The sequence below is a fragment of the Silurus aristotelis genome (genome assembly GCF_946808225.1).
Source record: "Silurus aristotelis genome assembly, chromosome: 5".
Classification (NCBI taxonomy): Eukaryota; Metazoa; Chordata; class Actinopteri; order Siluriformes; family Siluridae; genus Silurus; species Silurus aristotelis.
In genome coordinates, this window is record NC_139578.1 from 15,545,788 (window position 1) to 15,672,268 (window position 126,481).

At 37.6% G+C, this 126,481-nt stretch overlaps 6 protein-coding genes across 12 annotated transcripts in view; 1 reads left to right on the top strand and 5 right to left on the bottom strand.

The window, feature by feature from the left end:
* The window catches only part of serpine1 (serpin peptidase inhibitor, clade E (nexin, plasminogen activator inhibitor type 1), member 1), a 3,191-nt gene extending 1,641 nt beyond the window's left edge, over window positions 1-1,550 (bottom strand). The window contains exons 1-4 of the mRNA XM_083541169.1: window positions 1,415-1,550; window positions 580-821; window positions 269-493; window positions 1-114 (exon numbers count right to left, since the gene is read on the bottom strand). The exon at window positions 1-114 is cut by the window's left edge and continues 81 nt beyond it. Of these exons, the coding sequence (XP_083397295.1) occupies window positions 1-114; window positions 269-493; window positions 580-820 (580 nt within the window). The 5' untranslated portion in view covers window position 821; window positions 1,415-1,550. The remainder of the gene's footprint in view (window positions 115-268; window positions 494-579; window positions 822-1,414) is intronic.
* Window positions 1,551-25,053: 23,503 nt separating this feature from the next.
* LOC310725769 (uncharacterized protein) lies at window positions 25,054-31,477 on the bottom strand. Of its 4 annotated transcripts, none has more exons than XM_083540808.1 (8): window positions 31,370-31,477; window positions 29,362-29,580; window positions 28,986-29,124; window positions 28,659-28,801; window positions 27,319-27,371; window positions 26,679-26,803; window positions 26,212-26,526; window positions 25,054-25,870 (listed from the first exon to the last, which is right to left on the bottom strand). In XM_083540808.1, the coding sequence occupies exons 2-8, from the start codon at window positions 29,574-29,576 to the stop codon at window positions 25,517-25,519; spliced, it is 1,344 nt and encodes a 447-aa protein (XP_083396934.1). In that variant the 5' UTR covers window positions 29,577-29,580; window positions 31,370-31,477; the 3' UTR covers window positions 25,054-25,516. The 4 variants fall into 4 exon arrangements, with proteins under 4 accessions (XP_083396934.1, XP_083396932.1, XP_083396933.1 ...); XM_083540806.1 differs by having other exon boundaries at window positions 29,362-29,615; window positions 31,370-31,438; XM_083540807.1 differs by lacking the exon at window positions 31,370-31,477 and adding an exon at window positions 30,125-30,273.
* Window positions 31,478-47,064: 15,587 nt separating this feature from the next.
* Window positions 47,065-85,796, top strand: zanl (zonadhesin, like). The gene is made up of 105 exons (XM_083540781.1): window positions 47,065-47,176; window positions 47,671-47,696; window positions 48,253-48,399; window positions 48,914-49,179; window positions 49,630-49,714; window positions 49,821-49,964; window positions 52,177-52,347; window positions 52,481-52,578; window positions 52,711-52,789; window positions 52,912-53,097; window positions 53,178-53,371; window positions 53,458-53,599; window positions 53,812-54,056; window positions 54,148-54,296; window positions 54,420-54,548; window positions 54,669-54,807; window positions 54,918-55,059; window positions 55,207-55,403; window positions 55,494-55,632; window positions 55,761-55,877; window positions 56,135-56,259; window positions 56,474-56,619; window positions 57,018-57,161; window positions 57,273-57,380; window positions 57,682-57,851; window positions 58,123-58,325; window positions 58,505-58,646; window positions 58,794-59,084; window positions 59,165-59,358; window positions 59,445-59,586; window positions 59,808-60,052; window positions 60,142-60,290; window positions 60,419-60,547; window positions 60,668-60,806; window positions 60,917-61,058; window positions 61,207-61,403; window positions 61,494-61,632; window positions 61,761-61,877; window positions 62,135-62,259; window positions 62,474-62,619; window positions 63,020-63,163; window positions 63,275-63,382; window positions 63,684-63,853; window positions 64,125-64,327; window positions 64,507-64,648; window positions 64,796-65,086; window positions 65,167-65,360; window positions 65,447-65,588; window positions 65,810-66,054; window positions 66,144-66,292; window positions 66,421-66,549; window positions 66,670-66,808; window positions 66,919-67,060; window positions 67,209-67,405; window positions 67,496-67,634; window positions 67,763-67,879; window positions 68,137-68,261; window positions 68,476-68,621; window positions 69,046-69,189; window positions 69,301-69,408; window positions 69,710-69,879; window positions 70,151-70,353; window positions 70,563-70,704; window positions 70,851-71,141; window positions 71,222-71,415; window positions 71,502-71,643; window positions 71,843-72,087; window positions 72,177-72,325; window positions 72,454-72,582; window positions 72,703-72,841; window positions 72,952-73,093; window positions 73,242-73,438; window positions 73,529-73,667; window positions 73,791-73,907; window positions 74,061-74,185; window positions 74,973-75,118; window positions 75,267-75,410; window positions 75,508-75,615; window positions 75,759-75,928; window positions 76,213-76,415; window positions 76,588-76,729; window positions 76,823-77,079; window positions 77,196-77,373; window positions 77,540-77,648; window positions 77,918-78,012; window positions 78,205-78,381; window positions 78,623-78,825; window positions 79,034-79,178; window positions 79,483-79,724; window positions 79,907-80,071; window positions 80,401-80,528; window positions 81,059-81,330; window positions 81,523-81,731; window positions 81,864-82,008; window positions 82,180-82,427; window positions 82,625-82,754; window positions 82,861-83,062; window positions 83,329-83,490; window positions 83,698-83,828; window positions 84,239-84,441; window positions 84,561-84,696; window positions 84,829-84,954; window positions 85,075-85,168; window positions 85,351-85,409; window positions 85,499-85,796. The coding sequence occupies exons 1-105, from the start codon at window positions 47,103-47,105 to the stop codon at window positions 85,570-85,572; spliced, it is 16,563 nt and encodes a 5,520-aa protein (XP_083396907.1). The 5' UTR covers window positions 47,065-47,102; the 3' UTR covers window positions 85,573-85,796.
* Window positions 85,797-85,855: 59 nt separating this feature from the next.
* trappc14 (trafficking protein particle complex subunit 14) lies at window positions 85,856-99,663 on the bottom strand. The gene is made up of 10 exons (XM_083540801.1): window positions 98,770-99,663; window positions 96,750-96,845; window positions 92,674-92,803; window positions 91,477-91,563; window positions 90,838-90,958; window positions 90,526-90,673; window positions 90,172-90,406; window positions 88,934-89,070; window positions 88,554-88,753; window positions 85,856-87,908 (listed from the first exon to the last, which is right to left on the bottom strand). The coding sequence occupies exons 1-10, from the start codon at window positions 99,217-99,219 to the stop codon at window positions 87,755-87,757; spliced, it is 1,758 nt and encodes a 585-aa protein (XP_083396927.1). The 5' UTR covers window positions 99,220-99,663; the 3' UTR covers window positions 85,856-87,754.
* A 619-nt stretch (window positions 99,664-100,282) lies between these two features.
* Window positions 100,283-120,737, bottom strand: gal3st4 (galactose-3-O-sulfotransferase 4). Of its 3 annotated transcripts, none has more exons than XM_083540803.1 (4): window positions 120,314-120,737; window positions 111,411-111,521; window positions 105,005-105,311; window positions 100,283-104,079 (listed from the first exon to the last, which is right to left on the bottom strand). In XM_083540803.1, the coding sequence occupies exons 2-4, from the start codon at window positions 111,515-111,517 to the stop codon at window positions 103,081-103,083; spliced, it is 1,413 nt and encodes a 470-aa protein (XP_083396929.1). In that variant the 5' UTR covers window positions 111,518-111,521; window positions 120,314-120,737; the 3' UTR covers window positions 100,283-103,080. The 3 variants fall into 3 exon arrangements, with proteins under 3 accessions (XP_083396929.1, XP_083396928.1, XP_083396930.1); XM_083540802.1 differs by lacking the exon at window positions 120,314-120,737 and adding an exon at window positions 113,068-114,350; XM_083540804.1 differs by lacking the exons at window positions 111,411-111,521; window positions 120,314-120,737 and adding an exon at window positions 106,374-108,753 and having other exon boundaries at window positions 105,005-105,643.
* Window positions 120,738-125,092: 4,355 nt separating this feature from the next.
* The window catches only part of her8a (hairy-related 8a), a 2,765-nt gene continuing 1,376 nt past the window's right edge, over window positions 125,093-126,481 (bottom strand). For both annotated transcript variants that reach the window (XM_083540821.1, XM_083540820.1), the window contains 2 exons: window positions 126,459-126,481; window positions 125,093-126,349 (listed from right to left, as the gene is read on the bottom strand). The exon at window positions 126,459-126,481 is cut by the window's right edge and continues 56 nt beyond it. In XM_083540821.1, coding sequence (XP_083396947.1) covers window positions 125,880-126,349; window positions 126,459-126,481 — 493 coding nt within the window. In that variant the 3' untranslated portion in view covers window positions 125,093-125,879. The remainder of the gene's footprint in view (window positions 126,350-126,458) is intronic.

Below are 126,481 nucleotides of genomic sequence, written 5' to 3' on the forward strand. Positions count from 1 at the left end.
TCAGTGTAGGGTCAAACGGGTTCTTCCAAAGCCCATGGAAGTGAAGGGCATTCAACAGCACCAAACGTGTCTGGTCATTCAGCATTCCAGACTGTAGGAAATCTGGTATCATTCCTAAATAAAAAATAGAAAAATTAAAGATTTCTTAAGAATTACCCATTTGTACACATACCATGTTCTTCACACTTATAAAATGCTCTAGAATGCATAAAATAATTTAAACAGCCAATCCTACTTTTAGATTCAATTCATATACACAAAAACACACCTCCAGTGTTGTCTGACATCCAGGAGTTAATGACCTTCAGGGTACTGTCAGGATAGCTAAAGTCCACCTGGTGTGGAACACTCTGAAACGCCTTTGATAGGCCACGTCGAAAGACCTTCTCCAAGACTATTTTTCTGTCCACCATTACAGCACTCGCCACTTCCAATCCTTCTTCACTGTCCAGGTCTCTCTGAAGAAGTCTCTGTTGACGTGGCATTCCACGTTCTGTACATGTAAGGATGGTAAAAAGTTGGATACAACTATTTTTCTAATACATAACCAAGCTTATCATATTTAAGACTGATTCCTACCTAGCAAAGAGTAGCCCATGTGTTGTTTCAGAGTCTTCAAAGTGGGTCCATTGGCTCCCAGCTGAGCCATCCCCAGCATTGAGGATATGCCATAGGGTGACAGAATGAAATTTTGAGATGGATGGGATTCGGCAGCTTCAGAAAACACACGCAGTCCAAAATCTGTCTGCTGCTTCTGTAGCAGACTACTCAGAGCTGACCCACAAAAGGTGAGGATCATCAGTACACACAGTTTCTGCATCCTGCAATGAAAAAAGAATACATGCCATTTAGCTTTTATATAACTACAGATCTAATCATGAAATTAAACAAAAGGACAAGTAAGTAAGTTAAACTGAAATCCAATTTTTGCTTCTACATAAATCTACAGAAGAACTTGATTTAGGGTACTTTAAGTATTTTTAAAACAAAATGTTTTTAACACTGTTAACACTCTGTTAACACACCTTGGTTACAATACACACCCAGTTTGAATGTAATTTCCATTTGGCTGCCTTGACTCACCTTTCTTTTTCTCAAAAGGTTCTTTCATAACTGTTCTCAAATACACTTGGCTAGTTACATGATCTATTTTTGTAGTACCAAGTACATACTTTCCATCTCATGCCTAAGAACTTTCCACAGTGGACATGTTACCTTCTTTTACAAATATATTATATTATTTTTAAATACCTTGGGTATGTATTGAAAAAAATAGTTGAATTTTAAATGCCTGTCCAACTCTTCACCATTTATTTGTATTGCCATATTTCTTAGCAAAGATGGCAATACAAATAGGTCTAACTATTAGAGCACACTACCAAACAAAGCATTGTATGTAAATCAAAATTATTACCTGAAAGGAGGTTTTGTAGAATCTTCCAATTATTTAACCTTGCAGACTGTCTGGGATCTGCTAGTCAAGCATGAGCTGAGTATCAGCAACTTTCTCTGGTATTTAAAGGACTTAGAACTCCACCTCCTTCAGCTAACGGAAGTTGTGAAGTCATAGCTGTTTGTCTTGCCAAGTCTGACCCCCTCCTCCGCTTTCACTTCACATAGACACAGACAAAAAATGAGACTATAGACTAACAAAGAAAATTAGTCATATGCAGTAAAATAAAGATTCACTGAGCCCAAGGATTTGCAACATACAAATATGTATCGTCTTGATGCTGGACTGTGGAAAGCCGATATGACATGTTTATTTCTATAGCGTTTTTCACAACGGACATTGTCTCAAACTAGACTATTTCACAGTCATATATTACTCACAATAAGACAAAGATAAGAAGAGAAAAAGATTGAAATGCTTTCTAAACACATGCTTTAAATGTATATTTACAGTATTTAATTAAAACTGCTTTGGACATCATTCTTTTTTCATATTTGTTATATGGCTCAGATACCAGATACCAAGCTGCCACTGCTGGGCCCTTGAGGAAGGCCCTTAACCCTCAATTGCTCAGCTGTATATCTAATATAACTGTAAGTCTCTCTGGATAAGGGTGTCTCCCAGATACCTTAAATGTAATTACTATGATTACAGAAAACACAATAAGTTTGTGGCTTAAACTCATTTCACTGATTGGATACTCTATTGAAGCCCACACACTGTACAAAAGTTTTTGAACATAGGGTAATTTAACACTTTCTTTGCAAACTGTAAAACATCTACATGATTGGCATTTTTTTGTAAACACACACACAGATGTCTTTCCCAATATGATGAACTCATGGATGCATGTAATCGCATGTCTATCTCAACCTTGCGACAGCTTCCTGATCCATCCATAAAAATAGTTTCATTCTTATTTTTATATAGTTAAGAATAGTTAAATTCTTTTTTTTTATTTTTTTTATTAGGCAATCTTAAACAAATTTAAGATTTAAAGGCATTTTGCTTAAATTTGAGAGATTTGGGCCACACTGTATTGTATACTGTATGGTATAAGCATTCCATGGCACATGCTCATGAAGGGGCTCATGAGAGCTTTATATGACTGAGCGTCTGGTGATAAAATGATGAGAAAAACAGCAGAGATATAAAATGGAGAAAACTTTATTGTGTGTCACATTTTGAGCAACCCTGTTTGGCATGTTAATTTGGCTCTTACCCAATATCTTTGTCTGTACTTGAAGATAAAAAATTCTGTCCTCAGTTTAAGAGAATTATGAATAAAGGATAAAAGCAGACTCTTATAGCATAAAATGACAGAGGGATTGAAAATAAAAAATAATGTACTTTCCCAAAATTATTACAACACAAGGGAATTAAATAATTGAGCGTCACACTTCTATTAGAACTGCTTTTTAAGCAAAAAAGATTTGATCCTGACAAAGCACAAAAACAATAAAATTAGCAACACTTTAAATGAGTGATGACACACACTGACAAAGTTGAGATGGCTACACAAACATCAGATTGCTGTATCATATCCATTTCCTTATACTGTTATTTTTAGACTATTTTTAGTTTATGTACACAGTATTTCCAAACCTAACATTATTCCATCACAAATGGAAATGTAGACCACAAATTCTACAAGGACATGGAGCCCAGTGAGATCACCCACCTATATCATAGTACAGTTAAACCTTGGGAACTCACTTTGCCTGATGACTCATTCTAACCATAAAGGCCAAAAGCCAAGGGGATTTTGGAAAATCCAAAAACTCCACATAAAGCCACATTCGGGGGCACACACAGAATTCTTTCATGCCTTTTACAACTATGACTATCTTTTCAGTTTTACTAGCTCATTACAGTGTACAGTACAGTATAACTTTAACTAACGTAGTTTTTGTCAGCAGTAACAATTTCTGTGTCTATAAACACAGAATTATTTTTGGCTGGTATAAAAAAAATATATATTCTTTTCTAGATTTGCACAATCAATCTGGTGCATTCTATAAAACCTGTCTATTAAACATGAATCACACTGGAATATTGAAGTCTGTGATGGCGCGGCTGGTAACAAAGAGAAAAGTTGTGTAGGTTATGAAACAGCTTCTTAGTCTAAAATAGATAGATAGATAGATAGATAGATAGATAGATAGATAGATAGATAGATAGATAGATAGATAGATAGATAGATAGATAGATAGATAGATAGATAGATAGATAGATAGATAGATAGATAGATAGATAGATTTATTGGAAAGTTACCACTGTTTTATCAAATCCTGTGTATCTCACAGTGTTTTCAACAGTTATGTGCAAACCGGAGTGTTAATGTACATGGTGTACAGAGTGTAGTACAGTTCAGAACAGTAAGGTATGTCAGCACTAACACAACCACAACCAAACCTCCTCAAAAGGAGAAAGTCAAAACCTCGCAGATTTTGTTACTCACTTAGGGTCATAGAACATAACATAGTACATAGCTAGGTCATGACAAGAGACTGTAAAAAAGCCTGATTTATCCAGCATTGGAACATTTCAGACTTTTTGAATAAATGTACAAAATTCAAATAGACTGCAACAATTTACATCTTATACACAATAACCTCTATTAAATTACGTTATTTTGTTTATTTTATTTTAGTTTGTTGAGAATCATGGGAGATTATTAATCTCTATATAAAACAACAACAAAAAAAATTCTATTACTTGTTTAATAGGCTTAAATATTTCATTTTATTTGAAAATATAAACTTGTCATTTTTTATTAACGCAGTTTATTATTATTATTGTTTGTGATCATTAACATTCAAACAGTTTACATTTTTAAAACAAATTTAAATACAATGCCGGCTTGCTTAAATATTATATAAAAACTTTTTTTTTTTTATAAAAACAGAATAAATCAAAATAATGCAATACACTTTTTATTATATTGATTAAATTGAGTTATCTATTACATTAACACAATTTAAATTGATTAAATAAAATGTAATAAATAGAAAAATTTAATTTTGTCATTTGTTATACCCCATTTGGGTAATAGGGTTTAGCTTTAGACAAAGGCTATATCTCTCTGTTAGTTTTGCTAGACCTTAGTTTTGCATTCAACACTACAGATCATGACTTTCTTCGGGATCCCTTACAGAATTACATCGGCATTCAGGGATTAAGATGGTTTAAATCCTACCTCTCTGATCGTTACTATTTTGTAGATTTAAATGGATTTAAAAACTATCCAGGTTAATGCAATTATTAGGCATTATTGAGTGCCACAAGGTTCAGTTCTAGGACCCCTGTTTTTCACAATATACATGCTTCCCTTGGGAAGTATTATTAGAAGGCAGGGGATTAGCTTCCACTGTTATGCTGATGATACCCAGCTATATATCTCATAAAAACCAGATGAAACATCTAATTTGGTTTGGTTAACTGAGTGTGTTAAAGAATTAAACGATTGGATGACGCATAACTTTCTATTATTAAATTCTGATAGGACAAAGATTTTGTTTTTCAGCCCAAAAAACAGTACACAGAAGCTCCAGCATTTCAACTTGCATTTAGAAGATGTACTGTAAATACTTGTTCAACAGAAAAAGACCTGTGAGTTTATTTAGACAGCAACTTATCTTTTGGAAATCATATGACCCATTTTACAAAAACAGCCTTTTTCCACATTAGAAATATTGCTAAGCTAAGAAACATGTTGTCTATATCTGATGCAGAGAAGCCTGCCATTGCATTCATGACCTCCAGACTGGACTATTGTAATGCATTACAAGGTGGTTGACCTGCATCATTAATAAACAAGCTACAGTTAGTCCAGAATGCAACAGCCAAAGTTCTCACAAGGTGGAGAAAATATTACCATATAACCCCAATCTTATCATCCCTACACTGGCCACCTGTTAAGTTTCGAATCGACTACAAACTATTGCTACTTACATACAAAACCCTAAGTGGTTTAGCTCCCATGTATCTATCCAGTCTTCTAACATGCTACAATCCATCAAGCTCCTTGGGATCCCAAAACTCTGGACTTCTAGTAGTTCCTAGAATAGCAAAGTCCACGAAAGGTGGTAGAGCTTTCTTACATTTAGCTCCTAAACTTTGGAATAGTCTTCCCGACTGTTCTGGGCTCAGACACTCTCTCAGTTTAAATGCAGATTAAAGATGTATCTTTTTAGCAAGGCCTACACATAACACATTTAACATATCATAACCTTGTGCTCCAGTACATCTGATCAAATGCACTATTATCAACTTGTGCTTTTTAATATTATGAACAGCAGCTACGCTAATTACTCTCCACTGCCTCTCTTTCTCTACCTATCCCGAGACATCCTGAGGTTGCGCCAGCTCCAGTCATGTCCCACCTCATGAAGGTTATGGACCGTTAAAGAAGTAGATGCCGAGCCCGAAAAACATCTAGAGACATACCAGCACCTTTTGGATTCCACTTTATGTCCACTTCAGTTTTGACATTGGACCCCTTGAGTGTTTGAAGGCACTGGCATGGAAAAGCTGGTGTTGGATTTATAATAATCACAAATGTTGAGCTATTATTATGAGTTGCTCAGTAGCCCCTGGTTTCATAATGTGAACTGACTGTATAAGACTGTAGAAAAGACATTCCTCACAATCTTACATTCCGGAGCTCATATTAGTTCTCACTCTCCGGTGTTTTGTATTGTTTAGGATTTATAATTACACGCTTAATTTCACCCAAATGAGGATAAGTTCCCCTTTTAAGTCTGGTTCCTCTTAATGTTTGACTTGACTTGAACAAATGTCTTTATTCCTTCCATCCTTCATCCTTTTAAGGGGAATTCTTGAAGCTGGACATAAAACACTAAAGAATCAATAGTGCTAGTGTTAGTCGCTAACTAGGAAGTGGCTAGCTGTTACCGCTAGCACTATGGATTTAACATTCAAGATTAAGATTTTTTTCAACTTTTCAGTCTTGAATACGTTAGCCATTATCCACTTGAATAGTGTTAGCCACTTCCTGGTTAGCAACTATACTATCATATCAGTGATGGTTTTCTATAAATTGCATGGCTTTTTCAGAGTGAACCAAACATTGAGCAGTATCTTTGAGACATCACTGCTGGTGCTCAGCCCCATCTCCTGGCTGTGGGACCTCAGAAGAATTCAGTTCACCAGTACTTCCTCTTTCTCGATCACCATGCCTTACCATTTAATGCAGGTCAACCTCTTCCCTTGGTGCCTTTGATTAACTTTTTAAGGTATATTTTGTTTTTGCCACTTCTCACAACAAATATTTGTCGTGAAATAATTAACCCGTGCTGGAGAGGTAGCAACAACATCTGTGTTGTTAAAGTCAAATAAGAGCACTTTCGATATGTGTGCATCTGCTATTGCACAACTAACATTGCTGGATTAAGTCTGATATAAATATAAAGGAAATGTTTTTGAGATTCATAGACGGCCCAGGATGCAGCTTTGCTCTGTCTGTCTTCACAGGACACTGCTACTAAAAGAGAGATCCATTTGCTTTTTTTTAATTCTAAAGCCAAATTAAAAAGACCCTTTACAGAAAAATGGGGAATTGTTGAGCCAAGCAAAATAGTGCTCGTCAAAAGATTTGACAGCAGGAGAAATAAAAACCAATGGATAATTTGATCTTGATGTTGTAAATGATATATTTGCTTATATTCCTCTATTTAGAAACACTAAAGGCAATTTTACAACATCCACAACTGTTTAAACCTAGGCATGTTCCAAAGGAAAGCATTTACAGTATGTTGACCAGCGCGATCAATATCCCATTGTTCTCAGGTGTTAATTTTTAACGTATAATGTTCATACACAAACCTCCTCAAATATTGGTGAATATTCATTTATGTGCCCTCTTTAATGAACAGGATATTAGGTGCTATGTTTTTAATTCCATACTTGAGCCTCTAGTTAATGATTTAAAAGTGTTTGATATTGAGGGGGTTAAGAATCCACTATCTGGAAGTTGTATTAGAGGTACCATTGTTTCAGTCACTGGGGATCATCTTGGCTTGCATACAGTAGCTTGTTTAAGTTTCTCAAGTCATTTGGGGCTTAATATTACTGTCTTCTTTAGAAACATCGCTTACAGTCTTTTTTCTGTGAAGATAACGTCTCTAGGTTACGTATGTAACCCTAGTTTCCAGAGGGAACGAGGCGCTGCAATACAACGCTTTAGAAACCACGTGTAAAATCTGGCCAATAGGCAAGTCGTGACGTCATCGGCGGGGCGACGTCGCAACGACCAGGAGCTACAAATTGGCTGTGCGGTGGCTTCTGCAAGGAGAGAAGGTAAGCGCCGCAGGGATGCAGGGAGTGTGGCACGGGGACGCAGCGTCTCGTTTCCTCGGGGAACTAGGGTTACATAGGTAACCTGGAGACGTTCACCATTTGGGAAGTTCGAGCTGCGTCGCAACGCTTTGGGAACAAGTGTCCAATCACGCCACACTGTTAAGACCCTGCCTAATGTGTGAGGGCCTTGGCCTCTGGGTGGAGTGAGCCCTGACCCCGAGCGGAGCGGTGGACACAGCCGGTTCTGTATCTCCTGGCCGGGGGTTCGAAATGGAGGAGGGCAGAATGCCTGCAGCACGACAGGTCGTGCCGGAGCCATAGGCACCTTAGGTACGTACCCAGGTTTCGTATACAGAAACACCCTGGCTATGCCATGGGCAAATTCCAGGCGGGACAGGGCCACTGACAGAGCCTGCAGATCCCCGATCCTCTTCAGGGAGAAAATCGCCAAGAGAAAGGCAGTCTTAACCGGCAGGTATCAAAGGGCCACTTTGACCAAGGGCTTGAAGGGGGGCTTGGATAGAGCTGCCAACACAACTCCAAGACGGGCACTCTGGGTCGCATCCCGGGCCTCAGCCTCCGGGCCAACGCAGAGGAAACACGTCACCAGAGGGTGCCTACCCAGTGACTGTCCCGCAGGGTTGAAGGGGTTAACCCAGTGGCAAACTGTTCCTGTAAGAACTCCAGAACTGAACCAATCAGGAAGTTAACTGGGTCTAAGCCACGGTGCTCACACCATGACATAAACAGTCGCCACCAGCATACGACCTCTTCTGGAATGGAGTAGGGTCTCCACTACCTCGGTAGGGAGACCAGCTGCTACGAACTGTGCCCCCTCAGGGGCCACACCCACAGCTTCCGCAACTCCGGGCGGGGGTGAACCAGGGTTCCGCCCGTCTGCGAGAGGAGATCCCACCTGTGAGGAATTTCCCACGGAGGGCCCTCGAGGAGGGATACCAGGCCCGCAAACCATGACTTGCCGGGCCATCGAGGTGCTACCAGGAGTAGACAGACTCCTTCCCGGCAAACTCCTGGCAAGCCTCGGCCAAGACTGCACCATGGCATCCAGCCCTAACGGGGCTGGGTGAGAGAAAGAGAACCAGAGGGGACAGTGCGAAGTCTCCCACAAACAGCTCTGTAATTCAGTAAGACAGGGCCTTGGGACAGAAACGTTGGTTCATTCCACAGATCTAAGGCCCGAAAGGGCACGCTGCGAGACCTTGATGGTACGACAAGGATTCCCTCTTGTGGAGAACCCTCTGCCCGGAGCCACCACTGGAGGGGACTCATGTGGAGGAAGGCAAGTGGAATTACACTTTTTACACGTATTACACGTAATAAAACGGGGACACGGATGAACACTCTCACGATATTCTTGCCTGCCAGCCATTACTTGATCAGAATCACACATAAATAGCGCTTACCTGAACAAGCAGAAGCCAGCGCCACTATCACCGTGCAGCCATTTTGTAGCTCCTGGACTTGCCTATTGGCTAGATTTCACACGTGGTTCAGAGCGCGGACAACGCGGGGGCATTCCCAAAGCGTTGAGACGCAGCTCGAAGTTCCCGAATAGGGAACCCTGAGGTTGTACTAAGAACATTTGAGATGTATCAAGCAGTATGTTCAGCAGTACTTACAGGATAACTTTCTGAGTACTGATAATCTTGCTGGTAGAATATATGTTTTAGACTATGGTTACAATCAGCAGACTAACCTCACTCATAAGTATTAAATAAGAGTTAATTGAGTGAGAATTTCCTTACTATTAAAAATGTAAATAAACAATACATTAGTGAAATATTAACACCAATAGGAGTTAATTAAGAGTTGTTCACTAATAAAAACACTTAAATAAACTCTACTTTACTGAAATATCAACACTAATAAGAGTTAATTTTACACAGTAACACTTCTGTGTTGAGCAGTTTTAATTATGTTTTACTCAAAATAGAATTAATTTTACTCTGACAACTCAACACTATGAAAAGAGTCAATTTATCACCAATTCTGAATGGGACCAAATACACTCTGACCCTTTGTTAAATTTAACTGTCAGAGCTAATTAAACAATGCAAATGTAGCAAAAAAGTATCCGATTTTTTGTGTGTTTTACCCAAATATATATTAGATTTCATAATACATATTTGTTTAATAACTGTTTATTGCTGGAAATATTAATATGTAGTAGGATGTTCTCATGATAAATTAATGGCTGTAGAATAAAACAAGTATTAAAATGTCACCTTATGCAATTACATTTTTGAAGACACCCAGACAACAAAATAATGTAAATGCTGATGAAGAGACAAATGCATGACATTAGTATTACCAAGCTTTATCTCCAAACTGAACCTTGTAATACTAAGCTCAAGAAATGCTGTCAACAATAAGGCATTACAACTATGAACAAAATCAGTCAGATGAATGTTACAGTACAACCTGGCTGCTATTTAATATGAACCCCTTGAATGACAATTTCAGAAAAAGTTTACTCAAAGAAAATAAATCATGTAATATAGTTTGATTATGGGTCATATGTGGTTTTTGTATGGTTTTTAAGTATGAAAAAAAAACTTTCCGAAGTTTCTGGTAATGTGTGTAGCAGCAAAAATGTCCACACAAAAATCACTTATAATCAGATTTTTTTTTTTATTGTTAAGCTCATTAGACTATATGATCTTATAAAATGTGTTACCTTTTACAGATTATGTTTGAAATAGATACAATGGATAAGACTAAAAGGACTGTTCTTTCAAAGCATTTCTTAAAATTGTACATTTTATACAGTTTAGTTTGCTCTTTAACAAATAAATAAATATTAGCCCAATATACCTTGCTTGATAAAAACCTAAGGAATACTCAGATGAAGTATCTCAGAGGGGTGTATTTTCTTTAAGTTATGTACTACTTAATAACAGAATTAAACAGTGATAGTACACACACATGAAACAGTCTTAATAATATTAGCCAAGTATATCTAAAAATGCATTAGAAACATTACAATTATATTGGGTAAGAAATGTCAAGTAAAAGTGAGAGAAGCAGAAGTAGTGTGGGTATATATCCAAGGCTCTAAAAAAAAGAACAGGAACTCCCTATTGTGTGTAAAGGGACAACATGCACTTTATTAGTCCTCTCACTGTGAAAGAAAAAAAAGAAGAACTGATGATAACTTTATACTTACACTTTTAGTAAAAACATGCCACAACATTGAAAAAGTGAACTCAGATTCAAATGTTTCTTAAGCAAATTATCTGTAGATTTAAATTTTGGTCAAATATTCAAATGTTAATATTAAACACTGTTTTCCCAAACACACAGTTAGAAGTTTTTAATGTGTGACAAATATCAAGAAACCTGCTGATTTGCTTCTTATATTATTTGAACTTACAGCAGTTATTCCAAATCAGCAGTTATTGTCCCGGGACTTTAAGCTAATACACTCAGCAGCCAGGACACAGAATTGCTCAGTATTTCCAAAGTTTCTTAATGCTTAATCATATTTAAAACATGCAGTTATTGTAAAAAAACAAAAAAAACAATGCAGCACAGGATATGACCACTTGAACAAAAGAATGTCAAATAAAAGAAAAATGTCTTGTGTCTTCCACTCAAGAACAAAGAATGTATTTTCCTATTTTACTCTCTTATCTTTAGTTACAGTGACTAAAATGTAGAACAATATAGAGTTCAGGAAACAGAGGCATACCTGAATTGTATCAGAATGTGTATCCATACACACTAATATGTATTTTTTTCTTTGAAATGCAAAAAACATTAAGTGTTGCAGGAGGCTAAACAGCGTCTGTTACTATGGCAATGGAGTGCTTTGATCATGTCACTTTCACAGGCCAAGATGTAAGGTAATGTATGGTAAATATTATGGTAAAAAAATGTTGTTCATGTCACTGTTATGTGTCTTATTTCTGTAATGCTACAACTGTAATAAGGCCAATATTTATAATCCAGTCTTATAAATAGAAAATTGGATGTAGGTTGAAAGTTAACTCTGGCAAGATGTTTCAGATATGGTATTCATGGTACAGCTTCTTTTTTAATTCTTTCCTTATTTAAGTAAAAAATATAAATTTTTAAGATGTCAGTGCTAATTGTTTTTATTTAACACAGTGAAATATTAAAACCAAATGTTTAATCTACTTTCATGTACTTGCTTTTACACTGACTTGCATCTAAAAGTACAAGGCTGGTGTTGAAACCATTTCCCCTTGCGGTAGAAAAAAAATATCTCAGCAAGTAACACAGATATATGGGTGCCTGGTTGTTCTGCACGGTACGAATTGTGAGAACTTGTTTTGTGGTTGCAATGACAAAGACAAGAGGTTGCACATGCTGTAAGCTCAGGTCCATATCTGTTCATCATCTACACGTACATGAAACTGCCAGACAAACAGATAAGGGTGAGTAATACATTACATCTACTGTTTTTTTTTGTTCTGTGTTGAATGCAGTTTTAAATAACGTTTAATTTATACATGCAAATGTTTTCATGTAAGGTATTCAGAAAACTCATTCTTACTGAATATAATTTTAAACATTTTCTTCATGAATTTACATTACATTTTCGAACAATTACTTAATTTTGAGAATACTATGGTTTAAGGGTATATTACATAGACATGTACAAGTTTTGTCTGCACTTCACAAAAGTTTGCAATGATTCGAAGTGTGAATACTCATAATGACTGTGTTAGTTTGTGTAATCCCATTAAGGGTGTGTTCAATTGATAGGTATCCAGATCTTCGCAACAATGACCATGACCAAAAAAAAAAAAAAGATTGAATGAATGTGAACTTATAATGCAGTATTTCTGTCAAGATTATGTATACATGTGGGATGTTTATTAGAATAAAGTACTTTTTGTTTTAGTTGAAACTAGCATGAGCCACACTTTGGGCTACTTTTTTAATCTATCAATCTTAATCTTTAATCAAGTTCTAGCTGTGGCTTCTATTTGACTGGATTGAAAACTACACCAGGCCTTTGCGGACATCTTTGGACACCTTTATGTAAGATATAGCAATACTCTCAAGTATTTTTCCATCACATCTGACTGCATAAGCATTAGGAATTGGCACACATTAAACATAATGACTGGGTAAAAAAGGACATTGCTACCATTCCCTCTAATTAAAGCACAGTCAGTTGCACACACATGCTATTACATGCCACCACATAGCATTTATATGCAGGAGAAAATACATACAAACATATCTAGTTAGTAAAATGCTTTTAGTTGAGGCCACTGTTTTGGCAGCATGCTCCAGCACATTAAATAAAATGAAAAAGAATAAGTCACTGAAGTAACTGTTTAAAAGACAGTAGCTTCAAATTAAAAGCTGATGTTCTTTCTAAACTATTAGCTAGGGAAGCTAACAATACCTTTTGGTACTTTCCTAATGTGCATGAGGTGGTCTCTATGGACAAGCCCAACAGCTTCTAGACAGTTACATAACAGTCTTTGCTTTGTGATGTCTAGACACATGGAACCATGATACACACCCTGTTCACAAATACAAAATACCTGTGGAAACTTTTTTTTTTGTTGTATAAAGCAGGACTCATAGTAATAGAACAATTTACTTTTTTCCCCTACTGTTATGCATTTTATGGAGTTAAAGAATAGTGTTCTCTGTGTATTCACTCTCTCTCTCTCTGTGTGTGTGTGTGTGTGTGTGTGTGTGTGTGTGTGTGTGTGTGTGTGTGTGTGTGTGTGTGTGTGTGTGTATTTTCCTGACCAGTCTAGCATTGCCAAATCACTAATCAAAATGTCACCTCAATGTCCATGTATAATAAATGATACCTTGTCATAGTCTGAGGTGCTTAAATATTCAATGCTTCTGTAAAGTAAACTAAAGGCGTTTGTCTTACTGTCTTGCTGGGAAATGCATATAGGTTTGTTCATTTTGCTAGACTGTTTCTGGCATAGCCAGTCAAGCATCTTACATATAAATTATAGTTACCAGAATTAAATAAACTGATGAAAAAAGATTTTCATAATTTCATCAAAGTTTTCCATTGCCACAAGCAATTTTTTTACCACAAAAAGAAAATACCCTACAATTAAAGTTCTCAAAATAAATTACCTAAATGCTTCATTCCAAATGATAGGTGGGATAAAATAAAACAAAATTAAGGCCCTTATGGGCAAAGATGGTAAAACATGGTAAAAAATGTAAGGTTTAAGGAGATTGCAGTGTGTTTGTATTGAGTGTTGGTTAGTAAACATCCATATGTTGCCCATTAACTGCGAAAAAAGGCACAAAGGAAGAACTGTCTAAAGTAATATTTCATTTAAATACTTTACTGCCTCTTACATTTACTATATTAAGTAGACATGAATATCCAGAGCCGAACTATTGTTCAAGAAAAATGTATTTAGTGCTTATCTAAGACCTCATTCCTTTTTTGAAGGCCAATGCAATGACTCAAAATTACAAGACAAGCAAACTTCTTTCTGCCACCCGGGTGTCAGGAGAGAAGCATAATGCATATCTTCCTTGTGTCTTGAGGGATAGTGGGTTGCATTGAGCTCTGCTTGTGGCTCGAAGATTAGGTGGCTGCTAGTCCACTTTTGGCTTTGTAGACAACTATCAGAGTTTTTATAACCTGATGTGGCAGCTATTTGGAGTCAGTGGTTAGGACTTCTTGGGGATAAAGGTTTAATCCAACAATAATCCCCAGGTAGTAATTTATTTAGCCTATTCATACAATCTTCTTTTTCTCCCTTATTTGCTGTTATAAGGCCCTCCACTGCTTTGCGAAGGCTTGCAATTATATTTTAGAGCATGGCTGTAAAAATATCACCGTTTAGCCACAAGAACTATTGGTTGCAGAGGCCGGGATTTCAGCTGCCATTATGTTCATCCCATTGTTGTTCAGTGGGTTTGAGGTCAGGATTCAGTGCAGGCCACTTGCATACTTCCACTCCACATTTAGAGACAATACATGTCTTCTTGGACCTCTCTTTGTGCACAGGGATATGTTTAGGTCCCCTAATTCCACTGAAGTAACAATGTAATGGTACAGCATATAAAGACCTATAAAATATGTTTCCAACATTGTGGCAGTGGTTGGGTGTTGAGAAGATTGTGGAAAGAGTATGCCTTAAATAAAGTAATTGGATATATTACACCAGTATATTATACAAACCTTAAGTCACCACATGAAATACAAGACCTCAAGAACATAAAAAATATAAATCATGACCCATGTTCTAATGCACCATCATATTTTTTGGCAACACTCAGTGAACAGTAAATTCGATTAGCAAGTCACTGAACCTTTGTACCACAAAATAATCTGTATCTTTCCTTGCATTTGCCTAGTAAACAATGACTGTTGACTCATAGCCAATATTTAATTTGTCAGCACTTTACATGTGTTCACTACTGAAATGTGTGCTCAGATTTCCCAGTTTCTAAGGGTGATACTTTCACAAACATACACACAATGTTATGACTGTGTCATGTAAATGGTATTCCTATTGATGCTTAATGCTTGGCTGCAAAACAGACTATAAACAAAGAGGACACCATGTTCTGGCTCCATACCAAAGGGTTTCCTGAGGCAAGGAAATTTTGAATATCCTTTGAGCAAACCAACAAACAGAGTGAGTGTGTGAGAATGTGTTTGAGAGAGAGAGAGAGAGAGAGAGAGAGAGAGAGAGAGAGAGAGATGTGACAAAATTATAAAATAATCTGAAATACATATGCATGATTCATGTATTTACGAGATGTACTACTTTAACAATAATTTAAATCATATACATATGTTTATAGTCTAATCATTTTCAAGATTCAGATTAAATCTGACTATAATCTAAAAATATGGGAAAGTTGAAAGATAATCTCTATCTTACTAAGAAAGAGTGGCAAGTATAAACCTTTAATTAGGCTTAAAACATTCAGTATGCAGTTTTTTTGTTTTTTTTTTAATCCAATATTTTAAGTTTGGATGTGAACTTAGAAGAGGTGAATTTACAAAATTTGGTGAGTGTACAAAAGATTGACCATGCTTTCTAATATGCTATAAACATTTACTTTTATATAGTATTTGATTTATTGAAGAAAATGAAGTTAAGGAAAATGAGAATTAGAAAATTGTTTACCAAATTTTGATTTGCCAATTTTATGGCAAATTATCTGCAAAAATTATATCTAACAGATTGCTAGTTGGTTTGCCTGTGCATAGTACTTCTCAATTTATTCAACAGAATTCAACAGAATTCATCTAAGATATGAGTGGGCTATTCAAAAGCATTAATATAAATTTCCTTAAGGCATTTCTTACTTGACTTATTCTTGGATTTGTGCTTTTGCGTCATAATCATGCAGGAAAGTGATATTTTAGAGTTATGTGACAAAATAGATTGCTATTAGGATATATGAGTCCCTCAATCTTGTGCTCCATGCACAGCTGAGATTATCACATGCAGGGAATACCAAGTATTTGCCAAATATTTCTGGGTCAACTTTAATGTTTGCAGCCTTACTGTTAAGTCTTGTCTACTGCATTCATCTAATTTGAATGGAAGGCTCACATATTGTAATGTAATTTTGGTACTTTTATCATAGTAAACCTTAAAATATTTACATTACAGTTCTGCCTAATAGCCATTCTCCCATAAAACCTCTATGATGTGAGTCATTCCCACAGTCCATATATTCCAGTTTATATATAACTGCTTATCCAGAAAGCGCAGCTTATATAATATCATTGCCACAATGTGGATACAGTATTGCACAGAAAACCATTAGAGAAACAGTGCTCATGTTAACTTAAAAAAAATATCAATTTAATACTAATCACTGTGTGATTGTTCTTAAATAGTACTGTTTCTGGAACAACTTTCCTTTGAACCAGCCACTGGCCTCTGCCATATTCAGTATGTGAGTCTAATTGCTCCCATTCCTGAGCTGGTTACATTCCCTTAAAATGTTTTTGTTTAGCCAGGAAAGTAATTTATTTAGCTTAGCATTCCATTCTTTCTTTGTTTTTTCTTTACATAGTCCAGTGTTTTGCAGTCATTTTGAACAAAATGTGTGCCTACACTAGAGAAAACAGCATGGTCTGGTGGGAAATTTGTCAAAAGGCTCATCTAACTTTAGGTAATTATACTGTACATACTAATCCTACCTTTTTTGGGTGGGAATTGTTGTTTGCATCTAATGTATTCCTAATGTCATTATTTATAAGTTTACCAACTGAATAACAAGCGACACAATAATTTATCTGTCTGGAATCTGACTAGTGTGTGGAAGATTTCAGTAATTTAGAAGTGGGAAGTGTCTAAGCCATATGCTGATAATATTAGTTGTAGTGGCTGGGCTAATGGAATGCTGTTCCAGGAATGTATCTCACTTAAGGAAACCACGTTCACCAGGATGAATGTACAAACCAACCATGAGTCAGCATTATTTATTTCTTTTTTTTGTATCTCATTTTAGCATCTGAGGATGGATTCCTTCAGTGGCTTTGACTGACCATTCTTTACTGCATGATGTCATTTTCAGGCTTTAGTTACATCTGGGCTGTTAAATCTAGAATTGAACAACTCAGGCAAGTCACATGTTTTGTGTTATATAGGCCTCTGGCATGTCAGTTTTAGCCAAAAAAGGGTATAAATTGAACCACAGCTGAACCACATGTACTTAGCCGAATATGTTTATTTAAATTATACAGTAATGACATCAGAAAAACAAAAATACAGTAACTAAATTCTTAATCTAAAAAATATAGTGTTTCATGAGACAGCACTTATGAAAACTACATCATGAATATGAGCAGTCATGTCGATGCTGATTTCAGCAGGTGATTTGTTTGTAACTTTATTGTTATGCATTACAACAAAGAATCCACAGATCAATAATAAATCAAATATGAAATGAGAATTCCATACTACACTATTTAAAACATTTGCACATGTGCACTTTATGGAGTTCTGTTTGTAGTCTAACATCTGTATATGGTTGAAACGACAATAAAGCCACTTGGCTTAAAATGTTTTTATATCTAACCCCATCAACTGTTTTCTTTTAACGGAACCCTTGTTAAGTTTCAGAATCAAAACAAAGGTCATATAAGAAACTAGTGACTCTCTACTATACACAGAAACCACAAGTATTTTGTGAAATTTGTGACAGATGTTTTTTCCTGTAATTAACTCAGAAAATTAATCTGTTTAAAGAATGATAATGACTACAGCAGAACATTACCATGAAAAAATATCTGATGAGCTGCATAGACAAATTGATGATATTTATTTCCTGTGCCGAGATCCTAAGTTAATCGCAGTTTGAAACAGATAAGGAATTTATTCAAGGAAATGTATCCCAGAAAATCTCACCGACATTATTTATAGATGGGGAATTATCTATCTCATTCATTCCAGAAAATAAAGAAAATAAAGTAATTAAAAACAGCAACATACTTTATTTGACTATAAACCCACAAGCATTTCCAGAAACTACTCTGTTAACTGGTGTGGGTTGAAAGTGGTTTTACGGGAAGCTCCCATGTGATTAGCAATTTTTGAATATCAGAGTTTCATCACATCTTAAAAAAATTCTAAAATTAAGGAGAATTGTGATGCTAAATCCTTATGAACAAGAAAGATATCATTACACATACACACAATTGACTACTGATCTGGCTCTTAATAGAGGCTTAGTTAATAATATAATCTCAGCCAAAGGTTTTTGATCAGAATCTTCTAAATATTGTAGTTAATATTATAACTTAGAATTAAAAATTGTAAGTAGGAAATATGTATAAGTGAACTGAGATCGAAGTGGTCGGTTTTAGGATGACAGTGCTCCAGCCACAAGACAGGAAAGCTCACTAAATAGTCTAATAAAAATTAAAATACTTTGTCACATGTCATTGTCTTCATAATCACAATATGATCAATGTAAGATTTTGTAGTGACATGTTAGATAATGATCTCCACCAATATCATAAAAAATAGATCAAAGGAATATATTTTAGAAGAATGTAGTTTATCCCTCCTGTACACTGCCAGATACTTGTGGTATATCACATGTTGCAAATAGGTGCAGTGAAGGTCATAACGTTACTTCAGGAATTTCTTAAATGTTAACATTCTTTATTCAACCTTGTTCAACTATATTAAAAATCCAATAAATATACATAGAATATAAATATACAAGGCAATTGTCCAATAATATAAGGGTCTCTAATATGTAATGATGTCAATATAACACTATTACATCCTCACAAGTCAGGCCAAATCTTTCTAAATCCTTAAAATATGATATATCTTTTTGGAATCAAGAATTGACGTGCTGAAAACTTCTTAAAGGCCAGGACAATTTGAACTAACAAATCATGCATCCCTCAAACTGGCCAAAAGCAAATGGAAAACATGTCAGAAAAAACACAATAACATTAACACTAATAAACAGCCAAAAAAGGTAAAATCCTGCACTTCCATTGGCTTTCTTGGAATTCAAAGTTACTTACATATACAGTGAGGAAAATAAGTATTTAAACACCCTGCTATTTTGCAAGTTCTCCCACTTAGAAATCATGGAGGGGTCTGAAATTGTCATCGTAGGTGCATGTCCACTGTGAGAGACATAATCAAAAAAAAAATCCAGAAATCACAATGTATGATTTTTAAACTATTTATTTGTATGATACAGCTGCAAATAAGTATTTGAACACCTGTCTATCAGCTAGAATTCTGACCCTCAAATACCTGTTAGTCTGCCTTCACTACAATTATTATCCTAAATTAGATGCACCTGTTTGAGTTTGTTCGCTGCATAAAGACACCTGTCCACCCCATACAATCAGTATGAATCCAACTACTAACATGGCCAAGACCAAAGAGCTGTCCAAAGACACTAGAGACAAAATTGTACACCTCCACAAGGCTGGAAAAGGCTACAGGGAAATTGCCAAGCAGCTTGGTGAAAAAAGGTCCACTGTTGGAGCAATCATTAGAAAATGGAAGAAGCTAAACATGACTGTCAATCTCCCTCAGACTGGGGCTCCATGCAAGATCTCACCTTGTGGGGTCACAATGATCCTAAGAAAGATGAGAAATCAGCCCAGAACTACACGGGAGGAGCTGGTCATTGACCTGAAAAGAGCTGGGACCACCGTTTCCAAGGTTACTGTTGGTAATACACTAAGACGTCATGGTTTGAAATCATGCATGGCACGGAAGGCTCCCCTGCTTAAACCAGCACATGTCCAGGCACGTCTTAAGTTTGCCAATGACCATTTGGATGATCCAGAGGAGTCATGGGAGAAAGTCATGTGGTCAGATGAGACCAAAATAGAACTTTTGGGTCATAATTCCACTAAACATGTTTGGAGAAAGAAGAATGATGACTATCATCCCAAGAACACCATCCCTACTGTGAAGCATGGGGGTGTGGCATCATGCTTTGGGGGTGTTTTTCTGCACATGGGACAGGGCTACTGCACTGTATTAAGGAGAGGATGACCGGGCCATGTATTGTGAGATTTTGGGGAACATCCTCCTTTCCTCAGTTAGAGCATTGAAAATGGGTCGAGGCTGGGTCTTCCAACATGACAATGACCCGAAGCACACAGCCAGGATAACCAAGGAGTGGATCTGTAAGAAGCATATCAAGGTTCTGGCGTGGCCTAGCCAGTCTCCAGACCTTAACCCAATAGACAGTCTTTGGAGGGAGCTCAAACTCCGTGTTTCTCAGCGACAGGCCAGAAACCTGACTGATCTAGAGAAGATCTGTGTGGAGGAGTGGGCCAAAATCCCTCCTGCAGTGTGTGCAAACCTGGTGAAAAACTACAGGAAACGTTTGACCTCTGTAATTGCAAACAAAGGCTACTGTACCAAATATTAACATTGACTTTCTCAGGTGTTCAAATATTTATTTGCAGCTGTATCATACAAATAAATAGTTTAAAAATCATACATTGTGATTTCTGGATTTTTTTTTTTAGATTATGTCTCTCACAGTGGACATGCACCTACGATGACAAATTCAGACGCCTCCATGATTTCTAAGTGGGAGAACTTGCAAAATAGCAGGGTGTTCAAATACTTATTTTCCTCACTGTATGGAAAGTATTAGAACCATATTTTTAGAACATCTGTGTGGGCTTTAGATAGAAATTGTCTCTGTGTGTGTGTGTGTGTGTGTGTGTGTGTGTGTGTGTGTGTGTGTGTGTGTGTGTGTGTGTGTGTGTCAAAGAGAGAGAGAGAGAGAGAGAGAGAGAGAGAGAGAGAGAGAGACAGACACTTTGCCTATTTAGCCACAAGATCATTAGTGAGATTAGTTGAGGAATAGTAGGCCAATGGTGTTGCAATTCATTCCAAATGTGTTTAGTGGGGTTGAGGGATGGGATCTTTGCAGGACACTACACCACTGTTTATTGTCTAATATATATCAAACATCACCTGGTGTCTCCAATTGCTTATTTTCAGTAAGCCTGTGCCCAGACTAGCCTCAGATTTCTGTTTGTGATTGACAAGAATGAAACCCATCTGGTTTTCAGTTGCTTTTGCCCATCTGCTTCAAGGTTTTATGTGTGTTCTAAAATGATTTACTATCAACACAATAAACCTTACTGTTAGCTCAAACTGGTCTGGTGATTCTTCATTTACCTATTCCATCAAGTCATTTCCAACCACAGCAATGTTTTTTTTTTTTTTTTTGGGCACAATTCTGTGGAAACCTCTAGAAACTACTGTTCAAGAAAATCTTAAAAGATGAGCATTTCTCACACATTACACACCCTTCTGGCCAGAGGTGGAAAGTAACAAAGTACAAATAATTTGGTACTGTACTTAAGTAGATTTTTCTGGTACTAGTACTTCACTTCACTATTTATTTTTCAGACAACTTTTAACTTTCACTTGTTACATTTTTTTACACAAATGTCTTTACTTTATATGTCTTACATTTTTAAACCAGACTCGTTACTTTAGATTTAATCTATTTGGGGAAATATCAATATTTTTTTTCTTCCCACTGTACCGTTTTCATCCCAAAAACCTGTTTCTCATCATTGCTTGTTTTTTATCTACCACTGGTGTATCATTTCCTGGCTCTCACACACCACAGACTAGACTCATTTATGAAGCTAACAATGAGCAAGACAGAAGGCAACAAGAAGTGCAGTATGGCTAATGTGGATGATTCAGAGGAAGCCAGTGATGTAAACATGACTGATAACAGAGACATACTGATCACCTGATCATCATCAACTTTTCAGCTTGTTTCTACTGTATATGGTGGTTGTTCAGCCTTTATACATAAACTTAATTAGTTTTGCATTAATATATTAATTAGAGCTGTCAAAATGTGCGCGTTAATAACGTGTTAACGCAAATTCAGTATAATGGCACTAATTTTATTAACGCGTGATTAATGTAGCGCGCATTTCTGTTTGATAATTTTTATGCCAAATATAAATAAATATAAAAGAGCCGAAATTAGAACCTTCTACGCAACACACGTTTTGTGGCATATTTTTTTCCTCATACCGCCTAAATGAATTTAAATTAATCTTTTTTGGTCGTACAGTTAAGAACAACACATCATTTTAAAGGGTCTACTTTAATGTGTATACACTCACCATAACAACAAAACTTTGTGCTTTTGTAAAATAAAGAAAACAGTCAGGTGGTGCTCTCTGCCTCTCTGTCATCACTCTTTACAGACACACAAATAAAACAACCTGAATTTCACTGAATACTCACCTCACAGACATAATATATACATGAAAAAAAGCTCAAAGTATCTACTCTTTTAAATAAACATTCACAATTCACACAGAAACAAATATTCACTGATTGTGTAATATGTATGAAAGTTAGAAGAGGTCACTAATAATTAACCTACAATTGCATAAATCATCCATTTTTGCCCATGTTGGTTGAACACTGAAACAGGTAGTAATGGCTACTTTTTACTTAAGTACATGCCAGAGCCCAAACTTCTTTACTTTAACTTGCGTAAAAAAGTATAGTCAGTACTTCAACTTTCACTGGAGTATTTTAAAACATGTGTATCTGTACTTCTACTTAAGTGAAGTATGTGTGTATTTTGCCACCTGCTTCTGGCACAAACAGTCCTACCACATTTTTCCATTCTGATGTTGGATCTAAACGTTAAGTCAAGTTTATTTGTATAGCGCTTTTCACAACATTGTCTCAAAGCAGCTTTACAGAAATCAACAGTTAAGGTGAACGGTGTGCATTTATCCCTAATGAGCAGCCGTGGCGACTGTGGCAAGGAAAAACTCCCTTAGATGTAATGAGGAAGAAACCTTGAGAGGAACCAGACTCAAAAGGGGAACCTATCCTCATTTGGGTGACATCAAGAGTTTGATCATAAATTTTCAACAATACACAACACTGGAGAGTGAGAACTAACATAAGCACTGGAGTATAAGATTATAAGTAATGTTCTTTCTACAGTCTTTATGGTTATAAAACTAGAAGCTACTGAGCTCAAAATTTGTGATCATCACACATCCAGCACCAGCTTCTCCATGCCAGAGCCTTTAAACACTCCAGGAGGTCCAATGTCAAAACTCCACACATGTAGTGGGATCCAATTGGCACTGGTACGTCCCTAGATAGCAGTGCAAAACATGCACTGAAGCTCGTAAACACGATTGATTAGCTGATTGGATAACTGCAAGATTTGGTACATTTTTATTAAATGCAACAAGTAAATATTGTCCATACTATTTTTACTTAGTGACCGAGCCTCTATCAGATAAATCTTTCACGTTAGGTAGCATTTTTTTTTAGTTTTGCTGCCACCGTGTGGCTGAAGAGGAAACAACAGCACAATAGCGCCTTCTTTAGTCACGAGTGTACTTCGATTCCCGGTCAGGGAACCATCCCCAGCCACGCTTAGTGCCGGTCCCAAGCCCGGATAAATTGGGGAGGGTTGCGTTAGGAAGGGCATCCAGCGTAAAACATGTGCCAAATCAAACGTGCGGAGGATCCGCTGTGGCGACCCCTAACGGGAGAAGCCGAAAAGAAAGTACTTAGCAAATCATAAATAAGCATATTAAATATAAACAAACCTAAATACATAAACACACAAACAAATAACTTGCTAATTAATTAAAGAGCTTTTTAAATCGCCAACCTCACTTTTTATTTACTAGGCTCACTATTTATTTATTTTTTACCTAAATTATCAAATAACCTTGAGTCTATTAAAAAAAGAAAAAAAAAAAAGTTGGTTAAAGCGCCTGTCTAGTAAACAGGAGATCCTGGGTTCAAAATCCCAGCGGTGCCTTTTCGGAAAGCAGAAGCGTTCTTCATCAGTCCTGTACTCTAATATAAAAGAATCCCGTATTATTCCCAAATATTAGTCATATGATCACTATGTACCTTTGTGGTGAGCAGAAAATGCACATACAGCATGAATCCATGGACCCAAACTTCCACAACAAAAAAAGTCCAGGAACATTTTGTGACTGTCAATTTTAATTGCCACTGTTGCTTTTGTGCAGTAGATAGATAAAAGTTTATTTGTTTTTAGTATTTTTTTAAAAATATATATTTAAGAGCATTTTGCGGGAGTCGCACGAATGATTTTATTCTCCCGCAAACCGCACCCGCATTCACCCATTAAATCTTCTTCCGCGCCGCAGTCGTTTGCGTCGGGTCCCGCCTTACTTCCGCGGGAGTGTACGTCTCTAGCCGGATCTGAATCCAATAAAACGTCTGCAGGAATATGCTGATGTTTCATAGATCTTGGAAAATCCAAGCCATAAAGAATTTAGTCTGTTTCGAGATTCAGCACTCAGCATTCTTACAGTCCACTAGAGAAGGTGGTGCTTCCCCTAAATAAATAACCAATCTCCGCCACTAGGGGCGCAAACAATATTCTGACAAGCTAGCAATGATTAATTTTGCTACAAATAAAAGAAACTAAAAATCTGATAAGACAGTCTATAGACCAAGGTTTTCCAGTATGTACACTTGACCTGTACCTGCTAATAAACACTAATTCGTTCATTTATCATTGACAGGAGGTGAGTAGAACTCAGAGAACCAGAGAAATCCATGTGGACGCAGAGTGCATAAAAAAAACACAAAACACATACAAGCAAAAGATTGAACCAGGAACCAGGAGAGCTGTAAGGTGACAAAGCTACCTACTTATAATATCCACTGGCTATCTCGCTAGATGACTAACTAACCAAAATTATGGATTAAAATAACAACTGGTCATGATATCACACAAACAAACAGGCTGAGAAATGTCTGTTCTGGTTAAAAAAAAAATGATAATGCCTTTATTGCTTAACATAGAGTTACAACACATGTATGTAACTAGTGAAATTTAATAGTTTTTTTAAGCACCATGTAGTGAAAAGTATACGTAAAACTAGAACTGCAGCTAAACTAATTTTTATTATTATTATAATTATTATTAAATTTTTTGTGTTTATGTATATGGCCCAGTTATTAAGCAATATAATAAAGTTATACATAAGACTTTCGAGAGAATGCTTAAAGTGATGCTGACTCTATTATTTAACAGCATTCTGTGCTGTGATGGTTTTGTAGCGCCAGGCCGTGAGGAGTTACGATTACTCAAATGGCATCAGTATTTAGGATTTGTGGTCAGGAAGTACTAATTTTACACAAATATAACACTACGTTACTACATTTAGTTTCAATTAAAAGGTGCACATTATTCTGCTCTACTCTGACTTCAATACTCTCATTATATATGTGTAATTTGTGGTTTCTGCAGCTGTTGCCCTTGCAGATTCTGCACCATCCACTCTGTCTCATTGAGTATATTGTAGTTGTAGGTTTTGTAGTTGAGCATATCCCGGGCACGGAAAACTTTGTTGGATTCATATAGGTTTGCCCAGTAGCGAGGAAGAGGCTGGAAGCCACCCAGTTGAGCTAAATGGTCATTATAGGCCCACTGTTCAGAGTCCAGTTTCAAAATATGTCGGGTGGCGACACCACGAGCTCGACGTGCAGCCATGTCTAATTCAATGTCCTCTTCCATATCTTCACGTGTGGGAAGAGAGAATGATCCATCCAGCACAGAGATCACAAACCGAGACTGCAAGAGTAAGATAAGGGTAGAAAAATATTAGCAAGAGAACAGCAAGTAAAATGTTAGAGTCTAGTGCAAATAAAAACCTAAAACTGAACTATGAAATCATCTTTATAACTTATACACCCTTAATAACTTTCAAAGCCTTATCTTATACAGCACTTAATGGTACTTAAGATGTAGAAAAGCGAATTTGGTCATTGTTTACTGGTTTATGTGGCAAAACTTATGATTAAATTAAGCCACTCAGTAATTTTTTTATTAAAACCTATTTTGGATTTTGATAAAACTTTCGAAGCATAACACTAGTGCTTGTTAGAGGGCTAATTAGAGTACACAAGACTCACCTGTACATGGAAGTGTGGAAAAGGGCATATGGCTCTGCAGATGCCAACAATGAAGAGTGACGGATAGGCAGGAGGTATCAGAAACTTGTAAAGAGGATAGACCAAGTGCTCTTTTACCCGCACCCCGACTTGCTCATTTAGAAAAGGGAAGAGGAAGTTGTAGCCTGTGCAGAGCATAAACACCTCGGGCTCTGCTTGCTTTCCATTCTGAAATTGCAGAGTGCCATCATCCAACACTTTGCTTACTGGAGGAGCCTGTTCCACTCCTTTTGGCATTGGGCAAGTCAGGGGCTTCTGACCATGACTTAGGATCACCTGATTACAGAGCATATAGTTTGTCACAAAAAAATAACTGACTGAATGTGCATTTTTGAAATTGACAGAAAAATTAACAGTGAACACATGTGAAGCCATGTGATACAATAACATGGCAGAGATGAAGAGATGAAAAAAATGCAATGATAAACCTTAGCATTGACATTGGCTAGTTCCATTGCAATGTCCAGTCCTGAAAGACCAGCACCAAGTACCACCACTGACTTGTCTGCAAAGGGCTCTGCACTCCGATAATCATGGCTATGCATCAACATACCTGTCATAATAAAAAAAACACAAACCCTCATTTCTAAAAAATTATTTGACAATCCTTTGTACATTATACATCAAAAGGGAATACATCAAAACCCTTGAACAATGACTCTAAACAGTTATGTTTTAGTCATATTTTTTCCAGAGTGGACTTTGCAAATAAAGAGAAGCTTCAAAGTACAACAATAATCAAACTTTTCTTTAGATTTGTGTGCTATACTGACTAACCATGCACAACAAAGCTATAGGGGCGAATGTTAACCTTTCTAAAACCCTATTGCCACAACTGCACTTCTAAAAATTGATCAGAGGCCCATTGGTCTAATGTAATATAATAAGCCTTTGTGGGCATGGCTACAAACCATATAAACTTTAATCAGAATTTCTGACTGGTTAGTAACTGGCACTGTCAATCTGAAAGCACATTAAGCAAATATAGTAATTAAAACTAATGAATGAAATTCAGCAAAATCCAAAATGAACTTATGCTTACACTTCATAACAGGAAGGTATACATACCTTTGTACTTCTCCAGCCCAGGTATAGCAGGGATGTATGGGTCATAGAAATGCCTAGTATTTAAAATAGGCAAACAAATAGGTACTGATATTTTTTACAATTTAAAAAAATATTAAATATATATACATACATACATATATACATACATACATACAGTACAGACCAAAAGTTTGGACACACCTTCTCACTCAAAGAGTTTTCTTTATTTTCATGACTATGAAAATTGTAGAGTCACACTGAAGGCATCAAGGGCTATTTGACCAAGAAGGAAAGTGATGGGGTGCTGTGCCAGATGACCTGGCCTCCACAGTCACCGGACCTGAACCCAATCGAGATGGTTTAGGGGTGAGCTGGACCGCAGAGTGAAGGCAAAAGAGCCAACAAGTGCCAAGCATCTCTCGCGGAACTCCTTCAAGACCGTTGGAAGACCATTTCAGGTGACTACCTCTTGAAGATGAGCTTCAAGAGGTAGTTACCTGAAATGGTCTTCCAACGGAATGGTCTTCCAAGAGAATGCCAAGAGTGTGCAAAGCAGTAATCAAAGCAAAAGGTGGCTACTTTGAAGAACCTACAATATGACATATTTCAGTTGTTTCACACTTTTTTGTTATGTATATAATTCCATATATAATTCCACATGTGTTAATTCATAGTTTTGATGTCTTCAGTGTGAATCTACAATTTTCATAGTCATGAAAATAAAGAAAACTCTTTAAATGAGAAGGTGTGTCCAAACTTTTGGTCTGTACTGTACATAAATACATATATAAATACATACACATATATATATATATATATACATATATATATATATATATATATATATATATATATATATATATATATATATATATATATATATATATATATATATATAGGCATATAATTATTTTATAATCATACAGCCTTCATATTTATCAACATAACATAAGAATAGGCTGGCTAGAATATATATAGTATCAATACGTGGAATGTTATTCACAAGCACGAGTTTTGTTTACAAAGACTAACAGCAAATGTTTCTGCTGAGCCATTGTATTTGATAAGATGAAAACTGATCAACCTTTGCTCTAGAACTATCTGTATACCTGACGACTACAACCTTGCTGCAAGCCTTTTATCGCATATCTAGGATCTGTACTCATTTGCTGATATCTTTATATAACCTATACCCCATAAGTTTATTAAATATGACCGTCTAATCTATCTTTTTTTTCTCTAAAGAAAATATAGTGTATTGCAGAAAACATTGTTAAATTGCCATTTGTCTCTGGACCATTTTGTCATACCAAATTCATATACTTTTATGCACATCTTAAGAATAAAATGGGTATACTCACCCATTACACACCATAACAGCATCAAAGCGCTCCTTAGTGGATTTGCTCTGGTCTACACCATCACTACTGGTGATGTCCCATGCTAAACCTCTCCAGCCACCCTTCACTTTCACTGGGTCCACTGCATCTACAGTCGTGTCAAACTGAAAGGGAAAGAGCAAGTATACTTACAGTTTACACTTTCACTGTACAAATTATGCATAACAAATGTATTATTTAATAATGTGTAAACAGAATATTAAATTATTAATTTAAAATAAATGCTGTATGTTTGCTTGGCACATTTGGCACACAGAATCACTGCCAAGGGATAATCTAAAATCATACCCTGATGTGGTCCCAGAGGCGGAAATGGTCACAGTACTGCTCAAGGTATTTGCGCACCTCTGTGTGATGGACAAACGAAGGAAGATGCTTTGCAAAGGGGAAATCAGGAAATGACATGACCTCTTTTGGAATATTGGTTCTGCCAAATGAAGAATAATCACTGTTTACTAATAGAAAGTGTTAGCTAGATTACTTTTGACAAATTCCTTCAATATTAAGAAATAGAGAGAAAGTGGGAAGAAAAATATGAACCAGGAACAAATCATACATGCATAAATTGATCCCCCTTCCCAAGAACAGCGTACCCACCCCCACGTCAGTCAACCTGTCTACCAGTGTCAAAAAACATACAGAGAAAGGTCTGGAGGTCATTCACCTGAGGTCCCTGTACATGCTGCTCTGGATGGGCAGGCCGTTGTCATAGTGACCAACGCGCTCTTCGTAAACCCACGTTCCTCCCACGTGCTTCGTGATCTCGAAGAGCACCGGCGGTGCGAAAAGGTCCTGACGTGCCAGGAGATGACGTGCGGCGCACAGACCCGCCGCTCCTGCACCCACTACCGCCACACGCAGCTTACCCATGCCAGCCATGATCCTGCACACGTGATTGATAGGGGGGGAGAAGAACCCCTTCATGACGGAATTGCATATATCAAATAACGCAGACACAGTTTACAGTTTGGAGCCATTCATAAATGTAACCAAGAACTTTGTCTGCGGCTTCATGGTATTACTTTACAAGGATTATGTAAGGCTTAATACATTTACTGCAATTTATAAGATCATTTCATGCACAAATTTAGAAGCTTTTTTGCATCGAGAGTACTTAACTAGTTAATAAAATCGTTCAATCAATGCATACAATTAAGGGTAAAATGATTTGCAGTTTGTTCTGAACAATATTTATACCTCTTAATGATATACACTGTATATAGTAATATACCAATATGTAACCCAGTCCATATTAAAATGCATCAGGCTACAGATTATTTGTGATTAAGCTATTGACAATCACTTATTTACAAGTTGCACAATTCTATATATAGCCCAAATATACATTCTGCCCAAAGGACATCACAAAGATTCACGAAAGATTATTTTATCTAGTTACTCTAATTAAAAACACTGGAAGCACTTACTACTACACACCAACTTGAGCCTCGGAGTTAGTAGGAAAGGAGGAGGGAAAATGCTCAGCTATATTTAAGCACTTTGGCCTCTGCCCAAATACCTCCATACTCAAGACTAATTAACCCTTTAATAGACTGTGTGTCTGATTACACAGGCAGCTCTAATGCCAAATCAGTCTGTCGTCTAACAGCAAATGAACATGGTTTCAACACTGTCTTGGATTGTTTTCTGTTTGTACTCCAAGCACATTCTGGAAACAAGTGCAACTGCTTAAAGTTGACAGCAGGTTTAGTCTGGTAGATTTCTGTGCAAGTATGAGACGATTAATTGCCACTGGGTTGCACTATCATAATCTTCCTTTGCTTTTGGTTCTTCTTGTGAGGCAGGTGAACACTAAAAATACTGTATTTTGTTAATATGCACTGTAAATATCAGCATAAAGCACTGCTGTACGTGCATCCAGGAACAGGGTTTTTAAGAAACTCATGGGTATAACTAACAGTCGGGAAAGTCAGGTTGCACCCTACTTAAAATGAAATTAATTTAAACAGATGCTATTTGTTTATTAAAATTAATTCAAACTCATGGGGCTCACACAATGCTCCTGTTGGCTCGATTGACTGAACTGTGGTTAATTAAGTCATCGTGTAATCTATCCTGTGTAATAATAGATGACCTATTGTTGTAAGGACACGCACTTTCATAAAATGATTATATTTTATATTTAAAGTTTATAGTTTTTTGAACAATTGTATTATATAAAATAAACGGTTACGCCAACAATTTACAGAGCAATTGACTTGGTGCAAGCGACATTTTATCATAAGTTTGCGGAGTGTAAAATACTAAAACAAAATGCCGCCTGAGGAAACATTTCTATAGTCCGCACGAATATATATCCCGGGATATAAAACAGTCGCTGCGAGCAGGGTTCGAACCTGCGCGGGGAGACCCCATTGGATTTCAAGTCCAACGCCTTAACCACTCGGCCATCGCAGCTTGACAATATATGTATTTCAATATATATATATACATCTATATCAAGCGTTACATTATTTGATTAATGATTCGGTTTTGCAGCGAATAAATCACAGCTCTATGTTAGATTTGCACTGGCAAAGACTAATCCAAGTCTAAAAACTTCCTGATCAGAATCACACATCACTCGGTTAAAAACAAACTGATACAAAAGCGACAAATAAACAGTATTTGATTAAAAGGACAATTTTGGTCAAATATTAGTTGGTCAATACCTCTATTTTTCAGCTCTTGGTGTTACACTGAAAGTGTGGATATTTGTTATCCATATCAGAGGGCTCTATTGATTGGCTAGTATTATCACGTGGACATTCGCACTCGTCACACTGCCATTAATGCAAACATTAATGCAGTTCCTTATGGATATTATGTTCATGTTACAGTAAGTCAAATACGCTTTGTAGACATTTGGGTTGAAGACTGGCCCTTAAATTTGAAGCGGCAAATTGACTTTTTCCTGTCTGTTTTTAATAAAAACAGCTTCCGTTCCTAGTATGTTGCAGCTGTAACTTAATTCGGTGTTACACCAATAACAAACGTCATTTCCGGTATCTCATCGCCTAGAATACGATAATGCAATTCTGGTTAAACCGAGTTATACTTTTTTGTTAATAGAGCCAGTAATTACACTACACGGGGCAAAGTCTGCGTAAACCAGACCATTACAACCTTATGGGGGAAACAATGTTGCCACAACACAAAGTTGGAAATACACAGTTGTACAGAGTGTCTGAGTCTGTAACTTTAAGATTTCTCTCACTGGAACTGACTGGCTCATGCATGGTCCAGAATGATAATGTCTCTGAGAGCTTCATAAAGACATGGTTTGTCCAGGCTGGAGAGGGGATGAAGTGAATTGTCCAAGCAATGAGCCATTTGGGATGAACAGGAGCTCAGAATGCATGCCAGTCTTGATAAATAGAGATGCTGGATAACAAAGGTGCTCAGACAAAATATTGACACTTTGGACACGGTTTTGATATGTACTGAGGATGAACTCACTTTTGTTGCCAGCTATTTTGACAATATGGCTGTATGTTGAGTAATTTTTAGAGGACAGTAAATCTGTACTGCTATACAATCTGCACATTGACTACTCTAAAATATATTCAAGTTTTATTTCTATAGTATTGTCTCTTTAGAAGACACACTAAAATGGTTAAATGTGAGAGGTGTACTCACTTTTGTGAGATACTGTATATTTTATTATTGTTTACTATGACGTAAACAAAAGAATAACCATCTAAATTACAACACTAATTGTCCGTTGGACAAAAAAAAACTTTCCAGATACAAATCCAGAGGTAATTTACCCTGTTTTAAAATTGTTAAACTCTTAAATTGTTCCATTAGCACTGGTTATGTCCCTAAATCCTTCAAACTGGCAGTTACCGACCCTCAAATTAAGAAACATGACCTTGACCCTTGTCAGCTGTCCAACTATAGGCCAATATCAAACCGCCCCTTTATCTGCAAGATTTTAGAAAAGGTTGTAGCACAGCAGTTATGCTCACATCTACTTGGGAATGTTTTTGAAATGTTTCAGTCAAGATTTAGGCCTCATCATAGCACAGAGACGGCGCAGGATAAGGTGGTAAATTTACTTGTTTTGCTCGACCTTAGTGTAGCTTTTGACACCATTGATCATACTATCCTGCTTGCTAGACTTGAGAACGTTGTTGGGTTAAAGGGCACAGCTCTCTCCTGGCTTAGGTCTTATTTGACTGATCACTATCAGTTTGTTGATGTAAATGGTGAGTTCTCCACACTTTCTGAGTTAAAGTTTGGTGGTCTGCAAGGATCTGTCTTAGGCCCACTGCTTTTCTCTTTATATATGCTGTCTCTGGATGAAATTATACATAAACATGATATTCGCTTCCATTGCTATGCTGTTGATACACAGCTGTATATTTCAGCAAAGCCAGATGAGAGAGATCAGCTTAAAAATGTTGAGGAGTGTGTAAAGAAAATTAGACTGTGGATGCTTCATAACCTTCTTCTGCTCAACTCGGATAAGACAGAAGTACATTTACTAGGACCACATGCTGCTATAAGTAAACTTTCCGAAAACGTAGCATTTCTGGATAGTGTTTCTGTTTTTAATGTGTACCTCAGTAAAAGACCGTGGTGTGATTATTGACCCTAGTCTTTCCTTTGAAAGCCCATCTCCCTCCCCCCGTCCTGACAACTTTCTACAGAGGGACCATTGAGAGCATCTTGAGCAGCTGCATCACTGCCTGCTTTGGGAACTGCACCGTCTCGGATCGCAAAACATTACAGAGGATAGTGAGGACAGCTGAGAAGATCATTAGAGTCTCTCTTCCCTCTATCACGGACATTTACACCACACGTTGCATCCCCAAATCCAACAGCATTGTGGACGACCCCACACACCGCTCACACACACTCTTCACCCTCCTGCCATCAGGAAAACGGTGTATGGCTTCCCTCAAGCCATGTGTATACACAGTATACATAATACACTTTTGTTTGCCATATATCAACAGTCCTCAGCAGCAGTTAGCAATATGAAATTTCATTATATGTGCATGTACAGTACACACACACATATATATTCTTTATTTTATTTATTATATTTATATAATTCTATTTATTCTTGTTATGCTATTTATTCTTTATGAATTTCTTCACTGAAAAAATAGATAACATTAGAAAAACAATTGTGGCGGTCCAACCTCTGACAGCATCTCCTGACATTATCTTGCCTACAACACCACATTTACACTGTTTTACATGTATAGGATAGGAAGTGTTATATACAGCTGGTGAGCCTCTTCTCAATGAGAGTTAATAATATTCTGGTATCAGTACTTTACTCCACTATTTATTTTTCAGACAACTTTTTACTTTTACTCATTTCATTTTTACACAAATATCTGTACTTTTTACTTCTTACATTTCCGAAAACGGCTCGTTACTTTAGTTTTAATCCATTGATTTGGTGAAATATACATTTTTCTTTTCACTGCGCGCCAATTTCAGCCGAACAACCGATTTCCTGTTACTGCGCGTCTTTTTCAATCCGCTGGTGTATAAAGACCTGACTCTCACTCACCACTAGTTTACGAAGATAAGAATCAGCAGGGTAGAAGGCAGTAAAACAGACATGCCCAAAGTCCGGCCCGCGGGCCAAATGCAGCCCGCGTTCATATTTCCACTGGCCCGAAGCCTCTGTCATAAAATAAGTAAACTTATGGCCGAACTCTCGCGACCCCGTTTTGCGCCTGCTCTGTTTTTTGCCCATTTATAAAAATGGCAACTGGAAGTAAGAAAAGGAAAGTTGAGAGAGAGTGCCGCCGTTTCCAGTACAAATGGAAATCGGAATATTTTTTTTACTGAGTTACGAAACAACGGTGTCTGCCTAATTTGGCTGTGTTCAATGAGTTCAATACCAGAGGAAACATGCCAATTGCGACAAGCTAACGGGGAACGAATGCGGTGAAAAATTGAAGCAACTTGAAGCTGGTTTAACGAATGAAAATACCACAAAGGCAAGCTATGAGGTGGCAACGCTGATTGCCAAGCACTGCAAACCTAAATACATTTGCATTAAAACCACTGTTTTTGAGCCAGACCTGCCCAGTTTACTGCAGTCGAGATCTCAGTATCACCCTTCGCATTATTGCAAATATGTTATTTGTTGATTCTGTTGAATAAAGGTTTGAGTTTGAGTCAAATTTCATAAAATACTCGCATTCAATTTATTTTTTTAAACTACATTTATCCAGGTCAGGCAGTTATCAGATCTACCTAGCAGCAGAAAGCATAGCAAAACAAAGCAAAATAAAAAGAAATACAAAAAAGCAACCCCCTCCCCCATTGGTGGCATGTAAAATTCATGCTGGCCCGTATGACAATTTTTTTACGTCAATATGGCCCCTGAGCCAAAAAGTTTGGGCACCCCTGCAGTAAAAAGTTTGGGATTAACGTGGATGAGACAGAGGGAGTCAGTGATGTAAACATGACTGAGAACAGAGACATTCCTGATTATCATTCTTTCTCTGCTTGTGTTCTATATGTGGATGTTCAGCCTGGATACATTCATTAGGTAACAACATTTTAAATTCGTTTTGTGTGTGTGTATATATATATATATATATTTGGCTAATATATTATAATATATTATTACGCGCTCAATTCAGCACGCATTTCTGTTTTTACCATTTTTATAAAAAAATATAAATACATAAATAAATAACTAAATATAAAAGAGGCGAAGTTAAAACCTCCAGCAAAACATACACTTATTCACGATGTCCCTTCTTTACTAAGATATAAAATAAATAAATAAACTCCACCGAAAAAAAATTTTAATCAGTAAATTTTTTGTTTTATTTTTGCGCCAAGTCTAAAATCAAACACCAAATCCGCCATGTTTTACACAATTAATCCTCTGGGTGGCGTTTTGTGGGTTTTTCCCTCATAATGGCGAAACAAACTTAAATTACTGTCTTTATTGTTCGAACAGATAACCCAGCCATTAGGGGGGCACAAGCCAGTGTACTCTTAGTGCCGGTCCCAAGCCCGGGTAAATGGGGAGGGTTGCGTTAGGAAGGGCATCCAGCGTAAAACATGTGCCAAATCAAATATGCGGATCACAAATGAGAATTTCATACCGGATCGGTCGAGGCCCGGGTTAACAACGACCACCACAGGTATCGTTAGCCGACAGGGTACCGGTGGAAATTGGGCTACTGTTGGCCGAAGGAGGAGAAGGAGAGGAGGAAGGCGTCTACAGAGACGGCAGGAAAAGGAGAAGTGTAGGAGAGTAGAGGTTCGGGTTGGTACTTTAAATGTTGGTACTATGACGGGTAAAGGGAGAGAGATAGCTGATATGATGGAGAGGAGAAAGGTAGATGTGTTGTGTGTTCAGGAGACCAAGTGGAAAGGGAGTAAGGCCAGGAACATTGGAGGTGGGTTTAAACTGTTTTATCATGGTGTGGATGGGAAGAGAAATGGTGTAGGGGTGATTCTGAAGGAAGCGTACAGTAAGAGTGTAGTGGAGGTGAAGAGAGTTTCTGATAGGGTGATGATCGTGAAGGTGGAAGTTGAAGGGATGATGATAAATGTCATCAGTGCCTATGCTCCACAAGTTGGCTGTGAGATGGAGGAGAAAGAAAGATTCTGGAGTGAATTAGATGAAGTGGTAGATGGTGTACCTAGGAAAGAACGATTGGTGATTGGGGCAGACTTTAATGGGCATGTAGGTGAAGGGAACAGAGGTGATGAGGAGGTGATGGGTAGGTATGGTTTTAAGGAGAGGAATGTGGAAGGGCAGATGGTGGTAGATTTTGCTAAAAGGATGGAAATGGCAGTGGTGAACACGTATTTTAAGAAGAAGGAGGATCATAGGGTGACGTATAAGAGTGGAGGAAGGTGCACACAGGTGGATTATCTTCTGTGTAGGAGATGCAACCTGAAGGAGATTGGAGACTGTAAGGTGTTGGCAGGGGACAGTGTAGCTAGACAGCATCGGATGGTGGTCTGTAGGATGGTTTTGGAGGCGAAGAAGAAGAGGAGGAAAGTAAGGTTTGAAAGAAGAATAAGATGGTGGAAACTGAAGGAGGAAGAGTGTAGTGTGAGGTTCAGGGAAGAGGTCAGACAGGGGCTTGGTGGTGGTGAAGAGGTGCCGGATGATTGGGCAACTACTGCAGGAGTGATGAGGGAGGCAGCTAGAAAAGTACTTGGTGTGACATCTGGAAATAGAAAGCAAGACAAGGAGACGTGGTGGTGGAATGAGGAAGTGCAGGAGAGCATTAGGGGAAAGAGATTGGCAAAACAGAAGTGGGATCGACAGAGTGATGAGAAGAGTAGGCAGGAGTACAAGGAGATGCGGCAGCAGGTTAAAAGGGATGTGGCGAAAGCCAAGGAAAAGGCATATGAGGAACTGTATAAGAGGTTGGACACTAAGGAAGGAGAAAAGGATTTATACCGATTGGCCAAGCAGAGGGACCGAGCTGGGAAGGATGTACTGCAAGTTAGAGCAATAAAGGATGGAGAGGGAAATGTGTTGACTAGTGAGGAGAGTGTGTTGAGAAGATGGAGGGAGTATTTTGAGCAGCTGATGAATGAGGAAAATCAGAGAGAGAGAAGGTTGGAGGATGTGGAGTTGGTGAAGCAGGATGTAGATAGGATTAGTAAGGAGGAAGTGAGAGCAGCGATTAAGAGGATGAAGAATGGAAAGTCGGTTGGACCAGATGACATACCGGTAGAAGCGTGGAGATGTTTAGGAGAGATGGCAGTGGAGTTTTTAACCAGATTGTTTAACAGGATTCTGGAAGGGGAGAGGATGCCTGAGGAATGGAGAAGGAGTGTGCTGGTACCGATCTTTAAGCATAAGGGAGATGTGCAGACCTGCAGTAACTACAGGGGAATTAAGTTGATCAGTCACACCATGAAGTTATGGGAAAGAGTAGTGGAAGCCAGGCTGAGAGAAGAGGTGACCATCTGTGAGCAACAGTATGGTTTCATGCCGAGGAAGAGCACCACAGATGCCTTATTTGCTTTGAGGATGTTGATGGAGAAGTATAGAGAAGGACAGAAGGAGCTGCATTGTGTATTTGTGGATTTAGAGAAAGCGTACGACAGGGTGCCGAGAGAGGAGTTGTGGTATTGTATGAGGAAGTCAGGTGTGTCAGAGAAGTATGTGAGGGTGGTGCAGGACATGTATGAGGACAGTGTGACGGCAGTAAAGTGTGCAGTAGGTACGACAGACTGGTTCAGGGTGAAGGTTGGACTGCATCAAGGATCGGCCCTAAACCCTTTCCTGTTTGCAGTGGTGATGGACAGGTTGACGGACGAGGTCAGACAGGAGTCTCCCTGGACTATGATGTTTGCAGATGATATTGTGATTTGTGGTGAGAGTAGAGAGCAGGTTGAGAAGAGCCTGGAGAGGTTGAGATATGCGCTGGAGAGAAGGGGAATGAAAGTCAGTAGGAGTAAGACAGAGTACATGTGTGTGAATGAGAGGGAGGGCAGTGGAGTGATGCGGTTGCAGGGAGAAGAGGTGGAGAAGGTGGAGGAGTTCAGGTACCTGGGGTCAACAGTGCAAAGTAATGGAGAGTGTGTTAGGGAAGTAAAGAAAAGAGTGCAGGCAGGGTGGAGTGGGTGGAGAAGAGTGACAGGAGTGATTTGTGATAGAAGAGTATCTGCAAGAATGAAAGGGAAAGTTTATAGGACTGTGGTGAGACCTGCGATGTTGTATGGATTAGAGACAGTGGCATTGAGTAAAAAACAGGAGGTGGAGCTGGAGGTAGCAGAGCTGAAGATGTTGAGGTTTTCGTTGGGAGTCACGAGGATGGACAAGATTAGAAATGAGTTTATTAGAGGGACAGCACATGTAGGATGTTTTGGTGACAAGGTGAGGGAGGCGAGATTGAGATGGTTTGGACATGTGCAGAGAAGGGACATGAATTATATTGGTAGAAAAATGCTGAAGTTGGAGCCACCAGGTAGGAGGAAAAGAGGAAGGCCAAGGAGGAGGTTCATGGATGTGGTGAGGGAAGACATGCAGGTAGTTGGTTTAAAAGAGGCAGATATAGAGGACAGGGTGGTATGGAGACGGATGATCCGCTGTGGCGACCCCTAATGGGAGCAGCCGAAAGAAGAAGAAGAAGAAGATTGTTCGTACAGATAAAAACAATACATCAGTTTAATCTGTAAAATGTTTATATATATATATATATATATATATATATATATATATATATATATATATATATATATATATATATATATATATGTATATATATATATATATATATATATGTATATATATATATATATATATACATATATATATATATATATATATATATATATATATATATATATATATATATATATATATAAAAGCTTCTTGACTTGACTCGAAGAGGTGCACTTCCTTAAGAATTCGGTATCACCTCATTAACTGTCCGTGTGGAAACATAGCAAAGGCTCTTAATGATGTCCAAACATCTCTGCACTGTTATAGCCTTTATATTTAATCACTGTACATATGTAAGCATATGTACAGTGATTAAATATAAAGGCTATAACAGTTCTATCTATCTATCTATCTATCTATCTATCTATCTATCTATCTATCTATCTATCTATCTATCTAATATTAATATGATGTGAGGTCCAGTTAACAGCTAAAACGGGTAGAAGTAATAACTACTTTTTACTTAAGTACATGTCAGAGCCAAGACTTCTTTACTTTCACTTAAGTAAAAAGGTATAATCAGTACTTCAACTTTTACCCGAGTATTTTAAAACATGAGTATCTGTACTTCTACTTAAGTAATGGATGTGTGTACTTTTGCCACCTCTGCTCCTCACTATCGTTAGGTCACATCCCTAAATCTCTCAAGTTAGCAGTTATTAAGCCCCTCATTAAAAAAACCTAATCTGGATCCAAACACGCTATCGAATTACAGACCAATTTCAAATCTCCCATTTATGTCTAAGATTTTAGAAAAGATTGTCGCTGCCCAGTTATGTTCCCACTTGCAAGAGAACAATATCTTTGAAGAGTTTCAGTCAGGTTTTAGGCCCCATCATAGCACAGAAACTGGCCTAGTTAAAATCACTAATGACCTGTTTTTAGCTTCAGACCAAGGCTTCATCTCGCTGTTGGTTTTACTAGATCTTAGTGCTGCATTCGACACTATAGACCATGATCTCCTCCTGGATCGCTTACAGAATTACATCAGCATTCAAAGACAGGCATTACGCTGGTTTAAATCCTACCTGTCCAATTGTTACCATTTTCGTAGACTTAAATGGAGAGATATCCAGGCAAATTTTTTTTTTTTACAATATACATGCTTCAGTTAGGAAATATTATTAGAAGGCATGGAATTAGCTTCCATTCTGATGATACCCAGCTATATATCTCAACAAAACCAGGCGATACTGCTCAATTATCTCGCATAACTGAGTGTGTTAAAGAAATAAGAGATTGGATGACCCATAACTTTCTACTACTAAATTCTGATAAGACGGAGATTTTGCTTATCAGCCCAAAAACAAGTATACAGAAGCTCCAGCATCTCAACCTGCATTTAGACGAATGTTCTTTAACCACTAGTTCAATGGTAAAAGACCTGGGAGTTATTTTTGACAGCAACTTGTCTTTTAATAATCATATCAACCAAGTTACAAAAGCAGCCTTATTTCACCTTAAAAATATTGCTAAGTTAAGAAACATGTTATCTATATGCGATGCAGTGAAGCTAGTCCATGCGTTCATGACCTCCAGAATAGACTACTGTAAGGCATTACTAGGTGGATGTCCTTCATCATTAATTGACAAGCTTCAGATAGTTCAGAATGCGGCAGCAAGAGTTCTAACAAGGTCAAGAAAATATGACCATATAACCCCAATCTTATCGTCCCTGCACTGGCTTCCTGTTAATTTTCGAATAGACTTCAAACTACTACTTCTTACTTTTAAAGCACTTAATGGTTTGGCTCCCATGTATCTCTCCAGTCTTTTAACACTTTACAATCCGCCACCCTCCCTGAGATCTCAAAACTCTGGGCTTCTAGTAGTTCCTAGAATAGTAAAGTCCACTAAAGGTGGTAGATAATTTTCACATTTAGCTCCTAAACTCTGGAATAGTCTTCCTGACAGTGTTCGGGGTTCAGACACACTCTCCCAGTTTAAGTGCAGATTAAAAACATATCTTTTTTGCAACGCATACACATACGTCTCACATCATAACCTTGTGCTCCAGAACATCTGATTACATGCACATTATCAACTTGTGCTGTTAATATCATGAACAGCAGCTACGCTAATTCCTCTATACTGCTTCTCTTTCTCTCCCCATCCCGAGGCATCCTGAGGTTGGCCAGCTCAAGGCACGTCCCACCTCATGAAGATTATGGACCTTTGAAGAAGTAGATGCCGAACTCGCAAACATCCCGAACCATCTAGAGATGTACCAGTGCTAATTGGATCCCACTACATGTGTGGTTTTGACATTGGACCTCCTGGAGTGTTTAAAGGCTCTGGCATGGAGAAGCTGATGCTGGATCTGTGATGATCACAAATGTTGAGCTCATAAAACTAGGAGCTACTAACCATATAGACTGTATAAGACTGTAAAAAGAACATTACTTATAATCTTATACTCCAGTACTCATGTTAGTTCTCACTCTCCAGTGTTCTGTATTGTTGAAAGATTTATGATCAAACTCTTGATGTCACCCAAATGAGGATGGGTTCCCCTTTTGAGTCTGGTTCCTCTCAAGGTTTCTTCCTCATTACATCTAAGGGAGATTTTCCTTGCCACAGTCGCCACGGCTGCTCATTAGGGATAAATGCACACCGTTCACCTTAACTGTTGTTTTCTGTAAAGCTGCTTTGAGACAATGTCTGTTGTGAAAAGCGCTATACAAATAAACTTGACTTGACTATTCTTTTTTTTTTTTTTTTTTTTTTTTGCTGTACATCAACAGCAAACTGCTGCAGTCCTCCAATGATTATGGGCCCTTGTATAACGGTTGCAGTCCTATAGGTGGCACACCATCCCTTATGTCAGACATGTCATGCAAACCAAAGATCTGTGAAATAGTTCATAATTTAAAGCATGCCATAAAATCATTAATGCTGCATTGTTGATAAGGAATGTTATTTCTGTGTGAGGAACAAACAACAAACAAACAATTGTTACTATGGTTAGTAAATAAAGCATTTTGTGGAAAAGGAGAAATTTTATTTATTTATATATTATGATAAATGTAAACTTTGAATGTCAAAGATTTTGACCCAATATTGAAAGTGCATGTAGAGATAAATGTCTCCACAACCTAAACTAATGCACTACCAAAGTTGACCTGACTAATAGGTAATATTTAATCAAATCAATATAAAAGTCTATACTGTATCTGGTAACTACTGCTGATTAATTATATGAAATCTAGAACAACTACTTATGCTAATAATTGTAATTAAGAAGTTAGCAATTAACTCAAATTTAATCAATGAACAGGTAAATTATTAAAATGTGAATGATAATGTTAATATTAAACCACAAAAAAATATATTAAACGGTAAAAGTGTTACAGACAACTAACAACAATTGAAATGGTTGTAAACACAGGACTATTTACCAAAACTTCATTTTATTTATTAATAATAAGAAGCATCAAAAAAAAAAATAATAGAAATATGTGAAAACTTTCAGTAAGAGATTAGTGAACATTTTCTAAGTCTTTGTTTGTAGTTAGTTTGCAAAGTAAAATAAATACACATGTATATGAGATCATGGAATAAAAGTAACCTTTGGTAGATGTTCCTTGTCAGTTGTTATGTAACCACCAGAGAACATTGTGCTGTTAAGTTTCCTGTTTACTGTTTACATTCATCAGAACTGGTTTTTTTTCTTAGTTCATAAGCAACCAAGGTTTTTCATCTTGTTTAAAACTGAATATTTTTAAAGACAAGTGAAGAAATATAATCAGCACTGCATCACCATTAAATTTCTGTTGCTTCTCAACTTAGAGTGACCTCTGGAGATGATGAGTAACAAACACAGGTCAAAACTATTTAAGCATTTCCACCAATACATATATGTGTAGCAGACAAAATCAGCTGTTGAGTTTAATTTACGTCCTTGTCCCCAATTTTTAAATTGGGAAAATAAATGTTCATTCACATTTATTCCAATCCTACTGAATAACATTTTTCAGAAAGCAACTAAACATTACAAGTAACAATACATTATACTACATTACATTTAGTAGGGTTCTCGATCTGACCCCATCAGATATCTATGCTTGTTTTTGTAAAATGGGTGGGAGATTTATTTATTTGTCTGTCTATCTGTCTATCTATAATCATTATATCAATTAACATTTAATGCAGAGATAAAGTTTATCTCTACAGCGGGGCACTATTCACTTTTATGATGCTGAAAACGCCAACGTGCTTGTAATAGCCAGTCCCGTTATCAAAGTGTCACATTTTCACGTGCTGAAATAACGTGGTGAGAAAACAACTACCGTATTTTCCGGACTATAAGCCGCTACTTTTCCCCCACTCTTTGAACCCCATGGCTCAAACAATGAAGCGGCTAATTTATGGATTTTTTCTGGGTTTTTCCCGGTTTCACAAACTTCAAGACAAAAAAAACTGAGCCCCATAACATTAGACCAATGAAATTGCCAAATGGGTTCAGGTGAACCAATGAAACACTTTATATTAAATCAGATGCGCTCCCACTGAATCGGGCCGCAGCACATCATAAATATAGATGAGGTTCCTCTGATGTTTGACCTGCCGCACACTCGGACTGTCAACAGGAAATGCGAATCATTCACCATGCTGAAAACAACCGGGCATGAAAAAACGCACTTCACCTGTGTTCTGAGCTGCACGGCATCGGAAGAAAAGCTTCACCGATGGTGATTTTTAAACACATGACGATGTCAAAAGATAAACTTTAATGCAGCAACAGCGCTAAATAAAAAGCAGAACGTTTTGTGGGAGTTGTTTACTGGGAGACAAGGAATGGAAGTGATGCATCTTATCAAATTACGAGGATTCTGCTTTTATTTATCTTATATTAAATAGATTAAACTCCAACATCTATATAGAGTAACTATATACATTATCACACAAGAAAAAAAACAACACTGTTACACTTGATACTGTTAACCCAGCTAGTGCAGTTTTACACTGTGAATTTCTGTAAATAATATAAAAAAAAAATTTCTATTATTATGTTTATACTTATGTACTGATGTAGACAATTACATTCTGAATTTGTTCTGTTACCTCATATTTACACACCTGGAAAACAGGAAGCCATGGTTGAACAATTTTCTTTTCCAGTCACCCAGGTGTACTAAAAATGTTCAATAGCAATGCAAATGCAAATATTTTAAATATATTTTACTCATATGAAGGGGTACCAATAATTGTTTAAAATCCTTTAGAGCAGAGTGTTCTTGGGGATTGTTTCCCAGTATTTATCAAATGTGCAAATAATAGTGGAGGGCACTACATGTAGGAAAACCTTGCAGGTTCCCATGCCTTATATTAATGCATAGACATAACCGTCAGGAGATGTAAATCTAAGGCAAAAAAACTTATCACCTATAGCTGCTGTTTACTTGAACAAATCTCGAATCAAAACATCCTCGACTGGTCTATATCAGTTCCTAAAATGAACAAATTTGACAGATGTTACAATAGTATATTGTTTATTTATCAATGGAGAATTCATTGAAAACTAATCAGTGAAGTATTCTGGTAGTAGAAATGCCATAGCAGATAGCAGATAGTTTAAAGTTTTGAAACATAAATCTTTACATTGGTTTTCAAACAAATGCTTACACAGCACAGGAGGCACAGCTTTCTCCAAAAATTTTAAAATGTCACAATCAAAGGTTTAAGAGTTACTGTAATACTCATAACTTATAAATTAACACTGTAATTTATAACAAAATCACCCAAAATGTGTAGAAAGCCAGTAAACATAATTCATTAAACCCCAATGATGAACCTCAAAATAAGTTGAAAAGACATTATTTTAATCCCAGTTAGACCTATGGTAGGACATCACAAGTACTTTTGCAGCTGTTTTTTCGTAGAGTATTGTACTGAATGAAAGACCTCTTGAATTGTGGGGAAGTATTAGGTTACAAAAACCATGACAGGATCTTAGATTTAAAACATAAGGATTATATTATTGTCTTTTTTCTATAAAAAATTGACAGGCAGAGCTAATGTTGGTGGTCTAAATTTATGTGAAATCTACAGTCATTTACCTTTAAGAAGAGATGAAAAATAACATACAATAGTACCATTCCCACCATTAGGGGTTTTTTTTTTATATTTTGAGCACATTTGGAAAGGTGTATTTGTGGACTGAAGAGAAAAATGGCACTGCTAAATGTTTAAATGTATATGAATATTTTTTAGTATTATAGAAACATTTATTTGCTGGGTGTAGATCTTTACTGTGTGTATAATAACCAGAAATAAGATTTGCACAGCTTAATTGGCACGCGAAGGTATACAGATGCCCTTTAGACCTGACTCATGTTAGGACTTTCTCCAACAGGAGAAAAAAATTATTTTCCTCAAATTCCAGCAGAGTAAATTACAAATAGTGATTCACAATACTTCCTTAAAGTGTATAATAAGGAAGTGTAGGAGAACAAAAGCAAGAACAATATTGCAAAAATGCTTTACTTTCACCATGTACGTAATTTAAAATTGGGAAGGATTAATTTACAAGGTTGAGTGACAAAACGTGTACCATAAAACTGAATTTGTGTAATAACAGACCTCAGGACAGGTTACATTGTGATACCTTCAAACACAGTTCATGAGCATGAGATATCATTGCTTGCATTATGTTTTATAGTAACCAACCATAACTCATAGTCTCTCAAGAAAGTACTTTTTTATAGCACTCATAAACATATTATCAGAGGGTGGAACACCTCTGACAGCAGTGATTTTGTTGGATTATGAGCATATGACACAATTTAAAATCAGGGCTGGGTTTCACTGATGGTTCATATATTTCCAGTAGAAGCTATCAATTTGATAAGAAAAGAATTTCTATTCACAGTTAGCTAAAATAAAATCTAATACAAGTGAGGACAGAAATATTTTTTTTAATGAAAAAGCTAAAATAAACAGAAACATGTTTACAACTAAGAAATGAAATGTTCTTAGGACAACACTATTAGTAGGTCACATTTTAAATGTAAGCAAATATGTGGAATTAACCATGTTAACTCCTTTGCACAAAGGTTCAGAGTCATGAATGACAAACTAAGATCTAATATGTACAGTCAGGTTTTGTTGTTCAAATCAGCTTGGGTATGCTGTCATTAGTGCAAAGGTCAACATACCAAATATGAAGTATTTTAATCTCACAATTGTACTTAAGTAATTTTTTACATAATGTTATGTTTTTTTAAACACCACCACATTTCAGAAAAAAACATGTTGGTTACTTGCTTTGAAGTCTATACATAAATTGTGTTTAATGATAATCTGTCACAAGACCAAAATTATATCCCCACTATTTTTTACTAATAAAAAAGTATTATACACAGGGGACTGGAGCATTGAACTACATAAATGATTTAGTTATGGTTTTCATAGATCAGATATTGAGTACATTCAAAACCAAGTACTTCATATTCAAGTGCAAATGTAAAAGGAGTTTTATTGCTGGAGTAATATTTAAGCAGGGTATTAACATTACAGTACAAATAAATACTAAGAAATTATAATGTTCTAATTATATAAGTTGTATTTAAACAATGCAAGAGTTTTTATTTTAGAAAAGAAGCATTTTCATTAGTGGTCTGAGAATTTTTTATTGACTTCTATGACTTAATGATTGTAAAATGAATGATCAAAACAAGTAGTGGAACTTATTTTGAAATGATCAAAACAAGTAGTAGTGAATTATGAATATGTGTATTTATTGTAAGAACACAATAGGGTTGGAACAGTAAAACTATTACCTTTAAGAATAGTGTGGGATTTAAGCATCAGAAACCTGAAACTTATCATTCTAATGCATTTGTGGTTGTGAATGGTTCTGGAGTGCTACTTGGAAAAAACAATGCAAAACAATTTTAAAGCATTTAGAATATCTTGAACTGTATGTACCAAGTATGTACTTGATAATTCTGCTGTTTTGTTGAACACACCTAACTGTAGCCGCCACCCAAAAGAGCTTCCAACAAGACAATGGCACTCCCTTCCTCTAACACACACTAACACAACAGTTACTGATTTACCTAATTGATTGGGTAATAAGCTATGTAAGAATATGAAAGAACATGACATGATACTATCAGACTGTTACCCCCCTCCCTGTGTGAATGACACCCTACCCTTTATAAAGTCTCTTAGCTCCATTGCATCTGTCTCTGTAAAGCTAACTGCACCAGTTAGCTATGGACGATATAAAATTAATATTATTTTTAACATATATAAGTGGCATCTATACATTTGGAAATACTGTGAATAGGTGAGATTAAATTAATGAATCACTCAGAGATTGTTTAGATATTATAATTGTTTTATATTACTATGATTTAATTTGTTTGATATTAATGTAATAATCTTGATGTTTCATCTTACAAATCTATGCTTATTATATAAGCCCAAAACGACTTCAGAAAATTGTGGCCTAAAAAAAAAAAGATTTGACATATTCCTTTGATATTCTATTTACTGATATAATGGTTTTCCCTCTCTTTTAAATTATATAAAAATGCATCTAAGTGTAAATGTTATTGAAATAATAATATGTTGTTATTAAGATGAGTGTAATGACATTGACATTTGCTTGACATTACATTAATCTTTAATCTTGAAAGGATGATTTAACATCATTTGATAGTTACATAAGTCATTTAATTAGTTTTCAGTTACAATTTCTGATTAGTTTAAGTAATTATGAGTGAGTCATTATTTATAAACAATTTTCCATAATCTTTTTTCTTTCTTGTTTTTTTATAGAAATGATTTTAGTGAACATGATGCTGGTAGGTTTTGCTTCATTCATTTTTGCCAATATGGCAACGAAAAGCAGTTAACATTGCAGTTGATACTGACATTCCAATATGCTTTTAATTTGTTTGCATTAGCATCTAAGTTGCTTATCTCCTGCCATAACAAAATTCTTTGAGCAAGATTAGCTTTATTTTTTCAAAAAGAATGGTTCCAAAGTTCTTATGCAGCCATGTAACATGTTTATCATATGACAACCTACACGCACAGAAGTCCTAAAGGGCATAAAAGGGTGGAGTATAGTACACTTTATATATTCAATAAATTGTTTCTGTAATTGGTGTACTTTAAAACACATGAATACTGTACTGGCCTTGTTCCAGAGTTATTTTAACAATATTCCATACTGTTAGGTGTCTGCCATTTTGTTAATAGACAATCTTGAAGACAGCATTGCATACATTTATTTGTCTGTGCTGATGAATGATTTAATGAGTGTTCATTTCTTGCAATTTTTTTCTATCTTTGATTTTTAATGGAAAATACATAGGGATGGGCCATATAACCTAAATATTTTCCTGTTCATTACAGTTGTTATAGTGGCTTGTGACTTCAATAACAACAAACAGCCCTTCTGTGATTTTCGGCAAGATGTTAATGATGACAGTGACTGGATTCGCCATAATGGTCCCACACCTACATCTGGCACTGGACCCAGTGGGGACTATCCTGATGGCAGTAAGTTCATGGTTTAATTTATTTAAAGGATATTATTAGTGTTAAAGACAACAAGCTTAAAAGAGTGGTATCTTTAATTAGAAAGCATTGCACAATGGTCAGCATAAGTCTGTGTTTAAGCACTGCAGAGTTATTGATGTGTTTAAAATAGTTCACCGGATGTATTGGAAAAAGAGCACAAGTGTTCACAAACTGACAGCTAATTAATTGCTTAATAATAATTAACACAAAAATCCAGTAACACTAAATGTATGTGCTTGATACAGTTTTAATATAGCTGACACACTACTCATGCCTCTACCATGTCGGAGGCTTTGATACTGTATGTAAATAATAGTCTATAATCCAAATAATGTGTTCTCAAGGTACAGAGGGTAAAGCTGGCAGTAGTCAGTAATCATATATCCAGAAAGTGCACCTACACAGTATGAACATCTAATGAAGAAATTATTAATTATATATATATATATAGTAAATAAATGATGTGTTAATGTACTTCTGTTACTATCTCCAGAGGGTTTCTACATATACCAAGAAGCAGATAATGTCAGTAATGGACAGAAAACACGCTTACTAAGTCCTGTGATCGGCTCCACACCAGCTCAGATTTGCGTGCAATTTCGGTACTACATGTATGGTGCAGATGACAGCAACACTTTGACCGTGCTGGCTAAACGACCTGGTGCTGAGGAAATGCTCTGGCAGAAAACTGGTATCCAGAGTCCGTCATGGCTTGGTGCAGCTGTAACTGTGTCCCAACCAACAGGACAGTCTGTTGAGGTGAGTTAATTATATAAATGTGAGTTAATTATATAGTGACTTAATAATATTATGTATTGGGAAACAAATATGCCATTGGCTTGGATATGGATAATTCTCTGTTCTAAAAGGGCAAAAAGTTAATGAGAGAATATAGAGAGCATTACACTTCAAACTTATTTCATACTTATTTAGTTTTAAGCCTGCTCCATAACCATATAATAGAAAACTTTCGTTTTTCGTATTGTTGTATTTTTTATTTTTTTTTTGCAATTAAATGAGGTTTGGTGTTTTAGTGTGCCAGTCTTGATGTGGTTTGTACATGCATATACCAACTCTATGTTGACTGTGACTGTTAGGGGTCTTACTATACATAGTAGTAGTGGTACACTTTCAATACATTTAAGTGAAAGGAAAACCATAAAATAAAATATACCTGTGCAGTTGCCTGTAATTTATTTTATCTTTCAGATTATATTTGAAGCAATGCGTGGCTTTACTTCATCCTGTGATACAGCTTTGGACAACATTAACATCACAGAAGGAGCTTGTCCTGGTATTTTCACTCATTACTTCTTCATTGAACTGACATATAAACAAACAATCAAACTAAAGATTGAGCAAATCGTTTGAGACATGGGCATTTTCACATGTTTACACAGGTTGTATAACTGAGTGTGACTTTGATAAAATGGATGATCTCTGTGGATGGACAAACAAAGGCACAATATTCGGTTGGACTTTTTGGAATGGACCCACTGACACACCTGGTACCGGTCCTGAGGATGATTTCTCCAAACCAGGCTGTAAGAAATCTCTGAATTTCATTACAGACTTTCATTGTCTTCTTGTTTCTGTTTTGTATTTTGTTTAAATGTAAGAAAATATTAAAAGTGCTTTTTAAAGCACTGTTAAAAAAACATATAGTGATTTTCTTTAGCTATATGTGTATGTTAACTCAATTAAAGTTGTGTAAATAGGTTATTTTAAGTACTATATTTGATCAGAATGGCTAAATGAGTATGTAAGGATTGATACAGTGAGGAAAATAAGTATTTGAACACCCTGCTATTTTGCAAGTTCTCCCACTTAGAAATCATGGAGGGGTCTGAAATTGTCATCGTAGGTGCATGTCCACTGTGAGAGACATAATCTAAAAAAAAAAAATCCAGAAATCACAATGTATGATTTTTTAGCTATTTATTTGTATGATACAGCTGCAAAAAAAGTATTTGAACACCTGAGAAAGTCAATGTTAATATTTGGTACAGTAGCCTTTGTTTGCAATTACAGAGGTCAAACGTTTCCTGTAGTTTTTCAGCAGGTTTGCACACACTGCAGGAGGGATTTTGGCCCACTCCTCCACACAGATCTTCTCTAGATCAGTCAGGTTTCTGACCTGTCGCTGAGAAACACGGAGTTTGAGCTCCCTCCAAAGATTCTCTATTGGGTTTAGGTCTGGAGACTGGCTAGGCCATGCCAGAACCTTGATATGCTTCTTACAGAGCCACTCCTTGGTTATCCTGGCTGTGTGCTTCGGGTCATTGTCATGTTGGAAGACACAGCCTCAACCCATCTTCAATGCTCTAACTAAGGGAAGGAGGTTGTTCCCCAAAATCTCGCAATACATGGCCCCGGTCATCCTCTCCTTAATACAGTGCAGTCGCCCTGTCCCATGTGCAGAAAAACACCCCCAAAGCATGATGCTACCACCCCCATGCTTCACAGTAGGGATGGTGTTCTTGGGATGGTACTCATCATTCTTCTTCCTCCAAACACGTTTAGTGGAATTATGACCCAAAAGTTCTATTTTGGTCTCATCTGACCACATGACTTTCTCCCATGACTTCTCTGGATCATCCAAATGGTCATTGGCAAACTTAAGACGTGCCTGGACATGTGCTGGTTTAAGCAGGGGAACCTTCCGTGCCATGCATGATTTCAAACCATGACGTCTTAGTGTATTACCAACAGTAACCTTGGAAACGGTGGTCCCAGCTCTTTTCAGGTCATTGACCAGCTCCTCCCGTGTAGTTCTGGGCTGATTTCTCACCTTCCTTAGGATCATTGAGACCCCACGAGGTGAGATCTTGCATGGAGCCCCAGTCCGAGAGAGATTGACAGTCATGTTTAGCTTCTTCCATTTTCCATGATTGCTCCAACAGTGGACCTTTTTTCACCAAGCTGCTTGGCAATTTCCCCGTAGCCCTTTCCAGCCTTGTGGAAGTGTACAATTTTGTCTCTAGTGTTTTTGGACAGCTCTTTGGTCTTGGCCATGTTAGTAGTTGGATTCTTACTGATTGTATGGGGTGGACAGGTGTCTTTATGCAGCGAACGACCTCAAACAGGTGCATCTAATTTTGGATAATAAATGTAGTGGAGGTGGACATTTTAAAGGCAGACTAACAGGTCTTTGAGGGTAAGAATTCTAGCTGATAAACAGGTGTTCAAATACTTATTTGCAGTTGTATCATACAAATAAATAGTTAATAAATCATACATTGTGATTTCTGGATTTTTATTTTTAGATTATGTCTCTCACAGTGGACATGCACCTACGATGACAATTTCAGACCCCTCCATGATTTCTAAGTGGGAGAACTTGCAAAATAGCAGGGTGTTCAAATACTTATTTTCCTCACTGTATGTTTTTAGTTGTTCTACAAAAATATTTTTGATATACTTGCTAATGTTAATGTTGTTAATGCTATGTCTAATCATAGAGCAAATAATAAAAAAAAATGACCCATGTCAGCTAAAAAATTATTTTTGGCTACATGTTTAATAATGACTAAAAATCAATAGAAATTCTATATAATTTTATATATATATATATATATATATATATATATATATATATATATATATATATATATATATATATATATATATATATATATAATAAATTATAGCCTGTACAAATGCTTTACAATTTGTTTTTATATGTTTATTTCCTTATAATCTATCAGTACTGGAAACAAATCTACTGGATGTAACCTTACAAATCTATTATTACAGTCGGATTGTACCTCTTGATGGATTCATCTGATAGTGTCCCAGGGGCCTCAGCTCAACTGTGGAGTCCATCTATATCATCAACTTCTTCAAACTGCTTGCAACTGAATTTCCATTATTATATGTATGGCACTGCTGCAGACATGGAGCTTAATGTCCATGTTGTCATCATCAGTAAGCACCTGCTAAGGTTACACTTACAAGAAAGCGAATGTTTTAGTGTTTAGCTTATTGAATATTAGGCACTCAATAATCAATAAGATCTTTTTATAACAATCACAAATGATGTTGATGTGAAAATCCTTAGGAGGAACACTAGGGAATCCTGTTTTCAGTCTTAAAGGAAACCAAGGACAAGGATGGAAGCCTGCAGAGGTCAAATACGTTACTTCAAACAATATACAGGTATGGACTGTGCGTAATAGATTTTACTTAATCAATCCTACTATATCTTAAATGAAATTGTTCTCGGCAAATTCCGCAGTTTAAGGCAATCAACTAAATGTAAGTGATAATATTATAATATCTGTGTTTTAGTTTGTAATTGTTGGTGTGTATGGGAGTACAGACAAGAGCGATATTGCGATAGACAGTGTGTGTATAACAACTTGTGATGGTAAGATTTCTAACTTAAGCATCCTAATATGAACATGCATATTAGAATGTTAGTAATTCAACATTTTTTGTTCTACGATATTAAATTGCATTGAAATTTAATTTGCACTCTGTTTATTTTAGCTGACATAACAACCACAACGCCTACAACAACTGTTTCAACTCCAAAACCTTCAACACCTCAGCCATCCACACCTAAACCAACAACTCCAAAACCCACTACAGCTCAACCATCAACACCAAAGCCCTCCACACCTCAGCCCACAACTCCAAAACCCACTACTCCAACACTGCCAACAACAACACCAGGTGAAAATAATTGTAGTTGCTCTCTACAGTATAACATACAATACAAACATGTTTCAAGCTTTTCTCTTATCCTCTAATAGTGAAGTGTCCTCCTGATGCTGAGTACATTGAATGTGGTCCAGCTTGCATTCCCAGCTGTAAAGACCCCTCCACCAACTGCACAGGCTCCTGTATCAGTGGATGTTTCTGTAAACCAGGTTTTGTGTTCAGGGGAAAACGTTGTGTCCCTATCGAGACGTGTGGATGTCTGGATGAAAATAACAACTACTACGAGGTAAACACAATTTCCAGTTGTTTATGGTTTAATCTACACCCAGCCCTAATGCAGCACTATTCATTCTCTAAGTAATTTTCTTTCAGCCAGGAGAGATTGTCTTTGGGAATGGCTGCTCCAAGCTGTGTCGCTGTGCAGGCAATTATACCCTGAACTGTGTGGACAACACCTGTGACCCCACAGAAGAATGTCGGCAAGTGGGAGGAGTCTATGGCTGTTATCCTAAAGGTGCTGTATAAATCTGTTTGGAAGGTGGTTACTGGAGGATAGAAATGTACATGGTTATTAAATTAAATTATGAAAAAAGTTTTGATCTCATAATTTTTTAGCAAATATATCAGCTTTATTATGTTATAATACTTTTTTTTTTAACCAAACCTTAATTGAAAACTTTCTCAATTATTTTGGATTTTAACACTGATTTTCCTTTTCATGTACAGACACTTCAACGTGTATCGCCTCAGGTGACCCACATTACACCACCTTTGATAAGAAGAACTATGACTTCATGGGCAACTGCACTTACTTAATGTCAGAGCCATGTAACAGCACAGATGTTCCACACTTCGCTGTTTATGTTGACAATGAGAATCGCTACAACATTCCCACAATCAGTTATGTGAGTGCTGTCCATGTCCATGTTCTGGGAGTGAAAGTGTCCATCCTGAAAGACGGCATTGTGCAGGTGATAAAATGCAATAAATGAAAAATTTTAATATTTTGTTAGAAATTAATTCAAATAAAGTAATTACAAACTTTTCTTCAACTGTTCTCAGGTGAATGGAACAAAAGTGAACATACCACTGAGCCCTGTTCCTGGAGTGGACATCTTCAAACAGGGAACACTCTACACAGTGTCCATGAACTTTGGTGTGACAGTTCGCTATGATGGAAACCACTATATGGACATCAAAGTTATTAAAGAGTGAGTGTTGTGTTACAGTGATGTGGTTAATTAAGGCACATGTAAAAAAAACTAAATTCATTTTTTCTAAAATGAATAAATTGCTGTCATTCTCATATAATGTTTGTTTGTGTGCTTGTGCAGCTATCAGGATAAGCTTTGTGGCCTGTGTGGAGATTATAATGGCAACGTTATGGATGATTTCCGTACTCCCACTGGTCAACTGGTCAGCAGTCCAACTGAGTTTGGCAACAGCTGGAACACAGACCCTGAGTGAGACATTGGTTTTGAAAAGTATAAGTAGAGCGGGATTTGGTATTCCAAACTCCCTCTATTCTATTGTAATTATGTACAATGACAGAGAAATTACACTTATTTTCATTTCCATTTCAGCTGCAACAAAAGCCCAGTCGACCCAAATCCTGGCTGCACAGACACAGAAAAGGATCTTTATGAGAGTCCTGCTTACTGCGGAATCATATTGGACAGCAAAGGCCCATTTGCTGTCTGTCACCCAAAAGTCAATCCTAATGTAAGTTAATTCGACCAGAACATTTACAGCTGAGCAGAGGACGATTTTATTCACATAACAGTAACCCTGTGCTTTATGTTTTAATTGTGTTTTTAATTGCTTTTGTGTAGAGTTTCTTCCAAAACTGTGTATTTGACCTGTGTGCTTTGGGTGGTCCTCACTCTGCACTGTGTGAAGCGATTGAAGCCTACGTAAATGAGTGTCAGGACCGTGGTGTCACCATCGGACCCTGGAGAAACAGTACCTTCTGCCGTGAGTCTCACAGAAATCTTGAATTAAAATATCCAAATTCTTCTTATAGAATATATAAATATATTCATGTTCAAATATGCATATATCATGCTATCATTTTAAAAGCAATTTTTTCTTGCAGTGTAACATTTTGTGTTTTCCTTTTAGCTCTTAAATGCCCACCAAACAGCCACTACAACCCCTGCGTGTCTCCTTGCCAGCCCTCGTGTAACCCTCCTCCACCTAGCCAGTGCACTGGACCCTGTTCTGAAGGGTGTGTGTGTAACCCTGGATATTTACTCAGTGGTGATAAATGTGTGAAGGCAGACACTTGTGGCTGCAAGTATAATGGACAATATTACCAGGTAAGGAAGTCAGTATTTCTTTGAAAAGTCAAGGAATGAGTTCATGCTACAGTTCTCTAAACTATTCTCTCTTTTGTCCCCGTATTTTAGAGCGGAGACAAGTTTTACACTAAAGACTGTGAGTTGCTGTGCAAATGTGATCCTCCATTTGTTACCTGCAATGCTGCAGAATGTCCTTCCATGCAGCAGTGTGGTGTGCAGGGAGGAGAAATAGGATGCTACCCAGTGGGTGAGTATTTTTCTACAATATAATTGTTTAGAATATAGTTTGTTTCAGTACAATGTCTAGATCACTGAAGATCTTTTGTAAAAGAACACAGATAAATTAATATATTCACATGCTCTATTCCCAACTAGATTCACAGGACTGTATTATTTCTGGTGACCCTCATTACAACACCTTTGATGGTAAATTTTACACCTTCATGGGAACCTGCACCTACACGCTGGCCCGTACCTGCAGAAACAACACTGGTGAGTTTCAATAGGAGCTATCTGAATAGTCGACTGTAGTGATTATTACACTAATGCTCACGTTTGTTCAGTTATGTTTTTATTATGTTTTACTGTTCAAGTTCAAAAGCAATTGCATATTTTCTCAGTAAATTTAGTTAAGATTGTGCAGTTGATCCAAAAAATCATGAGATCATGAAATGTATTTGTCATTTTTGTATTTTGAATAAAGTATATTTGTCAAGTTCAGTGGATAGTATAATGTTTGTGTTTTTAAGGCCCCTGGTTCTCTGTGGAGGGAAAAAATGAAGAGAGAGGAATCGCTGGTGTGTCTTATCTCAAGAAGTTGTATGTGACTGTCAGTGGCATCACTGTAACGATGATGAAGACCAGAACCACCCTGGTCAGCCTAAAAATATATTCTTTGCTGTTTCCTTTTTAGTTCTACCATGTTAACAAAATGTTTTTAGCTGGAAATATTTTATGCTCTTCGTTTGTTTCTTTACAATATAGTTTGCTTTCTCAGTGCTTTACCTCTGTAATTATGTAAAGGCAATTTATCCTCTATATCCACCTTTGTCTTTTTGTTTCTCTCCAAATCTTTCCCACCACTTTAGGTGAATGGTCTTAAGGTGGCTCTACCCCACTCTCCTTCTCCTCTAATCTCTTTAACGTCAGCTGGACAGTATGTAATCCTCAGCACTCCTTTTGGTCTGGAGGTACGCTGGGATGGCAACCACTACGCTAAGATCACTGTGCCCAGGTACTGATTCATAGATGGGCTTCTTTTGTGGCTTGAATACATGCAGAGCTTAATTTAATGGTTAAAATATTTGAAGTTAATGATTTAAATTGTTGTTTATTCATTCATTCATTCATTCATTTATTTATTTATTTATTTATTTATTTATTTATTTATTTATTTATTTATTTATTATACCCAAATAATTGTTTTTTAAATTATGACTTTAATAGCAGAATAGAATTTTTGATGAAACTCTAAGTTTTGGATTTGCTAAGAGATGGAGACCAAAACAAACGATCAAACAAAAACTTCTTTTGGTTATTGGTATTCTCTCTCTCTCTCTCTCTCTCTCTCTCTCTCTCTCTCTCTCTCTCTCTCTCTCTCTCTCGCTCTCGCTCTCGCTCTCTTTCTCTCAGTACTTACTATGATGAGATGTGTGGCTTGTGTGGAGACTACAACGGAAATCCCAACAACGATTTTATGAAGCCAGACGGTTCCGTGGCTGGAAGCTCAGACCAGTTTGGCAACAGCTGGCAAACTGACAAAGATGAAGATGAAAAGTTAGTCTATTCTGTTTTCATTTCTGTTTTTGATACAATGTGATGAACATCTGATATTTACTGGGAAACCTGAGCTTTAATATGTAAAGGAAATTTGTGATTTGTTTTTAGGTGCAAGCCTGATGTCACACCTGACCCACCGTGTGAACCAAGTCTTGAGGTTGAAGTGTCGAAACCAGACAAATGTGGAAAAATCATTAACACTGCAGGGCCATTCAGGTGCATGAACATAACACCAGTAGACTATAAAACAATTATAGCCAGTCATGTACACTGTGTAAAAATATACATGATCTGCTATTAGTCCAATAAACTTAACACTTCAGTAGCAGTGGCACAAATGAGAACTAAAACAGTAGTAAAGTTACATTGCATTAGCAGTCAGAGCACATAGAGATGTATTTAGAATATGTATTTAATATATGATTGTCAGAATTTTCTATCTGGTGTGTTTAGGGTATTCATGGTTTCTTTAATTCTTCTGTCTCTCTCATCCTTTTTATCCACCTTACACACATAGGGATTGTATAAAGGTGGTCGATCCTCTGCCGTTCTTCCAGAGCTGTGTGTTTGATATGTGTCGCTATAACGGACTGCTGCAGACTCTGTGTGATCAGCTCCAGGCTTATACTGATGCCTGTCTCAGTGCAGGAGCTCCAGTGCACCAATGGAGGGAGCCAGACTTCTGTCGTGAGTCTCATCCTAACTTAGTGTTCAAAAGGACAGTTAAACACACCCACATTCAGTGGCTTGTTGCCCAATTCACTGAAATAAAGGTTTCTGTTTCTCTGTTAAAAAATATTTTGTAATTATTTTCATTGGATTTGTCAGAACTAATGATGTAAGCATATGTGCGCAGTGTGGAACACAAATTATACTAAAGATGAGGACAACAAATATGTTCTAGTTTTCAAGGTTTTTCTTTCTCTTCTAATATTTTTCCTCTCGCTTTTCTTCACAGCTCTGGTTTGTCCCCCCAACAGCCACTACTCTATGTGTGTGAGTTCGTGTCCAGAGACATGTGTGGGTGTGAGTGGTCCACCTGGCTGTGGACAGAAGTGTGTTGAAGGCTGCAAGTGTGACCCTGGCTTTGTCCTGAGCAACAACAAGTGTGTGCCTCTCAAAGACTGTGGCTGTGTCGACCATGACGGCTCCTACCACCCTGTAAGCCTTCAAACACACACACACACACACACACACACACACACACACACACACACACACACATATGCTTGTAAACATTCTGCATTCATGTACTGAGCTGAACTGCTTATCGACATATAATTGCATTACATAATAATATAATTTTAAATTAAAAAGAAGTGTCTTTGTACACTGTCAAGGTAAATGAGACCTGGTACCTGGAAGGCTGTGAACATCAATGTGTGTGTCTAAGTGGAAAAACTATTGCGTGCTCCAGCACCAGCTGTTTGCCTACAGAGACCTGCCAACTTCTGGATGGAGAGTACATCTGTAAACCAAATGGTACAAGAACTACTGCGCATGCACTTTTTCAGTTAATAAGGTTTTTAAAAGCTTAGGTTTTTTTTTTTTTTTTTCAAACATGGCAGGATCTCATATAAGACAATGTAACCTATCTGATTTTTCCCTACTAACCATTTTGACGTTTAGATGGACACACAACAAAACCACCAACACCCCAGCCATCTACGCCTAAACCATCCACACCTCAGCCCACAACTCCAAAACCCACTACAGCTCAACCGTCAACACCAAAGCCCTCCACACCTCAGCCCACAACTCCAAAACCCACTACAGCTCAACCATCAACACCAAAGCCCTCCACACCTCAGCCCACAACTCCAAAACCCACTACAGCTCAACCATCAACACCAAAGCCCTCCACACCTCAGCCCACAACTCCAAAACCCACTACTCCAACACTGCCAACAACAACACCAGGTGAAATTAATTGTAGTTGCTCTCTACAGTATAACATACAATACAAACATGTTCTAAGCTTTTCTCTTATCCTCTAATAGTGAAGTGTCCTCCTGATGCTGAGTACATTGAATGTGGTCCAGCTTGCATTCCCAGCTGTAAAGACCCCTCCACCAACTGCACAGGCTCCTGTATCAGTGGATGTTTCTGTAAACCAGGTTTTGTGTTCAGGGGAAAACGTTGTGTCCCTATCGAGACGTGTGGATGTCTGGATGAAAATAACAACTACTACGAGGTAAACACAATTTCCAGTTGTTTATGGTTTAATCTACACCCAGCCCTAATGCAGCACTATTCATTCTCTAAGTAATTTTCTTTCAGCCAGGAGAGATTGTCTTTGGGAATGGCTGCTCCAAGCTGTGTCGCTGTGCAGGCAATTATACCCTAAACTGTGTGGACAACACCTGTGACCCCACAGAAGAATGTCGGCAAGTGGGAGGAGTCTATGGCTGTTATCCTAAAGGTGCTGTATAAATCTGTTTGGAAGGTGGTTACTGGAGGATAAAAATTTACATGGTTATTAAAATAAATCATTAAAAATGTTTTGTTTTCATCGTTTTTTTAAGAATTAAACATTAGCAAAAATATCAGCTTTATGATGTTATAATTTTATTTACCAAACCTTAATGGAAAACTTTTTCAATTGTTTTGGATTTTAACAATGATTTTCCTTTTCATGTACAGACACTTCAACGTGTATCGCCTCAGGTGACCCACATTACACCACCTTTGATAAGAAGAACTATAACTTCATGGGCAACTGCACTTACTTAATGTCAGAGCCATGTAACAGCACAGATGTTCCACACTTCGCTGTTTATGTTGACAATGAGAATCGCTACAACATTCCCACAATCAGTTATGTGAGTGCTGTCCATGTCCATGTTCTGGGAGTGAAGGTGTCCATCCTGAAAGACGGCATTGTGCAGGTGAGAAAATGCAATGAAGGAAAATAGAAAATATTGTAAGAAATTAATTCAAATAAAGTAATTACAAACTCTTCTTTAACTGTTCTCAGGTGAATGGAACAAAAGTGAACATACCACTGAGCCCTGTTCCTGGAGTGGACATCTTCAAACAGGGAACACTCTACACAGTGTCCATGAACTTTGGTGTGACAGTTCGCTATGATGGAAACCACTATATGGACATCAAAGTTATTAAAGAGTGAGTGTTGTGTTACAGTGATGTGGTTAAATAAGGCTCATGTAAAAAACAAAAAACTCAATTAATTTTTTCTAAAATGAATAAATTGCTGTCATTCTCATATAATGTTTGTTCGTGTGCTTGTGCAGCTATCAGGATAAGCTTTGTGGCCTGTGTGGAGATTATAATGGCAACGTTATGGATGATTTCCGTACTCCCACTGGTCAACTGGTCAGCAGTCCAACTGAGTTTGGCAACAGCTGGAACACAGACCCTGAGTGAGACATTGGTTTTGAAAAGTATAAGTAGAGCGGGATTTGGTTTTCCAAACTCCCTCTATTCTATTGTCATTATGTACAATGACAGAGAAATTACACTTATTTTCATTTCCATTTCAGCTGCAACAAAAGCCCAGTCGACCCAAATCCTGGCTGCACAGACACAGAAAAGGATCTTTATGAGAGTCCTGCTTACTGCGGAATCATATTGGACAGCAAAGGCCCATTTGCTGTCTGTCACCCAAAAGTCAATCCTAATGTAAGTTGATTAGACCAGAACATTTACAGCTGAGCAGAGGACGATTTTATTCACATAACAGTAACCCTGTGCTTTATGTTTTAATTGTGCTCTTAATTGCTTTTGTGTAGAGTTTCTTCCAAAACTGTGTATTTGACCTGTGTGCTTTGGGTGGTCCTCACTCTGCACTGTGTGAAGCGATTGAAGCCTACGTAAATGAGTGTCAGGACCGTGGTGTCACCATCGGACCCTGGAGAAACAGTACCTTCTGCCGTGAGTCTCACAGAAATCTTGAATTAAAATATCCAAATTCTTCTTATAGAATATATAAATATATTCATGTTCAAATATGCATATATCATGCTATCATTTTAAAAGCAATTTTTTTCTTGCAGTGTAAAATTTTGTGTTTTCCTTTTAGCTCTTAAATGCCCACCAAACAGCCGCTACAACCCCTGCGTGTCTCCTTGCCAGCCCTCGTGTAACCCTCCTCCACCTAGCCAGTGCACTGGACCCTGTTCTGAAGGGTGTGTCTGTAACCCTGGATATTTACTCAGTGGTGATAAATGTGTGAAGGCAGACACTTGTGGCTGCAAGTATAATGGACAATATTACCAGGTAAGGAAGTCAGTATTTCTTTGCAAAGTCAAGGAATGAGTTCATGCTACAGTTCTCTAAACTATTCTCTCTTTTGTCCCCGTATTTTAGAGCGGAGACAAGTTTTACACTAAAGACTGTGAGTTGCTGTGCAAATGTGATCCTCCATTTGTTACCTGCAATGCTGCAGAATGTCCTTCCATGCAGCAGTGTGGTGTGCAGGGAGGAGAAATAGGATGCTACCCAGTGGGTGAGTATTTTTCTACAATATAATTGTTTAGAATATAGTTTGTTTCAGTACAATGTCTAGATCACTGAAGATCTTTTGTAAAAGAACACAGATAAATTAATATATTCACATGCTCTATTCCCAACTAGATTCACAGGACTGTATTATTTCTGGTGACCCTCATTACAACACCTTTGATGGTAAATTTTACACCTTCATGGGAACCTGCACCTACACGCTGGCCCGTACCTGCAGAAACAACACTGGTGAGTTTCAATAGGAGCTATCTGAATAGTCGACTGTAGTGATTATTACACTAATGCTCACGTTTGTTCAGTTATGTTTTTATTATGTTTTACTGTTCAAGTTCAAAAGCAATTGCATATTTTCTCAGTAAATTTAGTTAAGATTGTGCAGTTGATCCAAAAAATCATGAGATCATGAAATGTATTTGTCATTTTTGTATTTTGAATAAAGTATATTTGTCAAGTTCAGTGGATAGTATAATGTTTGTGTTTTTAAGGCCCCTGGTTCTCTGTGGAGGGAAAAAATGAAGAGAGAGGAATCGCTGGTGTGTCTTATCTCAAGAAGTTGTATGTGACTGTCAGTGGCATCACTGTAACGATGATGAAGACCAGAACCACCCTGGTCAGCCTAAAAATATATTCTTTGCTGTTTCCTTTTTAGTTCTACCATGTTAACAAAATGTTTTTAGCTGGAAATATTTTATGCTCTTCGTTTGTTTCTTTACAATATAGTTTGCTTTCTCAGTGCTTTACCTCTGTAATTATGTAAAGGCAATTTATCCTCTATATCCACCTTTGTCTTTTTGTTTCTCTCCAAATCTTTCCCACCACTTTAGGTGAATGGTCTTAAGGTGGCTCTACCCCACTCTCCTTCTCCTCTAATCTCTTTAACGTCAGCTGGACAGTATGTAATCCTCAGCACTCCTTTTGGTCTGGAGGTACGCTGGGATGGCAACCACTACGCTAAGATCACTGTGCCCAGGTACTGATTCATAGATGGGCTTCTTTTGTGGCTTGAATACATGCAGAGCTTAATTTAATGGTTAAAATATTTGAAGTTAATGATTTAAATTGTTGTTTATTCATTCATTCATTCATTTATTCATTTATTTATTTATTTATTTATTTATTTATTTATTTATTTATTTATTTATTTATTTATTATACCCAAATAATTGTTTTTTAAATTATGACTTTAATAGCAGAATAGAATTTTTGATGAAACTCTAAGTTTTGGATTTGCTAAGAGATGGAGACCAAAACAAACGATCAAACAAAAACTTCTTTTGGTTATTGGTATTCTCTCTCTCTCTCTCTCTCTCTCTCTCTCTCTCTCTCTCTCTCTCTCTCTCTCGCTCTCGCTCTCGCTCTCTTTCTCTCAGTACTTACTATGATGAGATGTGTGGCTTGTGTGGAGACTACAACGGAAATCCCAACAACGATTTTATGAAGCCAGACGGTTCCGTGGCTGGAAGCTCAGACCAGTTTGGCAACAGCTGGCAAACTGACAAAGATGAAGATGAAAAGTTAGTCTATTCTGTTTTCATTTCTGTTTTTGATACAATGTGATGAACATCTGATATTTACTGGGAAACCTGAGCTTTAATATGTAAAGGAAATTTGTGATTTGTTTTTAGGTGCAAGCCTGATGTCACACCTGACCCACCGTGTGAACCAAGTCTTGAGGTTGAAGTGTCGAAACCAGACAAATGTGGAAAAATCATTAACACTGCAGGGCCATTCAGGTGCATGAACATAACACCAGTAGACTATAAAACAATTATAGCCAGTCATGTACACTGTGTAAAAATATACATGATCTGCTATTAGTCCAATAAACTTAACACTTCAGTAGCAGTGGCACAAATGAGAACTAAAACAGTAGTAAAGTTACATTGCATTAGCAGTCAAAGCACATAGAGATGTATTTAGAATATGTATTTAATATATGATTGTCAGAATTTTCTATCTGGTGTGTTTAGGGTATTCATGGTTTCTTTTATTCTTCTGTCTCTCTCATCCTTTTTATCCACCTTACACACATAGGGATTGTATAAAGGTGGTCGATCCTCTGCCGTTCTTCCAGAGCTGTGTGTTTGATATGTGTCGCTATAACGGACTGCTGCAGACTCTGTGTGATCAGCTCCAGGCTTATACTGATGCCTGTCTCAGTGCAGGAGCTCCAGTGCACCAATGGAGGGAGCCAGACTTCTGTCGTGAGTCTCATCCTAACTTAGTGTTCAAAAGGACAGTTAAACACACCCACATTCAGTGGCTTGTTGCCCAATTCACTGAAATAAAGGTTTCTGTTTCTCTGTTAAAAAATATTTTGTAATTATTTTCATTGGATTTGTCAGAACTAATGATGTAAGCATATGTGCGCAGTGTGGAACACAAATTATACTAAAGATGAGGACAACAAATATGTTCTAGTTTTCAAGGTTTTTCTTTCTCTTCTAATATTTTTCCTCTCGCTTTTCTTCACAGCTCTGGTTTGTCCCCCCAACAGCCACTACTCTATGTGTGTGAGTTCGTGTCCAGAGACATGTGTGGGTGTGAGTGGTCCACCTGGCTGTGGACAGAAGTGTGTTGAAGGCTGCAAGTGTGACCCTGGCTTTGTCCTGAGCAACAACAAGTGTGTGCCTCTCAAAGACTGTGGCTGTGTCGACCATGACGGCTCCTACCACCCTGTAAGCCTTCAAACACACACACACACACACACACACACACACACACACACACACACACACACATATGCTTGTAAACATTCTGCATTCATGTACTGAGCTGAACTGCTTATCGACATATAATTGCATTACATAATAATATAATTTTAAATTAAAAAGAAGTGTCTTTGTACACTGTCAAGGTAAATGAGACCTGGTACCTGGAAGGCTGTGAACATCAATGTGTGTGTCTAAGTGGAAAAACTATTGCGTGCTCCAGCACCAGCTGTTTGCCTACAGAGACCTGCCAACTTCTGGATGGAGAGTACATCTGTAAACCAAATGGTACAAGAACTACTGCGCATGCACTTTTTCAGTTAATAAGGTTTTTAAAAGCTTAGTTTTTTTTTTTTTTTTTTCAAACATGGCAGGATCTCATATAAGACAATGTAACCTATCTGATTTTTCCCTACTAACCATTTTGACGTTTAGATGGACACACAACAAAACCACCAACACCCCAGCCATCTACGCCTAAACCATCCACACCTCAGCCCACAACTCCAAAACCCACTACAGCTCAACCGTCAACACCAAAGCCCTCCACACCTCAGCCCACAACTCCAAAACCCACTACAGCTCAACCATCAACACCAAAGCCCTCCACACCTCAGCCCACAACTCCAAAACCCACTACAGCTCAACCATCAACACCAAAGCCCTCCACACCTCAGCCCACAACTCCAAAACCCACTACTCCAACACTGCCAACAACAACACCAGGTGAAATTAATTGTAGTTGCTCTCTACAGTATAACATACAATACAAACATGTTCTAAGCTTTTCTCTTATCCTCTAATAGTGAAGTGTCCTCCTGATGCTGAGTACATTGAATGTGGTCCAGCTTGCATTCCCAGCTGTAAAGACCCCTCCACCAACTGCACAGGCTCCTGTATCAGTGGATGTTTCTGTAAACCAGGTTTTGTGTTCAGGGGAAAACGTTGTGTTCCTATCGAGACGTGTGGATGTCTGGATGAAAATAACAACTACTACGAGGTAAACACAATTTCCAGTTGTTTATGGTTTAATCTACACCCAGCCCTAATGCAGCACTATTCATTCTCTAAGTAATTTTCTTTCAGCCAGGAGAGATTGTCTTTGGGAATGGCTGCTCCAAGCTGTGTCGCTGTGCAGGCAATTATACCCTAAACTGTGTGGACAACACCTGTGACCCCACAGAAGAATGTCGGCAAGTGGGAGGAGTCTATGGCTGTTATCCTAAAGGTGCTGTATAAATCTGTTTGGAAGGTGGTTACTGGAGGATAAAAATTTACATGGTTATTAAAATAAATCATTAAAAATGTTTTGTTTTCATCGTTTTTTTAAGAATTAAACATTAGCAAAAATATCAGCTTTATGATGTTATAATTTTATTTACCAAACCTTAATGGAAAACTTTTTCAATTGTTTTGGATTTTAACAATGATTTTCCTTTTCATGTACAGACACTTCAACGTGTATCGCCTCAGGTGACCCACATTACACCACCTTTGATAAGAAGAACTATAACTTCATGGGCAACTGCACTTACTTAATGTCAGAGCCATGTAACAGCACAGATGTTCCACACTTCGCTGTTTATGTTGACAATGAGAATCGCTACAACATTCCCACAATCAGTTATGTGAGTGCTGTCCATGTCCATGTTCTGGGAGTGAAGGTGTCCATCCTGAAAGACGGCATTGTGCAGGTGAGAAAATGCAATGAAGGAAAATAGAAAATATTGTAAGAAATTAATTCAAATAAAGTAATTACAAACTCTTCTTTAACTGTTCTCAGGTGAATGGAACAAAAGTGAACATACGACTGAGCCCTGTTCCTGGAGTGGACATCTTCAAACAGGGAACACTCTACACAGTGTCCATGAACTTTGGTGTGACAGTTCGCTATGATGGAAACCACTATATGGACATCAAAGTTATTAAAGAGTGAGTGTTGTGTTACAGTGATGTGGTTAAATAAGGCTCATGTAAAAAACAAAAAACTCAATTAATTTTTTCTAAAATGAATAAATTGCTGTCATTCTCATATAATGTTTGTTCGTGTGCTTGTGCAGCTATCAGGATAAGCTTTGTGGCCTGTGTGGAGATTATAATGGCAACGTTATGGATGATTTCCGTACTCCCACTGGTCAACTGGTCAGCAGTCCAACTGAGTTTGGCAACAGCTGGAACACAGACCCTGAGTGAGACATTGGTTTTGAAAAGTATAAGTAGAGCGGGATTTGGTTTTCCAAACTCCCTCTATTCTATTGTCATTATGTACAATGACAGAGAAATTACACTTATTTTCATTTCCATTTCAGCTGCAACAAAAGCCCAGTCGACCCAAATCCTGGCTGCACAGACACAGAAAAGGATCTTTATGAGAGTCCTGCATACTGCGGAATCATATTGGACAGCAAAGGCCCATTTGCTGTCTGTCACCCAAAAGTCAATCCTAATGTAAGTTGATTAGACCAGAACATTTACAGCTGAGCAGAGGACGATTTTATTCACATAACAGTAACCCTGTGCTTTATGTTTTAATTGTGCTCTTAATTGCTTTTGTGTAGAGTTTCTTCCAAAACTGTGTATTTGACCTGTGTGCTTTGGGTGGTCCTCACTCTGCACTGTGTGAAGCGATTGAAGCCTACGTAAATGAGTGTCAGGACCGTGGTGTCACCATCGGACCCTGGAGAAACAGTACCTTCTGCCGTGAGTCTCACAGAAATCTTGAATTAAAATATCCAAATTCTTCTTATAGAATATATAAATATATTCATGTTCAAATATGCATATATCATGCTATCATTTTAAAAGCAATTTTTTTCTTGCAGTGTAAAATTTTGTGTTTTCCTTTTAGCTCTTAAATGCCCACCAAACAGCCGCTACAACCCCTGCGTGTCTCCTTGCCAGCCCTCGTGTAACCCTCCTCCACCTAGCCAGTGCACTGGACCCTGTTCTGAAGGGTGTGTCTGTAACCCTGGATATTTACTCAGTGGTGATAAATGTGTGAAGGCAGACACTTGTGGCTGCAAGTATAATGGACAATATTACCAGGTAAGGAAGTCAGTATTTCTTTGCAAAGTCAAGGAATGAGTTCATGCTACAGTTCTCTAAACTATTCTCTCTTTTGTCCCCGTATTTTAGAGCGGAGACAAGTTTTACACTAAAGACTGTGAGTTGCTGTGCAAATGTGATCCTCCATTTGTTACCTGCAATGCTGCAGAATGTCCTTCCATGCAGCAGTGTGGTGTGCAGGGAGGAGAAATAGGATGCTACCCAGTGGGTGAGTATTTTTCTACAATATAATTGTTTAGAATATAGTTTGTTTCAGTACAATGTCTAGATCACTGAAGATCTTTTGTAAAAGAACACAGATAAATTAATATATTCACATGCTCTATTCCCAACTAGATTCACAGGACTGTATTATTTCTGGTGACCCTCATTACAACACCTTTGATGGTAAATTTTACACCTTCATGGGAACCTGCACCTACACGCTGGCCCGTACCTGCAGAAACAACACTGGTGAGTTTCAATAGGAGCTATCTGAATAGTCGACTGTAGTGATTATTACACTAATGCTCACGTTTGTTCAGTTATGTTTTTATTATGTTTTACTGTTCAAGTTCAAAAGCAATTGCATATTTTCTCAGTAAATTTAGTTAAGATTGTGCAGTTGATCCAAAAAATCATGAGATCATGAAATGTATTTGTCATTTTTGTATTTTGAATAAAGTATATTTGTCAAGTTCAGTGGATAGTATAATGTTTGTGTTTTTAAGGCCCCTGGTTCTCTGTGGAGGGAAAAAATGAAGAGAGAGGAATCGCTGGTGTGTCTTATCTCAAGAAGTTGTATGTGACTGTCAGTGGCATCACTGTAACGATGATGAAGACCAGAACCACCCTGGTCAGCCTAAAAATATATTCTTTGCTGTTTCCTTTTTAGTTCTACCATGTTAACAAAATGTTTTTAGCTGGAAATATTTTATGCTCTTCGTTTGTTTCTTTACAATATAGTTTGCTTTCTCAGTGCTTTACCTCTGTAATTATGTAAAGGCAATTTATCCTCTATATCCACCTTTGTCTTTTTGTTTCTCTCCAAATCTTTCCCACCACTTTAGGTGAATGGTCTTAAGGTGGCTCTACCCCACTCTCCTTCTCCTCTAATCTCTTTAACGTCAGCTGGACAGTATGTAATCCTCAGCACTCCTTTTGGTCTGGAGGTACGCTGGGATGGCAACCACTACGCTAAGATCACTGTGCCCAGGTACTGATTCATAGATGGGCTTCTTTTGTGGCTTGAATACATGCAGAGCTTAATTTAATGGTTAAAATATTTGAAGTTAATGATTTAAATTGTTGTTTATTCATTCATTCATTCATTTATTCATTTATTTATTTATTTATTTATTTATTTATTTATTTATTTATTTATTTATTTATTTATTTATTTATTATACCCAAATAATTGTTTTTTAAATTATGACTTTAATAGCAGAATAGAATTTTTGATGAAACTCTAAGTTTTGGATTTGCTAAGAGATGGAGACCAAAACAAACGATCAAACAAAAACTTCTTTTGGTTATTGGTATTCTCTCTCTCTCTCTCTCTCTCTCTCTCTCTCTCTCTCTCTCTCTCTCTCTCTCTCTCTCTCTCTCTCTCGCTCTCGCTCTCGCTCTCTTTCTCTCAGTACTTACTATGATGAGATGTGTGGCTTGTGTGGAGACTACAACGGAAATCCCAACAACGATTTTATGAAGCCAGACGGTTCCGTGGCTGGAAGCTCAGACCAGTTTGGCAACAGCTGGCAAACTGACAAAGATGAAGATGAAAAGTTAGTCTATTCTGTTTTCATTTCTGTTTTTGATACAATGTGATGAACATCTGATATTTACTGGGAAACCTGAGCTTTAATATATAAAGGAAATTTGTGATTTGTTTTTAGGTGCAAGCCTGATGTCACACCTGACCCACCGTGTGAACCAAGTCTTGAGGTTGAAGTGTCGAAACCAGACAAATGTGGAAAAATCATTAACACTGCAGGGCCATTCAGGTGCATGAACATAACACCAGTAGACTATAAAACAATTATAGCCAGTCATGTACACTGTGTAAAAATATACATGATCTGCTATTAGTCCAATAAACTTAACACTTCAGTAGCAGTGGCACAAATGAGAACTAAAACAGTAGTAAAGTTACATTGCATTAGCAGTCAGAGCACATAGAGATGTATTTAGAATATGTATTTAATATATGATTGTCAGAATTTTCTATCTGGTGTGTTTAGGGTATTCATGGTTTCTTTTATTCTTCTGTCTCTCTCATCCTTTTTATCCACCTTACACACATAGGGATTGTATAAAGGTGGTCGATCCTCTGCCGTTCTTCCAGAGCTGTGTGTTTGATATGTGTCGCTATAACGGACTGCTGCAGACTCTGTGTGATCAGCTCCAGGCTTATACTGATGCCTGTCTCAGTGCAGGAGCTCCAGTGCACCAATGGAGGGAGCCAGACTTCTGTCGTGAGTCTCATCCTAACTTAGTGTTCAAAAGGACAGTTAAACACACCCACATTCAGTGGCTTGTTGCCCAATTCACTGAAATAAAGGTTTCTGTTTCTCTGTTAAAAAATATTTTGTAATTATTTTCATTGGATTTGTCAGAACTAATGATGTAAGCATATGTGCGCAGTGTGGAACACAAATTATACTAAAGATGAGGACAACAAATATGTTCTAGTTTTCAAGGTTTTTCTTTCTCTTCTAATATTTTTCCTCTCGCTTTTCTTCACAGCTCTGGTTTGTCCCCCCAACAGCCACTACTCTATGTGTGTGAGTTCGTGTCCAGAGACATGTGTGGGTGTGAGTGGTCCACCTGGCTGTGGACAGAAGTGTGTTGAAGGCTGCAAGTGTGACCCTGGCTTTGTCCTGAGCAACAACAAGTGTGTGCCTCTCAAAGACTGTGGCTGTGTCGACCATGACGGCTCCTACCACCCTGTAAGCCTTCAAACACACACACACACACACACACACACACACACACACACACACACACACACACACACACACACACACACACACACACACACATATGCTTGTAAACATTCTGCATTCATGTACTGAGCTGAACTGCTTATCGACATATAATTGCATTACATAATAATATAATTTTAAATTAAAAAGAAGTGTCTTTGTACACTGTCAAGGTGAATGAGACCTGGTACCTGGAAGGCTGTGAACATCAATGTGTGTGTCTAAGTGGAAAAACTATTGCGTGCTCCAGCACCAGCTGTTTGCCTACAGAGACCTGCCAACTTCTGGATGGAGAGTACATCTGTAAACCAAATGGTACAAGAACTACTGCGCATGCACTTTTTCAGTTAATAAGGTTTTTAAAAGCTTAGGGTTTTTTTTTTTTTTTCAAACATGGCAGGATCTCATATAAGACAATGTAACCTATCTGATTTTTCCCTACTAACCATTTTGACGTTTAGATGGACACACAACAAAACCACCAACACCCCAGCCATCTACGCCTAAACCATCCACACCTCAGCCCACAACTCCAAAACCCACTACAGCTCAACCGTCAACACCAAAGCCCTCCACACCTCAGCCCACAACTCCAAAACCCACTACAGCTCAACCATCAACACCAAAGCCCTCCACACCTCAGCCCACAACTCCAAAACCCACTACAGCTCAACCATCAACACCAAAGCCCTCCACACCTCAGCCCACAACTCCAAAACCCACTACTCCAACACTGCCAACAACAACACCAGGTGAAATTAATTGTAGTTGCTCTCTACAGTATAACATACAATACAAACATGTTCTAAGCTTTTCTCTTATCCTCTAATAGTGAAGTGTCCTCCTGATGCTGAGTACATTGAATGTGGTCCAGCTTGCATTCCCAGCTGTAAAGACCCCTCCACCAACTGCACAGGCTCCTGTATCAGTGGATGTTTCTGTAAACCAGGATTTGTGTTCAGGGGAAAACGTTGTGTCCCTATCGAGACGTGTGGATGTCTGGATGAAAATAACAACTACTACGAGGTAAACACAATTTCCAGTTGTTTATGGTTTAATCTACACCCAGCCCTAATGCAGCACTATTCATTCTCTAAGTAATTTTCTTTCAGCCAGGAGAGATTGTCTTTGGGAATGGCTGCTCCAAGCTGTGTCGCTGTGCAGGCAATTATACCCTAAACTGTGTGGACAACACCTGTGACCCCACAGAAGAATGTCGGCAAGTGGGAGGAGTCTATGGCTGTTATCCTAAAGGTGCTGTATAAATCTGTTTGGAAGGTGGTTACTGGAGGATAAAAATGTACATGGTTATTAAAATAAATCATTAAAAATGTTTTGTTTTCATCGTTTTTTTAAGAATTAAACATTAGCAAAAATATCAGCTTTATGATGTTATAATTTTATTTACCAAACCTTAATGGAAAACTTTTTCAATTTTCCTTTTCATGTACAGACACTTCAACGTGTATCGCCTCAGGTGACCCACATTACACCACCTTTGATAAGAAGAACTATAACTTCATGGGCAACTGCACTTACTTAATGTCAGAGCCATGTAACAGCACAGATGTTCCACACTTCGCTGTTTATGTTGACAATGAGAATCGCTACAACATTCCCACAATCAGTTATGTGAGTGCTGTCCATGTCCATGTTCTGGGAGTGAAGGTGTCCATCCTGAAAGACGGCATTGTGCAGGTGAGAAAATGCAATGAAGGAAAATAGAAAATATTGTAAGAAATTAATTCAAATAAAGTAATTACAAACTCTTCTTTAACTGTTCTCAGGTGAATGGAACAAAAGTGAACATACCACTGAGCCCTGTTCCTGGAGTGGACATCTTCAAACAGGGAACACTCTACACAGTGTCCATGAACTTTGGTGTGACAGTTCGCTATGATGGAAACCACTATATGGACATCAAAGTTATTAAAGAGTGAGTGTTGTGTTACAGTGATGTGGTTAAATAAGGCTCATGTAAAAAACAAAAAACTTAATTCATTTTTTCTAAAATGAATAAATTGCTGTCATTCTCATATAATGTTTGTTTGTGTGCTTGTGCAGCTATCAGGATAAGCTTTGTGGCCTGTGTGGAGATTATAATGGCAACGTTATGGATGATTTCCGTACTCCCACTGGTCAACTGGTCAGCAGTCCAACTGAGTTTGGCAACAGCTGGAACACAGACCCTGAGTGAGACATTGGTTTTGAAAAGTATAAGTAGAGCGGGATTTGGTTTTCCAAACTCCCTCTATTCTATAGTCATTATGTACAATGACAGAGAAATTACACTTATTTTCATTTCTATTTCAGCTGCAACAAAAGCCCAGTCGACCCAAATCCTGGCTGCACAGACACAGAAAAGGATCTTTATGAGAGTCCTGCATACTGCGGAATCATATTGGACAGCAAAGGCCCATTTGCTGTCTGTCACCCAAAAGTCAATCCTAATGTAAGTTAATTAGACCAGAACATTTACAGCTGAGCAGAGGACGATTTTATTCACATAACAGTAACCCTGTGCTTTATGTTTTAATTGTGTTCTTAATTGCTTTTGTGTAGAGTTTCTTCCAAAACTGTGTATTTGACCTGTGTGCTTTGGGTGGTCCTCACTCTGCACTGTGTGAAGCGATTGAAGCCTACGTAAATGAGTGTCAGGACCGTGGTGTCACCATCGGACCCTGGAGAAACAGTACCTTCTGCCGTGAGTCTCACAGAAATTTTGTATTCAAATATCAAAATACTTCTTTTAGAATAATATAAATATATGCATGTTCAAATATGTATATATCATGCTATTATTTTAAAAGCAATTTGTTCTTGCAGTGTAACATTTTGTGTTTTCCTTTTAGCTCTTAAATGCCCACCAAACAGCCACTACAACCCCTGCGTGTCTCCTTGCCAGCCCTCCTGTAACCCTCCTCCACCTAGCCAGTGCACTGGACCCTGTTCTGAAGGGTGTGTGTGTAACCCTGGATATTTACTCAGTGGTGATAAATGTGTGAAGGCAGACACTTGTGGCTGCAAGTATAATGGACAATATTACCAGGTAAGGAAGTCAGTATTTCTTTGCAAAGTCAAGGAATGAGTTCATGCTACAGTTCTCTAAACTATTCTCTCTTTTGTCCCCTTATTTTAGAGCGGAGACAAGTTTTACACTAAAGACTGTGAGTTGCTGTGCAAATGTGATCCTCCATTTGTTACCTGCAATGCTGCAGAATGTCCTTCCATGCAGCAGTGTGGTGTGCAGGGAGGAGAAATAGGATGCTACCCAGTGGGTGAGTACTTAAAAGTAAAACTTTTTAGAATGCATTTATTTTCAGTAAATAATTTGGAACCATGCAGTTCTTTAATATAAGAGCAATTAAAGATAAATATTCACATGCTCTATTCCCAAATAGACTCTCAGGACTGTATTATATCTGGTGATCCCCATTACAACACCTTTGATGGTAATTTCTTTACCTTCATGGGAACCTGCACCTACACGCTGGCCCGCAACTGCAGAAACAACACTGGTGAGTTGAGAACTTTCTAGGAAGACTGCATTGTAGAACTGTATAAATACATTTCTACAGTTGTATTTGAAATGGATATGGTAACAAAAACTTCCAAAATCAATAAATCAATTATGGCACGCCATTTTAATTTTAAATTATATGTATTTACAGGCCCCTGGTTCTCTGTGGAAGGAAAGAATGAAGAAAGAATAATCCCTGGCATATCATACCTTAGGAAGTTGTATGTGACTGTAGATGGCATCACTGTGACGCTGATGAAGAGAAGAACCACCTTGGTAAGTACAAACTATTGAATATAAGGAGATTTATATTTTTGTTTTATTTGAGGTGTATAAAATTATTTCCTTGATATTTTCATGTATGTGTTTGGAATATACAGCATAAATTTAAAAAATTTCTTTTTTCCGTTCAGTTATTCTATTCGTATTATCCTTTCCTTGATATTGACATTTTATATCTGCTATCCTTTAAAATACTCTATATGTACATAATTCATGTGTGCTTTTTTGAACATTCCACATTTAATCTCATTTTTTATTATACCTTTCACTCTTTGGGAAGATGTTACCCTAGATTTTGGAGAATGGCTGAGAAGATTTTGTTCATTCAGCAAGAAATCTATTATTAAATCAGTTACTGATGTAGGGTGACAAGGCAGACAACATTTCAGATAATCCCAAAGGTGTTCGATAGTGTTGAGTTCAGAGGGGGCCACTTAAGAGCCTCTTGATATCCACTCCAGCACATGAAAACTATATCTTTATGTAGCTAGCTTTGTGCACAGGGCAATCGTTCTGCTCAAACAGGTTTGAGTCTCCTAGTTCAGGATTTTATGCTACTGCATCCATATATGTTGTATACAATTAAGTTTCTTAGTCTTTGTGGTAACAGATTGGGATAAAACACTTGGCTGGAATAGTTAGTTGTCCCATTACCTTTGTCTATGTAGTATATATGCCCAGACTTGATTTATAAATTGTATTAAACATTTTTTTTAATTAGTCTTGTTTTGGTAAAGGCTGCTTCTAAATCTAATTCTTTTTTGCTTCTTCATCACTTCAGGTGAATGGTCGTAAGGTGGCTCTACCCTACTCTCCTTCTCCTCTAATCTCTTTAACATCAGCTGGACAGTATGTAATCCTCAGCACTCCTTTTGGTCTGGAGGTACGCTGGGATGGCAACCACTACGCTAAGATCACTGTGCCCAGGTACCACTGCTGAAATCGACTAATTTTACTTTTACAATTTATTTTTAGAAAACAAGGGTAAAAAAAAAATCAATAACCCTTATTAAACCCCGTCTCTCTCTCTTTTTCAATTTCTCTCTCTCTCACTTTATCTCTATCTCTTTCTCAGTACTTACTTTGGTCAGATGTGTGGTTTGTGTGGAGACTACAACGGAAAACCCATCAATGATTTTACAAAGCCAGATGGTTCCCTGGCTGGAAGCTCAGATCAGTTTGGCAACAGCTGGCAAACTGACAAGGATGAAGATGAAACGTTAGTCCATTTTGTTGTTTTTTATTTATTCTCAGTAGTTATTGGCTAATTTTTAATAGCTTGCCTGAATAGCAATTTCTTTGCAATTTCTTTTTAGGTGCAAGCCTGATGTTGCGCCTGATCCACCTTGTGACCCAAGTGTTGAGGCTGAAGTGGCTAAACCAGATAAATGTGGGAAAATTATTGACACCAGTGGACCATTCAGGTATGCAGATTTGATTTATAGACTAGATAGTAATAGAAATAATGCAAACACACAGTAAACTTGTGTTTTATACTATTTTTACTACTGTTTTCTTTTTTGGGCTCCTTTGTTTCTCATCCTCTTTATCCTCTTTACACACATAGGGATTGTATAAAGGTGGTCGACCCTCTGCGATTCTTTAAAAACTGTGTGTTTGATATGTGCCACTATGACGGACTGCTGCAGACTCTGTGTGATCAGCTCCAGGCTTATACTGATGCCTGTCTCAGTGCAGGAGCTCCAGTGCACCAATGGAGGGAGCCAGACTTCTGTCGTGAGTCTCAACAGTCACATTCAGAACAAAATTTGTGACTAAACTCACTGAAATTCTAAAATTTCTCTTATATTGAACAGTGTTTTACACTATAGACGTAATCAGGCTTATCTTTTGTTGTCTTGTTTATCAAATTAAGTAATGATATCATTACTTAAATTAGTTTATGTCTCTTTCCATTTTGGAGTTTTTGTGAGCAGAAATTGTAAACTCCGTACGAATAATGCCACAAATGCTGATATTATGTTGTATTAAAAATGTTTCTCTCTTTATTTTCTTCACAGCTTTGGTTTGTCCCCCCAACAGCCACTACTCTATGTGTGTAAGTTCGTGTCCAGAGACATGTGTGGGTGTGAGTGGTCCACCTGGCTGTGGACAGAAGTGTGTTGAAGGCTGCAAGTGTGACCCTGGCTTTGTCCTGAGCAACAACAAGTGTGTGCCTCTCAAAGACTGTGGCTGTGTCGACTCTGATGGCTCCTACCACCCTGTGAGCTTTCACACAACACACTCACACACACACACATGTGACAGGCATGAAAACCACATATCAACCATTTCTGAATGTACTATATATAATACTATAATTCAAGCAGATTATTTGATATTGTTAATTAACTCATTTATTAACTAACTAATATGTGTGTTTCTGCATTGACTAGGTGAATGAGAGCTGGTTCCTGGAAAGCTGTGAACATCAATGTGTATGTCTAAGTGGAAAAATTATACATTGCAGTAAAAGCAGTTGTCTTCCTACAGAGACCTGCCAATTACTAGCTGGAGAGTACATATGTAAACCTAAAGGTAAAAAAAAATCAAATACACCTTATAGTTGTTTATCACTTTAGATCAGATTAGAGCAACAATGTTCATTCTGTCTTTTTTTTTTTTTTGAAGAGCCTATCATTTCCGGAATTTGCTCTGTGTCTGGGGACCCCCACTATACTTCTTTTGACCAGAAGGTCCATCATTTCATGGGCTCATGCTCTTATACACTCACAAAGCCCTGCAATGAGACATCATGGTTGCCATACTTCACTGTTGACACGCAGAATGAACATAGGGGCAATAACAAGAAAGTGTCCTATGTCAAATCGGTCATAATCAATGTGTATGGAAGTAAGATCATTCTAGGCAAAGGACGTAAAGTTCAGGTAAAAGGCACTTCACAGACTTTATATTGAATTGCAGTCATGTGTATGCGAAATGTTCGTACTAAATATGTGTTTGTGTATCCAGTAGTACAATATCAATACCTTTCTTATTTCAGGTAAATGGAGTTCAGGTGATTGTGCCCATCACTCTGCCAAATGCTGTAAAGATCTTCCTCAGTGGAAAGTTTGTGGTGCTGGAGACGAAATTTGGTCTGCGTGTGCGCTTTGATGGCAATCACCATGCAGATGTCAGTATTCCTGCCGCTTACAAAGGCCTGTTTTGTGGAATGTGTGGTAAGATTAATGCCATGGTTTAACAAAACTATTAACATTCATATATTTATTCTGATATGTTTTGTCATTAATCAGCTATATTTTTTGTAATATATATATATATATAGTATATGTTACAAATGTTGTGCTGTTGTTAATGTTCTCTTTATTTACATCAATCCCAAAGGAAATTACAATGACAACCCAACAGATGACAACATAATGTCAGATGGCAAACCTACAAGCAACACCAGTGAGCTTGGAGAGAGCTGGCAGGTGCCTGATGATAGACCAGAGTAAGTGATACCACTCTTAACTACTGTAATCTAGTAAATGCAAACACAGGATGTGTAGTAGTCAAACAGTTAAAGTACACGTTGGTACATGCCTAATAATTATAGATGAAAATCTTGGAATGTGGGACTCATGAAGTAATGCCCACGGGCAAAGCACTGTAAGACAAATACTCTGTTTAGTTGTCTGTGCATGTACCTGATGTCTATAGAATTTTCTTATTTTGTTTAGGTATTTAAAATGCATTGCTTCTTTTTATTTTGACTTCCAGTTGTAGTCATGGAGGTGGAGATATTGAATGTAATAAAGATATTGAGAGTGAAGCTAAGAAACCAACTAGTTGTGGAATGATCACTGATCCTGATGGTACGCGCAACACACACACACACACACACACACGCACGCACGCACGCACACACACACACACACACAAACACACAAACACACACACACACCACTTCTCAGGCAGATCTTCACAGAGCTTAATTTGATTGGCAGACTGTGTGCCATATGTGTGCCATATGGTGTCTAAGCTCCATTCCTCTTCTGGGCTTTCAGGAATCTTCAAAGCATGCCATAATGTTGTGCCGCCTAACCCATATTTTGAGAACTGCTTGTTTGACCAGTGTGGCACAGGTGGATCTGCTGTGGCCCTCTGCCAGGCTATTGAAAGCTATGCGGACCTATGTGCCCAAGCTGGGGTGCCAATTAACTGGAGGAACAACACTTTCTGTCGTAAGTATTTGTCCATGAGCACGAGGTGTGCCTTAATTAGCAAATTTTGTTACTTATTTATTATTGAGATAATGCATGCATGCTTTTCAATTTTTGTTTCTGTGTATCAATAGCTGTTACCTTCTCCTATGTTGCATATTCAAAACTGAAATAGTTTTTTAGCAAATTAAGCTATTTGATGGCTTATCAGCAACATATGTCTGTCTTTTAACCAGTTTGCTTGTTTCTCAATGTCCTTCAGCTCTAAAATGTCCTGTTGGCAGTCACTATGAGCACTGTGCTACTGCATGCCCTGCAAGCTGTCAGGATCCTGGATCAGCCAGCACATGCACACAGCCATGTGTAGAAGGATGTGTTTGTGACAAAGGACTTATATTGAGTGGAGACAAATGTGTGGCCTTCAGTCAGTGTGGATGTACTGATAAAAACAGCTACTACAGACCTGTATGTAAAAATTACTGTAATCAGAAAAAGTGTTACAGAAAGAGTTTTAAATGACCCCTAAGCACATCTTTGATGCCCATAATGGCCATATGTTGCTGATGTTTTTTGTTTATTGTACAATTCTATTAATATAGTTCTATGTACAATCATGTTTTGTTTTTTTTTTTCACAAAAGATGTCAACCTTATGATTGTGTGTTATTATTCAGGTGGGCGAAAGCTGGTTTACCAAGGATGACTGCTCTGAACGGTGCATGTGTTATCCTTTGAACAATGTTACATGTGAAGCATGGAAGTGTAGCCCTGCACAGGAGTGTAAAGTTCAAGAAGGCCAGCTGGGCTGTGTGGATACAGGTATGCACTTCTCCAACCTATTTATAGTATACAGAGTGGGTATTCACACAAGTCACATCCAAGTACAAGGTTCACTCATTTTCTCCATTCAAAACAATATTTTTTTACATTTACATTTTGTAAATAACTACTCACTGTTCAAGATGTATGAGCTAACAGCTAATTTAACCCTGCATAATTGTGTTACTCATTTAGTCTATAATGACTATGTTCACTGTGTACACTTATTACAAAGTCTTATGAAAAGCTAGCAAAAGTCCACTGTAGAGAATTTATTTAACTCTCTAAATCTCTGTGTGTATAGGAGTGGGTATTTGCCACATAGCTGGTGATCCTCATTACTACACCTTTGATGGTATCATGCATTCCTACATGGGCACATGTACTTACACTTTGGTGGAAGTGTGCAACAGCTCCATGGTGACTCCATTTACCATTGTGGCCAAAAATGAAGAGCGTGGCCAGCCTGAAGCCTCCTACGTTCGTTCTGTCACTATATTCCTTCCAGGAGCTAATGTCACACTGAGCAAGAGCAAGAGAGTACTGGTAAGGGTTAGAAAAACTGATATGTCAAAAACCAAAACTTGATGTCATAAAATGTCACGAAAGAGTGGCCTTATAAGCATGTGTGGTTTATAATTCATTATTACCAAGAATACAATATACCTTTGTAGATACAAAAAAATAATAATTTGGTCATATAGTTTTCCGGGTTTTGTCCTATATAGCTGGATGGGCAAAGGATTCGTACTCCGATGGACATTGCTATAGCCAAGGCCAGGGTGTTCACTAGTGGTGTCAACAGCGTGCTGTCAACTGACTTTGGCCTCATTGTCCAGTTTGATGGTGTTCACCATGTAGAGATCACTGTACCTGGAGATTATTTCAACAAGGTGAGAAAACAAGCTAATGATATTCACTGGCTTTGTCATTATTTTTTGAATAAAGCTGTAGTTCATCCCTTCAACTAGTGTAAGATTCTAGATCTTGATATCCTCACAAACTGAGTACAGTGGAGATAAATTGCACCAAGTAGCATGGAATAATAAAATTCCCAAAAGCATATACATGAAGGGTATTACAGGTAGCATTCCATCACAGACCATAAAACATAACAAACCAAAACAACTCAATCATGAATCAGTTGTTACTTGTAGTATGAAATTGTTGCTCTTTTGTTTTCTGGCTTATATTTGTTTTTTATGTTCTACTATGTTCATAGGTATGTGGTATGTGTGGAAATTACAATGGTGATTCCAATGATGACAACTTAATGCCAAATGGCCAGCCAGCCAAAGATGTCATAGAGTTGGGTAACAGCTGGAAGGCAGAGGGAGACAAGGATCCTGGGTAAGTATCTGAAATGTACATCCAGTAGATGCAATTTAATGTCTAATAACAAAAGAATTAGGTATTAAAAAGAGATGATATTTGAGATTTATTTAAAACATTTTTAGACATTTCATTCAGTTTTATAAATTAAACTCTTGGTAGTTAAATCATCTGCAGCAGGAGGAATGTCAGAAAAAAGAGAGTCAATTCAAAAGTCAAATCTGCAGGAGGCTAAAAAAGGGATGAATTATCTCTGGCAGATGAATTGAAACCAAAGTAGGAGGAAAAGTAGCATCTGCTTATTTCAACATATTGAATATGGCAAATTTTTTAAATCTAAGTACAATGTATTTAAAGTCTTAGTTAACAATGAAAAATATTTTTTTAATGATTGCATGACAGGTTTTTGAGTATACACTTGAGTAAAACTTAATTAAAGTACATTTGTCATATTAAATTGAACATACATTTTTTTTTACTTTATCATATTTATTTTATTTATTTATTATTTCTTTCTTTTGTCTCTTTGTCAATCTCTGTCTCTGTAGATGTCAGCCAGACACACGTCCGGATGTTCATCTGAACTGCACAAAAGAGGAACTGAATGCTATCCAGGCTCAATGTGCAAGCATTATCATGTCAAACCAGTTTGAGCCCTGCCACTTACTCATCCCTCCTGAACCCTTCCTGGGGAACTGCATCTATGACATGTGCGAGTATGATGGCATGGAGTCCACACTGTGCAACAACGTGGAGGCCTATGCCCAGGCCTGCCAGACTGCTGGTGTCACCATCAACTGGAGAAACACTACCTTCTGTCGTGAGTGATACTTCATTTACTTACCAACAAGAGAACATGGTCTTAAAACGTAGTCTTGGTACTTAATGCAATGTCATGCTGGTAATGCTGTATAGAATCAGGTAAGAAAGTTAAAGAAGTTGTGTAATGAGAGATGCCTCAGAGTGGCTCAGATATAAAACAGCAGCTGCTCTGTTTTGAATTTCCATACAGCTCTTCCATGCCCCCCAAACAGCCACTACTCGGACTGCACACCACCATGCCCTCCCACCTGTGCAGACCTTTTCCCTATTTTCTGTCCCCTGCCACCAAATGGCTGTGTGGAGGGCTGCCAGTGTAATGCAGGCTTTGTGCTGAGTGATGGCAAGTGTGTACCATTTTCCAACTGTGGATGTGTGGACAGCAAAGGAGAATATCATGATGTGAGTTGCCTATTTTTTATTTTTTTTTACCTATACATCAGCAAACCCAACATCAGGTATTATTAAGAAACATTTGTTAACCACAATGTTATACAGAAAAAAGGTGGTCAGTAATCATGTTGTGTGTTACAGGTTGGGGATTCTTGGGTGACAGAACACTGTGTCCAAAAGTGTACATGCAGTCAGGGAGGAGTACTGAGCTGCAAGAGCTTTCAGTGCGGCTCCACCTCCATTTGTGCTCTGGACAACGATGGCGAGCGCTACTGCAGACCTGAGTGTGAGTCCTAGGAACTAATTATCCTCCTTTTCTTTTTTTCTAAGCTTATAAAAATATGAATGTTTGATAGGTTTGTAAGTATGTGATTTATGTGCTTGTTTGCTTTATTTGTTTATTTGTTTGTTAGTTTACATTAGATAAACATGTTTAAAAAAATCTTTACATTCCTAGATTTTGACAAGTGCACCATTTCTGGAGATCCCCACTACCGCACCTTTGACAAATTCAACCACCATTACCAGGGCCCATATACATATGTATTAACCAAGGATCATGACCTACCCCGCTTCCTCACACCACTCACTGTGAGGGGTAAGAATGCCCGCAGAGGTGGCAACAACCGCATCTCCTACCTGCACGAGGTATATGTAGAGGTGTATGATGTCACCGTTCGCATGCTCCAAAAGAAGCGGCTGCTGGTAAGAAAACTCATGATTACAAGCATGCAGTGAAATTATACATGCAAACTCAGGCACTACAAATAATATTGAAAATTTGTTCAAAATGTAGCATCTAATTTCGAGGAATTCAAAAATGGTCACATTGATTTTTAAAACACAAAAAATTTAATTTACATAATTTTATCATTTCTGTGCCATGGGGATTCATCCGACAGGTTAATGGTGAGCGTGTGTCCCCGCCATTGAGTCCTAACCAAGGCATCAAGATCTCCTTGAACTCCCGTTACCTTCAGCTCACAACTGATTTTGGCCTTACTGTGCGCTTTGATGGCAACATGCAAGGAGGTGAGAATAAAGCACATTATTCGCACCATAGTCACAGCCACACTCAGCATAAACAACACAGAACAAACACACACACCCCAGCAGTAACACCTTTCCCCCTCAACAGAGGTAATTTTGCCAAGCACCTACAAAACACATGTACGTGGCCTTTGTGGAAACTATGACAGTCGCTCCAATAATGAGTATGTGAAGCCTGATGGAAGCCTTACCCGCAACCTTAATGAGTTTGGTGATAGCTGGAGAGTGAGTGACAAGCAAGGAGAGGAGTTCCATACCTCAAACCTGCCACTGCTTGCCCATTTGCACAAGTAAGTAAAGCACTTTCAAACTGGGCCTTGTTTAAACCATCACCTGATCAGCTCTCATTTCAATTTTATATTTTAATCTAATAGCAATTGTAATAAGACAAAGCTACACATTACACTGTATGTGTACTACACTAAATACAAGCATATAAAAAGCTTTGGTTTTGGTTTCATAGCGTATATCATCCTACAAACTCTATCTTTGTATCCCATGCCTAGCTACAAAAACCTTGATTTTAAATTTCTTTCTCTTTGTTTATGCATCTTAGGAGAGAGGTGGAAGAAAAATTAGAATCAGGCTATGAGACAGTTGGATGCACTGAAGCTCAGCTGGAGGAAGTGGCAGGGAAGAAGCAGTGTGGTGCACTAAGTGACTCATCAGGACCCTTTGCATCCTGCCACACCACAATTTTGCCTGATCAGTTCTATGAGTAAGTGCAGTGGCTTGTTTGATTAGAATGACCTCTACCCAGAGAGCACAGATGTTTTTTTCAATGTGTGTCTTGTACTCTAGACGACTGATAGACTTTACTGTAATGAGTGTATTGGGTGCAGATCATATTCTTATTGTATAATATTCCTGATATATAAAAATTTACATTACTCTGACCAGGACACTGCATGTGTGTGTGTTATAGGGACTGTGTGTTCGACTTGTGTGCAGAGCAAAGCAATTCCCCACTGCGCTGTCAAAGCTATGCTGCTTATGCTCTGGCTTGTCAGGAACAGGGAATTGTATTAGGTTCATGGAGAACACAACTGGAGTGTGGTATGTGACACACACTTACACACCACTTGTCTATCAAATGTTTTTGGGTGTGTAGTTTCTTAGATTTTTCAGTAAGTGACATTTTTTTGGTTAATACTATATGTAGTATATACTATATACTGCTGTTTCCAGATGTTTCAGTCTGCAAAGAATTTGATCATAATGAATCATTTGGAGACCATAAAGTAAAGCATGGGCATATATAAAATTCCTCACTTTATTTTTTCTAACAAATTATAAATATTGTGAATTCTCTATAAAATCACTAATGTACTCTAATAATTTGTCTTTTTTTTTTGCTGCCACACACCCACCATATGAATATTCCTAACAAATACACAAAAAATATATATATAATATGAAAACCAACAGCTTAAAAGTTTTCTCACTGTGAATTGTGTGTGTTGCAGCCCTGTCATGTGGTGCCAACAGTAGCTACACAACCTGCATGACAGCATGTCCAGCATCATGCGCTGACTTAGCAGCACCCTCGGAGTGTGAGCAGAACTCGTGCTTAGAGGGATGTCAATGCAATCCTGGATTTACCATGAGTGGCGACATGTGTGTTCCTTACAATGAATGTGGCTGCACATTTTTAGGCCGTTACTACACCGTGAGTTCTCAGTTATGCGTATTTGATGGACAGTTATTTCTGACTTAAGTAATACAGGTATTGTAAGCTTAAAACAATGTGTGTCCTACGGTTTTCTTTTCACACACACAAACACACAGCTGATGGAGACATTTGTGACTGAGGACTGTGCTCAAAGCTGTGAGTGTACACCCACTGGTGCTGTTTGTAAACCCAAAGGCTGCAAAGACAACCAAGCCTGCGCCATCTTCAACACCTTACGTGACTGCTACAACCGTGAGTGCATCCACTTAAAATTCTCCACAATATGCACCTTCCAGTATTTGTCTCATCGCTTCTCTCTATAGTTTGACAGTATACTTTGTCAAGCAAATATAAGCTCTATCTAAAGTTCTCTCTGTTTCTCAGAGGACCAATGCTCAAGCGCACCATGCTTGAATGGTGGTACGTGTGTTGAGGGGGCAGACTTCAGCTATACCTGCATATGTCCAAAAGGTTTTAATGGGAACAACTGTGAGGATAAAGTAGGCCTAGGTAACTACAAATATCAAAATGATCAAGAATACATCTGAAAAAATGTAGAATAAATTTACCACACTTGTATACAATGTTCTTTAAAGAATCAATGGTATATTTTGCCTATTGTTCTAACAGATCAGACAACCATCATCCTTATTGGAGTCTTGGTACCACTTGCGCTCATCATCATCATCACAATAATTATTTGTGTCTGCAAGAGATCAAAGAGGTATTTCAAGGAAACCAAAATTCACAGTAAAATATTGTCCAAAATATGACATTTATGAAATAACTATATATACTATAGCATTTGGATTTGAACTCAAATAATAGCTATCAAGTTAAACAATTTCACACGTTTCCATTTGGTTAATATGTTATAAAGCATATTCCTATGAATTCTCTTCTCAGATACAGAAAATACAGTTATGATACCAGTAGCAGTAACAGTCTACCATTGGGAAATAAAGGTATGTGTGGTGTCTTTCATTAGAAGCTGTTTTTGCTAACAGTGATAAAACTATACAATTTGATTAACAGAACTAATATTTGCCAACAGATCTTCCCTACACAAACTTGGCTGAAACCAGAAGAAGTGTGGACAGCACAGTGTTAAAATCTTCTAACTTCTGAATCAGCCATATGTTCTAATTTTCAATATGATTTTATTTTGTATTTATTAAAATGTGAATATTACAGGAATTGGCACGTGAACAAGAACTATTGAACTGCACTGGGATTCTTTTGGCGATTGGGAATTTTTGAATCATTTTTCATAACTTATTTGTAAACCTTAGTGAAATTGTTGGTACAAGGTGCAATAATCTTTTGATTTAATAAAAAAAATAATAATTCTTAACAGTATGTTGTTTTTTTGTTTGTTTTTTGTTTGTTTTTTATGAAATATCACAACAAATGCCCATATCCTTTTATTTGGGTCTTTCAAGTGCATTACCCAGCAGGTAATCATACTTCGTCACAAACTTTCAACACATTTTGTGATTTAAACACTTTGGATAATATGGGTAAACCTTTAGACATCAGCAAATCACTTGACATTCCAAGAAAAATAAAACAATTGCAATAAAGTGCTTAGATGACGAAAAAAAAAAAAAGTTTAATACAAAATAATAAAAATAAAACATGTAGTCTCATGTTTTTAGCATGTTTATGGAGTAGTACCAACTTCAAGTCTGCTGACTTACAGTTTGAAATAGCTGAACCAAAAACCTCTTCATTTGTTGAACAATCCAATAATGAGACATTCTTCCTACTGAAGCCATGGCATTTCACATTTTCATGCCTCATACAACGAAATAGGCCAGTCAGATTGATCATATTTGCAGATTTTGGACCGAAGGAAAAAGCAAGAGAGCTTTTTAGCTTAAAAATTTTATGAAATGCAAAAGAAAAGGAAAAAAAGAAAAAAAAAATTAATTCTGAACAGGACATCACTTGGATTCCAGATAAGCACTGAATGTTAATGCACAAAAATATATTATTCAAAGGGTCAAATTTGATCAGAATGAAATTATTATAATGTGAAATTAACACAAAAAAAACCCAACAACAAAAAATCAATACATACAGTTCAAGAAAATGGTTTGGGTAAAGCATATAAAGAAAATAAATATATCAAAATGTCAGATTATGAGACACCCACCAGGAGAAACATTAAGCAATTAACCAACTCACCTGTGGACCTCAACATGTTTTTTTTTTGTGTGTGTGTGTGTATTTGGGTCAGAAATTATGAGTGCTTATGTAAAGACAAAGCATGATGAAAAAGGGGGGGGGGGGGAGAGAAACATTACACATTCCATTACCTGTAGAACAGTCATGTATTAGAAAAAAAAGCTGTTATATGTGTTAATGTTGCTAATAATAAAACTACAGCACTGTAATTTCTGTCCAAAGATTGCATAATATCTTTGTTTTGGCCTTTAACAGCAAAAGTGACAGTAAGAAACTGCATGTTGCACTGCCTCAGTAGTTTGCATTTCAATTTACCCAAAAACAACACTTAAAATTGAAATGTACTGTGATACAGCAGCTTATACCAGGTATCAATAAACAAACAACAAAACAAAACCTAAAGTATCATAAGCTCATAAATTAAAATAAAAATATTAAAATTTTCAGTGGAACATATACAAAGGATTGTGCCGGATCAAAAGAATGGATGCATATATTAAGACTGGCAAGATAACAGAAAATAAATACATTAACATTCAGGAATCATTTTAAGAACAAAAAACAAATTTCCACTGTTGACGGTCAGTGAAAATGCATACTATAATACAGACCAGTCGAAATGTTAGAAACAAAACATTCAGGCAGGATGACTTTCAGTCAATTCCAGTTTCAAGACTTCATGTACTTCTTCAAACACTAGACTTCACATGGTGCATTAGTATGAGTGGCAAATTTGAAACAAGGAAATGAAGTGAATGCATTATTTCAGTAAATTTGTGGATTACAGCATTTCTTTACCTGCCTTTCAGAATTAAGTTAATCGACAGTAGCATACTTTAAGTCTGGTCTGAAAGGGAATTAACAGCATGTAAACAATGAACGTGTAGAAACAAATAAAAAAAAAAATAAAAAAATGTACCCTCACTTCAACATTACTAAAAAATAAAAAACCCTGTGTCTGCTACGTTACCGTGAATCTTAAGCATTCCAAATTACATTTTTCCAGAAACAGTTCATGTTGAATTATTGACAACTCACTACAATTAAAGATTTCAAAACTAATTTCCAGTGTGATACTTCGTATTTTCTCCAGTGACGCATTGTGTGTCTTTTACATCATTTAGCTGTGTGATTCCAGCACCAGCACTTTGCACTCGCGTTTGGCGATTTTGTCGAGAGATAAAATGCTCCGCTCAGGGGGGAGGTAGAGTGGCCGACCGACAGGAGAGCCGACAGGAGGAGTGATTGCACGCCGTTCCATAACACTGCCTGTCCTGAAATGAGAAGGAAGTACTTAACAGTTTCAGTCTATAAAGATTTTGAAAACCCATTTAAATCCCCCTTGGCAGGGAGAAAAGTGCATTTGGTGGTAAAGCAAAATAATCAGACTGAAAGCATCTAAGAATGTTAATCTCAGTCTGCGTCCAAGTGAATTGTTGCATGGTTCAACTGCAGTGAGAGGTGATTCAGCCCTGCAGGAAGTAAAGCAAACATGCAGTGTATCTTGAGTCGTGGCCCATGTGGGTTTTTTTTCGGCATTTTGAGCTGCTTAACTGAGAGACAAAGTGCAAACTGAATCAAATGAGAGATGATGTGCTGAAAAATGTCGATTGAATTTTGTTATTTTTGAATGAATGGGTTTTAAAATATATATGTATGTTTTCTGTGGTGGTGGTGCTTGCGTTTTTCTTATTTAATTTTGTGCATTCAAACAAAAATAAACAAACAAAATGTATTATTGATTTTGCATAGATTCTGACTTAACAAACTGATTAATAGGTTTGACCACCCTTTCTATTAATCCTATACAAACAAAATCTGTCACTTTGTCAATGTGTGTGTGTGTGTGTGTGTGTGTGTGTGTGTGTGTGTGTGTGTGTGTGTGTGTGTGTGTGTGTGTGTGTGTGTGTGTGCCATACCTGGTAAGGTGGGATTTGGAAGGCTGCTGATGGGAAAAGGATTGTGAGCGACCCAGGCTCAGGCTGGCCTGGTGTCGGTCCAAAATGTCTCGTACAGCAGGACTGGATGGACTGTTCTTACGTGAGAGAGGACGGGCTTCAGGGGGAGGGTTTGATACAGATGCTGTAAACTGCAGTTTTAGCTTCATGTGCTGACTCAGCTAGAAAAGGGGTTGTAAAATGAAATCAGAATAAGGGATAAGGAATAATGGAAAGTATTTCAAATGTCCATGTTGTCCACTGATAAAAACCTAATTACTCTGCCTTCACTTTGTTATTTCTCGACATGGAATTAACAGAGCCTGACCGTGATCTATTTCTGCAGCAGAAACACATATTACCTCAAACAGACCAGCTTTAAGTATCTGGAAGGCCACAGACACGGAGAGAGTGCTGCCTTTGCGACAGTAACCAAGGTTACTTAGAGGAGAATGACACACTACAGCATTTACTGCTGGGTCCTCCTTCTGCCCACGGCCTAAAGGGAACAGAAAGAAGGATGAGAAGATTAGCTGTAAAATAAGAAAATTAAAAAATTAGGACATAAGTGGAGTAAAAATTAACAGTGGTCTCCTGAGCCTGACCATTTTGAAACAGTCATGAAGTCTAGTTTCATACTTAACCCAGATTTTAGTTCATCCACATTTACTTCTTCTTTTTAAAAGGCATATGTTACCTATGGCTTATTAAGGCAGGAAACCCTCCTGACCCAATAAGCCTGACATCAGTTCATCTCAAACACGCACACATGTGCACGCACGCAGCTACAAATACACCCAGTGATGTCTAAACAGAATCATTCCCTTACATACCAGCAGTAATAAAGCACACTTTACTGACATTTTTACTTCTTTTAAAATTATCCTCTTTATAGAGCTGTCTAATCTATTTTTAACACATCTATACTTTAAGTGTCTGAATATTTGTTTTATTAACAGCTTCCTTGACAGCCTGTTAAGAGCTTTTCTTAGCAGTTTCTTCTCATCTCATAGTCTAATACTGTTTCTCACCTTTAACCACTTCCCTTTCTCACTTCTCAACATTTAGAACATCTGCCTCTTGCTTCTCTCCACTGTTTTTGGTTCGCTGCACAATTCCCTCATTTTGTATGTCTCTATTATCCCTCCATTTATTACTCGAATATATCTCTATTACTTTTCAGCAAGCATACAAGATATTTCTCTGTCTTTCTAACACACATGCGGACAAACACGAAAGATAATCATCAAAATTCCACCAATGAAGGTATGAACATATACAACTATGTCAACATCAAACAGCCATTCTATAATCAGTGGTTCTCAAATTATCGTCATTTAGGATATGTCCCAGTTTCAAGAACTATTTTATTCTGTCTCGGTTCTGTAACCAAAGCAGTATGTTACCGGTTGTCACGGTTTAATGTTCAGTGACTAACTAACTAGAATTGACAGCATAAATCGGATGACTTTTAAAATGTAACATTTTATACAATAACCTTTTTGTGAATAAAAGTTTTGCAGGAAGAATACATATACAACCCAAAAGACTAGAAACACAGTTTATTTTTTTCTCATCCTTTAATAGCCTTTCTCCTCACCCTCTGGTGTCCAGACGAGCCGTACAGCCAGAAAGTCCTGCAGGTTGTTAAGGAGAGTGTAGCGCACTCTGAAATGCTCATGAGCTCTTACAGCACTGGGGCAGCTCGCGGTCATGATGAAGTGAGGCCGGTCCAGTCTGATGCTGGGCACACTGTAGTGCGTGTAAATGGAGCTGGTGAACGGCAGCTTTGGGGTGGACCACTGGAGAACTGCTATCAGTGGCACCTCCAGACCCTGGGTCACAATCGGATGTGTCATTTAATCTCATTGTTAATCACTTCATCGAATTATTAGTACATAAATCTCTATAAATAATTTAAAAAAATCACATTTATCAGATTCTCTACACACACCTCATTAGAATCATCATGGGCCTGGTCACTGAGCTGTAGCTGAAACAGGAAGTTTTGCTGCTCCAGTGCACTAAGCATGCTGGGAAGGTGACTAGACTCACTGTCCATCCTGTAGAAGGATGCCATGGCAACCTCACCTGACTGATGGCTAAAGGAATCACCAGCCAAGGACACAGGTTACATACTTGAATTATTTTGCATGCTTTTACAGTAGTTAAAAAGTATAAATGAATATCAAATATTATAATGCTTTAATTACTCTCATCTACTTAAAAACAATCATTTAGTAAATAAAGACAAATAAGCTCATACCACACATTGTCGACCAGCAGCACGGAACCATCAGGCATCATGGGTAAATAAGAGGCATTGAAGTTGGGCAGAATTCGGACATCATGCACACACACCTCCTCCTGAGAGCTTCCGTTTAACACTGACATACACAAACAGGATGTGGAATACACAATGAAGAAAGTTACATGTATGAAACTCTAAAGCACAGCAACATCCGCTCATCTCCAGATGTGTAAATGCTGGCTTAATGTATTTCATGATCACAACAACTATATAAATGTACTGTTAGTTTTACACTGAGCTTTTAGACAGGCTTTTGCTTTAGCCACTGTATGATTTTGCTTGCTATAGCAGAAATTTTATTTTTCCAAATTAAACATAAATCTTGATGGACCAAACCTTATTTGTTAACCTGTAACAAGCCACAGATTTAATGAGACGTGTGCGTTATGCTTTATTACCAGGAAATTTTAAATAAAATAAACAAACAATCGTTTTGGCACTCTGTTTATACAGAAATGTACATAGAAATATAGTCATTGAGCTAGAATAGTAATTTCAAACTTGATAAACTGTATGTAGCTACACAAGAATACATATATTCTGCATATTTCATTATTTACAGACCATAACATGGTAATAAGCTTTCCAAAATACCTTTAAGTACAGTCAAGTGTTTCCCAGACACAGTCATCTGCTGACACTTCACTGTGGGTGGAGGAAGGACGTTTAGAGTGGTGCTGACTAAAAATGGAAAATAAGGGAGAAAAATTAATTCCAGGACTGTTTACTCATTTGAAGATAATAAAAGTTAAGCTAGGTCTTCAAATATTCATGAAACTAAAGCAACTGCATTCCCTTTTATGTCACTTTTTACTTGTTTGCTTTTTCTGCAGTGAATTGGGTTCTGAAAACAGAATCCGGAAAATTTGCTTACCGTAATTTCCAGACTATAAAGCGCACCCTTGTATAAGCCGCAGGTCTACACTGAAACTAATGAACTTTACACAGGCTTTACCGAAAGACAGTGTCTGTTACACGGTGTAACGGGTGAAATATGTTGTGGCTCCTTTAAGAGCAGAGCGGCATTTTGGGAAAAGCACGTCACTGCATTCTCCCGGTATTACTGTGTGTGTGTGGAGACTGAGGATTATGTGCTCATTATTTTCTGTTGTTCATTTCTAAGTTTCTTTGACTAACCCATAACGCTGTTGCCAAGAAAAATAAAAAAGCACGGGTTTTGGAAACCTGTCTGTGCTTATATAATTTCTGTTGCAACTGGAGTTAGTGAGTTCTCCCATGAACCAGACTCAACGTGTTACAACGGCTTGTATCTAAACAGTAGCCGACCCAGAAAGTCATTGTTCACTGTCTTCCTCCTTCCTTTCACAACTACTGTATTTCTCTCTGGAGTTTATCTTTTGGCATCGTCGTGCGTTTAAAAATCAACACTGGTGGAAGTTTTTTCTCCCGAAGCTTATAGTCCGAGAAATACGGTATATAGTCTCAGGACACAAGGGTAAAATCATGATAACTATTTAAACGTTTAAAATAAAATTAACACAAATAATGATAACATGTCTGAGTTAACAAAATTGACAAAATCTTCTAGATTTATGATTTGCTGACTATGCTGAAGTTTATATAAGTTTGCTAACTTGTTACTATCAAAAGGTGGACATGAAATGTTCAAGTTTTTGCCCAATTTGTTGCTCAAATCCACATGGGCAAAATTTGTTATGCGGTGCTTTGAGACGTCCCAAACACAAAATAAGTAAAAGCAGTATTACAACCTCAACATATCCCAACATTGTTTCTTGGTTTTAGTAAGATCAACAGAGAATGTGCACTCACCTTGGGCTTTGAATGTGTTGAGGTCCTGGCGGAAAGTTTGGCAAGGGCTCTTCTGCTGAAGAATGCTGAGGTAGCCATGTTCCTGGATCTCAGCCTTTTCCTCCTCCTGCTTCCATACAGTTACTATGATCTGGACAAAGCACAAGCAAAATAAACGTTCAATTCCTGAACCAACTTTTTTTTTAATACTACCAATAACACTGTGTGCCACCTCTAATTTAGGATAGTTACATGTCATAATGAGATGGACACAAGTCTCATAAAATCAATATGCTGATGCATCATCACATTTAATTCAATTAAATTCATTTTTATCTGTATAACGCTTTTAACAATGAACATTGTCTCAAAGCCGCTTTACACAGATAATGTGGTGATAAAAAATGTAGGGTTAGTGATGGTAAAATAACAGCCGCTTTCACAAAAGAAAACTTTACCCTTCGTTTATGCGACGCGGCGCTTGTGTGGCATGGAAGTACTACAGGGATGCACAAGCACACGAAAAGAGAGCACACTGGTGTCACAGATGAAGGCAAAACATCAGCACAGTAAGCAAAAAGCTGTATAATTCTCATCTTGTAAAAATTTTACAGTTTAATGAAGTGCTTTTGTGTAAACTGTTTGTTAACTTCAGAACAGTCGCACTGGATCTGTTCTGTCGCGACTCGCGAGCATCAGGTTACGCAATCAGCGACATAGTGATGAGTTCAACTAGAACACTAAATCTAAAAACAACAAAAAACAGCAGCAGTAAACGAGTACATTTTTTGTCACTGTTGTGGGTTTCAGCGAAAGCTTATGCATTTGTACACCAATTAATTTTTCTTTCTTCCTTTTTTTTTTTTTATGTATTTAATCAGGCCTGTTAACTTGCTGCGTTTCTCCGTTCTGTTATCTTTTTATAGCATTTGTCTACTACAGTTAACTTCTGTTTTCAAATGTGATTCACTGCAGCTTTAATATGTTGCTTGTGCATGCTTGTTTTTAATGCTTGTATAATTAATTTGTGCAGATATAATTTAATTATTATACAAAACTTAATTAATTATATATTCTAGATACTAGATATTTATACCTTCAAAACAGAACAAAATGTCTGTTAATTTTTTTAACAAAAAATGTCAAAACAATGTTGTGTATTTTATATTGATAATGGTTGTCAACTTGCCATTTGCCATTACCAATGAAAACATTACAAATATTGATTTACACAAATTTCTTTACAAATTGCATACTCAAATGCTGCTTTTTGTTTTGTTTTGTTTTCCCAGCATGTGTGAATTTGTTTAGGAGAAATCCCCCATACAGCTACAACAAGCTTTATCATGTTTAAATTAAAGATAGTTAAACCCGATATGTGGCTTTTCCATTTTTGTAAGTACACTTATATATACACAGTGGGTACGGAAAGTATTCAGACCCCCTTAAATTTTTCACTCTTTGTTATATTGCAGCCATTTGCTAAAATCATTTAAGTTCGTTCTTCTTCCTCATGAATGTACACACAGCTCCCCATACTGACAGAAAAACACAGAATTGTTGACATTGTTGCAGATTTATTAAAAAAGAAAAACTGAAATATCACATGGTCCTAAGTATTCAGACCCTTTGCTCAGTATTTAGTAGAAGCCCCCTTTTGATCTAATACAGCCAGGAGTCTTTATGGGAAAGATGCAACAAGTCTTTCACACCTGGATTTGGGGATCCTCTGCCATTCCTCCTTGCAGGTCCTCTCCAGTTCTGTCAGGTTGGATGGTAAACGTTGGTGGACAGCCATTTTTAGGTCTCTCCAGAGATGCTCAATTGGGTTTAAGTCAGGGCTCTGGCTGGGCCATTCAAGAACAGTCACGGAGTTGTTGTGAAGCCACTCCTTCGTTATTTTAGCTGTGTGCTTAGGGTCATTGTCTTGTTGAAAGGTAAACCTTCGGCCCAGTCTGAGGTCCAGAGCACTCTGGAGAAGGTTTTTGTCCAGGATATCCCTGTACTTGGCCGCATTCATCTTTCCCTCGATTGCAACCAGTCGTCCTGTCCCTGCAGCTGAAAAACACCCCCACAGCATGATGCTGCCACCACCATGCTTCACTGTTGGGACTGTATTGGACAGGTGATGAGCAGTGCCTGGTTTTCTCCACACATACCACTTAGAATTAAGGCCAAAAAGTTCTATTTTGGTCTCATCAGACCAGAGAATCTTATTTCTCACCATCTTGGAGTCCTTCAGGTGTTTTTTAGCAAACTCCATGCGGGCTTTCATGTGTCTTACACTGAGGAGAGGCTTCCGTCGGGCCACTCTGCCATAAAGCCCCGACTGGTGGAGGGCTGCAGTGATGGTTGACTTTCTACAACTTTCTCCCATCTCCTAACTGCATCTCTGGAGCTCAGCCACAGTGATCTTTGGGTTCTTCTTTACCTCTCTCACCAAGGCTCTTCTCCCCCGATAGCTCAGTTTGGCCGGACGGCCAGCTCTAGAAAGGGTTCTGGTCGTCCCAAACGTCTTCCATTTGAGGATTATGGAGGCCACTGTGCTCTTAGGAACCTTAAGTGCAGCAGAAATCTTTTTGTAACCTTGGCCAGATCTGTGCCTTGCCACAATTCTGTCTCTGAGCTCTTCAGGCAGTTCCTTTGACCTCATGATTCTCATTTGCTCTGACATGCATTGTGATCTGGAAGGTCTTATATAGACAGGTGTGTGGCTTTCCTAATCAAGTCCAATCAGTATAATCAAACACAGCTGGACTCAAATGAAGGTGTAGAACCATCTCAAGGATGATCAGAAGAAATGGAAAGCACCTGAGTTAAATATGAGTGTCACAGCAAAGGGTCTGAATACTTAGGACCATGTGATATTTCAGTTTTTCTTTTTTAATAAATCTGCAACAATGTCAACAATTCTGTGTTTTTCTGTCAATATGGGGAGCTGTGTGTACATTCATGAGGAAGAAGAATGAACTTAAATGATTTTAGCAAATGGCTGCAATATAACAAAGAGTGAAAAATTTAAGGGGGTCTGAATACTTTCCGTACCCACTGTAAATACCCTGAATTATGGTTATATGTAGTTACAATAAGCCAAACAAGTCATTTAAAAATATATTTATTTTGTATCTGATTAATTGATTAATCTTAAAAATAATGGATTAATGGATTATCAAAATAATTGCTCTAATTACATAATAATCAAAGCAGAAAACAGTGTTTAAATACACTGCACAGATCACCAAGTTTGTGAAATGTTTAAATACTTATTAAAAACATTACTAACAAGAAAGTTAACAAACAAAACTAACTGAATAAATAAGCAATTATTTCCCAATTATTTTCACCAGAGTAAACAGTATCCTGTCAAGTGAAGAAATTATCTTCCTGTTTAAATACCATGAGTGACTTTCACCTCAGGTGACAGGACAGATACTGAGCTAGATAATGCTAATGGAGGATAAACACACATAATTGACTTTAATTCTTAAGTTCTGTAAAGCTTTGAGACAATGTCCATTGTGTAAATTGCTATAGAAATAAACGTGAACTTAATAATCAAAGGTGGAATGTATTTACTATTGTTATCTTATTACAATTCTTAATGTGAAAGCAGTGCTGTCACTTTAGGCGAGCTAGATTATAAATGTAAAGGTCATACACCCACTGAAAAGGAATCTTTAATTGTAAATATAATGTTTTCATTTCTGGGGGTAAAGAATCATTAAAAATTTATTTTAGTTCCAAAAATCCTGCACTTTTTTTTTATTTAGATTATAATTTGGTCATGTGAAGATGTTTTCCAGGATACCACACACAAAGACGACAATGCTTTAAAGTTTTGGTAATCTAACATAAAAATAAAAAAAAAAAGAATAATTGATAGGCAAATGCAGTCAAACATTAATTACATAAACAAAAACATGTTTTTACCCATCATTATATTATAGACTACATAGTGCAGCCTGCCACTGAGCTACGTTCAGGAACACCGAACTCACACTTCTAAACACAAAGTATGAAAAGATAATAAACCACAAGACACAACTGAAAATTCATGTAATTAACCCTAGGCTAATCATATATGACATCACTCTTACCTTGACTTTAAGAGTGTTGACTGGGAGTTTATCCAAGGACACAGTAAGAGGGAAGATGACTTCATCATTAAGAACCATTGGCTCATCCACAGGTGACTGGACAAGATCAAAAAGTGAAGAAAAACATAACAAAGGTTGAAAAGCACATTGAAACCACCTACAGCATTACTGTATGCACATAACCTGTTACTTGTCCTTGAAGAAGAAAAAAAAGGTTTGCACAAATGGGTGTAACTACAATTGACTGCTGTGCAAACATCAGAGCAACGACCAGACTTCATTCAGAGTGTCATTATTCTCAATTGTTTTTTCATACATATGTTATAAAAGATACTAGTACAGTTTTTTGTAGCATGACTGCACCATTTCTGCAGCTAACACAACTTCGAAAATCTTTTCCTGGTCTTTTACACTGCATAATGAACCATTCAGAACGCCAAATGTTAAACCACAACCCATTTAGGAAACATCATGTATTCACCAGTCAGTCTGCAACTGCAGCCACTTTTCACCTCGTCTCCAAAACGCCCTACATGTGAGGCGTCCTTGTCACTCCCAATGAAAATCTCAGCATCTTCAAGTCTGCCACCAACAGCTTTGCCTTTGCAGATACTCTTCTATCAGAAATCACTCCTGTCACTCTTCTCCACCCACTCCACCATGCTTGCACACTTTTCTTTACTTCTCTAATACACACTATTATTTTGCACAATTGACCCCAGGTACTTAAACTCCTCCACCTTCTTCACTTCTTCTCCCTGCAACTGCACTACTCCACTGCCCTCCCTCTCATTCACACATGTACTCTGTCTTACTCCTACTGACTTTCATTCCCCTTCTCTCCAGCGCGTACCTCCACCTCTCCAGGCTCTTCTCAACCTGCTCCCTTCTCTCACCACAAATAACAATATCATCCGCATCTTAGTCCAGGAAAACTCCTGTCTGACCTCGTCCGTCAACCTGTCCATCACCACTGCAAACAGGAAAGGGCTCAGAGTCGATCCTTGATGCAGTCTAACCTTTACCTTAAACCAGTTTGTCGTTCCTACTGCACACTTCCATGCTGTCACACTGTACTCATACATGTCCTGCACTACCCTCACATACTTTTCTGACAACTTCCTCATACGATACCCACAACTCCTCTCTCGGCACCGTGTCGTATGCTTTCTCCAAATCCACAAACACACAATGCAACTCCTTCTGATCTTCTCTATACTTCTCTATTAACATCAACATCTTCCTCACAGATGGTCACCTCTTCCCTCAGCCTGGCTTCCACTACTCTTTCCCATAACTTAATGGTGTGACTGAACAACTTTATTCCCCTGTAGTTACTGCAGGTCTGCACATCTCCATTATTTTTAAATAATCTGTACCAGTAAACTCCTTCTCCATTCAACAGGCATCCTCTCACCTTCCAAAATTTTGTTGAACAATCTAATATAAACTCCACCGCCATCTCTTCTAAACATCTCCATGCTTATACTGGTATGTCATCTAATTTGAAATCTTTTATTTCTACTATAATTGCTGTTTTTCCTAGTAATAGTATTCAGTGGTCAATCGCAAAAAACAGTATATATTGTGTTTTGTCTGGGAATTTGAAAACCATATAAACTACTGATTACTGGCCCCAACAGCTGACTTTTTTAACTCCAGGTTAAACTAATGGTTTGTTCAAGCCTTCGGATAAAAAAATTTAAAAAACCTGACAGGATCTTTAAAGTCTGGTGTAAAAACTCCAACAACACAGTTGCACCTGATGCACATGTCCCAGTGCCATACTGACCTAAACATGCCATTACCATGTCAGGTATCATTTCTGCAAACTTCTGCACAAAATAATAGCTCACCATATACATTTTATCCAGTCAGTGATGCTTCCATAGTGCTGCCTAGACAGTGATAGATCAGGCAAAGGATGGTGAGACCAATTGTACATCGAGCAGATACACCACAGTGTAAACTTTACAAGGTGCACCGTCATGGCAGGTGTATGGTGGTGATGGTGGCTCACCTGCACCGGAGCTCTGCGGAATTCCCGGGATCCGTTCCCGGGGTTGTTGTGTATAAGAAGCAATTTACACTCTCTAAATCCCCGGTATGTGGCGGCTCCTCTGGATGAGCAGCTCGCCGCTCCGTCATCATCACTCTCCTCCTCCTCCTCCGCTCCATCGTCTCCAGATCGGTCCCTACCCCGCGCCCTGCTCTCCCCCGGACACACGCTGGCTAACGCGCGCAGAGACGTGGCCAGATCCCTCCAGCCGCGGCCCGCGCGCTCCTCACTGCACCCGGAGCTCGAGCCGCTCTGCGCGCGCAGCACCAGTAGGAAGCGCACCGTCTCCCCTAGATAGAGATGACTGCGGCGCGGCAGGGTGCGGTACCGGGCCGGGTCTGACAAGTCGGTAATGGCCACGGCGGGGAAATACATGAAATACTCGCACTGCGATTCCATCATCAAAACCATGATCGGGGTGTTATTATAACCGCGAAAGCAGAGCGCTAGCTAGCTAGGCTAATAGATCCGGGTAGCCTGAATTCAACTAGCAGGAGGAAAAAACATCCTCTTCCCACACATTAATCTCGAATTGCCCTCTCTCCTGTAGGTCTATTTATTTTTAAATTATCCGCAATAAATACAATGGAAATACACCCGCCATGTCGTTGCTCTCTATACAGCCTCTGCAGTACATTCAAACAAGCCAACAGGCTTACTAATCGAATGACAACGGTTTACATTTAAGAAACTGTAATACGGCTAGGCAGGATCAGTAGATTATCGAAAAACAATCCTGTCCACAATCCTAAACAAATACAGTACAGTACAGTACAGTCTTCTGTTGGAAAAAAATCGGAATTCATTATTCATTCATTATTTGCTATGTATACATCAGTCTTTATTTCCAGTCGTGCTGTTCTGACCATCTGACAAAGCACTGGATTATCTGTTTGGGTATACCATCTTTTATAATTTTTCTGCAGCTTTCAAATTATAGTCTTCATCCTCCCTATTAGGTAGGGGAAAGCTAAATGTGACCTGTGACATAATTGCAGAGAAATTGGATGCAAAAGGATTTGGGTTTGCCACTTGCTAATTTACTCCAGGAAATAAAGGTGTCTAAGATATTGATGGTAAATATAGTACTATAGTAAATATAATTTATCTTTTATCAGCTGGAAAGGATGGTAGTGGTGGTCCATTGCACACTGACCTGAGTTTTGAAGTTTATTAAAATAGATTTTCATTAGGAGATACTAAACCAAACTCTAAATACTGGCTGATAATCAAATATAATTCAATATCGTCATTTTCTTAATTGGCAGTCAGACAATCTTAAAGATTCTGTTACATAAAAGTGTCCATCTTGATAGACAAGTTTACACTGTGTCTATTCATGTGCTGTTCATTATTATCATTACTCACATTCATGGCATAAAATGTCAGTGTTTTAGGTACATTTATTTTACAGTTAAAGAGCTACTGGAAACTTGATCTGTTCATTAAAAAAACAAAAACAACAAAACAACAATTTCTTTTCTGTTATCAAAAGTTTCCTTTTTATTCCATTCAGCCTTTTTCCCCATTTATCTACACACAGGTAAACTACAGATCCAAGACAAGATGCTTATAAAGGTATTTTGAAAGGTTTCTAACCAAACTTCAGTGTTCAAGTAACAAAAAGAAATAGAATAAATATAATACACAAATTACTAAGGTTCAAATGGAATATTAACTGTACTAAAATTTACTATAAGATAAAACATGACAATGTCAGTATCACATTTAATTTGCAGCATAGACAGAAGATTCTGGTACCAAAGAAAGACTGTTGAATCAGCAAAACGTTCTTGCTTCAAATTTCTTAGACATCTCCCTGTTAGGATTTAGTTTGGTGTAAGTTGCATCCAATCTCCAACATCCTGTGTCTTAGGGGGTCATTTTGTTAAACATAATAGCAACACCAAAAAAAAATTATAGCTCAGAATTTCCATTTTCACAGTCACAGGTTCAGTATTTCATAACTAAAATTTATCGGCAACTCTTTGGTGTACCTTTAACTAAAAAAGTAAATACATACATGTAAATTCAAGTTTTTATTTGTGTACCATCTTCGACTGTAAGATGTCTACTCTTGAGAATCATGACAGAGCAGCAGTCTAATACAGGTGTAGACAGAATAATGGAAACAAGATGACCAGTAATAAGAGCATTTTTATATGATTATAAACTTCAAAACGTGAGCAAACTAAACTCAAGGTTCCCTTTAGTGTTGTCAAAAAGAAGGAAACATTTATGCAACGGCTGATAACGTTTACAATACATCTAAATCAAATAATATTGCTTTCCTACAGTCCCCTACTGTCTTTTAGGCATTCATATTTACTGGTTGGCCAATGATAGCCCCAATACAGTACAAACTTTGTGAATATAAAGATTCAAAGCTTTGGTTGAGGCCAATGAGTCATATTTAGTGTTCAGCTTCATTTACATCATTTAATATGCTGGCATATGTGTCTGTATTAGTTGGCACATACTTTCAACCCCCTACTTTTTTTTAACATTTTTTACAAACATAACCTATGAATATGAAAAAAATATATATTTCTACAACAAACAGCTTTGTTAGAAATGTTTCTGTTTATGTAATGTTTGTATTTTTTTTCTGATTCCAAAATTCTCCTATAGATATTGCCCGGTTTAAGTGGGTTTGTTCCAGAAAAAAAGCAAGACAAAATCAAGATTTTGTTTGACAAAAAAGTTGAGATGAATCTGTATTTCTATTAAACACTGGTGTCGGTGAGTGCTATTTATAAACATGCACAAAGTCTTTTTAACATACACCACACATCATCACTTACTATACCTAGAATGACTACACATGGAGTGTTCTGCTTTAATAATAACAACTGATAAAAGTTATAAACAGAATTTTAAACATGGAGGCTGAACAACCCGTTAATACGTCCAGCTTAATCAAGCTGTATGGTGCATTTCAGTCAAATTCATACTAAATTTACATACCATCATTCTACGTACCACAAGACTGAAAAACTTGCATTTTCAGAAAATTATAAATACATTACATACATGACATTTTTAAAAGAAAAAATACAACAACCATTAATAAACCAGCCCTGTTCCAATTTGTTTCACACAGTAAGGCAAAATCACTCAATTCTGGATTTAAGATTTGGACACGGATATGTATTTAATAAATCATGGGCATTCTAGCTTTCATGTATTCAGTTAACATTCGCCATCTGTATTCATCTCTGTCAATCCAATATTACAAAAAAAACCCAAATGTACTTACATCAAGTCTGATAAGTGGTATCAGTTCACTGTTATTAAAAGGCTAATTACCCAGGATTCTAGTTTAAATTCCTTTGAAATGACAAAGAATTTTTATATATTTAAATCCGCAACATAAATAAGAGAAAGTAACCTCTGACAGCAGCCAAAAGGTAGATTACTGTGAGTGGAATAACCCACTCCAACTGATGAACCTGAAAAACCAATTACATGATTAATTTATGTTAATCTAGTTTAGTGTCATCATCTACCAACATTTTAAGTAGCTTATATAATACACCAATTATAAAATGCCACAGCCATAACAAGCCCTGTTATGGTTGCCATAGCAAAGTAAAAGGGCTGTAGTATTCCAAACTGTACGCCTTTCTCCTGCGGACCTGCACTACAAAAGCTGACAGCTGCTGTAATATACTGAACACAAATCAGTTGCTGGCACCCAAACCAATGTCACTGACCAGACAGTTATAGAACTATGATTCTGTTTTAGTGGTATTTGTTCTCCAGTCGATGGCTTTACACTCTATTTCAGCGCTGTCAATAGGCACAGAAGCAGTGTCAATCTGAAAAGTGCTATGTGGCTCAACGCCAAATTGTCTGCGTGTGGGAGGGAGCATAAAAGGTAAAGCGTGTTTGTTGGATTGAGAGACCATAGTGTAGCATTCGAAATGCTTTTGTACCATCACTGCTCAAGTAAAGCTGCAAAAATACTTGACACCATGCACCATGATGTAATTGAGCTTCATCACACATCGCCCTGCATGCATCATTCCCTACTACTGTATACTGGGGCCATTTGTATTGTATTTATTCCTCAATACAGTGCTCTTTACATAGTGACATCGTAGTCACATGAAATAATGCAAGATGCCTTAAAAAGGGCAAGATGTAGAGGATTGTTAGAAGCTGAGCAAGTATAACAAGACAGTCTCTAACTCCAGCTCTGAGTAGTGCAATGCAGAGGCCCAGCAGAGCCAAAAAGAATCTGGAAAACAAGTGTGGCTATTTCACTCATTATCTCAGTTTTCCCCTTATGTCCACATGTTCTTGGGATTGATTACGGACCAGTAAGGTTCCATCCCAATCCCTTTCATATGATTCTCCAGCATGCTGTTCAGTCCTATGAGGTGATGAATCCTTCCTAACAACAAGCTCATTTGTCACCACTGCTGCTCCTGGACGTGGCTGGGCATGCGGGAATTGTCGAAGATCCAACAGATCCTTGTATTGGATCTCTGGCCTAATCATACGCAGACAGGCCTGCCTCGTGGCATTATCCAGACCTGGCTGCAACTCGTACCCCAAAATCTTTACTAGGCCACTCTGAAAAGGACGGATGGCCCTGTCTCGAATGCGGCTAGCTTCAACTGGCCGGCCTCCATCACGCAGACAAACGTGGGCCAGAACCTCACGCCTACTCCTCAATAATGTCACCTCAGTATCCATTCTTGCTCGTCCAAATCGCTCCACCTCATCCCAGAAAGTGCTGTTAAAGGCTTGGTACAGGTGCCAATCCAAGGCGTTCCACTCACGCAGCTTCTGACGCTGCTCTTCTGTCAGTTGCAAAGATGCTGGAGCAGCTGCCTTTCCCACCCAGCCTGACCTGCTCTTGGATATCTGCTGTCTAGCATTTAGGCTAAAAGACACAACAGCATCCAGAGGCCAGCATAAAGCATGTCGGAGTAGCACCATGGACTGGTCAAAGTACTCGGATATAAGGATAAGTTTAAAGTTGCGTCGTACTGCTGCTTCACCGCGCTTTGCAAGAGCCAAGGAGTAGTTAGCATTGTGATCAAGACCAAAGTCAAACCACAACAAGTTGCGGGCATAGTGGTTGTTGCGCAGTCGGGGATCGTAGTATTTGTTCGGGTTATCTGCAAAGTCACCTAGTCCCTTCGAACGTCGGAAGGCAGGGGCAACATTTTTGTAATAGGCATAGGAGGACTCGGCTAATGCCACAGGGTCTCGTAAAATAGAGAAATAGAAAGTATCTGCAGGCATGACTTTCTCTACCTGTGGACAGAGAATAAATATGAAATTTAGTATTTCATCTAATGAATATTGTGTATTTGTATACAATAATTATAGTTTGTTCACAGTTTATGGAGATACACTGCCCAATAGAGTTTGGAGTTTCCCAAACTGTCAGTCTTTATGCCTTCATGGTATAGAAATGTACTGGGTGAGATGGATGTTGCTTAAACTGCAAACTATGCAGGACAGTGTGTCCCCTGCAGTTAGATAAAGTACTACTTAGTAATATATTTTCACTCAAGAAAATGTAACATTAATTACAATAACAATTTGTGATTTGGCATGTGTCTGCATTAGAACAATCCTAACAGACATGTTGCTGGTATATTAGCTGCTCAATCTTGTGGAAAAGCATCTGCTTACTAAGTGTATGTAGGTGGAGGGGTTGCTGGTTGCGTGGGGCACTCACACAGTATTACTGATGCAGAGCACTATTCTTGCAGAGCAGTCTGTTTTGTAATTTGTAAAACATCTCTATAACCAATTTAAAGTACAGTTTCGGGCTGAGCTGAATACTGAGTTGAGTATTTCTAGATGTGATAGGTGAAGATTGTACTTGATTAAATACTGTTACTTTGCTTGTAATGGGACTGTTCTAATGAAAGAAAAACAATATTAGAATTATGGAAGCTATTTAAATATTCAGCAGACAGCTTTATACCTATGATAGGTGAAACTCTCCTGGCTGAAGGTGTTCAGTTATGAACGCACTAAATTGTTAATGTCATTTGGATCATCTGTATGGAGATGGGTGACAGTAAAGAGATACAAAGCTATGTGTTACATGTCAGGTCGCAAAACTGCTTCATCACTAGAAATGACATTCAGAGGACCGACAAGTATTGCTGCATGGCTAAATACTGCAATGACACTAAAACATAGTTAACATCATTTATTCCCATACCTCTGGCTTGTAAAATCGCATGTGGTTTGCCATGATGTCAAACACGGCCACATGGGGACCCCTGTACCCTTTGACCCTCTGGGCTATGAAAGGGAGTGGGTAGCCAAACTGGTAGCCCAATGGTAGGGCAAAACGCAGACCCTGCTCCTCACCGAAGCGGTAGAGCATGTTAAGAACGGTGCTGCTCGCTGTCTTGTGGGTCTTCAGGAACATGATGTGTTTTTGGGGCCTGCAGGAACCCAGAGGAGGCCCTTGATTGTTCTCGGGAATAGAGAACAAAGATCGAGGCCGCTCCGGTTGCACCCAACTAACAGTATAAGAGACAAACAAGAAGAGAGGGATGTGTGTAATCAGATATCAGTTAAACAATAATAGAGAAATAGAATAAGTATGGGGTTTTGACTTGATGATTATGGTGATTATGATTATAGTCATGTAAGTAGTAATATATAATAATCAACATGCATTCATTGTATATGTGGGTGTGTTCATGTAAATTATATAAATGGATAAAAAAGGTTTCATTGAAGGTCTACAGATGTGTGTAATGGCTGTGAATATGTGCTGTTCTTATTATATTATATGTATTGATAAATGTGCTTGTATTTTTTTTATTTTTAATTATACTGATATACCGGACTATAAAGCGCACCCATATATAAGCCACACCCACTGAATTTTACAAATATTTTTATTTTGAACATAAATAAGCCGCACCTGTCTATAAGCTATAGCTATAGTCTAAACTAATGTACTTTACACAGGCTTTAATGAAAGACACGTTACACACGGTGTAACGGGTGAAATATGTTGCGCTTCCTTTAGGAGCATAGCGGTATTTTGGGAATAGCCTGCCACTGCATTCTTCAGGTATTACTGCATGTGTGTGTAAGACTGAGGATTATGTCCTTATTATTTTCTGATGCTTATTTCTAAGTTTCTTTGACTAACCCGTAACGCTGTTGCCAAGAAAAATAAAAAAGCACGAGTTTTGGAAACCTGTCTGTGCTTATATGATTTCTGTTGCAACTGGAGTTAGCGAGCTCTCCCTTCACCCAGACTCAGCGTGTTACAACGGCTTGTATCTAAACAGTAGCCTACCAAGAAAGTCATTGTTCACTGTCTTCCTCCTTCCTTTCACAACTATTTCTCTCTGGAGTTTATCTTTTGGCATCGTCGTGCGTTTAAAAATCACCCGATGAAAGTTTTTTTTACCGAAGCTGTGCAGCTCAGAACACAGGTGAGGTGCGTTTTTTCGTTTCCATTCGGAAATTTTATTGGTCTAATGTTATGGTGTTCAGTTTTTTGGCTTGAAGTTTGTGAAACCGGGAAAAACCCAGGAAAAATTCATAAATTAGCCACTTCGTACTGATCCAATTATACATATTTTGTTTAATTTATTTTATTTTTTTAAGCAGTGCTGTGAGAAGAACTTTGATTTTCTTTAAGCAATGTTAATTGCTTATGTGACGTGAAGGTGATCGTGGTATGTGGTGTTCGGGCAATAATAATAATAATAATAATAATAATAATAATAATTATAATTATAATAATAATAACTGCCCCTGCAGCCATATCTGGCACTACACACGTACACATGAAGCCTGAGAAGGAAGTGCCATTGAGTCTATTTGACAAAAAACTGTGAACTGCTTTGACAAAAAAAAAAAAAGAAAAAAGGAGAGCGAGAGAGAGAGAGAGAGAGAGAGAGAGAGAGAGAGAGAGAGAGAGAAAGAGAGAGACGGACAGAGAGGTCTCTGTTTCACCACAGGAGTATGATAGGAAATGAAGAGGACAAATAAACATGAGGTAATAAGGGGGAAACAAACTATGGAACCCATGGAGAAAGAAGCCGGTCAAGCTGTTTGACTGTTAAATGTGATCAGCTTGAGTAAAACTGTAGCTGGAATCGAACTAGTAAACAGAACATCCCCCAAGTAATTTATTAAAATCTACAAGATTGATTATACACTAAAGGTCCACACAACAAAACACATTTAATTAGTTAAATTATTTAATAATGCTTGAATGGCAACCTTTCACAATAAAAAAGTGGAAATGGTTCTATACCAAAAAAAAAAAAAAACAAGACTAAATAGATATTTTCTATTGCTCATTTTATTTATATTTGACATACTCGTGGCTCAGGGATATTCTGAATTTCTTCCAACGAGCTTCAAATGTCAGTATTTGGACAATTTTTATTTTCCTCTAAAATGCTTGGTTAACTTATTGCCTAGAATAATGTGGAAAATACATGAATAAAATCTTAAAGTCATGTTACAGGGACAGTAACACTGTGAGCAGTAGATTTTCACTATAATTTTTTTATATCTAGTGAAACCATGAATTATGAGCTAAAACAAACAGCCTTTGCTTGCTGTGTTCAGTGTATACATTTTTTTATTGTCATAATGTTCCGAAATTTTACTCTTTGGACAAAAACATTATTTTTCCCAACAAAAAAAGGGCATCACTAATTAACAGTTAACAGTTGCTAAGCTTTTTTTTATTTATAGTTAAGTAAGACATTTAGTATATTCATAGTTTTCATTTCACATTAATTAAGTAAATATCTTCCAGTGCATCTATTATTCATTCTAGATTCATATGTTGATTTGCTCATCAGCTATTTTTATTAGAAAAAAAGCCTGGCATGTCTGAAACTGTCATTTTTCCATCCCACTCACATCCCTTTGCTAAACCCTTCCTTAGACTCTAGCACAATCAGTGTTTCCAACAAAGATGATGAAAAATCTAAATGAAAATACTTGAAACACAGCTAAAATTTGGTGTGCCAGCTGTAAAGTTTCTAAAAAAGTCTGGATTCTCTAATTAAAACTGGTGTAGTACACATTTAGTTGAGAAAACCTGCCCATAATCCACACTGAATGTGGCACAACAGAGAAAAACCTGAGCAATGACCAATGAGGAAAAAAACTGATTTATTATATATTGTGAAATCTACACTGTGAGAGTAAAAGATTCACAGCATGACTGCTCACTACCTGAAATCGTCCATTCTAACCAGCAAGCAACAAAGTGACACGATTGTTCATCCTTTATTTACATGAGTGACACAGGGGCTACAATTGTAGTGACAACTAAACAGCAAGTACTGTTTTCATTGAGATTATGTTATCAAGTATGTGCAAATTAGGTGCAGAGGTGGGAAGCATCTACCCGAGTAGATGTTTTTGGTACAGACGTCCCTGTTTATTGCAGTAGTTACCTGCCAAAACCAACCACGAAAAAACTACTTTCTGCAATTAAAGGATGCCACTTCAAAAATGCTTTTTTAAAATTATTGTTTACACTATAAATCATCCTCCCACACTCTTTAAATGCAGACAGAAAACATTTGCAAAAATATATTGAGAATTGTGTGTCAATTCCTGGAACATCACATTTATAGTGAGTACTGTAGTACAGTACTGTAGCGTAGCCTGTGCATAGTTTCTCTGCTTGTTTATTGGTTGAATTGACCTATGACGTCAAAAAAAGGGGATGAATTAAAGATACACAACACTGCATTCTTTATTTTCATTGGCTAAATCTGGTGATGTATGTCTTCAACTCCGCCCTTTTTTGACATCAGAGGATACTACAACTAATAAATAAGCGAAAACCTACGCTTTCCTTATGATGAACTGAAATCTGGACCAGTCGCAAAAACTAAATAATGTGCCAAATTGAAAATTGCGATAAAGTGGTACAGCAAGAGTCGAACCGTGATAATGGAGGAACGACTTTATCAGTAATTTACTTTGCTATTTATTTTTCTGACATCTTTTTACTTTGACTCATTAAATTTTTAAAGAAACATCTGTAATTTCTTCTTACATTTTCTTCTTACAGGCTCGTTACACACCAGAGACGTAGGCCAGTTTACAACACTAACAACAAGGTAGAAACAAGACGTATGGGCTTAACGTGGATGAGACAGAGAGAGTCAGTGATGTGAACATTTCTGACAATTCTGATCATTATCATCATCATCATCATCATCATCTTTTCTCTACTTGTGTTTTATATGGTTGATGTTCAGCCTGGATTCCTTCATTAGGCATCAACATTTTTTTTTTTTTTTGTAGTAATATATTTATTAGGGATGTCAAAATTCAAACGCAAATAAATTTTAACGGCACAATTTTATTAATGCAGCGCGCATTTCTGTTTGACCATTTTAATCAAAAATATATCTAAATAAATAAATTTATTAATTAATTAATTAATGAGACTAAATTAATACCTTCAGCCAAACAAACGTTTATTTACGGCGTCCTTTCTTTACTCAGATATAAAATAAATAAATAAATAAACTCCACCGAAAATTTTTTTTCAATCACATTGTTTTACTGATGCGCCAAGTCTCAAATCAGCACCAAAATCCGCCGTGATGCACACAATGGGCAACTAAGCCTCTGGGGTCGACAAATGCACCGGCGCGTTTTGTGGTATTTTTTCTTCATAATGCCGTAATGAACTTAAAATACACTGTCTTTTTTGATCGTACATATACGAGCAATACATCATTTTAATGTATAAAGGGTCTACTTTTATTTGTATACACTCATAATAACAACAAACAACTTTTGTAAAATAAAGAAAACAGACAGGGGGCGCTCTCTGTCGTCTCTGTCATCTCTCTTCACAAACAAATAAAACAACCTGAATCTCAGGGAATACTTTATATATATATATATATGTATAGAATGTGATACTTTGAAATAAACCAATTAAAAAAATTTAATATTCTCTGATTTTTTAATCTGTATAAAAGTTAGAAAAGGTACAGTTCCTCCGGTATCACCTCATTAACTGTCCGTGTGGAAACATAGCAAAAGTTCTGTTTGGTATCCTGACAATTTACGCAATTTAAAACACCATAATTACAATAATTACATTTTATGTCATGCTCTATGTTGATTTTGGTTTCACTAATAATAAACATACATTTGCATAAAGCATCCATATTTCTCCATGCCCATGTTGATTACAGTATTAAAAACAAAGTATTCTTTAATGGTACATTTAGAACAGATACAAATGTGTGGTTAAGTTGCAATTAAATATTTTAATTGATTGACAGCCCTAATATTATTATGATGTGAAATCCAGTTACCAGCTTGACACTAAAACAGGTATTAGTAATGGCTACTTTTTACTTTCTACATGTCAGAGCCCAGACTTCTTTACTTTAACTTGAGTAAAAAAGTATAATCTGTACTTCAACTTTCACCCCAGTATTTTAAAACATTAGCATCTATTATTTTACTTTAGTGAAAGATGTGTGTACATTTGCCACCTCTGATTAGGTGTAACACATTAATTATAAGTGCCAATAAGCCACTAATATTAGACAGAAAAATTCCCTTTGGCCAATCTCTTTGCCCAATGTGCATGGTCTGGGATTTCTTTCTTTCTTCCACACGGATAAGTTCAATTCCTACCTGCATTTTAAACACTTTTAAATGCAAACATATAAGAAAAACTTACAATGGTGGTATCAGCCTAAGCTGTCTATTTTAAGTTAAACTGAGACATCAGGAAGGAAAGTAAAAGCTTTTAAGGAGGTGCCTTAAGTCTGTATATTTAGCTGCTTTAAGCAGTGCTTTAAGCTAGTATGAATCCAGTTATGAAACAGATATATCAAAGAACACTTTTCACACTGCTTAAAGTACTATTTAATTCTGTTTAACTAGCTAGCATTCAAAGCCCATTTATTTTGACTACTGCCTTTTATCAGCAAAACTAAAAGCAACATGTACAGTGCACAACCATTTACTTCCATTATGTGGTTTTAAAGCCTTTTATTAGTAGGAGTAGGAGATCAAAATATATACTATATAATCCTGGACAAGTCTGCTATGTTGTGACTGGCTCACATTTTGGTCTTCCCGAACAAGTTTGTGCCCATCGCAAACTCAAAACATGATAAAGTCGTCCCGCGATTTATCACACTTTTAATCTTGCGGTCGAACTTTATCGCAATTTTCAATTTGGCACATAACTATTTTGTTTTAAAGCACTATTTATTTATGGTTGGTGTGGTTTGGTGAACAAAAAAAGAACAAGTACATTTTGTTTGCTTTTGTCTTCATCGTGCAATATAATGCATATTCATTCTGGTTTTCATGTAAACCAAAGAAACCAAAAAAAAAAAAAAAAGGTTTAGGAATAAAAGTGGTCCCAGAGGAAAGACATGTTGCACAGATTGACTGACTGACACCGGGTTATTTTAACCCATACAGTGACACACTGTTTTTGACATGATTCTCATTATGGCTAGAAAAACATATTTCAGCACTTCTTACTGTAGGAGGGACTGTAAAACTGCCTTTATGAATACCTATAAATTAGAAACATTCTGAAAACAATTTGTGGGACTAGGCCATATTCTGACCTTTTATTGAAGAGAATCCCCAAGAGCTGGCCTGCAAAGGCAATGACCACAAACACCAGGAGTGCTTTCCACATGGGCCCCATCCGATAGCATCCCAGCCGGCGCATCCTCCTGGTGCAAAAAAAGAAATAAATGAATATCTAGAATAATCTTTTATTGTAGATGATGTAAGAGAAGATACATTTGGTGTTTACATAACAGCTGAAAATAGCAATATAATAGAATATTAATGGGAAAACTGAAGTATTAAAACTAACTAGCTAAATATGTATAATTATGTCGGTAGACTAAAGATCTGTCAGTGAACTAAGCAGAACATAAAATACATAAAATAATTTAAAAAAAACATATAAAGTCCAGAAACCAAAGAACCAAATTGCATATATAAATGGAGGGTAATCTGTAAATAAAAGAAGAGCATTTTAAACAAAATATTATTATTTTATGCAGTTGATTAGCAATAGTTGTGAGAGCTTTAGCTCTTCCTGCAGTTCCTCTGATGCAGTACAATACCCATAAATATTTTGCCTGTAAATCACTGGGAACCTCATGCTTACTTTGCTCTTTTACAGAACTACAGCACATTATACAACATCAAGATAAAAGCATATCTCAAGCATGTGAGCTAGGATTTGTTAAACGTGCTAATTATTTTGGGGAAATGGGAAATGCATTGTCCAAAAGGCTCAACCACATTCAAGGAAATAAAAATGCAACGTGTGCGCGCGCATGTACAACTGCGCAATTGTGTGGCATGCAAAATCAGCATACTGCTACTTTTGCATACATACAGATTGAGGACCTGTTTAAAAACTCCCAGTTCAAGGGTTTATAATCCAAAACTGATAACTGTTATAGTACATGTCAATGCAAATAGCTGCTGGAGTAAATGACAATGCAATAATAAAAATCTTAAGTGGACTTTTGTTTTTTAAAACTAATGTCAAGTAATCTGACATTTCAACAAATGTAAAATGTAAAACGCTTCAATGGAAGTGTTTCAGCAGACTTTGAATGCGCTCCATGTCAAAACAGAGTGCATGATCAGGGAGAGGAGACTAGGGGGAATAATATGCCTGTGGGGTGGAGTTGGTGTAGATGTGGACGGAAAGTGGTCCTTTCCTCCCCTCTTTCTCCTAAAATGTCTGTGCAAAGCCCAATGAAACGTGTGAAGCAGAAACTGTCTCTGCTGCAATTCCTGACTCATATGCGTTGCTACAATTGTTAGACAAGCACACAGAATTATTATTATTATTTTTATATTTGAGTACTGTTATAACAGCAGTGGTCGGTGTAAATAAAAAACACAAAACAAAACAAAACAAGGAGATGATTGTATGGAGAACTGGGCACCGTTGAGCTCAAGAATGGAGAAAACAAACATCTCTTTATGCTGTAATCTGATGCACAAAGCAGCAGCAGTGGCCGTTAACGGCGTGTTATAGTGCATCCGATCCCAATTTTTAACTTATGCAGGGGCAATGATGAAAAAGTGTCTGCGTTGTGCAGGGAGGCGGAACAGCCTTTGTTTTGACATGCATGCTATTGCTGGTATATCGCCTCCCACAATGGTTGCCACAGCCGCTCTCAGAAAGAAAGAAAAAAATCAGTACCCACAGCCAGCGCCTTTAAATCAATGATTGCTGCCCGAGCTTACCTCGTAAACAGTCTGAACAGCATGATGAAGCCGGGCCGGTGTCGGCAGAAAGCCGGCGCATGTCGGCTAAGATCGGCAGGAGCGATTCAGATCCATCCAACCACCACTATACCCTGCAACCGATCCATGGACACCAAACACGTCCAGCTACAAGGACAACGGAAGTAACTGTTCTCTGGCTCGCGTTCTGTCTCGCGCCCGCGCTCGCGCACGATGATTCTGAGCAACAGCCGATGGAGATGATGGCGCGCGCTTTGTGTTTTACAGAGACATGGACGGAGAGACAGAGAGATGTGTATGTTTTCGCTTAGAGGGGGGGGGGGGTGAGTGGGTGTGTTTTGGAGCGGCTTCAACGCAGCTTAATCTACGCCGCTGTGTGACGTAACATGCCAGCGGTGCGGATGAGGTCGAATGCACAAAAATCAATTTGCAAACCTCTGCAAGTCGAGCGTGATTCTTTTCCATCGACTACACAAATGCAACTCTTTTGTTAGATGCTATATTACCCATACCTGAAGTAACCCAACGTCCCGAAGTAAACAAAGAAAAAGCAACATCAGCAACCTGCAGTTGTGTTTTCCCATATGCATGCAAACTGCGAACGCAGAATAATCACCATGAGGGCCAAGAGGAGAAACAGAGAGAAGTTTTTAAGCCACTCTGAAAAGACAAACTATATGGATACGGATGTGTGCCGCATCGTCCACAGTAATGTAAACACAGTTGATTTTTTTAACTACAGTAATAATTAATTAAAAACAAATCCTCATTATATTGCATTGGGGTTGAGCAAACAGTACCACACATTTCACCTATTGCTTGTGTTCACGATTTCATAATCAAACAGAGCAAAAGAGGCACTTGCTTGTTTTAACTGATGTAAAGGGAAACTATATATAGATTAAAATCAATAAAAAGATGAATAATTAGACTGTAAATAGACTGAAGAGTAGAGGTGTTTACAATACTATAAATTATGCAAATGAAGTGTTGACACTGTTTGGGAATACAGGAAAAAAAGGAACATGGAAAGAGTCATGAGAATGAAACCAGACTACAAAACGAAAGAGATCATTGAAGAACTCATGACTAACATTAACTCACAAAAAAATCTTGAATTTGGAATAGACTGTAGTTGCCGTTTTTACACGATGGTCATAACCATGAATAACAATAATTTTGTTCAATAATACGAATATCCTGTGAATGCTTATATCTTGTTTACATGTTGCAACACTTTTGTAAATCCTATACGCAACCCTGACAAAGTAATTTTCAATCTGTACAATGTTAAATAAACATAACTAGATATGGAACATATGGAACATATGGAACCATAATTGAAAGTCTGGTGTATGCATTCTCTAGCAGCAGATGAGTGAGATCAAAGAGGATTCATGAATACTGAAGGCCATAACTGAGTGTGTCTACATTTTTCTAGCTGAAGTTCAAAAAGACAGACATCATGTTTGAATTTCACATATTGAAGAGACTTCCCGTGGGCTCACCACCTGCAGGAGGGACCATAAGGGACGGTGCTGTGAGGATTGGGCAGCAGTCGAAGGCGGGGGCCTGCTTGGACTGCTGCCCCCGCGACCCGAATTACGGATAAGCGGGAGAAAATGAATGAATGAATATTGAAGAGAGTAAGGAAAATTCAAGACAGCATGCTGTATTGAGCAACTCTCAACATGATAGAGACTCTAGAACTGTATATGACAGTGCTTTTTAGACAGTCTTTGAACAGAAAACCTGATCGATCATATGTTTAGAATAACATGATTAGAAATGCATGAGTTTATGCATGGCTAGGACAATGCAAGCTTCTCAATTTTTCTCTCTCTAATCTAAGCCTTCTTAAACTATTAATAAACCAAACACCTTGGCTTGATTATCTGTCTAATATATTATTGATTTTCTCTGTCAATTAGCAAATTAATCCAATCCATTGTGGTTAAACGAGATAGTGGTTATTTAAATATGAGATACCTTTCTGTCCCTTATATTATTTTAATAATATACAAACTTGGGCTGGTGCCATGAGAAGGACTAGAGTTCCACCCAGAGCGATATTAACTTATATCAAGCCAGCCAGGTCAAAAACTCAGTCAATAGAGTTGCACAAGCCAGTGCACTCTTAGTGAAAGTCAAAAGCCCGGATAAATGGGGTTTGCGTTAGGAAGGGCATCCAGCATAAAACATATGCCAAATAAAAAATGCGGATCACAAATCTGAATTTTATACCGGTTACCAACGACCTCCACAGGTATTGTTGGCCAACAGGGTACCGATGGAAATTTGGCTACTGCTGGCCAAAGGAGGAGAAGGAGAGGACGAAGATGTCTACAGAGACAGCAGGGAAAGGAGAAGTGTAGGAGAGTGGAGGTTAGGGTTGGTATTTTAAATGTTGGTACTATGACTGGTAAAGAGAGAGGAAGCTTATATGATTGAGAGGAGAAAGGTAGATATGTTGTGTGTTCAGGAAACCAAGTACAAAGAAAGTGAGACCAGGAACATTGGAGGTGGGTTTAAACTGTTCTATCATGGTGTGGATGGAAAAAGAAATGGTGTAGGGGTGATCCTGAAGGAAGAGCACAGTAAGTGTGTAGTGAAGATAAAGAGAGTTTCTGATAGGGGGATGAATGTGTAGCTGGTAGTTGAAGAGGTGTTGCTAAATGCCATCAGTGCTTATGCTCCACAAGTGGGTTGTGCGAAGGAAATATTCTGGAGTGAATTAAATGAAGTGGTGGAGAGTGTACCCAGGAATAAATGTTTGCTGGACGATTGGGCAACTACTGCAGAAGTGATCTGGAAAAAGAAAGGAAGACAAAGAGAAGTTGTGGTGGAATGAGGAAGTACAGGAAAGCACAAGGAGAAAGAGGTTGGCAAAACAGAATTGAAATCGGCAGAGAGCGGAGAAAAAAGGAGTTGAGAAAGCTGGTGGCGAGGGATGTGGCTAATGCATAAGATAGACACTATGAAAGGAGAAAGAGATTTGTACCAACTGCTACAAGTAAGAGCAATAAAAGATGGAAGTGTGTTGACTAGTGAGGAGAGTGTGTTAAGATGGAGGGAGTATTTTGAGCAGCTGATAAATGACGAAAAATGAAAGACAGAGAAGGTTGGACGATGTGGAGTTGGTGAAGCAGGAAGTGGATAGAATTAGTAAGGAGTAAGTGAAAGCAGCGATTAAGAGGATGAATAGTGGAAAGTCGATTGGACCAGATGACATAACAGTAGAAGCGTGGACATGTTTCGAAAAGATTGCAGTGTAGTTTTTATCCAGTTTGTTTAACTACATTTTTGAAGGTGAGAGGATGCCTGAGGAATGAAGGAGTTTGCTGGTACCAATTTTTTAAGAATTAGGGAGATGTGCAGACCTGCTGTAACTACAGGGGTATAAAGTTGATCAGTCACACTATTAAGTTATGGGAAAGAGTAGTGGAAGCCAGGCTGAGAGAAGAGGTGACCATCTGTGAGCAACAGTATTTTTTAATACTGAGGAAGATCACTACGAACTCAATATTTGCTTTGAAAATGTTGACGAAGAAGTTTAGAGAAGGTCAGTAGTGTTTGTGGATCTAGAGAAAGAATATGACAGGGTGGCGAGAGAGGAGGTGGGGTTTCATCAAGGATTGGCTCTGAGCCCTTTTCTGTTTGCAGAAAAGCAACCTGGGTAAACAGTGCAAGCTAAAGGAGAGTGTTAGAGAAGTGAAAAAAAGAGTGCAGGCAGGGTGGAGTGGGTGGAGAAGAGTAGTAGGAGTGATTTGTGATAGAAGAGTATCTGCAAGAGTGAAAGGGAAAGTGTATAGGACTGGGCTGAGACCTGTGATGTTGTATGGTTTAAAGACAGTGGCTTAAACTAAAAGACAGGAAGTGGAGCTGGAGGTAGCAGAGCTGAAGATGCAGAGATTTTCAATGTGAATAACAAGAATAGACAGGATTAGAAATTAGTTTATTAGAGGGACAGTGCATGTAGGACGTAATAGAGACAAAGTGAGATAGACCGGATTGAGATGGTTTGGACATGTGTAGAGGAGGGACATGGTGTACATCGGTAGGAGAAAGGAGGATGGAGCCGCCAGGAATGTGGAAAAGAGAAAAGCCAAGAAGGAGTTTAATGGATGTGGTGAGGGAAGACATGCAGGTAGTTGAAAGAGGCAGATGTGGAGGACAGGGGGGTATGAGACGGATGATGCACTGTGGTGACCCCTAATGAGAGCAGTGAACAGAAGAAGAAGCAGCCAACCAGGTCAAAAACTATTCTATTTAGAGCATGTACAACACCAATTTTAAAAAGTCGGAAAACATTTTAAAAGGTAAATATAACAAAATTTAATGAATTTTATAAACCCAAATTTTAAATGCAATAGAATAGAATAATTTGCATTTGATGGCTGCAACACATCTTAAAACAGTTGAGACAGGGCCATGTTTACCAGCATGTAGCATTCCCTCTTCTTTTCACAACAGTCTGTATATGTCTGGGAACTGAGGAGACCAATTGCTTGAGTTTTGGGAGAAGAATGTTGTCCCATTTATGCCTGATACCGGATTCTAGATGCTCAACAGTCTTGGGGCTTCTTTGTCTTGTTTGTTGTTTCATGAAATGCCATATGTTTTCAAAAGTTCAGAGGTCTGGACTGCAGGCAGCCATGCTATTGCAATAGATGCAGTATGCGATTTAGCATTGTCTTGCTGAATTTTACAAGGCTTTCCCTAAAAATTGTCATCTGGAAAAAAGCATTTGTTGTTCCAAACCTGTATACACATTTCAGCATTGTTGTTACCTTTCAAGATGTGAAAGTTGCCTATTTCATAGGCACAACAGCCCCCTCTTCAATTACATTTATGGCATTGGCAGACGCCCTTATCCAGAGTAACTTACATCTGAGCAGTTTAGGGTTAAGGGCCTTGCTCAAGGGCACAGCAACAGCAGATTGGAGGTGCTGGAATTTGAACTCGTGACCTTCTGAACCAAAGTCCAATGCATATCCAAAGTCCAATGCCTTAACAACCACCTCCCTTACAATTAAAAATGCAGAGATGCTGGCTTTTGAACTAAGCTCTAATGATAAACTTTATGGTCCCTCTCCTCTCTAATACACAAGATGTGGCATTCATAGTTTTTAAAAATAATTTTAAATTTCGATTTGTCTCACCATAGAACAGTTCTCCACTTTGCCCTAGTACATTTTAAATTAGCTTTGGCTCAGAGAAGATGGTGGCATATCTGGATCATGTTCACACGTGGCTTCTTCTTTGCATTATAAAGCTTTAATGAGCACTGTGAATGACACAGCAAGCTGTGTTTACAGTCAATGATTTCATAGGTGTTTCTAAGCCCGTGCAGTGATTTCCAATACAAAAACATGTCTGTTTTTAATGCAGTGATGCCTGAGGGCCCAGAGATCACAGGCATCCAATATTGGTTTCCACCTTTGTCCCTTGCGCACAGAGATTTTTCCAGATGTTTCTCCAGCTGTTTCTTGTAGAAGCACTTACTTTTTAGCCATTTTGCCACTTGTCCCAACTTTTTTAGAACATGTTGGGGCCAAATACAACATTGCTTTATTTTTTCTTAAAATGGTATATTAAAATGGTAAATTTCCTCAGTTTCTTTGTTATAGTTTGAAAATATGGGTTTTATGGGATTTGCAAATCATCGCATTGTTTTTATTTACATTTTACACAGGTTCCAAACTATTTTGGAATTCGGGTTGTATACTATGGAATATATATTAAATATACCATCACTACAGAATATACTACAGACTAGAGCTTGTTATGACTGTCTTATTTGTTTCAGACATTATTCAACTGGGTTCAGGCAGAATGCATTTGGGCTATTGTTGGGTCACTTTCATCAGGGCTAAAAACCACAGACCAGAAAGCTGGGATGAAAAGAAACCCATGTAGCCTTCTGGCCCAGTTTCTCCACATTAATCTTTTATCAAGCAGGACCATGTTCACAGAGCCATGTATTATTTAGGGTAGTTGTGGAGCTGATGTGGAAAAGACAGATGGAGAGTCCAGTAGATGGAGAGCAAATGCTGCAAGCAGTGGTATGAAAATCTTAGATGTGTCTAAAAGGGTTGTTGCTATAATATGGCAGTTGTTTACAAGACAGGGTTTATAAAGATATGATTTTGTTTAGGATTGATGTCAAGAAAGAATCAAATGCCTGGCTTAAATGTATTTTTAATCATTGCTGGCATGTGCTTAATATTTTATTTAAAATACTCCTGATCCTACTTTATTCTTCTAAACAATCAGATTTCCCTTAAGACATACAACCTAGAGTAAACTTTTTTTCCATTAATACCAGTCAAAGAACAGATGGGTTAAAAAAAAACTCATATGTGCATTGCTTTAATCCATGTTGGTAAGTCTAATGTGTTTTTAAATACGTTGAGTGAAAAGTATTTTACTTTTAAAAGTTTCTAGTTTGTTGACTGAGCAAATAATTTTGCATACAATTCATGTACCTTAGGTTATAAGTGTAAATCATGGACAGCACAATAGTTAATGGCTGAAATGGGATAAACCCGAACAAGCTTAACCTCACTAATCAACCAGTCAGAATAATCTGATTAATTTTAAAGTAGTTAAGACTACCAGTGTACATCGACGTAAGGACTGTTAAAAAAAAAAATCTCAATGGTGAACAGATAGGTAAGCACAAAGCCATCTAAATAATTATATCTGTCTTATTATGACAATAAATATATATTAATTATTTGTTTTAATCATATGATTTGTTTCAGCTTAGACTTTAGTAACTTCAAGTGTGTGATGACTAAACAAATCTATAAAAGCAAAAAAACAATAATAACGTTTTCTGTTTCATTGTTGCTTTAAGAAGGAAATTGATCATTTAACACAGTGGAAAATTACATCCTGTGTAATTTTAATGTCCTGCCATGCAAAAAAAAACAACAACCTGGGATCATTTTAGTACTAAAGAAAACACAATACAGAAGAAATAAAAAATAAAAAAAACAGTATATATATATATATATATATATATATATATATATATATATATATATATATATATATATATATATACACACACACACACACACACACACACACACACACATTTTAGTGAAAAAAAGCGGCCAAACAATTGCTGCGTGTCAAACTTTGAGATGGGGTTTGGTTCTATTGCAAATCGCAAGGGATTTCTAGAAAACCATCCCTAATCTATTCCTAGGAGGTTTTGAGACGCTTGTTTACTTACAGAGTTGTTCAGATGTGAAGCTGAAGCCGCGCCGAGTGAAGAATTTGTGTGAAATTTCGCCTAGCGGCCTGAGAACTCGGTCATTCCTGGTATATAGTTGGTTCTTCGGTCCACTTTGTGTGTGTGTGTGTGTGTGTGTGTGTGTGTGTGTGTGTGAGAGAGAGAGAGAGAGAGAGAGAGAGAGAGAGAGAACACTGAAATATGCTCTTGTGGTATAGGAGGGAAAACAAAAACGCAGTCGAGCAGACGTTGTGAGAACTTCTTGGATAAAACACACTCCTGTTATTTTCTCATCCCCTTTTAGTGTGTTTATCAGGTACATGCAACCTAACCGAGTCTATAGCAGTCCCCCATCCCCCATTGCATCTCTCTCTCTCTCCCTCTTAATCTCTCTGTCTTTCTCTGTCCTGTGTATGCGGTGTGTAATTTCTCCACTTAGCTCAAACCCATTCTAAAATAAGCCCACATTAGGTGCCGCTCCTTCAGTGACATTTAATACACATTTGTATTCAAAAATGCAATGCAAAGTCCCAGCCTTGATGAAACATTTCTGGCTCTCGAAAAGGGTTTTTCATTTTCTGCCGGAAACCACTCGTTTTGGGTTCTTCACATAGTTTTAAATCTGACAACTTTTTTTTGGTGCTATGAAACCTATGATATGGAGATGTAGCAAAAAATGGGTTAAACGTTGAAAACAGTTAATACAGAAAGCAGATTTTGTCTAGGGGATAACCATAAACTCACCCTTTGATTTGTTGCCTCAGAACATTTGGAAATCGTTGCACACACACTATATGTCATATGGTTGTATAGTGTATAGACTTGCTTTCATTTATTACTAAGAATGCACACTTTCATGTGTTCTTCATTTGGCCAAAGAGACACTAAGAGGCTCAGCTGTGAGTGGTGTGTTGTTAGCTCAACTCGACTGTTTTTCTGTTCCTTACTGTACTCCATTCAGCAGAACAAATGCACTCATTCATTCAACTCTTCCTGCTGGACAGCAAACAAAACACACATGGTTCCCATCTGACTCTTAAAAAAACTGACATTATCGAAACAAGTAAAGATTAAGGCAAGGGTTCATTCCTAGACACGTTTAAAATCATCAGTTGTTTTTGCATTTTTCTACTCACAAGCAGTTATTTAATGCAAACTTATCTATATTATAATAACATCAATGTTTGTGGCCTTATCAAAAGTCCAGTTGACAGTAAGTTGACATAACTCATTCAACTTAATGTGACCAGTTAATTACACTTAATATAAAACTATATAAACATCATAATAAACTTTCTTTTCGGCTTCTCCCGTTAGGGGTCGCCACAGCGGATCCTCCGCACGTTTGATTTGGCACATGTTTTACGCTGGATGCCCTTCCTAACGCAACCCTCCCCAATTTATCCGGGCTTGGGACCGGCACTAAGAGTGGCTGGGGATGGTTCCCTGACCGGGAATCGAACCCGGGTCGCAGCGGTGGGAGCGCTGCATCTTAACCACTAGACCACCAGGGGACCTTTATATAAACATCATAATAACTGCAGAATTGTATCAGTTCTGTCACACCTAATAGTAGTACTCAATGCCTCATATGTGACTGAACACTCAGGCCTTCATGAATTCGCAGTTTTTCATAAGTATTTTTTTTATATAGCCTATTAATAAACCTCTCCCCTTTCCCACTATACGCTACATGCAGATACATGCAGAAACAGTGTTGTAACAAGCCTTATAACAGACTTGCAGGGAAAATAATTCATTTGTTTATACTGGTTAAAATTGTTCTTTAAGTCTGTGCAAGTGTAAATATTCTATAAAGGGTTAACTCTAGAAAGATTAGATGCATGGCTTCTGTATATGTTTCGAGCTGTCTAGGAATTTTAGTTCCTTCTGAGATGGTTTAGACATTTAAAAAAAAATTTCATGCTTTAAAGACTGATATAACTGTGATATAGCTCTAAATTAATAAGTGAGATGTTTTGTGTATTAAGCTGCATTAAGGTGTATTTATTTGCAGTGTCCATCATGTCACTCAAGAATATAGTACAAATTATGGTTTGTGGTGTGTTGGGTAAGGTCAAGATTGGGTTTAGATAAAATGACTGAGAAAGTCACAGCATATGATAACATTTTCATACTTCTCAAACCAATCAGCAATTCGTCCTCCTCTGTGTATGACAAAAGGGTTAGAAATGGTTTACCACAGGATAAAGTTCTTCATTCAGAAAAAAAATTATTATTATTTTATATTATATATTAAATTATATTTATTTTCAGCAGTGACACTTTTCTCTAAATTTATCCAAACCATGTGGCAATTCTGGGCCTGAATTTACACTAATCACAGTGATGAACCTGTTTTTTTTTTTGTTTGTTTGTTTAATCAGTACAGTCAAAGTATTATGTTTAAAAGAGGTTTGTTATTATAGAAAAGAGTGTTTAAAAGTGGGACTGAACTTAGCATGTGTAAGACTATTAAATTCAGCCGATTTTATTATTTAGTTGATTAATTTTACACTCTTATTTAAAACACTCTTAGGTTGTTTTTATACATTAATCACTTTAAAAAGATGTAAATTCTTTGGTTTCATTTTAAACCACTTTGTAGTCTAAAATATTGTCACACTAATAAGTAGATCACAAAGCTGGCAAAAAAAAAAAAAACTTATCTGTACCTGTAGGTGGCCCCCACGGACCGCTTTGCTTTTTCTGAATGATTTGGTTCATTAACTTAGAATGACACAGCTACAAATGAAGTTTTTTTCTTTCATTACATTTTTACTCAAAATATTTTTACAACATTATAGCTTTATATTCACTTTAGCCCATGTAACTGCAGATGTTAGCAGGAAACACCCACAAATATTTAAACAATCAGACTTTGTAAAGCAAACTATTTGATTTATTTTATTTATACTCAAATCTTTTGCATGACTTTTAAGATTTTAAACAGTTACAAACAGTAGCTGATCTTCTTCCTCTTCTTTTTCTTCTTCCTCTTCCACTTGTTTTTTCTTCTTCCTCTTCTACTTCTTTTTCTTTTTCCTCTTCTACTTCTTTTTCCTCTTCTTTCAGCTGCTCCTATTAGGGGTCGCCATTAGGTATCCGTCTCTATACTATTCTGTCATCTACATCTGCCTCTTTCAACCCAACTACCAGCATGTCTTCTGTCACCACATCCATAAACTCCTTGGCCTTCCTCTTTTTCTCCTTGATCCTAATCCTTTCTAAATCTGTCCATCCTCGTTACTCTCAATGAAAATCTCAGCATCTTCAATACTCCCACCTCCAGCTCCGCCTCCTGTCTTTTACTCAAAGCCAATGTCTCTGGTCCATACAACATCGCAGGTCTCAGCACAGTCCTATAAACTTTCCCTTTCATTCTTGCAGATACCATACTATCACAAATCACTCCTGTCACTCTTCTCCACCCACTCCACCCTGCATGACTACTTTCTTTCTTACTTCTCTAACACACTCTCCATTACTTTGCACTTTTGACCCCAGGTGCCTAAACTCATCCACCTTCACCACCTCTTCTCCCTGCAACTGCAACTGCACCACTCCACTGCCCTTCCTCTCATTCACACATGTACTCTGTCTTACTCATACTGACTTTCATTCCCCTTCTCTCCAGTGCGTACCTCCACCTGATCTTCTCAACCTGATCACTACTCCCACCACAAATCACAATATCATCTGCAAGCATCATAGTCCATGAAGACTCCTGTATGACCTCGTCTGTCAACCTGTCCATCACCACTGCAAACAGGAAAGGGCTCAGATCCGATCCTTGATGCAGTCCAACCTCCACCTTGAACCAGTCAATCATTCCTACTGCACACTTCACTGCTGTCACACTGTACTTATACATGTCCTGTACCACCCTCACATACTTCTCTGACACACCTGACTTCCTCATACAATACCACAACTCCTCTCTCTGCAACTTGTTGTAGAGAGTACCAGCAAACTCTTACTTCATTCCTCAGGCATCTTCCCACCTTCCAAAATATTGTTAAACAATCTTGTTAAAAACTTCACTGCCATCTTTCTTAAACATCTCCATGCTTCTACCGGTATGTCATATGGTCTACCTGACTTTCCACTCTTCATTCTCTAAATTGCTGCTCTTCCTCCTTACTAATCCTATCTACTTTCTGCTTCACCATCTCCACATCTTTCAACCTTCTCTCACTCTTGTTTTTCTCATTCATCAGCTTCTCAAAATACTCTTCTTAACACACTCTCCTCACTAGTCAACACATTTCCATCTGCATCTTTTATTGCTCTTTTAATTTGCAGCACATCCTTCCCAGCTCTGTCCCTTTGCCTGGACAGTGGGTACAAAACAAACAGAAGCTGATGCTATATTAAAAATCTTTAATATACAATAAGGCAGCTGTAACTGTTTTCTAGATGTCTAGATCCAGATGTTTTACAATTTAATTAGCAACACAATCCCAGTCCTTTAATTTGACAAGGCAGTTGTAACCCTAACTCCAACCCAAACTCTCCCAGTCTGGCATCAGTCATTACTTGGATTGTCTATTGGGTCGTGTATATATATATATATATATATATATATATATATATATATATATATATATATATATATATATATATATATATATATATATATATGTGTGTATATATATATATATATATATATATATATATGGTCTTGAATTGTATCCCTTCCAATTGATTGATTTAGATATGCAGATAATCTATTGTTTGTGTTTTAAATCTACTTTCAATGAATTAATAAACAGCACATTGTGGATGCTCATTTCTTTATTCATGGAATTTGTACAGCATATTCAGATACCCAGCACACAGAGTGGGCATACAAATAGAGTATGTTTTTCACCTGAACCTAACTTTTAATACAAAATGCTCCAAGTGAAACAAGTGGGGACCAGTACAGGCTAAACATCAAGTGTCAGAAAGAAAAATGTCAGAGGTCATGGGTTTTCATGCACACATTAACATAGTCAATGCATTCAGGACATACCAATACATGTAGATTATTTTGTAACAGAAACCGGTCACTAGCAGTTGATCAGAGGTATAGTTTTAAAAAGGCAACAGGCCACACTACACTTTAGTGAGTACACTTTAGTAAAAAAAATTATGGAAAAGTAAATAAAAAGAAGCAAAGAACCATTTAAAACATATTTTCAAAGTGAAATACAATTACACAAAGTACATTGCTTCCTGGTATACCAAAATAACAGTACCATCAAGTAATGAAGCAACAATTCTTTTTTCACATGTGCTCAGTTCTAAGTGAGCATCCTTGGCAGTGGTTCCCCTTTGTTTTTCAAATTTCCAAACAAGCCCACAGCGTAGTAAATCAACCATAAAGAATAGTGCTTCAAACGATGCCACAAAAGCCCCAGGGGCTCAGAGACCTACTATTATACTTTGACCTCTCTGCTCTCCGAGTGAAAAGGCCTAGCACTCAAACATCCCAGGAGATGAGGATGTAATGGACACTATTAGGGAACAGTGGAAGAAGGGGGGACAGGGCCAGTTAAAAGTGGTAGAGGGTTTCACTTCTTCACCATGGTCTCCACATTGAAGGGTCACCCCCTGGGAAGGCAGGGGGAAGGGCAGAAGGGGATAGAGGTTGGGGGGAGGGTGATCCAGGCGGGGAGATCCTCATGCCAGCCCCCTCTCTCTGCAAGAGGATTCCAGGAGAGCAACAGGGGCTGCTGGGTGAGGAAGGGCTTGCAGGAGAAGGAGGGGTGTGTAGGTGCAGAGGACGGGCTTGAAATGAGGGATGAGCCAGCGGAGACAGAGTAGGTGAGGTAGGAAGAGGACTGGTGGCAGTAGCACTGCTTGTGCCACTGCTCTCTCCACTGATCTGAGGGAGAGCCTTTAGCAGGTGGTTCAGAAGACGAGCACCAAGTGATTTGTCCATGCCAGAGCAGTTGAGGAGCAAATTATGCACCTCGTGCATGCACTGGATATAACCACTGCTGTATCTTTGACGAGATTCAAAGGCCACACTAGGTCCTTGATTGGGTGCTGTAAAAAAAAAAAAAAAAAATGTGTTAAAATGTTAAATGTTGCATACTAATTTAATACATGGTTTTTATAACTCAGAAGTCATTAAAGCATTTTAAAATAGTCTCACCTGGACCGAAGCCCCTTTGAAGG

What these genes read in the sequence shown, in the direction of transcription:
- LOC310725769 (XM_083540805.1), bottom strand. Translation starts at nt 29,621, where the DNA reads ATGAAGGGGTTCTTCTCCCCCCCTATCAATCACGTGTGCAGGATCATG. An exon ending in AGCATGTACAGGGACCTCAG is followed by an intron (nt 29,125 to 29,361) that starts GTGAATGACCTC and finishes TTCATTTGGCAG; the next exon opens with AACCAATATTCCAAAAGAGG. An exon ending in TGGGCTGGAGAAGTACAAAG is followed by an intron (nt 26,804 to 27,318) that starts GTATGTATACCT and finishes TTATTATGACAG; the next exon opens with GTATGTTGATGCATAGCCAT.
- zanl (XM_083540781.1), top strand. Translation starts at nt 47,103, where the DNA reads ATGGACGATATAAAATTAATATTATTTTTAACATATATAAGTGGCATC. An exon ending in TGTCCATGTTGTCATCATCA is followed by an intron (nt 52,348 to 52,480) that starts GTAAGCACCTGC and finishes GAAAATCCTTAG; the next exon opens with GAGGAACACTAGGGAATCCT. An exon ending in AATAGGATGCTACCCAGTGG is followed by an intron (nt 61,633 to 61,760) that starts GTGAGTATTTTT and finishes ATTCCCAACTAG; the next exon opens with ATTCACAGGACTGTATTATT.
- trappc14 (XM_083540801.1), bottom strand. Translation starts at nt 99,219, where the DNA reads ATGGTTTTGATGATGGAATCGCAGTGCGAGTATTTCATGTATTTCCCC. An exon ending in CAACACATTCAAAGCCCAAG is followed by an intron (nt 91,564 to 92,673) that starts GTGAGTGCACAT and finishes TTCCATTTTTAG; the next exon opens with TCAGCACCACTCTAAACGTC. An exon ending in ACACTTGACTGTACTTAAAG is followed by an intron (nt 90,959 to 91,476) that starts GTATTTTGGAAA and finishes TGTGTATGTCAG; the next exon opens with TGTTAAACGGAAGCTCTCAG.
- gal3st4 (XM_083540802.1), bottom strand. Translation starts at nt 113,090, where the DNA reads ATGCTGTTCAGACTGTTTACGAG. An exon ending in CTGTTCAGACTGTTTACGAG is followed by an intron (nt 111,522 to 113,067) that starts GTAAGCTCGGGC and finishes TTTTTGCACCAG; the next exon opens with GAGGATGCGCCGGCTGGGAT. An exon ending in TGCGATTTTACAAGCCAGAG is followed by an intron (nt 104,080 to 105,004) that starts GTATGGGAATAA and finishes CTCTGTCCACAG; the next exon opens with GTAGAGAAAGTCATGCCTGC.